The 144,179-nt window shown below is 32.9% G+C and overlaps 1 protein-coding gene across 1 annotated transcript; it reads right to left on the bottom strand.

The window, feature by feature from the left end:
• Positions 1–721: 721 nt before the first annotated feature.
• LOC149540980 (uncharacterized) lies at positions 722–1,087 on the bottom strand. Its single transcript, XM_089802764.1, has one exon. It carries the CDS (start codon positions 1,085–1,087, stop codon positions 722–724), a length of 366 nt encoding a protein of 121 aa, XP_089658890.1.
• Positions 1,088–144,179: the final 143,092 nt, after the last annotated feature.

Raw genomic sequence — 144,179 nt, 5'->3', positions numbered from 1 at the left:
GAGAGTGGTAAGGATTAATTTATTGCACAAGATGATTGCATGAGAAGAAAACTTTTAAAACATTGCTATCGACAGTTTTGCAGTTATTCTTAGTGATAGGGATGATTGCAGATAGCGAGACAACTGTAGAAAGTGATGGTTGTAAACTGAGACAGAGACATATGCAAGTTCTCTCCTTCTTTGTGGCCTCTTTCCTCGTGGGCCTCTTTTTCTTGCCTCATTCTTTTATCAAAATATAGAAAAGATTGAGGTTGAATAGTTTCCTGTGAAGAGCTATTTCTATGTTCAATGCAAATTGTCTTTGTTCTTATACATCACGATACCTGTGATAAAAATTACCCACTATCTCTATGATAGACGTTAGCCATTTTACCTATGATAGTCATTACCCATTATTCGTATGATAGGCGTTAGAGGAATTAGAGGAAAATTTCAAAGAGAAAATGGTGGAACTCAATTTAATGAAAACTGGTTTTAAGATTGTTATTTAGGGCTTCTTTACTTGTTCATGATTGCTTGTATTGTAGTCAAAGAAATACTCATTTATTCAATTCGTTATAGTGCCCATGAATAGTACATTTCCCTTGCAAAATTTCTGTCTTATGTTCTTGTGTTATGATTTTGTTATTGATGAAAGAAAACCCTCCTATTTAAAAATCGTGGACATACAACTCATTTCCCCACAGGTGCTTCTCGAACCTTTGGAGCTCTCAACTTGAACTTAGCCAAAGCATTGTTCCCTAGGTATAGTACTAGGAATAAATCCATAGTCCAAATACTGTAGCCCCAAAAAAACCACAATGCCCAAAAAGATAACACAAGAAAGCCCTTCAACTGCAGCCAACAATCCAAATGGTCCACTGGGTAGTCCTGACCCTATTTTCACTTTAGTATAAACGAACCATCCTATCAACCCAAATACAACCAAGAAACTTATGCCCTCGAGAGCATCGAGGGAGCTACTTGGACCAACGGGAAGCCCACACCCAGTTGTTTCCAAGGTGTAGAGAGACCATCCCACCACAAGATTTGCAACTAGACCTCCCACAATTTGCTTTTCCAATGAGTCATAGGGTTTCTGCTTCATCCTTCACCTGCACTTTGGCTACGACAACTAAATTTTGCACAAGGTTCCAGTCCACCTTTGCGCTCAACCACTTCTTGCCTTAGGAGCTAGTTCAACTCTTCAAAACTCTCTCCAGATTCTTCGTAGATATGCCATCCATGCCTCCTGTAGATTTCATCACTTTACCAAATTTAGCTCCCCTCCCCTTTTCAAAGCTTTGGTGAGTACAGAGAAATCCTATTGAGATGGACCGCATTGATCAAAATGAGAGATGGTAAAAAAGCCCCGCCAATTTAATTAGTGATTTTATTATTTGGTCAATTTGATCTAAACAACTCATATATTCTTTCTCCACTATCAAAGATTGAACATTTGTTAATTTCAGAGCATTTATGGATCCCTTGTTTAGTACAAGATTCAGCCATACCAATGTTGAATAGATTGCCTCATAGGTATTACATTTCATTTCAAACCCTCTTCTAAATCTTCTAAATTTCCATATGCATGCCACAGAATTCGAGTTCTGAAGATTGCCAAAGTAGCCTTGAATTTGAGGCTAATTTGGAGATGTTGATTAGCTTTAGTGGGGAATAGATTTTTGTACTGAGAGTAGTGTACAGAACAATTTCTGAACAGAATACATTTGACTTGTATTGTTTCAAATTTCTAATTTCTGAACAGTCTACATTTGACTTGTATTGTTTCAATTTTCTAATTTCTATTTCATTTATTCTTCTACATTCAAGTTTTTGTACTTCAATTTTCTAATTTGCTTTCTCAATCCCAATATATGGTTGCTAGATCAGGATGACAAAGCATGAAGCTCAAACCAATGCCTCTGATAGACATTGCACATAGTTGTAATTTGTTTGTTTAAATGCCTAACATTGGTTAGAAAGCGGTATTTTCATAAACCATTATGTGAGAGTCAATTGCATACATTTGAATAAAATAATGATATGAATTAAGTAAATGTAATGTTAGTACTCCTAATACCTATATCAATCTACTAATCAGTTGAGTAGTCATATACTTTACACATGGAAAGAACTCATTTGGTGTCTATGAGTCGTCTCTAGTTGTACTTCCGATCATTTACCTCTAGTTAGCTATCATTTTTCTTGGCTTTGTAAAACTTTATTTTCCCACAAACCAACTTTGTTTCATACACAATATCCTCTTTACCCCATTTTTTCTGATTTGATGATGATTAATCTCTTAATAATGTTACAAATTCATATGAACATAAATTTACAGTATCAAATCATAAGAATATAAATTTATACAATCAACTTATACATAAAAAAATATGACAAGCGATATACTTTTGTATACAATTTTACTAAAGAGGAACTATTTATATATAATCTTACCAAAGAAGAAGGAGAATGCTTATTAAATGCAACTATGTTGGTGACATGGTGTTGTTCTTTGCTTGCAATCTAATGTCTAATTTTCTTGATGTCCTTCTTAACTTCTTGTAATTCACAAAAGAATTTCTCCATTATGCAACAAGTTGGGCTTCTACCCACTTCTAAAACTTCACCATCCTCTCAATTTTGAAACTTCCTGCAATACAGATCAGTCATATTTGAAACTCAATTAGAAGGATCTATGTTGTCTCCTTTTTTTTTTGTATTACTCCACCATATATAAGGTTAAAGCACAATAATGTGCATGTGCTAATACTTGAACTCATATCTAATACACAAGGTAACCTATACATTTTGAAAATGCCTTTTCTTCAAACTTCTTGTAAAAGAAAAGAGATACCCAAAATAATATTTATTACTTTTTATGCTATAGATACTATTACGTTCTTAGAGTAGTTAAAAGAAAATTTGAGTTTTCAAGAACAAAAAAAGATTATGAAGTTTCAGTACACTGGTTGTAAGAGTTGAGAAAGTGATTTGCATGAGATACACAATTGAGTTTGAAGAGATTTTATCTAACTTTAACAAAATGGTATATTTTGAGAGTAAATAAATTTATTTTCCTTCAAAGATTGCAACACATTTGGAACACAAATTGGCACTAATGTAATGCAAAGAGAAGTGGAAGAAGTAAACCAAATGTTGATTTTCTCTGTGAGCTAATAGCTATATATAGCATTTAATGGAGTGTCATCTTTCCTATGCAGCTCTAGCAATGTTACATCCACATTGCTTGGATATACATTGGTTGTAGAGAATGGAGAAATCAGTCAATTTGGTTCCACAAAATGAGCCAGAGGTGAAGCACACATGTAAGAAAGATTAATTTTCAAGCTCTAGCGAGTTATCACATTGAGAAGATCTTCTCCAAGTTATTTTGTGTTAGGAAAGAAACTCTGTGGTAGGGCATAATGATTCCTACCACTTTTTCTAGTAGCACACACCTTTTTTAGTATCCAAGACCAAAAGAATTATTGCCAGAAATGATGTCAAGTTCATGGAGGACAAGGAATTTAGAAGGTCCATATATTTTCCAATAGATGAGCAGATTGAGCAACCAACAAAAGCTTCAAGGCTTAGTCAAGGGTAGCAAAGATCAAGTATAGTTACTAGTACAAGTGTAGGTTCAAGTGGTGAAGATTCAAAAAATGTGAAGCAATTGGTGCAACAAGAAATACATCAAGAAGACATGTAGAGGTTGACATTTTATCCTCTACAGTTGGTAGTAAGAATTGTAAGGTTCAAGATACAAAAAGGGATACTCAGGAGTTTGTGGGAGCTCCTAGGAAGAGTACTAGACAACAGAGCCAAAAAACCAAGTTCAATGACTATGTGGCATTAGTGAGTCATTTGGTAGATAGTGAGCCTTCCAACTATCAGGAGGTTGCAGAACATCAAGTATGGAAAGATTCTATGGTTGAGGAATATTCCTCAATAATGCATAATGATGTGTGGGAGGTAGTTCCTAGACCAACAGATAGGGTAGTAGTTGGATCACATTGGAACTATATGATAAAGCACAGTGCAGATGGTAGTATCGTGAAATACAAGGCAAAGTTCATGGCAAAGGGGTTCTCTTAGAAGGAGGGAATAAACTATGAGGAGATATTTTCTTTAGTTGTTAGGTATACTTCTATATGAACTATAATCTCATTTTCTATATATATAGACGGGATGGAAAATCCATCAAATAGATGTCAAGACAACATTCTTTAATGGTGAGTTGAAGAAGGAGGTATAAATAGAGTAACTAGAAGGCTTTGTAGCACACAACAAGGAGACCCACATGTTCAAATTGAAAAGAGCCTTGTACGAATTCAAGCAAACTCCCAAAGTGTGGTATGAGCACATTGATACATATTTGCAAGAAATGGACTTTATGAAGACTGAAGTGGATGCTAATCTCTACTACTTGGTGGTTGGGGGTGAGGTTCTCATTCTTGTTCTTTATGTGCACAACTTATTTCTTATAGGTTCACTAGGACTCATAGAGGATTGTAAGAGGGATCTTGCAAAAGAGTCTGAGATGAAGGATTTGGGACTTATGCACTACTTTCTAGACACAGAGTTATGTTAGATAGATGAAGTGATTTTCCTTGGTCAAGGGAAATATAGTAGTGAAACCTTGAAGAGATTCAAGATGGAGGATTGAAAAGCCATGTCTACACCCATGATCACGAATTGGACGAAGATAGATACATCCAAGGAAAAGGATGTAGATCCGACCTTATATAGACAGTTTATTGGTTCACATATGTATTTGGTCAAGACCAGGCTAGATATAGAATTTGCAGTAAACTCTCTTAGTCAGTTCATGGTTTAACCAAAGAGAATGCATTGGACAAAAACTAAGCATGTGTTGTGTTACTTATGTGGTACAATTGAGTATGAGATCATATATGTTCGAGGTGAAAGTATCAAATTGATAGCCTATACTGTTGCAGATTAGGTAGGTATTACAATAGACAAAAGGAGCACTTCAGGGTGTTGTTTCAATTTGGGATCCAAAATTGTATCTTGGTTCAGCAAGAAGCAAAAGCCTATGACTATGAGTTCAGTAGAAGCAAAATACATAGTAGCTAGTAAGGCAACATGTGAAGCTATATGGCTTTGAAACTTGTTAGTGGTCTTATTTCTAGTTAGAAGGTTGATACTACTGTGATACATTATGACAATCAAAGTTCCATCAAGTTGTTTGAGAATCCAACATTTCATGATAGGTTTAAACATATAGACATCATATATCACTTCATCAAAGATTGTGTAAAATGGGGGGTTGTTCAGCTACTATACATACCTACAGAGGAGCATGTTGCAAACATTCTGACTAAGGTATTGGAGAAGTTTAAACTCATCTTCTTCAGAGATAAGTTGGGTGTTATGTAGAACAACTTCCTTGCTAAGAGGGAGTGTTAGTTTGTTAACTTTGGACAATTGTTTGTCCACATGCTCTTATTTAGTAAATAATAGTTGTCCTAACTAATTAGTTAGAGTAGAATAATTGACTCATTTTAGAAGTAACTAGAAACCAACTTGGTTAGGGTTGTTAAGTTATTTTTAATATCGATCGTTGATTGAGAAACAATCTTGACTGTTGGTTTTCCAATAGGAGTAGTATAGTAGAGCGTAATGTGGACATTTAGTGAACAAGTTGTAGAAACATTTACAATGTTAGGAAATCATTATTCTTCATGACATCACATGCCATCTCACCCTACTTAAAATTTGAATATATATAATCATAAATTAAAAATATAAGGGTAACATAAAAGTGTAAAAGTGTCATATTACTAATTCACAACGGGAGCTATCCTCTCACAAAAATGTATAGTTGACCAATTTTCAAAAGATCGAAAACATCATGGATTTTTTGAAAATTTTCAGCATTTGGTCTTCATGATCTGCATAGTTTATAGTCGAAAACAACCGAAAAATTGAAAATAATCACTATTTTTTTTATGAATCTGAAAAAAAAAAAAGTATGACTTTATTTTTTCTTTAGTTTTTTTTTTTGGTGAGAGATTAATTCACAAGATGCTATTATCTGCTTCCCTTGCTTTCTTATTGGTGTCTCTAAAATTTCGTGGTAACTTCAAACCATCAAAATTAAGTTACATACGTAGGTTGCAAGGCCCACATTTACCCATCGTTGTAGCTTCTTATACATGTGAAGATCAGGTGGAGTTTTACAACTCATGAAGATAGAAAGTGCGTGTGAAGGGCCATCATCCATCATATATAGCTCCCGAAAGGGCTAGGGCTTAATACCAAATAACCTTCACAGATCACACGATACGTTACATCTTGCTTTCAGATAAACATCTTTTGAAAGTCTACGTTACATTACTTGATCTGAATTTTTCCTGTTACGCTGTTTGAATTATCAACTCTATCTTGGTCATGTGCAATGGGTATTTCAAAGAATTAGGGAAGGTTAAAATTGTATAATAAAATAGATTGATTATATTTTTTAAATTTTCATATAAGTGAATACTTCAAGCAACTAATCTTGACATATTACTAATATTTATTTTATTATTTTTTGCTATAACCTATCATTCATATTGTAGTTATTTTTGTCACTACACTTAGAGTCCTTGCCTTTTCAAGAAGGCATGGATTGTAGCTCTGCAGAGCTCTTGTTTACAGGTAGAAATCTTATATATTAATTTTTTTGTAATTAAGTTTTTAAAGTATGTTATGCTAATATACGATATGCTAGGGTAGATTTTAGATTTTCTACTAGTACCATTTCCCATATTAAATAATTTTAAGAATAGTGACCTTGTAGAAGATTTAAAAAGAGAAACCGTAAACTATTTCTCTTCATTCTTCCGATCTAGGCCAATTCAAGATTTTTGAATATTGTTAAAGATTTTCCATAGATAAAATTTTGAAATAATTATTGGTGGTTGTTACAAACAAAGAAGCGGGGCACATTCCAGTGGCATACATAGTAAGGAAACTAAACAGTAAACTAGACAACAGATTATCCGAAGCCATTGTTATTTTTTTATTTTTTTTGACTAAAAGAGGGTTTAAAATTTTTATTGAATATCAAAGAGAGCTGAACAACACAAGAAACAAAGAGAACTACATAGCTTAATCCTGGTCCAAAAGTTGATCTAGCATCTGACATAAATCAAGGGGAAGCACCCTACGATCAAGAATGTTCCAAGCCAGCCCTTGCTCAGAGGCCCATTTAGCCAGACAATTAGCCACACCGTTCCACTCATGAGGGATATGCATAAAGGACATAGAATCTAGAGAATTGCACAACTGAATGATCTGCTGAATAACCAGAGCCAAATGTCAATCAACATGCACAAGGTTCCTATTATGCAATAAGTTCACAACCACCTGCAAGTCAGTCTCACAGATGAGTATTTTCCAGCCACATAGACAATATTGTTCCACTGCAACCAAGATAGCTAGGGCTTCCATGAGGTTATCAGTATGGTAACCCTTGTATGTAGAAGCCATTGTTATTGAATTTGTAGCTAATTTTGAATTAATTATTTATGAGCATGGGATTGAGCATGGAAACATTTGGAGTTTCTGTTCAAATATATAATATTTTCTCTATTGTTGGACATTTTTTTTAGGGGTTTGTGTTTGTTGGTGGCACCATATGAGAAGGTTAGTTGTGTGGCTTTTGTGAAAGAGATTCCAAAAAATTGTAACAGGAAACTTGCTGAGAAAGGACTTGAAATAAATTAGCTACTTCCAAGCTTTGATGTTTTCGTAGTCTCAAGCGAGTGTTAAAAAACTGTTGCTTCAGTTAATTGTTAAGAGCTACTATTTGTGACAATTTAATACAGAAATCCATATTTATTTCTAGTTTTAAACAAATTATTTTCTTAATTATTTCAACTTCCCAATTAGTCAAATAACAAACCCTTGGATTGTGTAGAAAATTGCCCATATTTGTAGCTAGGAAGCCCAGCCTGAGATTTAATTATCTCATCTAAAAATAATTGCTTCCCAATCTTCGAGCCGTCTTGGCCTAGAACAAATTTCTACCTGTATATTAGCCTCCACTGAAAGGCCACCTTCCATAGACCATTTGTTTTTTTGCAAATTACATGTTAAGGAAAGCTTTTTAAATCTCCTCAAATCTTGAAATGATATCTGAGGCAGAGAGTTTTGATACAAATCTTGACCCTTGATGTTTCAATTGTTTTCCTTAAGGAAAGCCCACATATAGTTGCTCGCATTAACATTAACCAATCAAATCAAAGAATTTAAAAGATTATATGAAATTTTAAATGTTTATATCTTTTTCTAATTTTTCATTGTTTGATAAATCACATTTTTTATTCATTCTATTGGTCCATACTATTTTTGGTGGCGGAGAAAATTATTTTTCTTGAACAAAAATACAAATATTTTCTAAAAACTTCATCTTGCATTAATGAATGCATTAATTACAACTTTAAATAAATAACTGAATGCATTTATTTTTTTTGAACCATTCCTAGCTTTCCTACCTCCCACAAAATTTTTTATAAAAAAAATTGACCAAAAACCATTTAACAATAGAAACACCAATAAATAAATGCGAAGTGGACAAATTTTCATAGTAATCTTGTTTTACTTGATCTCAAGTGCAAACAATTGGTGGAAACCTTCCAAGTGTTTGGCACAGCAATGAAATAAAAGGATAATGTTTCATTGAACATGACTATCAATGTCTAGAAGAGATAAAAAAATTTCTTGAAAGCAATCACATTGACACAAAGAACAATGATTACTAGATGCACTTTATATACATAACTTCAACTGCCTTGCATCGTTATAAATATTTATTAACCAAGATAGATCCCAAGTCTACATTAGATTTAAAGTCTAAGAGTTCATTGCTAATTATTCTTTAATAAAGTTAGTATTTTGTTGTTTCTTTTGATTGTTTTCTATAATTGTAAAGGAGTAATAACTACAATGATTATTGACCTATAATTGTTAAAGGACAAATTTGAATTAATTATTTATTCATGTTAAATATTTCTTGTTTGTTTTGATCCATTTTTGTTGTTGTGAAGGAATCAAGGATAATAGTAATATTGATCATCAATTTAATATAAAGTCGATAACCAAAAATTTAACATTTTAATAATAGCTTTAACCCAAAACAATTAATCCATATTGAGTTAAAGTATCACAATAAGACTAGGGTGTCATTATCAAAGTACATCAATATGTCTGTAACAAAATGTAGCAGTACTAACATATAGGTATCTATCACATCCATCTTATCCCATCTAAAGGAGCTTTCTCCATATTAGGACTCCAACCCATTTCAACATCAAAACCAAAAAGTATATAAAAGATAAACAACCACCAAATAGTAGATTAATTAATTCACTCATAAATCCCATGTTGAAACCAAAGAAAAAAGAACAAAACAATAGATGTGCTCTTCATATTTATTAGTATGGACAATTTGATATCATAAGACTAGAACAAAGGTATCATTATTGAAGTATATCAATATCACAATAAAACTAAACTAAGCTATCATTACTAAGGTAAATCAATAACTAAGAGTAAAGAGTATTACAATATATAGCGTTCCATCTCATTCACCCTGTCCCATCTAAAACAGCATTCAATCTCTGAGAAGCAAACTGGCAAGTCCTCCTCGTGCTGCCTCTGTATCGCTCAGGGAATTTGTCCGCACATTTTCTTCTCCTCTCCCAAGAGCATGATTATGATCAGTGGGCCATGTCAACTTTGGTAAAGAACTCCCACACACATCTTTTCGAGCCTTGCAAATGCTGCTGCAAATCCTCATGCTGCTGCATGAATCCTCCTGATAAATGCTATGGCTCCCACAGACCTCGCATACTCTCGGCACAACCTAATTTTTCCGCGTCTTTTCATTTTCATAGTATTATTCTATCTTTAAAAAATAAAATTGTAGAATACATTATTTTATTAATAAACTAATTTAAAACAACTAGTGTACATGTTTACTTCACTACAAGTAAATTAGACTTGAAGAAAAGAATTTCACATAGGAATAAAGCTATTTTGATGCTTTTCACAAATATTTTTCAATATATATATGAAAAGTATTTAAATTCAAGATATTCTTTTTTATTATGTTATTAATTAAGCCGATACGTTTATTGTGGGAGTTTTGTTCCCCAAAATTGTTTTTTAACGAAAAATTTGTAAGATTTGTTGATTTTTAATTTTCTAATCTGGTCAACCGACTTTTAGAAATTTCTAAAAGGTATTTAGTTTCACAGGCAAGTTTCTAATATGTGTTAATAGTCTTGCATATCCACTGCAAAAGCTGCAGTGACCCCTTTATAATCTTTAAAAAAAATTAATTTAATGTAGATCATTTGAAACTTTTTTGGAACGCTTTCCATAGAAAATTCTTCCAAACTTATAATTTGAGTTTTTAATTTATGCACAATGGAGAAATGCAATGCGTATAGCCTTGGAGTGTTGGTGTTGAAAGCAATAAGCATGAAACATCCAATCAGAGAAGGGCTCAAGGAGGCTTGGTTTAATGCAAATCAAAGTAATAATAGAGTTGAGCTTCGGTAAAGGATATTTTGGATGAAAGTCTTGAAGATCCACAAAAAACTTTGGTGGAAAATATTGTGTGGCTGTTAAAATTTATGGGGCCACACAAGACACGACTTACAAAACCATTAACCATTCTCAACTATTTGCAGGCTACATAAATGGTAGAATGTATGTTTTTTTTTCCTAGAATTTTCCAGACCATAGTTACAAGTATGAATGCATTATAAATTGGTAGAACACATGCTTTAAATTATGTTCCCTAAGTTGCCCTTTTTTTTTCTTCCCCTACATGTTGGGATCTAATCTCATTAGTGTTAATAGAATTTACATACCTAAGTGATGAAGTGATTGTGGGGCCTTAAAGACCCAAGGAAATGCGAAAAAGAGGAGATTTTACCACTTTTACAAGAGATTTTGGAGTTTGATTATTTGTTTTGTACATTTTTTTTTTAGGAAAGTTGTGATAATTTTAGCCATGCTAATTTTTTGTTTTCCCTTGATATATTTTTATATCTATGTGAAAAAGATTTGAAGGAAAAGCCAGAGGCATGGGTATTATTTTTTCTTATGGTTTTTTGGAAATCACAATTCCTCTTTAGAGTGCCCAATTCGTCTCTCTATCTATCGAGCTCTCCAAATATAGAGGAAAAAGAAATTGGTTTCTGATTTATATTTTATTTTTAGAGCTAAGATTAGATTTGAAGTAGTGGAGCAATGATTTTGGGGTAAATTTATTTGGCCCTCTCATTTGATAATATTTTAAGAGAGGGAGAGCAATTAAGAAATGAAGAAAAAAATGAGAAATTGTAAATATTTTATCTCAGTAGATATTCAATTTTTGTTTGAAACATTAGATATATATATATATACATATATATGTATATATCTACATATATATATACATATATATGTATATATATATATACATATATATGTATATATATATGTAGATATATACATATATACATATATATATGTATATATATACATATATATGTATATACATATATATATAGACATATATATATATATATATATATATATATATATATATATATATATATATATATATATATATAATAAACTTACACAATACAAATATATATAATAAACTTACATACGCTTCGTATATGTATGGGATTGCTGTAAGCTACCTTTAATATGATATTTACTAAATACATATTTAGAATGACCAAAATTTAATGCCTCATCTCAACAACAAAAGGTTCCTCATTTTGGCTACTAAACATAAAAAAATGTCACCATTATGCACTAGACTTCAAAATTAGAATATTACTAGCTTGTGGCGTGGAATTGAGGTAATGTGTGGAATTTAAATTAAAAAATCAAAATCCTTAAAAAATCTTTAAACTAAACATTGTTCTTTAATTTTCAGTGTTTATAATATATTTTAATAAACATATGGTTCTTTTATATGATAGATTGTTAAAAATATTTGTTTCATTCAATTTTAAAATTTGTGTATGATTAATTTTTTTTAATAAAATTATTTTGACGATAAACCATTAATTTAATAACTTGTGTCAATAAAAAATATTAAAATCAAATTTTCCTATAAAATTATTTATAGATCATTGTTAAGAAATTTTTAGATCTTCACAAGTCTTCAATTGAAAATGATACTATTTATAAATTTGTTTATATGTTTAAAATCTCACAATTAAATCTAAGTATAACTTACAATTCATTTATAAATACACAAGATTAAATAGGTCCAAGAACTTAGATGTTTAGAGAAGAAATAGTTTGTTACTATTTATATCATTTATTTAAACAAGTCCAATGTTTCAATCCTTATCATCTTAATAATAGTAATATTTTAATAGTAAGGAAATTATAAATGATGCAGTATAAGGGACTTCGAAGAAATCTGAATGTTGTAGAGTATGATAGATGCATCACATTTTTCATCTACAGTTGGAATGGACATGATCCATGCAGTCAATCTTTTATTTCTTAATTTATTTTGAAGACATTTGTCCATAACATGAGAAGAATATTAACATGAACAATTCTAAATGAATCTTTTGAAAAGTCTAGATTCCTTAGTCAATATTTATAAAAGCTAATAATAGTTAAAACTTTAAAGTATCTTTTTTTCCTAAATTTTTAAGCAGTAAGACCTCTCCATTTTACAATTTCTAGATGAACAAAAAAAGACCTTTTATTTTTTAATGATGTAAAAAATAATTAACAATTAGAAAGTTGTTATATTTCCTTTCCCAAATTTGGAACATTCTAGTTATTTAAGACCTCTCCATTTTACAATTTTCGTAGGAGCAAAACAAAACTTTTATTTTTTAATGATGTAAAAAATAATGAACAATTAGAAAGTAATGAAATTTCCTTTCCCAAATTTGGAACAATTATATGTTAATTCCAGATTAGCAACAATGGTTTTTTTCCCATTACTTATGGATAAATTTATGTTAAATGTGAACTATTAATTGTTTTCTCCACCTCTTCAAAAATTACATGCAATTTTTTTCTTCTTCCTTTATTTATTCATTGCAATTCACACATACTGTAATTATGGTTGATAAAAAAAATTATTTTCAATGACTTTATTATGTTTTGTCTATATTTTTCTATAAGTTTTGTTTCTCCAGCAAGATTTAGAATTGGACAAACAAGTTATTTGTGGGTACCAATGATAGAATATATATTTTTATTTTATTGATGTTTCTTATTTTTGTTCTATTTTGGACAATATTGAGAGAAAACCATGTATAAGAGTCAAAGATGTAGATATTTTGGGAGTAGTCAACATGACCATATTTATTTGGAACATGAATAACAATTGCTATATTGATTATTTTAGTTCCCATACATTAACTAGAATTTAGTTAGTGATATAATTTTTAAATTACAAGAATGTAACAAATTTTGCGAATATACATTTTTATTAAATTTTTAAAAAAATTACTACATTTTATAGTTAGGAAGAATAATTTGATTTTCAAATTAGATAAAATATATATTTCTTAAATATTTAACACCTATTAATAAAAATAAAATGAAATCATTGGTGCTTTTCTCATCAAAATTTTGTTATTAATGTGTCATATAACTTTTATAGATATAAATAAAATCTCTATCTTAGGCAAGAGCCTACAACACAATGGTAACTTGTGAACCTCTCATGTGGGAGGTCTTAGGTTTGAATTCTCTTAACACATAAAAATAATTAATTACAAAAAATAACAATAATTAATCTAGGCTTCGACCAATTACCTATAAAAAAAATAATCTCTATCAACTTTTTGTTGCATGTACAAAACATGCAATATTAATCTAGGCTTCGGCTAATTACCGATAAAAAAAAATCTCTATCAACCTTTTGTTGCATGTCCAAAACATGCAACTCCTAGTTTTATTAGTTCCTTTATAGCAAACATTTGTTGTTAGTTGCAATTATTTCTAAAATTTAGACCAATTAACTTTAAATAATGTTTGAATTAATTAAATTATTATAAAGTTTGATAAATTTCATGTATTTACAAATCTCAAAAAATGATAATTATCAATGTTTCAATTGGTTGCGAGTCATAAATGTAAGGAGAAAAAAGAATTACTAAAACTTAAAATTCAATGGGCCTTCTTGTCTGTTGCACTCTACTTTCCTCGCAGCATCCAGGAAACGGAGAGGATTAATTCCTCCAATTTCTCTAGCCTTCCATGTCCACTTCATTCGCTTTTCATAGCAATATCCAGGAAATGTAGTTCCATTTTCCTTTCTCCTTCCTCACACTGGCTAGGAAATTGGGAAGCTGCCGCTGTAGCTCTTCATGGCATCCTCTTTTATCCAACTTTTTTTCAGATCCCTTTGTCTTCCCCTTCCTTTTCCTCTCCCTCGCCTCCTCCATTTCTCTTCAATATCCCCCATTTCCTTCTTTGTTATTCCTCTATTTTTCCATGTCTTTTCATTTTCATAGTATTATTCTATCTTTAAAAATTAAAACTGTAGAATACATTATTTTATTAATAAAGTAATTTAAAACAACTAGTGTACATGTTTACTTCACTACAAGTAAATTAGACTTGAAGAAAAGAATTTCACATAGGAATAAAGCTATTTTGATGCTTTTCACAAATATTTTTCAATATATATATGAAAAGTATTTAAATTCAAGATATTCTTTTTTATTATGTTATTAATTAAGCCGATACGTTTATTGTGGGAGTTTTGTTCCCCAAAATTGTTTTTTAACGAAAAATTTGTAAGATTTGTTGATTTTTAATTTTCTAATCTGGTCAACCGACTTTTAGAAATTTCTAAAAGGTATTTAGTTTCACAGGCAAGTTTCTAATATGTGTTAATAGTCTTGCATATCCACTGCAAAAGCTGCAGTGACCCCTTTATAATCTTTAAAAAAAATTAATTTAATGTAGATCATTTGAAACTTTTTTGGAACGCTTTCCATAGAAAATTCTTCCAAACTTATAATTTGAGTTTTTAATTTATGCACAATGGAGAAATGCAATGCGTATAGCCTTGGAGTGTTGGTGTTGAAAGCAATAAGCATGAAACATCCAATCAGAGAAGGGCTCAAGGAGGCTTGGTTTAACGCAAATCAAAGTAATAATAGAGTTGAGCTTCGGTAAAGGATATTTTGGATGAAAGTCTTGAAGATCCACAAAAAACTTTGGTGGAAAATATTGTGTGGCTGTTAAAATTTATGGGGCCACACAAGACACGACTTACAAAACCATTAACCATTCTCAACTATTTGCAGGCTACATAAATGGTAGAATGTATGTTTTTTTTTCCTAGAATTTTCCAGACCATAGTTACAAGTATGAATGCATTATAAATTGGTAGAACACATGCTTTAAATTATGTTCCCTAAGTTGCCCTTTTTTTTTCTTCCCCTACATGTTGGGATCTAATCTCATTAGTGTTAATAGAATTTACATACCTAAGTGATGAAGTGATTGTGGGGCCTTAAAGACCCAAGGAAATGCGAAAAAGAGGAGATTTTACCACTTTTACAAGAGATTTTGGAGTTTGATTATTTGTTTTGTACATTTTTTTTTAGGAAAGTTGTGATAATTTTAGCCATGCTAATTTTTTGTTTTCCCTTGATATATTTTTATATCTATGTGAAAAAGATTTGAAGGAAAAGCCAGAGGCATGGGTATTATTTTTTCTTATGGTTTTTTGGAAATCACAATTCCTCTTTAGAGTGCCCAATTCATCTCTCTATCTATCGAGCTCTCCAAATATAGAGGAAAAAGAAATTGGTTTCTGATTTATATTTTATTTTTAGAGCTAAGATTAGATTTGAAGTAGTGGAGCAATGATTTTGGGGTAAATTTATTTGGCCCTCTCATTTGATAATATTTTAAGAGAGGGAGAGCAATTAAGAAATGAAGAAAAAAATGAGAAATTGTAAATATTTTATCTCAGTAGATATTCAATTTTTGTTTGAAACATTAGATATATATATATACATATATATGTATATATATACATATATATGTAATATACATATATATGTACATATATATGTATATATATATATATGTATATATATGTATATATATGTGTATATATATATGTCTATATATATATATGTATATATATACATATATATGTATATACATATATATATATAGACATATATATATATATATATATATATATATATATATATATATATATATATATATATATATATAATAAACTTACACAATACAAATATATATAATAAACTTACATACGCTTCGTATATGTATGGGATTGCTGTAAGCTACCTTTAATATGATATTTACTAAATACATATTTAGAATGACCAAAATTTAATGCCTCATCTCAACAACAAAAGGTTCCTCATTTTGGCTACTAAACATAAAAAAATGTCACCATTATGCACTAGACTTCAAAATTAGAATATTACTAGCTTGTGGCGTGGAATTGAGGTAATGTGTGGAATTTAAATTAAAAAATCAAAATCCTTAAAAAATCTTTAAACTAAACATTGTTCTTTAATTTTCAGTGTTTATAATATATTTTAATAAACATATAGTTCTTTTATATGATAGATTGTTAAAAATATTTGTTTCATTCAATTTTAAAATTTGTGTATGATTAATTTTTTTTAATAAAATTATTTTGACGATAAACCATTAATTTAATAACTTGTGTCAATAAAAAATATTAAAATCAAATTTTCCTATAAAATTATTTATAGATCATTGTTAAGAAATTTTTAGATCTTCACAAGTCTTCAATTGAAAATGATACTATTTATAAATTTGTTTATATGTTTAAAATCTCACAATTAAATCTAAGTATAACTTACAATTCATTTATAAATACACAAGATTAAATAGGTCCAAGAACTTAGATGTTTAGAGAAGAAATAGTTTGTTACTATTTATATCATTTATTTAAACAAGTCCAATGTTTCAATCCTTATCATCTTAATAATAGTAATATTTTAATAGTAAGGAAATTATAAATGATGCAGTATAAGGGACTTCGAAGAAATTTGAATGTTGTAGAGTATGATAGATGCATCACATTTTTCATCTACAGTTGGAATGGACATGATCCATGCAGTCAATCTTTTATTTCTTAATTTATTTTGAAGACATTTGTCCATAACATGAGAAGAATATTAACATGAACAATTCTAAATGAATCTTTTGAAAAGTCTAGATTCCTTAGTCAATATTTATAAAAGCTAATAATAGTTAAAACTTTAAAGTATCTTTTTTTCCTAAATTTTTAAGCAGTAAGACCTCTCCATTTTACAATTTCTAGATGAACAAAAAAAGACCTTTTATTTTTTAATGATGTAAAAAATAATTAACAATTAGAAAGTTGTTATATTTCCTTTCCCAAATTTGGAACATTCTAGTTATTTAAGACCTCTCCATTTTACAATTTTCATAGGAGCAAAACAAAACTTTTATTTTTTAATGATGTAAAAAATAATGAACAATTAGAAAGTAATGAAATTTCCTTTCCCAAATTTGGAACAATTATATGTTAATTCCAGATTAGCAACAATGGTTTTTTTCCCATTACTTATGGATAAATTTATGTTAAATGTGAACTATTAATTGTTTTCTCCACCTCTTCAAAAATTACATGCAATTTTTTTCTTCTTCCTTTATTTATTCATTGCAATTCACACATACTGTAATTATGGTTGATAAAAAAAATTATTTTCAATGACTTTATTATGTTTTGTCTATATTTTTCTATAAGTTTTGTTTCTCCAGCAAGATCTAGAATTGGACAAACAAGTTATTTGTGGGTACCAATGATAGAATATATATTTTTATTTTATTGATGATTCTTGTTTTTGTTCTATTTTGGACAATATTGAGAGCAAACCATGTATAAGAGTCAAAGATGTAGATATTTTGGGAGCAGTCAACATAACCATATTTATTTGGAACATGAATAAAAATTGCTATATTGATTATTTTAGTTTCCATACATTAAGTAGAATTTAGTTGGTGATATAATTTTTAAATAACAAGAATGTAACAAATTTTGCGAATATACATTTTTATTAAATTAAAAAAAAAATTACTACATTTTATAGTTAGGAAGAATAATTTGATTTTCAAATTAGATAAAATATATATTTCTTAAATATTTAACACCTATTAATAAAAATAAAATGAAATCATTGGTGCTTTTCTCATCAAAATTTTGTTATTAATGTGTCATATAACTTTTATAGATATAAATAAAATCTCTATCTTAGGCAAGAGCCTACAACACAATGGTAACTTGTGAACCTCTCATGTGGGAGGTCTTAGGTTTGAATTCTCTTAACACATAAAAATAATTAATTACAAAAAATAACAATAATTAATCTAGGCTTCGACCAATTACCTATAAAAAAAATAATCTCTATCAACTTTTTGTTGCATGTACAAAACATGCAACATTAATCTAGGCTTCGTCTAATTACCGATAAAAAAAACTCTCTATCAACCTTTTGTTGCATGTCCAAAACATGCAACTCCTAGTTTTATTAGTTCCTTTATAGCAAACATTTGTTGTTAGTTGCAATTATTTCTAAAATTTAGACCAATTAACTTTAAATAATGTTTGAATTAATTAAATTATTATAAAGTTTGATAAATTTCATGTATTTACAAATCTCAAAAAATGATAATTATCAATGTTTCAATTGGTTGCGAGTCATAAATGTAAGGAGAAAAAAGAATTACTAAAACTTAAAATTCAATGGGCCTTCTTGTCTGTTGCACTCTACTTTCCTCGCAGCATCCAGGAAACGGAGAGGATTAATTCCTCCAATTTCTCTAGCCTTCCATGTCCACTTCATTCGCTTTTCATAGCAATATCCAGGAAATGTAGTTCCATTTTCCTTTCTCCTTCCTCACACTGGCTAGGAAATTGGGAAGCTGCCGCTGTAGCTCTTCATGGCATCCTCTTTTATCCAACTTTTTTTCAGATCCCTTTGTCTTCCCCTTCCTTTTCCTCTCCCTCGCCTCCTCCATTTCTCTTCAATATCCCCCATTTCCTTCTTTGTTATTCCTCTATTTTTCCATGTCTTTTCATTTTCATAGTATTATTCTATCTTTAAAAATTAAAACTATAGAATACATTATTTTATTAATAAAGTAATTTAAAACAACTAGTGTACATGTTTACTTCACTACAAGTAAATTAGACTTGAAGAAAAGAATTTCACATAGGAATAAAGCTATTTTGATGCTTTTCACAAATATTTTTCAATATATATATGAAAAGTATTTAAATTCAAGATATTCTTTTTTATTATGTTATTAATTAAGCCGATACGTTTATTGTGGGAGTTTTGTTCCCCAAAATTGTTTTTTAACGAAAAATTTGTAAGATTTGTTGATTTTTAATTTTCTAATCTGGTCAACCGACTTTTAGAAATTTCTAAAAGGTATTTAGTTTCACAGGCAAGTTTCTAATATGTGTTAATAGTCTTGCATATCCACTGCAAAAGCTGCAGTGACCCCTTTATAATCTTTAAAAAAAATTAATTTAATGTAGATCATTTGAAACTTTTTTGGAACGCTTTCCATAGAAAATTCTTCCAAACTTATAATTTGAGTTTTTAATTTATGCACAATGGAGAAATGCAATGCGTATAGCCTTGGAGTGTTGGTGTTGAAAGCAATAAGCATGAAACATCCAATCAGAGAAGGGCTCAAGGAGGCTTGGTTTAACGCAAATCAAAGTAATAATAGAGTTGAGCTTCGGTAAAGGATATTTTGGATGAAAGTCTTGAAGATCCACAAAAAACTTTGGTGGAAAATATTGTGTGGCTGTTAAAATTTATGGGGCCACACAAGACACGACTTACAAAACCATTAACCATTCTCAACTATTTGCAGGCTACATAAATGGTAGAATGTATGTTTTTTTTTCCTAGAATTTTCCAGACCATAGTTACAAGTATGAATGCATTATAAATTGGTAGAACACATGCTTTAAATTATGTTCCCTAAGTTGCCCTTTTTTTTTCTTCCCCTACATGTTGGGATCTAATCTCATTAGTGTTAATAGAATTTACATACCTAAGTGATGAAGTGATTGTGGGGCCTTAAAGACCCAAGGAAATGCGAAAAAGAGGAGATTTTACCACTTTTACAAGAGATTTTGGAGTTTGATTATTTGTTTTGTACATTTTTTTTTAGGAAAGTTGTGATAATTTTAGCCATGCTAATTTTTTGTTTTCCCTTGATATATTTTTATATCTATGTGAAAAAGATTTGAAGGAAAAGCCAGAGGCATGGGTATTATTTTTTCTTATGGTTTTTTGGAAATCACAATTCCTCTTTAGAGTGCCCAATTCATCTCTCTATCTATCGAGCTCTCCAAATATAAAGGAAAAAGAAATTGGTTTCTGATTTATATTTTATTTTTAGAGCTAAGATTAGATTTGAAGTAGTGGAGCAATGATTTTGGGGTAAATTTATTTGGCCCTCTCATTTGATAATATTTTAAGAGAGGGAGAGCAATTAAGAAATGAAGAAAAAAATGACAAATTGTAAATATTTTATCTCAGTAGATATTCAATTTTTGTTTGAAACATTAGATATATATATATATACATATATATGTATATATATACATATATATGTACATATATATGTATATATATATATATATGTATATATATGTATATATATGTATATATATATATATGTCTATATATATATGTATATATATACATATATATGTATATACATATATATATATAGACATATATATATATATATATATATATATATAAAATAAACTTACACAATACAAATATATATAATAAACTTACATACGCTTCGTATATGTATGGGATTGCTGTAAGCTACCTTTAATATGATATTTACTAAATACATATTTAGAATGACCAAAATTTAATGCCTCATCTCAACAACAAAAGGTTCCTCATTTTGGCTACTAAACATAAAAAAATGTCACCATTATGCACTAGACTTCAAAATTAGAATATTACTAGCTTGTGGCGTGGAATTGAGGTAATGTGTGGAATTTAAATTAAAAAATCAAAATCCTTAAAAAATCTTTAAACTAAACATTGTTCTTTAATTTTCAGTGTTTATAATATATTTTAATAAACATATAGTTCTTTTATATGATAGATTGTTAAAAATATTTGTTTCATTCAATTTTAAAATTTGTGTATGATTAATTTTTTTTAATAAAATTATTTTGACGATAAACCATTAATTTAATAACTTGTGTCAATAAAAAATATTAAAATCAAATTTTCCTATAAAATTATTTATAGATCATTGTTAAGAAATTTTTAGATCTTCACAAGTCTTCAATTGAAAATGATACTATTTATAAATTTGTTTATATGTTTAAAATCTCACAATTAAATCTAAGTATAACTTACAATTCATTTATAAATACACAAGATTAAATAGGTCCAAGAACTTAGATGTTTAGAGAAGAAATAGTTTGTTACTATTTATATCATTTATTTAAACAAGTCCAATGTTTCAATCCTTATCATCTTAATAATAGTAATATTTTAATAGTAAGGAAATTATAAATGATGCAGTATAAGGGACTTCGAAGAAATCTGAATGTTGTAGAGTATGATAGATGCATCACATTTTTCATCTACAGTTGGAATGGACATGATCCATGCAGTCAATCTTTTATTTCTTAATTTATTTTGAAGACATTTGTCCATAACAGGAGAAGAATATTAACATGAACAATTCTAAATGAATCTTTTGAAAAGTCTAGATTCCTTAGTCAATATTTATAAAAGCTAATAATAGTTAAAACTTTAAAGTATCTTTTTTTCCTAAATTTTTAAGCAGTAAGACCTCTCCATTTTACAATTTCTAGATGAACAAAAAAAGACCTTTTATTTTTTAATGATGTAAAAAATAATTAACAATTAGAAAGTTGTTATATTTCCTTTCCCAAATTTGGAACATTCTAGTTATTTAAGACCTCTCCATTTTACAATTTTCATAGGAGCAAAACAAAACTTTTATTTTTTAATGATGTAAAAAATAATGAACAATTAGAAAGTAATGAAATTTCCTTTCCCAAATTTGGAACAATTATATGTTAATTCCAGATTAGCAACAATGGTTTTTTTCCCATTACTTATGGATAAATTTATGTTAAATGTGAACTATTAATTGTTTTCTCCACCTCTTCAAAAATTACATGCAATTTTTTTCTTCTTCCTTTATTTATTCATTGCAATTCACACATACTGTAATTATGGTTGATAAAAAAAATTATTTTCAATGACTTTATTATGTTTTGTCTATATTTTTCTATAAGTTTTGTTTCTCCAGCAAGATCTAGAATTGGACAAACAAGTTATTTGTGGGTACCAATGATAGAATATATATTTTTATTTTATTGATGATTCTTGTTTTTGTTCTATTTTGGACAATATTGAGAGCAAACCATGTATAAGAGTCAAAGATGTAGATATTTTGGGAGCAGTCAACATGACCATATTTATTTGGAACATGAATAAAAATTGCTATATTGATTATTTTAGTTTCCATACATTAAGTAGAATTTAGTTGGTGATATAATTTTTAAATAACAAGAATGTAACAAATTTTGCGAATATACATTTTTATTAAATTAAAAAAAAAATTACTACATTTTATAGTTAGGAAGAATAATTTGATTTTCAAATTAGATAAAATATATATTTCTTAAATATTTAACACCTATTAATAAAAATAAAATGAAATCATTGGTGCTTTTCTCATCAAAATTTTGTTATTAATGTGTCATATAACTTTTATAGATATAAATAAAATCTCTATCTTAGGCAAGAGCCTACAACACAATGGTAACTTGTGAACCTCTCATGTGGGAGGTCTTAGGTTTGAATTCTCTTAACACATAAAAATAATTAATTACAAAAAATAACAATAATTAATCTAGGCTTCGACCAATTACCTATAAAAAAAATAATCTCTATCAACTTTTTGTTGCATGTACAAAACATGCAACATTAATCTAGGCTTCGGCTAATTACCGATAAAAAAAACTCTCTATCAACCTTTTGTTGCATGTCCAAAACATGCAACTCCTAGTTTTATTAGTTCCTTTATAGCAAACATTTGTTGTTAGTTGCAATTATTTCTCAAATTTAGACCAATTAACTTTAAATAATGTTTGAATTAATTAAATTATTATAAAGTTTGATAAATTTCATGTATTTACAAATCTCAAAAAATGATAATTATCAATGTTTCAATTGGTTGCGAGTCATAAATGTAAGGAGAAAAAAGAATTACTAAAACTTAAAATTCAATGGGCCTTCTTGTCTGTTGCACTCTACTTTCCTCGCAGCATCTAGGAAACAGAGAGGATTAATTCCTCCAATTTCTCTAGCCTTCCATGTCCACTTCATTCGCTTTTCATAGCAATATCCAGGAAATGTAGTTCCATTTTCCTTTCTCCTTCCTCACACTGGCTAGGAAATTGGGAAGCTGCCGCTGTAGCTCTTCATGGCATCCTCTTTTATCCAACTTTTTTTCAGATCCCTTTGTCTTCCCCTTCCTTTTCCTCTCCCTCGCCTCCTCCATTTCTCTTCAATATCCCCCATTTCCTTCTTTGTTATTCCTCTATTTTTCCATGTCTTTTCATTTTCATAGTATTATTCTATCTTTAAAAATTAAAACTGTAGAATACATTATTTTATTAATAAAGTAATTTAAAACAACTAGTGTACATGTTTACTTCACTACAAGTAAATTAGACTTGAAGAAAAGTATTTCACATAGGAATAAAGCTATTTTGATGCTTTTCACAAATATTTTTCAATATATATATGAAAAGTATTTAAATTCAAGATATTCCTTTTTATTATGTTATTAATTAAGCCGATACGTTTATTGTGGGAGTTTTGTTCCCCAAAATTGTTTTTTAACGAAAAATTTGTAAGATTTGTTGATTTTTAATTTTCTAATCTGGTCAACCGACTTTTAGAAATTTCTAAAAGGTATTTAGTTTCACAGGCAAGTTTCTAATATGTGTTAATAGTCTTGCATATCCACTGCAAAAGCTGCAGTGACCCCTTTATAATCTTTAAAAAAAATTAATTTAATGTAGATCATTTGAAACTTTTTTGGAACGCTTTCCATAGAAAATTCTTCCAAACTTATAATTTGAGTTTTTAATTTATGCACAATGGAGAAATGCAATGCGTATAGCCTTGGAGTGTTGGTGTTGAAAGCAATAAGCATGAAACATCCAATCAGAGAAGGGCTCAAGGAGGCTTGGTTTAATGCAAATCAAAGTAATAATAGAGTTGAGCTTCGGTAAAGGATATTTTGGATGAAAGTCTTGAAGATCCACAAAAAACTTTGGTGGAAAATATTGTGTGGCTGTTAAAATTTATGGGGCCACACAAGACACGACTTACAAAACCATTAACCATTCTCAACTATTTGCAGGCTACATAAATGGTAGAATGTATGTTTTTTTTTCCTAGAATTTTCCAGACCATAGTTACAAGTATGAATGCATTATAAATTGGTAGAACACATGCTTTAAATTATGTTCCCTAAGTGCCCCTTTTTTTTTCTTCCCCTACATGTTGGGATCTAATCTCATTAGTGTTAATAGAATTTACATACCTAAGTGATGAAGTGATTGTGGGGCCTTAAAGACCCAAGGAAATGCGAAAAAGAGGAGATTTTAGCACTTTTACAAGAGATTTTGGAGTTTGATTATTTGTTTTGTACATTTTTTTTTAGGAAAGTTGTGATAATTTTAGCCATGCTAATTTTTTGTTTTCCCTTGATATATTTTTATATCTATGTGAAAAAGATTTGAAGGAAAAGCCAGAGGCATGGGTATTATTTTTTCTTATGGTTTTTTGGAAATCACAATTCCTCTTTAGAGTGCCCAATTCATCTCTCTATCTATCGAGCTCTCCAAATATAGAGGAAAAAGAAATTGGTTTCTGATTTATATTTTATTTTTAGAGCTAAGATTAGATTTGAAGTAGTGGAGCAATGATTTTGGGGTAAATTTATTTGGCCCTCTCATTTGATAATATTTTAAGAGAGGGAGAGCAATTAAGAAATGAAGAAAAAAATGAGAAATTGTAAATATTTTATCTCAGTAGATATTCAATTTTTGTTTGAAACATTAGATATATATATATATACATATATATGTATATATATACATATATATGTATATATATACATATATATGTACATATATATGTATATATATATATATTTATATATATGTATATATATGTATATATATATATGTCTATATATATATATGTATATATATACATATATATGTATATACATATATATATATAGACATATATATATATATATATATATATATATATATATATATATATATATATATATATATATATATATATATATATATATATATATATATATATATATATATATATATATATATATATATAATAAACTTACACAATACAAATATATATAATAAACTTACATACGCTTCGTATATGTATGGGATTGCTGTAAGCTACCTTTAATATGATATTTACTAAATACATATTTAGAATGACCAAAATTTAATGCCTCATCTCAACAACAAAAGGTTCCTCATTTTGGCTACTAAACATAAAAAAATGTCACCATTATGCACTAGACTTCAAAATTAGAATATTACTAGCTTGTGGCGTGGAATTGAGGTAATGTGTGGAATTTAAATTAAAAAATCAAAATCCTTAAAAAATCTTTAAACTAAACATTGTTCTTTAATTTTCAGTGTTTATAATATATTTTAATAAACATATAGTTCTTTTATATGATAGATTGTTAAAAATATTTGTTTCATTCAATTTTAAAATTTGTGTATGATTAATTTTTTTTAATAAAATTATTTTGACGATAAACCATTAATTTAATAACTTGTGTCAATAAAAAATATTAAAATCAAATTTTCCTATAAAATTATTTATAGATCATTGTTAAGAAATTTTTAGATCTTCACAAGTCTTCAATTGAAAATGATACTATTTATAAATATGTTTATATGTTTAAAATCTCACAATTAAATCTAAGTATAACTTACAATTCATTTATAAATACACAAGATTAAATAGGTCCAAGAACTTAGATGTTTAGAGAAGAAATAGTTTGTTACTATTTATATCATTTATTTAAACAAGTCCAATGTTTCAATCCTTATCATCTTAATAATAGTAATATTTTAATAGTAAGGAAATTATAAATGATGCAGTATAAGGGACTTCGAAGAAATCTGAATGTTGTAGAGTATGATAGATGCATCACATTTTTCATCTACAGTTGGAATGGACATGATCCATGCAGTCAATCTTTTATTTCTTAATTTATTTTGAAGACATTTGTCCATAACATGAGAAGAATATTAACATGAACAATTCTAAATGAATCTTTTGAAAAGTCTAGATTCCTTAGTCAATATTTATAAAAGCTAATAATAGTTAAAACTTTAAAGTATCTTTTTTTCCTAAATTTTTAAGCAGTAAGACCTCTCCATTTTACAATTTCTAGATGAACAAAAAAAGACCTTTTATTTTTTAATGATGTAAAAAATAATTAACAATTAGAAAGTTGTTATATTTCCTTTCCCAAATTTGGAACATTCTAGTTATTTAAGACCTCTCCATTTTACAATTTTCATAGGAGCAAAACAAAACTTTTATTTTTTAATGATGTTAAAAATAATGAACAATTAGAAAGTAATGAAATTTCCTTTCCCAAATTTGGAACAATTATATGTTAATTCCAGATTAGCAACAATGGTTTTTTTCCCATTACTTATGGATAAATTTATGTTAAATGTGAACTATTAATTGTTTTCTCCACCTCTTCAAAAATTACATGCAATTTTTTTCTTCTTCCTTTATTTATTCATTGCAATTCACACATACTGTAATTATGGTTGATAAAAAAAATTATTTTCAATGACTTTATTATGTTTTGTCTATATTTTTCTATAAGTTTTGTTTCTCCAGCAAGATCTAGAATTGGACAAACAAGTTATTTGTGGGTACCAATGATAGAATATATATTTTTATTTTATTGATGATTCTTGTTTTTGTTCTATTTTGGACAATATTGAGAGCAAACCATGTATAAGAGTCAAAGATGTAGATATTTTGGGAGCAGTCAACATGACCATATTTATTTGGAATATGAATAAAAATTGCTATATTGATTATTTTAGTTTCCATACATTAAGTAGAATTTAGTTGGTGATATAATTTTTAAATAACAAGAATGTAACAAATTTTGCGAATATACATTTTTATTAAATTAAAAAAAAAATTACTACATTTTATAGGTAGGAAGAATAATTTGATTTTCAAATTAGATAAAATATATATTTCTTAAATATTTAACACCTATTAATAAAAACAAAATGAAATCATTGGTACTTTTCTCATCAAAATTTTGTTATTAATGTGTCATATAAGTTTTATAGATATAAATAAAATCTCTATCTTAGGCAATAGCCTACAACACAATGGTAACTTGTGAGCCTCTCATGTGGGAGGTCTTAGGTTTGAATTCTCTTAACACATAAAAATAATTAATTACAAAAAATAACAATAATTAATCTAGGCTTTCACCAATTACCTATTAAAAAAAAATCTCTATCAACTTTTTGTTGCATGTACAAAACATGCAACATTAATCTAGGCTTCGGCTAATTACCGATAAAAAAAAATCTCTATCAACCTTTTGTTGCATGTCCAAAACATGCAACTCCTAGTTTTATTAGTTCCTTTATAGCAAACATTTGTTGTTAGTTGCAATTATTTCTAAAATTTAGACCAATTAACTTTAAATAATGTTTGAATTAATTAAATTATTATAAAGTTTGATAAATTTCATGTATTTACAAATCTCAAAAAATGATAATTATCAATGTTTCAATTGGTTGCGAGTCATAAATGTAAGGAGAAAAAAGAATTACTAAAACTTAAAATTCAATGGGCCTTCTTGTCTGTTGCACTCTACTTTCCTCGCAGCATCCAGGAAACGGAGAGGATTAATTCCTCCAATTTCTCTAGCCTTCCATGTCCACTTCATTCGCTTTTCATAGCAATATCCAGGAAATGTAGTTCCATTTTCCTTTCTCCTTCCTCACATTGGCTAGGAAATTGGGAAGCTGCCGCTGTAGCTCTTCATGGCATCCTCTTTTATCCAACTTTTTTTCAGATCCCTTTGTCTTCCCCTTCCTTTTCCTCTCCCTCGCCTCCTCCATTTCTCTTCAATATCCCCCATTTCCTTCCTTGTTATTCCTCTATTTTTCCATGTCTTTTCATTTTCATAGTATTATTCTATCTTTAAAAATTAAAACTATAGAATACATTATTTTATTAATAAAGTAATTTAAAACAACTAGTGTACATGTTTACTTCACTACAAGTAAATTAGACTTGAAGAAAAGAATTTCACATAGGAATAAAGCTATTTTGATGCTTTTCACAAATATTTTTCAATATATATATGAAAAGTATTTAAATTCAAGATATTCTTTTTTATTATGTTATTAATTAAGCCAATACGTTTATTGTGGGAGTTTTGTTCCCCAAAATTGTTTTTTAACGAAAAATTTGTAAGATTTGTTGATTTTTAATTTTCTAATCTGGTCAACCGACTTTTAGAAATTTCTAAAAGGTATTTAGTTTCACAGGCAAGTTTCTAATATGTGTTAATAGTCTTGCATATCCACTGCAAAAGCTGCAGTGACCCCTTTATAATCTTTAAAAAAAATTAATTTAATGTAGATCATTTGAAACTTTTTTGGAACGCTTTCCATAGAAAATTCTTCCAAACTTATAATTTGAGTTTTTAATTTATGCACAATGGAGAAATGCAATGCGTATAGCCTTGGAGTGTTGGTGTTGAAAGCAATAAGCATGAAACATCCAATCAGAGAAGGGCTCAAGGAGGCTTGGTTTAACGCAAATCAAAGTAATAATAGAGTTGAGCTTTGGTAAAGGATATTTTGGATGAAAGTCTTGAAGATCCACAAAAAACTTTGGTGGAAAATATTGTGTGGCTGTTAAAATTTATGGGGCCACACAAGACACGACTTACAAAACCATTAACCATTCTCAACTATTTGCAGGCTACATAAATGGTAGAATGTATGTTTTTTTTTCCTAGAATTTTCCAGACCATAGTTACAAGTATGAATGCATTATAAATTGGTGGAACACATGCTTTAAATTATGTTCCCTAAGTTGCCCTTTTTTTTTCTTCCCCTACATGTTGGGATCTAATCTCATTAGTGTTAATAGAATTTACATACCTAAGTGATGAAGTGATTGTGGGGCCTTAAAGACCCAAGGAAATGCGAAAAAGAGGAGATTTTAGCACTTTTACAAGAGATTTTGGAGTTTGATTATTTGTTTTGTACATTTTTTTTTAGGAAAGTTGTGATAATTTTAGCCATGCTAATTTTTTGTTTTCCCTTGATATATTTTTATATCTATGTGAAAAAGATTTGAAGGAAAAGCCAGAGGCATGGGTATTATTTTTTCTTATGGTTTTTTGGAAATCACAATTCCTCTTTAGAGTGCCCAATTCATCTCTCTATCTATCGAGCTCTCCAAATATAGAGGAAAAAGAAATTGGTTTCTGATTTATATTTTATGTTTAGAGCTAAGATTAGATTTGAAGTAGTGGAGCAATGATTTTGGGGTAAATTTATTTGGCCCTCTCATTTGATAATATTTTAAGAGAGGGAGAGCAATTAAGAAATGAAGAAAAAAATGAGAAATTGTAAATATTTTATCTCAGTAGATATTCAATTTTTGTTTGAAACATTAGATATATATATATATACATATATATGTATATATATACATATATATGTAGATATATATATATATACATATATATGTATATATATACATATATATGTATATATATACATATATATGTACATATATATGTATATATATATATATATATATATATATGTATATATATGTATATATATGTATATATATATATATATGTCTATATATATATATGTATATATATACATATAAATGTATATACATATATATATATAGACATATATATATATATATATATGTATATATATATATATATATATATATATATATATATATATATATATATATATATATATATATATATATATATATATATATATATATATATATATAACTTACACAATACAAATATATATAATAAACTTACATACGCTTCGTATATGTATGGGATTGCTGTAAGCTACCTTTAATATGATATTTACTAAATACATATTTAGAATGACCAAAATTTAATGCCTCATCTCAACAACAAAAGGTTCCTCATTTTGGCTACTAAACATAAAAAAATGTCACCATTATGCACTAGACTTCAAAATTAGAATATTACTAGCTTGTGGCGTGGAATTGAGGTAATGTGTGGAATTTAAATTAAAAAATCAAAATCCTTAAAAAATCTTTAAACTAAACATTGTTCTTTAATTTTCAGTGTTTATAATATATTTTAATAAACATATAGTTCTTTTATATGATAGATTGTTAAAAATATTTGTTTCATTCAATTTTAAAATTTGTGTATGATTAATTTTTTTTAATAAAATTATTTTGACGATAAACCATTAATTTAATAACTTGTGTCAATAAAAAATATTAAAATCAAATTTTCCTATAAAATTATTTATAGATCATTGTTAAGAAATTTTTAGATCTTCACAAGTCTTCAATTGAAAATGATACTATTTATGAATTTGTTTATATGTTTAAAATCTCACAATTAAATCTAAGTATAACTTACAATTCATTTATAAATACACAAGATTAAATAGGTCCAAGAACTTAGATGTTTAGAGAAGAAATAGTTTGTTACTATTTATATCATTTATTTAAACAAGTCCAATGTTTCAATCCTTATCATCTTAATAATAGTAATATTTTAATAGTAAGGAAATTATAAATGATGCAGTATAAGGGACTTCGAAGAAATCTGAATGTTGTAGAGTATGATAGATGCATCACATTTTTCATCTACAGTTGGAATGGACATGATCCATGCAGTCAATCTTTTATTTCTTAATTTATTTTGAAGACATTTGTCCATAACATGAGAAGAATATTAACATGAACAATTCTAAATGAATCTTTTGAAAAGTCTAGATTCCTTAGTCAATATTTATAAAAGCTAATAATAGTTAAAACTTTAAAGTATCTTTTTTTCCTAAATTTTTAAGCAGTAAGACCTCTCCATTTTACAATTTCTAGATGAACAAAAAAAGACCTTTTATTTTTTAATGATGTAAAAAATAATTAACAATTAGAAAGTTGTTATATTTCCTTTCCCAAATTTAGAACATTCTAGTTATTTAAGACCTCTCCATTTTACAATTTTCACAGGAGCAAAACAAAACTTTTATTTTTTAATGATGTAAAAAATAATGAACAATTAGAAAGTAATGAAATTTCCTTTCCCAAATTTGGAACAATTATATGTTAATTCCAGATTAGAAACAATGGTTTTTTTCCCATTACTTATGGATAAATTTATGTTAAATGTGAACTATTAATTGTTTTCTCCACCTCTTCAAAAATTACATGCAATTTTTTTCTTCTTTCTTTATTTATTCATTGCAATTCACACATACTGTAATTATGGTTGATAAAAAAAATTATTTTCAATGACTTTATTATGTTTTGTCTATATTTTTCTATAACTTTTGTTTCTCCAGCAAGATCTAGAATTGGACAAACAAGTTATTTGTGGGTACCAATGATAGAATATATATTTTTATTTTATTGATGATTCTTATTTTTGTTCTATTTTGGACAATATTGAGAGAAAACCATGTATAAGAGTCAAAGATGTAGATATTTTGGGAGTAGTCAACATGACCATATTTATTTGGAACATGAATAACAATTGCTATATTGATTATTTTAGTTCCCATACATTAACTAGAATTTAGTTAGTGATATAATTTTTAAATTACAAGAATGTAACAAATTTTGTGAATATACATTTTTATTAAATTTTAAAAAAAATTACTACATTTTATAGTTAGGAAGAATAATTTGATTTTCAAATTAGATAAAATATATATTTCTTAAATATTTAACACCTATTAATAAAAATAAAATGAAATCATTGGTGCTTTTCTCATCAAAATTTTGTTATTAATGTGTCATATAACTTTTATAGATATAAATAAAATCTCTATCTTAGGCAAGAGCCTACAACACAATGGTAACTTGTGAACCTCTCATGTGGGAGGTCGTAGGTTTGAATTCTCTTAACACATAAAAATAATTAATTACAAAAAATAACAATAATTAATCTAGGCTTCGACCAATTACCTATAAAAAAAATAATCTCTATCAACTTTTTGTTGCATGTACAAAACATGCAACATTAATCTAGGCTTCGGCTAATTACCGATAAAAAAAAATCTCTATCAACCTTTTGTTGCATGTCCAAAACATGCAACTCCTAGTTTTATTAGTTCCTTTATAGCAAACATTTGTTGTTAGTTGCAATTATTTCTAAAATTTAGACCAATTAACTTTAAATAATGTTTGAATTAATTAAATTATTATAAAGTTTGATAAATTTCATGTATTTACAAATCTCAAAAAATGATAATTATCAATGTTTCAATTGGTTGCGAGTCATAAATGTAAGGAGAAAAAAGAATTACTAAAACTTAAAATTCAATGGGCCTTCTTGTCTGTTGCACTCTACTTTCCTCGCAGCATCCAGGAAACGGAGAGGATTAATTCCTCCAATTTCTCTAGCCTTCCATGTCCACTTCATTCGCTTTTCATAGCAATATCCAGGAAATGTAGTTCCATTTTCCTTTCTCCTTCCTCACACTGGCTAGGAAATTGGGAAGCTGCCGCTGTAGCTCTTCATGGCATCCTCTTTTATCCAACTTTTTTTCAGATCCCTTTGTCTTCCCCTTCCTTTTCCTCTCCCTCGCCTCCTCCATTTCTCTTCAATATCCCCCATTTCCTTCTTTGTTATTCCTCTATTTTTCCATGTCTTTTCATTTTCATAGTATTATTCTATCTTTAAAAATTAAAACTGTAGAATACATTATTTTATTAATAAAGTAATTTAAAACAACTAGTGTACATGTTTACTTCACTACAAGTAAATTAGACTTGAAGAAAAGAATTTCACATAGGAATAAAGCTATTTTGATGCTTTTCACAAATATTTTTCAATATATATATGAAAAGTATTTAAATTCAAGATATTCTTTTTTATTATGTTATTAATTAAGCCGATACGTTTATTGTGGGAGTTTTGTTCCCCAAAATTGTTTTTTAACGAAAAATTTGTAAGATTTGTTGATTTTTAATTTTCTAATCTGGTCAACCGACTTTTAGAAATTTCTAAAAGGTATTTAGTTTCACAGGCAAGTTTCTAATATGTGTTAATAGTCTTGCATATCCACTGCAAAAGCTGCAGCGACCCCTTTCTAATCTATAAAAAAAATTAATTTAATGTAGATCATTTGAAACTTTTTTGGAATGCTTTCCATAGAAAATTCTTCCTAACTTATAATTTGAGTTTTTAATTTATGCATAACGGAGAAATGCAATGCATATAGCCTTGGAGTGTTGGTGTTGAAAGCAATAAGCATGAAACATCCAATCAGAGAAGGGCTCAAGGAGGCTTGGTTTAATGCAAATCAGAGTAATAATAGAGTTGAGCTTTGGTAAAGGATATTTTGGATTAAAGTCTTGAAGATCCACAAAAAACTATGGTGGAAAATATTGTGTGGCTGTTAAAATTTATGGGGCCACACAAGGCACGACTTACAAAACCATTAACCATTCTCAACTATTTGCAGGCTACATAAATGGTAGAACGTATGTTTTTTTTCCCTAGAATTTTCCAGACCATAGTTACAAGTATGAATGCATTATAAATTGGTAGAATGCATGCTTTAAATTATATTCCCTAAGTTGCCCTTTTTTTTCTTCCCCTACATGTTGGGATCTAATCTCATTAGTGTTCTCTTTAATGTTGAAATTACATAACAAATTTGTAGAATGTTGTTAATAGAATTTACATAGCTAAGTGATGAAGGGATTGTGGGGCCTTAAAGACCCAAGGAAACGCGAAAAAGAGGAGATTTTACCACTTTTACAGGAGATTTTGGAGTTCGATTATTTGTTTTGTACATTTATTTTTTCAGGAAAGTTGTGATAATTTTAGCCATGCTAATTTGTTGTTTTCCCTTGGCATATTTTGATATCTATGTGAAAAATATTTGAAGGAAAAGCCAGAGGCATGGGTATTATTTTTTCTTATGTTTTTTTGGAAATCACAGTTCCTTTTTAGAGTGCCCAATTCATCTCTCTATTTATCGAGCTCTCCAAATATAGAGGAAAAAGAAATTGGTTTTTGATTTATATTTTATTTTTAAAGCTAAGATTAGATTTGAAGTAGTGGAGCAATTATTTTGGGGTAAATTTATTTGGCCCTCTCATTTGATAATATTTTAAGAGAGGGAGAGAAATTAAGAAATGAAGAAAAAAATGAGAAATTGTAAATATTTTATCTCAGTAGATATTCAATTTTTGTTTGAAACATTAGATATATATATATATATATATGTGTGTGTGTGTGTGTGTGTGTGTGTGTGTGTGTGTCTATATATATATATATATATATATATATATGTATATATATATAATAAACTTACACAATCCAAATATATATAATAAACTTACATACGCTTCGTATATGTATGGGATTACTGTAAGCTACCTTTAATATGATATTTACTAAATACATATTTTGAATGACCAAAATTTAATGCCTCATCTCAAAAACAAAAGGTTCCTCATTTTGGCTATTGAACATAAAAAAAATGTCACCATTATGCACTAGACTTCAAAATTAGAATATTACTAGCTTGTGGCGTGGCATTGAGGTAATGTGTGGAATTTAAATTAAGAAATCAAAATCCTGAAAAAGTCTTTAAACTAAACATTGTTCTTTAATTTTCAGTGTTTATAATATATTTTAATAAACATATAGTTCTTTTATACGATAGATTGTTAAAAATATTTGTTTGATTCAATTTTAAAATTTGTGTATGATTAATTTTTTTTTAATAAAATTATTTTGATGATAAATCATTAATTTAATAACTTGTGTCAATTAAAAATAGTTTAATCAAATTTTCCTATAAATTTATTTATAGATCATTGTTAAGAAATTTTTAGATCTTCACAAGTCTTCAATTGAAAATGATACTATTTATAAATTTGTTTATATGTTTAAAATCTCACAATTAAATCTAAGTATAACTTACAATTCATTTATAAATACACAAGATTAAATAGGTCCAAGAACTTAGATGTTTAGAGAAGAAATAGTTTGTTACTATTTATATCATTTATTTAAACAAGTCCAATGTTTCAATCCTAATCATCTTAATAATAGTAATATTTTAATAGTAAGCAAATTATAAATGATGCAGTATAGGGGACTTCGAAGAAATCTAAATGTTGTAGAGTATGATAGACGCATCACTTTCTTCATCTACAGTTGGAATGGACATGATCCATGCAGTCAATCCTTTATTTCTTAATTTATTTTGAAGACATTTGTCCATAATATGAAAAGAATTTTAAGATGAACAATTCCAAATGGATCTTTTGAAAAGTCTAGATACCTTAGTCAATATTTATAAAAGCTAATAATAGTTAAAACTTTAAAGTATCTTTTTTTCCTAAATTCTTAAGCAGTAAGACCTCTCCATTTTACAATTTCTAGATGAACAAAAAAAGACCTTTTAGTTTTTAATGATGTAAAAAATAATTAACAATTAGAAAGTTGTGAAATTTCCTTTCCCAAATTTGGAACATTCTAGTTATTTAAGACCTCTCCATTTTACAATTTTCAGAGGAGCAAAACAAAACTTTTATTTTTTAATGATGTAAAAAATAATGAACAATTAGAAAGTAATGAAACTTCCTTTCCCAAATTTGGAACAATTATATGTTAATTCCAGATTAGCAACAATGGTTTTTTCCCATTACTTATGGATAAATTTATGTTAAACGTGAACTATTAATTGTTTTCTCCACCTCTTCAAAAATTACATGCAATTTTTTTCTTCTTCCTTTATTTATTCATTGCAATTCACACATATTGTAATTATGGTTGATAAAAAAATTAATTTTCAATGACTTTATTATGTTTTGTCTATATTTTTCTATAAGTTTTGTTTCTCCAGCAAGATCTAGAATTGGACAAACAAGTTATATGGTTGATAAAAAAAATTATTTTCAATGACTTTATTATGTTTTGTCTATATTTTTCTATAAGTTTTGTTTCTCCAGCAAGATCTAGAATTGGACAAACAAGTTATTTGTGGGTACCAATGATAGAATATATATTTTTATTTTATTGATGATTCTTGTTTTTGTTCTATTTTGGACAATATTGAGAGCAAACCATGTATAAGAGTCAAAGATGTAGATATTTTGGGAGTAGTCAACATGACCATATTTATTTGGAATATGAATAAAAATTGCTATATTGATTATTTTAGTTTCCATACATTAAGTAGAATTTAGTTGGTGATATAATTTTTAAATAACAAGAATGTAACAAATTTTGCGAATATACATTTTTATTAAATTAAAAAAAAAATTACTACATTTTATAGTTAGGAAGAATAATTTGATTTTCAAATTAGATAAAATATATATTTCTTAAATATTTAACACCTATTAATAAAAACAAAATGAAATCATTGGTACTTTTCTCATCAAAATTTTGTTATTAATGTGTCATATAAGTTTTATAGATATAAATAAAATCTCTATCTTAGGCAATAGCCTACAACACAATGGTAACTTGTGAGCCTCTCATGTGGGAGGTCTTAGGTTTGAATTCTCTTAACACATAAAAATAATTAATTACAAAAAATAACAATAATTAATCTAGGCTTTCACCAATTACCTATTAAAAAAAAATCTCTATCAACTTTTTGTTGCATGTACAAAACATGCAACATTAATCTAGGCTTCAGCTAATTACTGATAAAAAAAAATCTCTATCAACCTTTTGTTGCATGTCCAAAACATGCAACTGCTAGTTTTATTAGTTCCTTTATAGCAAACATTTGTTGTTAGCTGCAATTATTTCTAAAATTTAGACCAATTAACTTTAAATAATTTTTGAATTCATTAAATTATTATAAAGTTTGATAAATTTCATGCATTTACAAATCTCAAAAAATGATAATTATCAATGTTTCAATTGGTTGCGAGTCATAAATGTAAGGAGAAAAAAGAATTACTAAAACTTAAAATTCAATAAATTTCTAGCTATCTTCAATGCAATTAAATACTCGAAATCCATAAGGTAAATTCTAGAATGTAGTTTATTTATCACCTATAAAATCATGTGCTTGTTTGGGGAAGCATTTTTTGTCAATTACAACTAAAATTCGAAGGCTCATTCATTGTTCCAGATTGAAGCATAAGAAAGATGGAAATAAATTAAAATAAAATAAATAAATAATATATGTATGTGTGTGTGTGTAGGGCAAAACATTATATTTATATTAATACTAAATGGTTCAAAATAGCTCCCAGAGAAAAGAACCAGAAAAGAACAACTTTGGTCATTGCCTGATACAAAAAAGATAGAGAAGAAGAAATACTACATCAAGAGAGAGTATCTATCAACACTAATAAATCTTGTCCTAGAGATTCCCAAATCAAGAATATAGTGATTACAAAGAGTCCAAAACTCATATGAATACAATTCATTGTTTGGTGCCAGAGACAAAACCAAGAGCCCAGCCAAAAACTATCATAAAGATTATCATCACTGATCTACATCCAAAACTCCAATTGAGACCATGATATTAGAAAGCCATTTGATGCAAGTGCAATCCAAGACCCTGACCTGCATACAATATCTCAAAAGAACAAGTGAGATCTATAAAAGAAAAAACATGCAAAATCATAGAGAAGTCATGATTTACTATTAAATAAAATATGAGAATGACTCAACCTTATTCTAAACATATTCTTTTGTCAAAATATTAACCAAATTGGGGAGATTAAGGAAGTAAAGTAGGGAAAGTAAAGAGTTAATATAAACCCCGTCAGTACCCAAATTAGCTAGACAATCAACTAAAAGATTGCCTTCTCTATAGGCATGGATGATGCAATGTCCCTTTACTGATTTTATATGATATTTCAAGCCTCAAATCAGATCTTCAAAATCAAACAACCAATATTTCAAAGATCCACCAATTTCTCAATAAACCCCAAATCGGGTATGTCAGAAATAGTGCCAAAAGCTTCAAAGCTTCACCTATTATTAATAAATATGAAAGTGGAAATTTTTACAGAAATTTGAGCAGAATAACAGCCTATAAAATGACATTTCTAGATCTATATAACATGCACACAATAGCTCCCTAATGGAGGACAAAAACAATGCTCATCCGGCTCCCGAAAATAGCACAAAATAGACTGGAATCACCACAAAAACTTAATAATATATCACAGAAGTATAATGACATCCAAATACATATTTTCAGCTCTATTTTAACATTTAAAAGCCTAATATACACCAGCAACCCAAACTGATATGAAATACTCAACTGGAAACACCAAACTCTTACAAAAAATACACCCGAAAACCCACAAATCTGCACTGTTTAGCACAAAGGAAAACTCTGCATGAGCATGCACATGGAATGGCTTCAAACTCCCATCCTTAGCCTTCCTCAAAATCTGCAAACTCCCGTTCTTGGGTCTCCTTCTTCACAGGTTTGGCAGCCTCTGAAGAACAATAAAGCAATGCGCAAAAATCATGTTCTGGAATGAGTCCAAAAATGCCTCCAAACCCCTTAAAATAGGGCATAACACTAACTCACATCCAAGAGGGGTTAATAAAACATATTTTAATAATAATTTCATTTATTAGCCCATTAGCTTCCAAAGTTTATCCCCTTTTTCCGAAACTTCACCTTTTTGGGCTTGCCTGTCTTAGCAAAGATTATTATTTTTAATTCTTTGAAAAGGGGACATGACAAGTCCTCCCTTTCCAAATATTGCTTGTCCTCAAGAAATGGCTAAAAAATAGACCAATCAATCCACCAGGATCCCAAATGTAGTCTTGAACTATACTATTGTCAATTAACACAGGCTCCTGCAATATCCTCTGCAATATAACCAAGAGGAATCCATAATCAAACTGACAATTACTGCTTAACCAAACTCCAAAGTCACAACTTCCACAGTCAAAAGCCCATGAGACACAAACTCTTAGAACATCAAAACTCAAGTAAAGTAGACAAATCAAATTGCCAATATAGTAAATACCATCAATGCATCCCACTGGCCTATACGGAATGTACAATCCAACTCTGCAACAACGGTGAATGCTCTCGAATGAAACTATACCAAGAATGGAGAATCCACACACTGTATAACTTCTGCAGTCAACACAACTCTGTTGTTCACCGGCCACTGTCTCATAACCATAACTCCCATACACCACTGATGGTGAAAAGCCATCACAAGATAAACAACAAGAAATGGAACCCAAACCAAGTTTGTGTGCCATCAACTCCTCAGCACAAGGATCAAATGGTAACTAATGTACATACCCTACAATATAATGTTGATAAAAAAAAACCAACCTCAGTCAACAACTCACCATGAACAAGTGATACAACCCACTGTGACTGATCACCAGCTAAGTCAGAAGATGTCATAGCCAAAGGAGTAGAATCAATAACAACACCCACTGAAGCATCACTCCAAAACTCCTGCTCTAAGTCATGTATTATCAAGCTGTCAACTGCAGGACCTATCACCATGTCATGCCCATCATAACTCTCATCTCGAGGCATCAAACTATCCCATAATTGATGATAAGCACTAGGAACCAAAGTACATCTATGTATCATCATCTCATCAACATGGTCATCAAAGTTGAATTGATGAGCATACCTCACAATGTAATGTCGATAGAATGCGCCAATCTCAGTCAGTGGCTCAGACTGCAATCTAGATGTAACTAACTACAATTGATCACTAACCAAGTTGGAACTGACTACTACCTCTGAAGACATCACCAAGGGAGTAGTATTACTAGTAAGAACCATGCCAACTATCGGCTCACCAACATCACACATGGTCTTTGATACATCATCTCTAGTCTTCGTGCCATTAGTACTAGAGGTCACCACCATGTCAGGCATACCACAACAATCTATTGCAGCACCCAACTCAACTGAACTCGACTCTAGTGGGGACAAACCCAATATGCCAATGTTAGTATCAAGGATGGATGCATCCCCATCTCCACTGTCTTTGACAATCTCGACCATGGACATCCTTAGATCACTAGACACCATAGCTTCTGACTATATAAAATCTGGTAAAGACTGTAGTTGCTCTAACTCCATGGTCACCTTAGCCAAATGAAATTGTGACTCCTTGAAATCCAACTGTGTACTCTCAAGAATCTTAGAAGTCACCTCAAGCTGTTGAGTAAGCTCACTCACCTCATCTTCCTTGGCCAACAATGCATCGTATGTTGTACTACCGCACTCCATAAGATAATCTCTATTGGCTACCAATTGCATATAATACTATCTCAGAATTTGGATAGCCTCCCTTAAAGATTGGAACTCTGTCAAGGAAACATAACTGCCTCCCTGCTCATCACTAGTAGGAGAACCCCATCCATAAACTACTAACAACTGATGAGCAACATCAAAATGCTGGCAAGCGATAGCAATATCTCGCTCACTAACTCTCAACTGATTAGACACATGATGGCATTGGCTAGACTGTATCCTACAAACCTCCTTTGATGCACTATCTAAAGGCGTATCCTCAAAGTTACTAGTCTCTAGAGTATTACCATCCATATCCTGTGAATCAACTCCAAAGCTCATATCAACATATGGAGTATCAAAAACTGTAGCACTGATGTCTAACTCCACTGTACCAAAAGAAACTTCCAAGGAAACTAAGTCTTCAAAACTACCCACCGCATCCTCCTGGATGTCATCGATGCCAATATGATCTTGGGACTCATCTGTATACACTGCCAAATATGAAAGATCATCAATACATTCTAGCAAGTATGGTCGACTGGATATATGAACAAAGCCCAACACCGGTGTATAAAAACTAATACCATCATCGGACAAGCTGCTGACACAAGAAAAGAAAACACTATGCAATCTGCTAATAAAATACATGATAGCACCCAAACAAAAACGGCTACCAAAAAGTCTTAAAGATCTCCAATCAATTGAATCCCAAACGCCAATATAACAATCTCGAGTCCATAACTCAAGAAAAGTCTGCACCTGAGTAATATGACCAATACGAACTAACTCCACATACATGTCATGATGAGATAATGAAGTCACAGTACTATCTTTGTTCACTTTCAGCCGGCTGGACAAATCATGTGAAGTACTACCAACCTCAACCTCATGTGTCGAAGCATCTAACTGTGCGTGGTACTCTTTCTTAGCAAAGTCATGAATGCTCAATGTCTGCTCATCTCTACCAGGTATCTCACCATCATGCACAACAACATCCTCATAATCATCATCTGAACCCACTACGTTGTAGTCACTACCTATTGTAACTATACCATCCTGAATACTCGTGACATCACCCTTTCACGACCTGTATACAATTGTCTCAATTTGGGTATCAAGTTGACCATTACTACCAATCTGTGCAATATCCTTTCTCACTACCTCTTGTGGTGGAGTAGAATTTGAGACCTTAGCTTGGCTATAAGCTACTTTCTCAAACTCCTCATGCAAGTTCTTGGTAATTGTGTCATTTGCCCTGTGAAAAAATCTGCCAAATAGAAATCCAATCAACTTATCTACCTTAGCTGGGTCGGACAACATGTCATTCATTATACGGTGGTGCTCAACCAACTGTTCAGACATGTCATGGCTTATTTTCCTAAGTTTATCTTGAATGTCTAAATAAGCATCCTTTCTACTGTTCTAACTCTGGATATCAATTGTCCAAGATCGTGTCCTTTGAGACTCTGTACTATACCTGTCCATTCTAGATAAAGTAGAGTGTAACCCCAATAGGTTATAACTTCTTCAAACACCAAGAACTAACATGCAATTGATTAGAAGTAGCATGCAACCATAGATTTTTACATGCAGCTGATTAGAAGCAACATGCAACCACCAAATTCACCAAGAACTAACATGCAAATGATTAGAAGTAGCATGCAACCATAGATTTTGACATGCAACTGATTAGAAGCAACATGCAACCACCAAATTCACCAAGAACTAACATGCAAATGATTAGAAGTAGCATGCAACCATAAATTCCGACATGCAAGATTTGGGTAGCATGCAACATAAATTTTGACATGCAACCATAATTTTTTAAGTGCTGAAAATTAGGGGTCTAGTTTCCACCACAAAACTGTATGAAAACAAACTTATTTCCCTTTTATCTCAAACTATTTTATAGATAACATATATATCTATAACAATAAAAAATAAAAATCGGCTTTAGAACTATATTTTCTCTTTTATAAGGATTGAAATTTCAACTCACCTGAAATTGATTGTTTTCATCTCCCACCATATTTTTCAAAACAAATCTATTCTAACCAAGAGAAAGAATATACATTCTAGAAAAGGAATCTCTCCTCTAGAATGTCATATGATTTTTAGATTTTTTTGATATGATTAATATTTTTTCTTTCTCAAAATCGACATCTTTTCGAGTGTTAAAATATGTGGTTATGGAATTTTTAAATTTCAATATACTATATCTGAGTAAAACACTATAAACTCCACATGAGAATATTCTTGACTCTGAGCTTTATAAAATGGTGTTTATATGTTATTAAAAAAAGTATTGTAAAAAATAGTAAGAGTTATTGAAACACCACTTTTCTAAACTAATTTTATTTCTTCAGTAATTGGATACAAACTAGTATAAAACATACATTGAATAAACATTTCCAATTGGAAAAGTGTGAGACCATGTATAACTTATCTAGAATGAATTTATCTAGATCATATATTTTTTAAAAATTGAATTTTAGATAAAATACTCAAATTCAATCATTCTGATAAGTCAGCATGAAAGGTGACATAGCTTTGTAATTTTATCTAGAAGTTCAAGGAAATATAAAGGATAGCACAAGCTATGTAACAAAACTAATAGATTATCAAAGTTATTTTGGAAGCTTTTACAATGTTAGGTTTATAATTTGAGGGATGATCAATTGCAACCCATGTCAAAATTGTATATTTACAATAGCGATGTAAAGAAATTATTTTTGTGGCCCAAATTGATGATAATCTAGTGACACTCTTTGATATTATGTACTTTGATCTAGATTTTTTATTTCCATTGCTTCTCACTCTCACTAAAGGGATAGAAATCTCCCTTGGGGTTTGTTGAATCTTGGTTGTGTGAAGTGGTATCAAGTTGTTAGTTACGAATTGTGCCATCACTTAGAATCTTGTGTCTTGACTTGCATGTCTTGTTATTGTGGAGTGATAAAAGTAAAGATTATAATCTGCATCAATTGAAGACTAGTATAAGTCAGAAATAAAATAAGAGAACACATGTTAGATTAATATGAGGGTGTATGCCCTTATAGTTAATCTAAGGGCATTGTGTGATGGTATTTTTGTATGGTCATAAAAGTTCCTTTCATTGTTCATTCTAGAGTCTACATCATACATCATTTTGTAGACTTGTTACCATTCAATCATGGCTATTTGCATTATGTTATATACACAATTTAATGAAATGTTCATTCTTCATAATCTTTATCTTTTCATCCCCCTTTTCATTAGCTAGATGATGAAATAAACTATCCCAAATTTGGATTGTGTTCTCTACGCGTAGAATCTTTCTCTTGGAGATAAATTGCATAATAACTAAATTGACAAGCTATTGTTGGGTCTCTTTTTCTTACTGATATCATACCAAATCTTCTCTAATATTTTCTTGTATTAGTTTTCTAATGGCTAATGGTTGAGGAAATTTTGTCTCCTTATTTATCCATTCTTTAGAGCATATTGTCTACTCATTGTACCAACTCTTCTCTTAGTTTTAGTTATGTCTTGATAAATTGCATTGTCATTATATTGACACCAAAAAATGTTATGATACCTCTGGATTATTGGACAAGCCCTTGTTTCTTCTAATTTTATAGAGGAAGGGATTAAAACTTCCACTTTTTGTTATTATGATAAATTCATATTTCAAATCTCTCAAATTCTCTCTAAGATTATCCTCAAACATCCATACCCCAAAACATGACAACTTGCAAAGCCCCTATCCAAGAAATGCAATATGCCCTTGTAAGAGAACAATAAGTTACAAATATGTTTGAAGGTTTATGTTATAATTTCTACTATCGGCCAAGAAATTTATAATTTGATTTGTAAAACTCTTCTCTATTAACATTTATTGCTTTGATTGTATAATGGAATTAGTTTTTTTCTATAATAGTTGTGGGAAAATTTGCATCAATCTGTTTAATCATTATTCTACTTTGATCCACTATGGATGCTAAATATTTTAGCTTCAGACTTTTATGTTCTCTTCTAAATAAAAAAGAAATATTTTTGGTTTTTTTTTTGTTACTTATTAAGACAAATTATTATAGTTGAGGGGAGCCATTGAAATGGCTGAATCTTATGTGTTTTTGGACAAGGCTTGGTATATCAAGACTTTTTTCCTTTTTCACTTCAAATTAGGTTTAAAATTATTTCAAAAATTAAAAAATAGCATACATCTATTTGGAGGGAAAAACTAATAATATTCACTACTTGTTGTATAATACATAGATGTTTTCCACAAGTTTCTAAACAATTATGTATAAATAGTTGTGAAAAGCTTAATGTTATTTACAACATTTACCAAATTAAGATAAATTGTTTAAAATTTTATTGTTATAAATATGTTCATTGTGAAGAAGTTTTAATATTTCTTGATATTCCTCTTTTCCTTTCAATCCTCTCCTTTATCCTTGTCAAATGTTTTTATTTCCATGATTGAAAGAAAATAGCCTATTCAATTGATAAGCCTCTTAGTTCCACATGAAATTTCTAACCATAATAAAAAATTAATCTTTCTATGCATGTATGTGTGCACCTCTCATTGTTGGGTTCCTTTCAATACTTCTTACTTCAAAGTTAAACTCTGATTGATTTTTTAAGGAATTATTTTGATAGTAATAAATGATTCTAGGGTGTGGCTTTATACTTTGTTGTCTTCTTCACAATTATAAAGAAAAAATGTTAATTTTAATTTAATAAGTGTTGTCTTTGTATGTGATATGAATTATTAGTCCTTGCCTTAAGCTAGTGAACTAATGTTTTTAGTTGTGGTTCATAATTATGTTCATAGAATAGAAGTTTCAAAAAGAACGATGCGAAGCTTCTCCACAACCGCCTGAGACGTTTAGAAGAGATAACAAAAGTGTATTTTATTTTTAAAAAATTTTCTTTTCAAACAATGATAATGATTTTAAACATTAGTTGTAGGTTGTATCTTGAATTTTTGACTATCTCATTTTCATCTAGATAAAATAGAATACTACTGTGCTTACTTAAGACTAATTAAGTTGAACCACAAACTATAAGTACTATTATGTATGCCCAAATTTATAAAATTAATAAAATTTAAATTTATTTGAAATTATATAAATTCTACAATCATAGAATGTTAATTAACATATAGATGCATTTTGCCATAAAATATTAATTTATCTTTTATAGGAATTAATTCTTTCATTTTGAAATATACATGTTAGATATATAATATAATCTAAATATCATATAGATTACAATATCATTACCATAGTTATTTATGAAAATATATGTTATGATATTGAATTTATATCTACATGACCATGTACACTATGGCTAGATAATGGAGAATGATTAAATTGATAAATTCTACTTGTATCTCATGTAAAATTTTTAATTTTAATACTATAATTATGTTTATAGATTTTTACATTTTTCTTAATGGCATTCTTATATCAATATAAATTGACATTGAAAATACATCCAAAATCTTGATCTGTTACATCTAAAAAAATATTTCAAATCTATATGTCACCCATTTAACAAAGATTCAAAAACTTAATGACAGACGTTAAATAAAGATCTAAAACTTTGATGTCACTAATTTTACCTCAATGAATAGAAGGTTTGAGTAAAAATCTATGCAACTAAGACATAAAAATTTCAAGAAAAAATAAAATTAATTAAAATATTTCAAACAAAAAAATATAGGTCAAATGTTAAAACTTTGAAAGAAATAACATTCACTACACTTTTACTATTAGACAAATTTGTCCTCCTTTTTACACAAAAGGTAGGGACTCCAGCTCCACTAGAACTCTTGTTAGATCCATTGAATGGCAAGAAGCATGCTAAATTACTTTCTATGTGTTAGGGTTGTAAGGAGTTTTAATTTTCTTTCTCTTCTTATTATTTATAGTCAGTGTACATATATTTAATTAAATATACTAGTAATGTTTATTATGTATACTCAATATACATAATCTTTAATTAAATATACTAGTAACATTAACGTATAAAAGTGTGATGTTGCATCCTCCTTCCAATTACCTACCTCTGCTCTCTTGTTGGCGTCTATGAAATTTCATGGTAATTATTTGAAACTGTCAAAATTAAGCTACTTATGTAAGTGGCAAGGTCCATGACGTTCACCCATCATTATAGCTTCGTGGCTGACTCCCCAAGCTTGTTCGACAATAAAGGTCAAAAGGATTCATGTGTACTTAGCGAATGACGTCCATCAATGCTGCATTTTCCATGTCAAGGCAAACAAAGTGTACATTTTTCTTTTGCGGGATTTTTATTAGGAAAGTTGTCAAAAGATTCAATTGGGTTCTTACATGTTGAAGGTGTCTTGATGATCGAAAGAAGACTCCGTTGATCACTTTCACTATTTTTGCCACTGCTTTTAGCTTCAATTTTTTTTTCTGAGGTTAGAATACTCCAACCCAATATAAATTTGATACAACTCATTTCAAAATGGGACAGGCTAATCTCCAGAAAAAATATACTAAAGACAAAATAAAGTTTTCATTTTTTTCTTCAGATTCACAAAAATATAGTGATTTTTTTTCCAATTTTTTGTTGTTTTTTACTACAAACTATGTAGATTATGAAGATCAGATGCTGAAATTTTTGAAAAAGTCTATGATGTTTTCTATTTTTTTAAAATTGGACATTTGTACAGTTTGTAGAGAGAATAGCCTCATCCATAGTGTTAGATTTGAATATGGCACCATTCCAAACTTTCTTTAACTCCCACTAAAAGATATTTTTAAAATTTGACCCATCATCATTGAACAATACAAACACCAATACATAAATGTTTTTACTTGCAACTCAAGCACAAAGAATAGGTGGAAACCTTCAAACTTTTGAACACCATGAAATAATAAGATAATGTTTCATGGAACATGACTATCAATGTTTAGAAGAATAGTGTTTTTCCTAAGGCAATTACATTGTCACCTAGAACAATGATGACTAGATGGACTTTATAGACATAAATGATTAAGATAGTTCCAATATAATTATTCTCTAATAAAGTTTCTGTTTTCTTATTTCTTTTGATTATTGTTTAGCATTGTGAAAGGGTAATAGTTACATTGATTACCTATATGTTAGCTGTTTCTTTTGATTGATTTATACTACTGTAAATGAATACTAAATCAGAATCATAATGATTACCAATTTATTATAGAATTCATAAACATAAAATTTAATAACTCTAATTTTAATATATATTAAATATAAACAACAATCATTAAAAAATTTAAAAGTCACTCACAAATTCTATGTTGAAACCAAATAGAAACAACACAACAAGAGATGTGCTCTTCATGATTATTAGTATGGACAATTTGATATCATAAGACTAGAACAAAGGTATGGACCAATATTATTAGTATGGACACTAGGAGACGTGCATGCAAAAATATGTAGAAAATCACACAAACTTTTTGACAGATTGTCATTATCATAGGTTATGTAAAAATGTTGAAGCATAGTGTTTGACAAAATACCTCAAACAAATATCTTTTCAATACCCTAAGTGCAGTACTTTAACAATCGAGAAATGCTATCAATGTTGTTGTTGCAACTGCCTTGGAAGATGTGTGTGCAAAAATGTATAAACGTAGAGAAGAGCAAAAAGAGAAAGCTGGCTGGAAAATTTATCCAGATTCTCAAGGCTTGTGGAGCTAAGCTCATGAAAGAAATGTCATGCCAGAATACAAACATCAAGAACATCAATAATGTGAATAAGTAGTTGAAATATATGTGTCTCATTATTGGATCATTAATATTGAAATAAACCATCATGTGATTTTGAAAGATGTTGGATCTAAACATAATATGGTATTTAGTCAAACATTTTATCAAATTTTTTAAATTATTATCCTTTTGTGACTGAATATTAAGTATCTTCTATTTGTATGTCAAAATGTGTTGCTAGTTTAGAATATGGTGTTAAAAAATATTATTAAAATATCAATATAAGAAATTATTATTCTTAGTTTTTATCAATAAATATATCTAATGTAGGTGTAATGGTGTCATTCTATCATTTGTATGAATTATTATGTCATGAGTTTCAAAGATCTATAGAGATTTTGAGTGTGATATACATTCAAGCAATTTTTAAATTTTCATTAATTATTTTTTAGTCTCTTCTTTCTTTTTATGTAGGTGTTTTGTTGTCATTTTGTCATTTGTATGAATTATTATGTCACGAGTTTCAAAGATCTGATAGAGCTTATGAACACGATATATATTCAAGTCATCTTAAAATTTTCATTAATTACTTTTTTGGTCTCTTCTCTCTCTTTTTTTTAAGGTTGACATTGTGATATAGTAGATAAGTAGTATGGACACTAGAACAAAGGTATCATTATTCAAATATATCAATATCTGAATAAAACTAAGGTATCATCACTAAGGTACATCAATGTTCATAACTAAATGTAAGAATATTAACAAATAGCTTTCCATCACATTCACCCTGTCCCATCTAAAACAGCTTTCACCTTATCACGAATCGAAACCCACTTCAAAATCAATCTCTGAGAACCAAACTGGGAAGTCCTCCTCGTGTCGCCTCTGAATTGCTCAGGGAATTTGTCCTCACATTTTCTTCTCCTCTCCCAAGACCATGATTATGATCAGTGGGCCATGTCAACTTTGGTAAAGAACCCCCGCACACATTTTTGCGAGCCTCGCAAATGTTGCTGCAAGTCCCGCTCGACGAATCCTCCGAAAAAATGCGATGGCTCCCACAAACGTCGCACACTCTTGGCCAGATAACCCACCGCACACTCTTTGCTCTCAGCAGCAATCCTGATGTAATTTGTAATGAGCTGCGGCAACAGCGAACACAACCCCACAGACGTCTCGGGTTCGACTCCCTCCTGTGTGCAAACCACGCTTACCTTCTCTCCCAAACGCACATTCACCTTAAGCGCGGAGCTATTCACAAGCCCAATTCTGGAAATCACATCATTCCCCTGCAACAAGTCTTCTACTGCAACTTCGAGCTCGAAGCTAGGAAACGTGCTCTTCGTCTCCAAGACCCGAACTTTACACCACTGAAGCACGTTTCCGCCATTAATGGCCGCCTGTGCGATGCCAATATTCCAGGCCTCCTCTGTACCAGAAAAAATGGTGGCCCAGCAGACCTCTTTAATAATATTTCTCGCCCGAGGTAAAAACGGCGGCGGCTGCATGAGCTGAACAAGAATAGCCGCCGCCGCTTTCGCAGCCTCTTGAGTCGCCTTTCTGGCTGTTTCGCATGCCACAGCCATGATCTCGGCATCTACAAGAACCAACCACCGCTTCTTATTTTCTGCCCGGGACAAGAAGCAGGAACATGCATACAATTTATCCAGCAATTCTTCTACCCTGACCATAGACCTGATGTACCTCTGGAGCGCTACAAGCAGAAGATCCAATTTGGCTTTGAAATGAAGAAGGGATCTGGGTGGATTGACATCGACGATATTGAAAGTGTAATCTTTGCAATTGGGGATGCGCCGGGCTTCGACTAACCACGCCAGCCCCTTCATCTGGATGATCTCAATACGCCCACATCCGAAATCAAATTAATGGAGTCATCTGAGGCCCTCGAGCTCTGCCATATGGCGATTTCAGTTTCCAAATCCAATATGTACACGAGTAGATTATAATTGTCCTCCGCCTCAGAAATTTGCTAGACCCCAGTCTGTGTGATTGGTTTTAAACAGTTGGGTAATTATAAGTAGCAGATTTCATGGGCCTTCTTGTCTGTTGCACTCTACTTTCCTCCCAGCATCCAGGAAACGGAGAGGATTAATTCGTCCAATTTCTCTAGCCTTCCTTGTCCACTTCATTCGGTTTTCATAGCAATATCCAGGAAATGTAGTTCCATTTTCTTTTCCCCTTCCTTAGAGTTCCATTTTCTTTTCCCCTTCCTCAGACTGGCTAGGAAATTGGGAAGCTGCCCCACCAGCTCTTCATGGCATCCTCTTTTATCCAAATTTTTTCAGATCCCTTTGTCTTCCTCTTCTCCTCTTTCCTCTCCCTCGCCTCCTCCTCCTTACCTTTTGACATTTCTTTCCGTGTCTGGTCATTTTCATAGTATTTTCCTATCTTCTTTTATTGTAGAATATATATATATAGCAATTTCACATAGCAATAAAGCTATTTTTATACTTTTCTCTTACACAAATATATATATATATATATAAAGTTGTCCAATTCAAGACATTTTTTTGTATTATGTCATTTTATTAGTCCCTACCTTGTATGGATAGTAATGCTTTAGTGCAAATAAAATCAAAACTAATAACCTAATGTTTGGATGTGGAAATATTTAATAATTATTTTATGTTTGCAAAATTCTAATTTCCTATTGGTGGAGCTATTCGAGAGTGGTAAGGATTAATTTATTGCACAAGATGATTGCATGAGAAGAAAACTTTTAAAACATTGCAATCGACAGTTTTGCATTTATTCTTAGTGATAGGGATGATTGCAGATAGCGAGACAACTGTAGAAAGCGATGGCTGTAAACTGAGACAGAGACATATGTAAGTTCTCTCCTTCTTTGTGGCCTCTTTCCTCGTGGGCCTCTTTTTCTTGCCTCATTCTTTTATCAAAACATAGAAAAGATTGAGGTTGAATAGTTTCCTGTGAAGAGCTATTTCTATGTTCAATGCAAATTTTCTTTGTTCTTATACATCACGATAGCTCTGATAGGCATTACCCACTATCTCTATGATAGACGTTGGCCATTTTCCCTATGATAGTCATTACCCATTATTCGTATGATAGGCGTTAGAGGAATTAGGGGAAAATTTCAAAGAGAAAATGGTGGAACTCAATTTAATCAAAACTGGTTTTAAGATTGTTATTTAGGGCTTCTTTACTTGTTCATTATTGCTTGTATTGTAGTCAAAGAAATACTCATTTATTCAATTCGTTATAGTGCCCATGAATAGGACATTTCCCTTGTAAAATTTCTGTCTTATGTTCTTCTGTTATGATTTTGTTATTCATGAAAGAAAACCCTCCTATTTAAAAATCGTGGACATACAAATCATTTCCCCACAGGTGCTTCTCGAACCTTTGGAGCTCTCAACTTGAACTTAGCCAAAGCATTGTTCCCTAGGTATAGTACCAGGAATAAATCCATAGTCCAAATACTGCAACCCCAAAAAAACCGCAATGCCCACAAAGTTAATACAAGAAAGCCCTTCAACTGCAGCCAACAATCCAAATGGTCCAGTGGGTAGTCCTGACCCTATTTTCACTTTAGTATAAACGAACCATCCTATCAACACAAATACAACCAAGAAACTTATGCCCTCGAGCGCATCGAGGGAACTACTTGGACCAGCTGGAAGCCCACACCCAGTTGTTTTCAAGGTGTAGAGAGACCATCCCACCACAAGATTTGCAATTAGACCTCCCACAATCGTTGCTTTTCCAATGAGTCATAGGGTTTCTGCTTCATCCTTTACTTGCACTTTGGCTACCACAACTAAATTCTCCACACGGTTCCAGTCCACCTTTGCGCTCAACCACTTCTTGCCTTAGGAGCTAGTTCAACTCTTCAAAACTCTCTCCAGATTCTTCGTAGATATGCCATCCATGCCTCCTGTAGATTTCATCACTTTACCAAATTTAGCTCCCCTCCCCTTTTTAGAGCTTTGGTGAGTACAGAGAAATCCTATTGAGATGGACCGCGTTGCTCAAAATGAGAGATGGTAAAAAAGCCCTGCCAATTTAATTAGTGATTTTATTATTTGGTCAATTTGATCTAAACAACTCATATATTCTTTCTCAACTATCAAAGAGTGAACATTTGTTAATTTCAGAGCATTTATGGATCCCTTGTTTAGTACAAGATTCAACCATACCAATGTTGAATAGATTGCCTCATAGGTATCCCATTTCATTGCAAACCCTCTTCTAAATCTTCTAAATTTCCATATGCATGCCACAGAATTTGAGTTCTAAAGATTGCCAAAGTAGCCTTGAATTTGAAGCTAATTTGGAGATGTTGATTAACTTTAGTGGGGAATAGATTTTTGTACTGAGAGTAGTGTACAGAACAATTTCTGAACAGAATACATTTGACTTGTATTGTTTCAAATTTCTAATTTCTGAACAGTCTACATTTGACTTGTATTGTTTCAATTTTCTGATTTATATTTCATTTATTCTTCTACATTCAATTTTTTGTACTTCAATTTTTTAATTTGTTTTCTGAATCCCAATATATGGTTGCTAGATCAGGATGAAAAAGCATGAAGCTGAAACAAATGCCTCTGATAGACATTGCACATAGTTGTAATTTGTTTGTTTAAATGCCTAACATTGGTTAGAAAGTGGTATCTTCATAAACCATTGTGTGAGAGTCAATTGCATACATTTGAATAAAATAATGATATGAATTAAGTAAATGGAATGATAGTAGTCTTAATACCTATATCAATCTACTAATCACTTGAGTAGTCATATACTTTACACATGGAAAGAGCTCATTTGGTGTCTATGACTCGTCTCTAGTTGTACTTGTGATCATTTACCTCTAGTTACCTATCCTTTTTCTTGGCTTTGTAAAACTTTGTTTTCCCACGAACTAACTTTGTTTCATACACAATATCCTGTTTACCCCATTTTTTCTGATTTGATGATGATTAATCTCTTAATAATGTTACAAATTCATATGAATATAAATTTACAGTATCAAATCATAAGAATATAAATTTATACAATCAACTTATACATAAAAAAATATGACAAGAGATATACTTTTGTATACAATTTTACTAAAGAGGAACTATTTATATATAATCTTACCAAAGAAGAAGGAGAATGCTTATTAAATGCAACTATGTTGGTGACATGGTGTTGTTCTTTGCTTGCAATCTGATGTCTAATTTGCTTGATGTCCTTCTTAACTTCTTGTAATTCACATAAGAATTTCTCCATTATGCAACAAGTTGGGCTTCTACCCACTTCTAAAACATCACCATCCTCTCAATTCTGAAACTTCATGCAATATAGATCAGTCATATTTGAAACTCAATTAGAAGGATCTATGTTGTCTCCCTTTTTTTTCATATTACTCCACCATATATAAGGTTAAAGCACAATAATGTGCATGTGCTAATACTTGAACTCATATCTAATACACAAGGTAACCTATACATTTTGAAAATGCCTTTTCTTCCAACTTCTTGTAAAAGAAAAGAGATACCCAAAATAATATTTATTACTTTTTATGCTATAAATGCTATTACGTTCTTAGAGCAGTTAAAAGAAAATCTGAGTTTTCAAGAACAAACAAAGATTATGAAGTTTCAGTACACTGGTTGTAAGAGTTGAGAGTGATTTGCATGAGATACACAATTGAGTTTGAAGAGATATTATCTAACTTTAACAAAATGGTATATTTTGAGAGTAAATAAATTTATTTTCCTTCAAAGATTGCAACACATTTGGAACACAAATTGGCACTGATGTAATGCAAAGAGAAGTGGAAGAAGTAAACCAAATGTTGATTTTCTCTGTGAGCTAATAGCTATATATAGCATTTAATGGAGTGTCATCTTTCCTATGCAGCTCTAGCAATGTTACATCCACATTGCTTGGATATACATTGGTTGTAGAGAATGGAGAAATCAGTCAATTTGGTTCCACGAAATGAGCCAGAGGTGAAGCACACATGTAAGAAAGATTAATTTTCAAGCTCTAGCGAGTTATCAGATTGAGAAGATCTTCTCCAAGTTATTTTGTGTTAGGAAAGAAACTTTGTGGCAGGGCATAATGATTCTTACCACTTTTTCTAGTAGCACACACCTTTTTCAGTATCCAACTAGTTTGTTTCTAATATAAGAAATTTTTTTGAGTGCACAACAAATCAAAGTTAAAACTCAGTAATTGCGAAAAGGAATTTTAGTTGACATAATTAGCAAATGATGGACAAATGAGTATACCAGTCATTTCCCCGCGACAAAGCAAAAAGAATGAGCTTTTGGCACAATTTTTACTTTTTACATATTAAGCAGGGATCTAAACTATGTTGCTCAAATTGTGTTGTCGTCTTCGAATATTAGAAATTTGATTCATAGATGGATTTCCTTTTTTAAAGTGGATTATGCAATTGTAGAACCACCATTAAAATAGCTTGTCTTAGCTTTTGTCATGTTGTTCTTATTTTATGTCTCCATTTTAATTGTGTTCTTGTTTTGAAATATACAATGTACTTTATAGAAATGTAAAAGCCTTTCACCTCTTCTTTAAGGAAACTTGAAAGGTCAAAGATGACAAATCCAACATATTAGCTAGAATGCATTCATGAGAACTGGCCCAACTTCCTCTGTCACCGTATGCTCTTGCAATGTTTCAAAAGAAAAAAAATTTATTTCTTTCCATTGAAAAAGACAATGCTAATGTTAAAGGGATGGGCTAATCTCTAGACAAAATGCACTAAAGCCAAAACTAAAGTCAATTTTTTTTTCTAGATTAACAAAAAACATAGTGACTTTCTTCCAATTTTTTTGTTATTTTTTACTACAAACTATGCAGATCATGAAGATCAAATGCAAAAACTCTAGAAAAATTTGTGATGTTTTTGATTTTTTGAAAATTGGTCAATTTTACAGTTTGTAGGGAGGATAGCCAAGTCCAATGTTAAATAAGGCCTATGGCAGTCTATTATAGGTATGTCTCTAGACATGGTCTCTACCAATTGTACTATCTGACACACGTAAATTCTATTTTTTTTGATTAAAAATTCTTATTAGACTCAAATTTCCTTTCCTTCTGACTTGAAGAAAGTTAGTGTATGTCCAATTAAATTGTTTAAAATCTTAAATCAAAAGCCAAAATCATGACTAATTAAGAAAAAATAGTGGTCATAGGTGAATATACCCAACTAAATTTTTTTGACTCATATTTATATGATTTTGATCATGGGAGAAGCTAAAATTATAATTAGATCCTAACACAATGCAAAACATTTTAAATGAAACCTACTTTTAAAATACCCCAGAAATTTTTGTTGGATATCATTTATCTTTTTGGGGGATTTGATGATGTGTAGCTTGTATAATGTGGTCATCCTTTAATGACATTCAATTTTGGCATCTTATCTTCTATAATATGGGCCATTGTTGGGAGGAAGAAACAAGCTTAAAGTAATTGCAAAAAATTGATAGTGTATTAATTGTGATAATATAGACTATAGTTGATCTTCTCACAAAATATATTAGTCCTTATCATTTCAAAAAATATATTAGTTCATATCATTTCATTTTATGCAATTAGAAGTTCAATATAAGTTATTAATAAATTATAATTACTAATATTTAAATTAATATAAAATTATTGCATACTAAATTCCATTTATAGCATGAAAACTTCAAAAACTTATCTTCCTTATCCACTTTAAGATTAAATCTCAAAAATATTTCCAAATGTACATGAATTTATCTTCCTTAATACATTGTTTCAAAGTACTTTAAATCTTAATTTTATATTTGAGGATTTGGCATATTGTAATGTCCCAAATGATACGTGTACAAAGTTAGATTAGACTATAGATAGATGGTACCTTGTTGGGTGCAATGAAATGTCAAAGGCATATATGCTTTTTATCTCTGAGACCAAAAGAATTATTGCCAGAAATGAAGTCAAGTTCATGGAGGACAAGGAATTTAGAAGGTCCATATATTTGCCAATAGATGAGCAGATTGAGCAACCAACAAAAGCTTCAAGGCTTAGTCAAGGGTAGCAAAGATCAAGTATAGTTACTAGTACAAGTGTAGGTTCAAGTGGTGAAGATTCAAAAAATGTGAAGCAATTGGTGCAATAGGAAATACATCAAGAAGACATGTAGAGGTTGACATTTCATCCTCTACAGTTGGTATTAAGAATTGTGAGGTTCAAGATACACAAAGGGATACTCAGGAGTTTGTGGGAGCTCCTAGGAAGAGTACTAGACAACAAAGCCAAGAAACCATGTTCAATGACTATGTGGCATTAGTGAGTCATTTGGTAGATAGTGAGCCTTCCAACTATCAGGAGGTTGCAGAACATCAAGTATGGCGAGATTCTATGGTTGAGGAATATTCCTCAATAATGCATAATGATGTGTGGGAGGTAGTTCCTAGACCAACAGATAGGGTAGTAGTTGGATCACATTGGAACTATAAGATAAAGCACAGTGCAGATGGTAGTATCGTGAAATACAAGGCAAAGTTCATGGCAAAGGGGTTCTCTTAGAAGGAGGGAATAAACTATGAGGAGATATTTTCTTTAGTGGTTAGGTATACTTCTATATGAGCTATAATCTCATTTGCTATATATATAGACGGGATGGAAAATCCATCAAAGAGATGTCAAGACAACATTCTTTAATGGTGAGTTGAAGAAGGAGGTATAAATAGAGTAACTAGAAGGCTTTTTAGCACACAACAAGGAGACCCACATGTTCATATTGAAAAGAGCCTTGTACGAATTCAAGCAAACTCCCAAAGTGTGTTATGAGCACATTGATACATATTTGCAAGAAATGGGCTTTATGAAGATTGAAGTGGATGCCAATTCTCTTCATTCTTCCGATCTAGGCCAATTCAAGAATTTTGAATATTGTTAAAGATTTTCCACAGATAAAATTTTGAAATAATTATTGGTGGCTGCTACAAACAAAGAAGCGGGGCACATTCCAATGGCATACATAGTAAGGAAACTAAACACTAAACTAGACAACAGATTATCTGAAGCCATTATTTTATTTTTTGTGACTAAAAGAGGGGTAAAATTTTTATTGAATATCAAAGAGAGCTGAACAACACAAGAAAAAAAGAGAACTACATAGCTTTATCCTGGTCCAAAATTTGATCTAGCATCTGACATAAATCAAGGGGAAGCATCCTAGGATCAAGAATGTTCCAAGCTGGCCCCTTCTCAGAGGCCCATTTAGCCAGACAATTACCCACACCGTTCCACTCACGAGGGATATGCATAAAGGACACAGAATCTAGAGAATTGCATAACTGAATGATCTACTGAATAACCAGAGTCAAATGTCAATCCACATGCACAAGGTTCCTATTATGCAATAAGTTCACAACCACCTGCGAGTCAGTCTCACAGATGAGTATTTTCCAGCCACATAGACAATATTGTTCCACTGCAACCAAGATAGTCAGGGCTTCCATGAGGTTATCAGTATGGTAACCCTTGTATGTAGAAGCCATTTTATTGAATTTGTAGCTAATTTTGAATTAATTATTTATGAGCATGGGATTGAGCATGGAAACATTTGGAGTTTCTGTTCAAATATATAATATTTTCTCTATTGTTAGACATTTTTTTTTAGGGGTTTGTGTTTGTCGGTGGCACCATATGAGAAGGTTAGTTGTGTGGCTTTTGTGAAAGAGATTCCAAAAAATTGTAACAGGAAACTTGCTGAGAAAGGACTTGAAATAAATTAGCTACTTCCAAGCTTTGATGTTTTCGTAGTCTCAAGCGTGTGTTAAAAAACTATTGCTTCAGTTAATTGGTAAGAGCTACTATTTGTGACAATTTAATACAGAAATCCATATTTATTTCTAGTTTTAAACAAATTATTTTCTTAATTATTTCAACTTCCCAATTAGTCAAATAACAAACTCTTGGATTGTGTAGAAAATTGCTCATATTTGTAGCGAGGAAGCCTAGCCTGAGATTTAATTATCTCATCTAAAAATAATTGCTTCCCAATCTTCGAGCCCTCTTGGCCTAGAACAAATTTTTGCCAGTATATTAGCCTCCACTGAAAGGCCACCTTCCATAGACCATTTGTTTTTTTGCAAATTATGTGTTAAGGAAAGCTTTTTAAATCTCCTCAAATCTTGAAATGATATCTGAGGCAGAGAGTTTCGATACAAATCTTGACCCTTGATGTTTCAATTGTTTTTCTTAAGGAAAGCCCACATATAGTTGCTCGCATTAACATTAACCAATCAAATCAAAGAATTTAAAAGATTATATGAAATTTTAAATGTTTATATCTTTTTCTAATTTTTCATTGTTTGATAAGTCACATTTTTTATTCATTCTATTGGTCCATACTATTTTTGGTGGCGGAGAAAATTATTTTTCTTGAACAAAAATACAAATATTTTCTAACAACTTCATCTTGCATTAATGAATGCATTAATTACAACTTTAAATAAATAACTGAATGCATTTATTTTTTTTGAACCATTCCTAGCTTTCCTAACTCCCAACAAAATATTTTTTAAAAAATTTGACCAAAAACCATTTAACAATAGAAACACCAATAAATAAATGTGAAGTGGACAAATTTTCATAGTAATCTTGTTTTACTTGATCTCAAGTGCAAACAATTGGTGGAAACCTTCCAAGTGTTTGGCACACCAATGAAATAAAAGGATAATGTTTCATTGAACATGACTATCAATGTGTAGAAAACATAAATTTTTTTCTTGAAAGCAATCACATTGACACAAAGAACAATGATTACTAGATGCACTTTATATACATAACTTCAACTACCTTGCATTGTTATAAATATTTATTAACCAAGATAGATCCCAAGTCTACCTTAGATGTAAAGTCTAAGAGTTCATTGCTAATTATTCTTTAATAAAGTTAGTATTTTGTTGTTTCTTTTGATTGTTTTCTATAATTGTAAAGGAGTAATAACTACAATGATTATTGACCTATAATTTTTAAAGGACAAATTTTAATTATTTATTTATTGATGTTAAATATTTCTTGTTTGTTTTGATCCATTTTTGTTGTTGTGAAGGAATCAAAGATAATAGTAATATTGATCATCAATTTAATATAAAGTCGATAAACAAAAATTTAACATTTTAATAATAGCTTTAACCCAAAACAATTAATCCATATTGAGTTAAAGTATCACAATAAGACTAGGGTGTCATTATCAAGGTACATCAATATGTCTGTAATAAAATGTAGCAGTACTAACATATAGGTATCTATCACATCCATCTTATCCCATCTAAAGGAGCTTTCTCCATATTAGGACTCCAACCCATTTCAACATCAAAACCAAAAAGTATATAAAAGATAAACAACCACCAAATAGAAGATTAATTAATTCACTCACAAATCCCATGTTGAAACCAAAGAAAAAAGAACAAAACAATAGATGTGCTCTTCATATTTATTAGTATGGACAATTTGATATCATAAGACTAGGACAAAGGTATTATTATTGAAGTATATCAATATCACAATAAAACTAAACTAAGCTATCATTACTAAGGAACATCAATAACTAAGAGTAAAGAGTATTAACATATATAGCGTTCCGTCTCATTCACCCTGTCCCATCTAAAACAACATTCAATCTCTGAGAAGCAAACTGGCAAGTCCTCCTCATGCCGCCTCTGTATTGCTCAGGGAATTTGTCCGCACATTTTCTTCTCCTTTATGATCAGTGGGCCATGTCAACTTTGGTAAAGAACTCCCGCACAAATTTATCTTCCCCAACCAAACGGGGCCTCAGGGAATTTGTCCGCACATTTTCTTCTCCTCTCCGAAGAGCATGATTATGATCAGTGGGCCATGTCAACTTTGGTAAAGAACCCCCGCACACATCTTTTCGAGCCTTGCAAATGCTGCTGCAAATCCTCATGCTGCTCCATGAATCCTCCTGATAAATACGATGGCTCCCACAGACCTCGCATACTCTCGGCACAAACGCCAGATAACCCACCACACGCTCTATAACACCTTCCACGACATTCTCAGCACCATCTTCGCCCTCAGGAGCGGTCTCGATGTAGTTTCTGATCATGTGCGGCAAAAGCGAACGCAACCCCACAGACGTCTCGGGTTCGACTCCCTCCTGTGAGCAAACCACGCTTATCTTCTCTCCCAAACGCACGCTCACCTTCAGCACGGACCTATTTACAAGCCCAATTTTATAGATCACATCATTCCCCTACAACAAGTCTTCTACTGCAACTTCGAATTCAAAGCTGGAAAACATGCTCTCCGTCTCCAAGACCCGAACTTTACACCACTGAAGCACGTTTCTGCCATTAACGGCCGCCTGTGCGACGCCAATATTCCAGGCCTCCTCTGTACCAGAAAAACTGGTGGCCCAGCAGACCTTCTCCTTAATAATATTTTGTGCCCGAGGTAAGAAAGGCAGCGGCTGCATGAGCTCAACAAGAATAGCCGCCGCCGCTTTTGCAGCCTCTTGAGTCGCCTCTCTAGCTGTTTCACATGCCACAGCCATGATCTCGGCATCCACAAGAATCCACCACCGCTTCTCATTTTCTGCTCGGGACAACAAGCAGGAAAATGCATACAATTTATCTAGCAATTCCTCCACCCTGAACATAGACCTGACGTACCTCTGGAGCGCTGCAAGCAGAAGATCCAATTTGCCTTGCAAATGAAGAAGGGATTCGGGTGGATTAACATCAATGATATTGAAAGTGTAATCTTCGCAATTGGGCATGCGCCGGGCTTCAACTGACCACGCCAGCCCCTTCATCTGGATGATCTCAATACACCCACATCTGACATCAAATTTAATGGAGTCATCGGAGGCCCATAGACTCTGCCATATGGCGATTTTAGTTTCCAAATCCAATATGTACTCATTGCTGCCCATGTTGAAAACTCGAGTAGATTATAATTGTTCTCCACCTCAAAAATTTGCTAGACCCCAGTCTGTGTGATTGGTTTTAAGCAGTTGGGTAGTTATAAGTAGCAGATTTCATGGGCCTTCTTGTCTGTTGCACTCTACTTTCCTCGCAGCATCTAGGAAACGGAGAGGATTAATTCCTCCAATTTCTCTAGCCTTCCATGTCCACTTCATTCGCTTTTCATAGCAATATCCAGGAAATGTAGTTCCATTTTCTTTTCTCCTTCCTCACACTCGCTAGGAAATTGGGAAGTTGCCCCTGCAGCTCTTCATGGCATCCTCGTTTATCCAACTTTTTTCAGATCCCTTCGTCTTCCCCTTCTTTTTCCTCTCCCTCGCCTCCTCCATTTCTCTTCAATATCCCCCATTTCCTTCTTTGTTATTCCTCTATTTTTTCGCGTCTTTTCATTTTCATAGTACTAGCTATATATACCTCTATATATATTACGCCGAGAGTAATCGTTCTCGAGGCGCCTATTTTTATTTAATCCTAACGTTATTTTAATCGAAGTTGGGATTAATGAAAATAAAAATAGGCGCCTCGAGAACGATTACTCTCGGCGTAATATATATAGAGGTATATATAGCTAGTGGCAGTCGCGGCGCAACCAAAAAAGTAATTTTAACTTTTTCTATTATTTATAAGGTTAGTAGTGATTTTTTTATTTCTTTTTAAATATAGTTGTATAAACTTACTATAAAATAGTAGTAGTATAAAATTATTGAACATTTTTTTAAAAATCCTTATTAGTTTAATCGAGTTTAATTTTAAGGATATTGTTAGGTAAATTGTTATATTGAAGAGTAGAGTTAGGGTTAGGGTTAGGGTTAGATATAGGGTTAGGGTTAGGGTTATCGTTAGGGTTAGGGTTAGGATTTTAAATAGAGTTAGGGTTAGGGTAAGGGTTAGGATTTTAAATAGAGTTAGGGTTAGGGTTAGGGTTATAATTAGAGGTAGAGTTAGATTAGGATTAGAGTTACAATTAGAGTTACGGTTAGGGTTAGGGCTAGGGCAAGGGCTATTTTAGGATTACAACTATTCTTAGGGTTAGAGTTAGGGTTAGGTTTAGAATTAGAGTGTGTTAGTGTTAGGGTTAGGGAAAGGACAATGGTAAGAATTAGGGTTTAGGTTAGTATTATTGTTAGGTTTAGGGTTAGAATTAGAGTTAGGGTTAAGGTAGAGTTAGAATTAGAGTTAAAATAAGGGTTAGGTTTTTAGTGAAGATTTAAGTAAGGGTTAAGGTTTGGGTTAGAGTTTTGAATCAGGGTTGAGGTTAGAGTTAGGGTTAGGATTTTAGTGAAGATTAAAGTAAGGGTTAAGGTTAGGGTTAGAGTTTTGAGTTGGTGTTAAGGATAGAGTTAGGGTTAGGGTTTTAGTCAAGAGTAAACTAAGGGATACAGTTAGGATTGGAGTCTAATTATGGTAAAGTTAGATTTATAGTTAGAGTTAGAGTTAGGGTTAGAGTTATGGGTATGGTTGGGGTAAGGTTTAGGGTTAGTGTTAGGGTTAGAATTAGAGTTAGGGTCAGGGTTAGAGATAGGTGTATAGAAAGGTTTAGAGTTAGGGTTAGGATTTTAGTGAAGATTAAAGTAAGGGTTAAGGTTAGGGTTAGAGTTTTGAGTTGGGGTTAAGGATAGAGTTATTGTTAGGGTTTTAGTGAAGATTAAAGTAAGGGATACAGTTAGGATTAGGGTCTAATTATGGTAGAGTTAGATTTATAGTTAGAGTTAGAGTTTGGGTTAGAGTTATGGGTATGGTTGGGGTAAGGTTTAGGGTTAGTGTTAGGGTTAGAATTAGAGTTAGGGTCAGGGTTAGAGATAGGTGTATAGAAAGGGTTAGAGTTAGGGTTAGCTTTAGGGTTAAAATAATTGTTAGGGTTAGAGTTAAAGTCCATTTATGGTAGAGTTAGATTTAGACCTACAATTAGAGGTAGGGGTAGGGTTATAGTCATGGTTAGGGTTAGGGTTGGAGTTAAAATAATTGTTAGGGTTAAAGTCCAATTATGGTAGAGTTAGATTCAAGGCTACAATTAGAGGTAGGGGTAAGGTTACAATCAGGGTTAGGGTTAGGGTTAGAGATAGAGAAAGGGTTAGGCATAAGGTTGTTGTTAGGGTTATGTTTATATAGAGATAGTGTTATATATAGAGGTAGCATTAGGGTCAAAGTTAGCGTAAGGGTTTGAGTTAGGGTCAAGGTCAGAGTTAGGGTTAGGATTAGGGTTAAAGTGTAGATATGGTAGAGCTACATTTACAGTTAGAGGTAGGGGTAGGAGTAAGGTTAAGGTTAGTGATAGGCTTAGAGTTACGGTTAAGGTTAGGATTAGAGTTAGGGTTAGGGTTAGGGTAATAGATAGGGGTAGAGAAAGGGTTAGTATTAGGGTTAGGGTTATGGTTGAGGATAGGGTCACGTTACGGGTTAGAGCATGAGTTTGACTTAGGGTTAGAGTTAGGGTTATAGTTTGAGTTAGGGTTATAGTTAGAGATAGAGTTACAGTTAGAGTTTGGGTTAGAATTACAATTAGGGTTAGGGTTAGAGTTAGAAATAGATTTAATATTACAATTAGGGTTTGAATTAGTCTTAATGTTAGAGTTAGGGTTAAGGTTAGAGTTTTAAGTCAAGTTTAAGGATAGATTTAGGGTTAGAGGTAGGGTTAATATTAAAGTAAAATTATGGTAGAGTTAGATTCATAGTTAGAGTTACGGGTGCAATAGGGTTACGATTATGATTATGGGTGGAGTTAGACAAAGGGGTAGAGAAAGGGTTAGATTATGGGTTATGGTTAGGGCTAGGTTTATATATTGAGTTAGCGATATATATATAGTTACATGAGGGTTAAGGTTAAGGTATGGGTTTGAGTTAGGGTTATAATTTCAGTCAGCATAAAGTTAGGGTTAGGGTTAGGGCTATATTATAATTATGATAGAGTTATATTTAGAGTTAGAGTTAGGGGTAGGGGTAGGGTTAGGGTTAGTTCTAGTATTAGAGTTAGGGTTAGGGTTAGGGTTAGGGTTAGGGTTATAGATAAGGTTAAGGTTAAGGTTAGGTTTCAGTTGATGGTTAGAGTATGAGTTAGCGTTAGAGTCAAAATTAGAGTTAGGATTAGGTTAGGCAAAAAGTAGGACAATGGTTAATGGTACAATTAATATTAGTGTTAGAGGTAGGGGTAGGGTTAGGGTTAGAATTAAACATATGGGTAGAGAAAGGGTTAGGGTCAGGGTAAGGGTTAGGGTTAGGGTTAAAATATGAGTTAGGGTTAAATGCTAAGTTGAAATTAGGCTTATAGTTTGAGTTAGGGGTAGAAAAAGAATTAGAATTAGGGTTAGGGGAAAAGTAGGACGACGGTTAGAATTACGATTGGTGTTATGTTTAAAGTTACATTTAGGAGGGTAGCCTGTTCTCCTTACACATGCCTCTTACCATAATAGAGCAATATAAGGATTACAATGTTCCTTATGTAGTTTTATAACTTTAATAGTTGCATTTATAAATAGACAATTTATTAATGTTAATTATGTTTAGCATGAATAGTGTACAATGAAGGACTACTAAATGTTATTGAGGTAATGATTGCACTTAAAATGAGTATAAAATGAATATTCTACTTTAGAGTGGATTAATAGTTAGATATAAAACATCAATTTTATACATAATTTGTTATGTTTAGCATGAATAGTGTACAATGAAGGACTACTAAATGTTATTGAGGTAATGATTGCACTTAAAATGAGTATAAAATGAATATTCTACTTTAGAGTGGATTAATAGTTAGATATAAAACATCAATTTTATACATAATTTGTTATGTTTAGCATGAATAGTGTACAATGAAGGACTACTAAATGTTATTGAGGTAATGATTGCACTTAAAATGGGTATAAAATGAATATTCTACTTTAGAGTGGATTAATAGTTAGATATAAAACATCAATTTTATACATAATTTAATGATCAACATATAAATGATATATCTCATGTTAAAGCTTTAATAATACAAACACAAAGATCAAGGAAAAAGATTTGAAATATTTGCAAGTATAGTTGAGAAGAATTTGAGCTAAGAAGTTAAATTGTTTATTTATTTTTTCGATACATAGATGAAAGCAGAACAACATCTCCTAGTACAATTCTCTAGATAAAGTAATAAGTGAAATACTAAAAATTGTGAAATCATCATATGGACCATGTATATAGTTCTCCATAATGATGTAAGTACATCACATAATGTTCAGAGATTAAAATTGTATTACGACCTTTGTTCGTAATATGATCATCATAGACCTCTTTCATCATGGATGGAAATGCATCTACTTTTGTAGATGTGTTGCGTACATATTTTGCAACATCTTCCATCTCCATTATCTCTATCTCTTGTACATGATCAATAGATAAAGCTGCATTATCAAGAGCTTTTACCATAGTTGTACAACACTGTTTAATTATTCGTGCACACTTCTGAAACTCTGTCTCATAAAAATGATTTGAGTCCACTGAAGAAGTTGGTCTCATGTCAACAATGCTTGACTGTCTATCAGAGGCTTCCATGCCTAAAAAAAAACATGGAAAACAATTTAGAAAGCATTATCACCAATTTAAAAAAATAGAACAAATGTATACTTAATGAGAGGGATAAATATTTTATATCAATAATGGTCTTTAAAAAAATAGAACATGTCACTTAGTACAATCAATTGTGGAGAAAATGAATACAAAACCAAATTGTATTAAAATTTGTAATGAAAGTTTGGGTATTGAAACATGGTAATATTATGACCATTCATGGATAGTGAAGAATAGACAAACATAGATTTCAAATATTGAGTAGCAATGTATTGGTTGAAAGTAATGAAGCACAAACATTATGATTTATTTGAATTGAAGAATGCCTTTATAATTTGAAATAATATTATAAACTTAATTTGTGGACCCAATTGATGATCATATTTAAATTTACAAATTAGAGAATTAGTATAATAAAATTTTAGCGTAATGGTACTTGCAAGCATTAAAATGTGCAAATAAAAAGGTTATCATGTGACATTGAGCATATCAAATTATACTTTTCATTAACTGTGGAATATGAACTATCAATGTGCATAATAAGAATAACAACATAATAGTTGATGATGATGATCACATAATGTAGTAGAACAAATAAATCTTTATTATTAAATAATATGTTTCAAAAAATCAATGATTTTCAAGACTTCTCAGTCTACATTCTTCTACTTTTCTCTTTGAAAGTTGTTTCCCACTTTTCATTTTCTCATAACGGTCGTATGTAAAGGGTGGCATTATCCTCAAACCTTCCAGTGACTTAACACGAGATATCCCCACAAATGTCAATCCTGGTCTTTCTCTTGGACCTATGTCAATTGTAGCTTTTGAAAGAGTTAGCCCTTGAGATTTGTGAATAGTCAATGCCCATGCCAACCTTAATGGTAGTTGGAAGGTCCTACCCCTTTGCAATGGTGCTATTGGTATTACGTTTGGATGGTGATCATCAAATGGTACTCCAGAGTAATTGTCAAATTCAACTGTAACATATGATGGTGGCTCAGGTGGAGCAGTTCCTAGTTTGTAAACAATATTTCTGATATATCCCAATGATCCATTGACAAGACCAGCTTCTATCCATAGATTTGTAGTCAACATTACTCTTGCATTGTTACTAATCAATAACTCTGTATCAAGTTCATCGCTTGATAAATCTTCATTTCCATTACCATTCCTTGACTTGGTTGCAAGGCTACGTGCGACTGGATGTCTTAAAGAATACAACATCCTCATGTTATGGTTACGAACATTGTCATTTGTAGAGAATAAATGCACTGCCCTATCAAACTCATCATTGCTTGCAACATCTAATCTTATAGGTGTTCGTGTCATAAGCAAGTTCCAGTCATCTATTTGTGGATTCGCATCTCTCACATTTGTGAGAAGTTGACAAAATCTTTGTTGTTGGCTATTTTCTCCATCTTGCCTAAATACTCTATCTAGTGTAACCACTGTCTTGAATTCCTGCCATAATAACTTTGCCCGCCTATTGCTATCATATGCTAGTCTATCATTAATAGGAGGTAATTGCCCCAAATCACCAACTAAAATAATAGATACACCTGAAAGATAGTTGCAAAATTTTTAGTTACATATATAAAGTAAAATCAAAAGATATGCATTGTATATGACCAATCTTAATAAGAATTAGAAGACATTAATAACAGCATGTGATGTACGGAAAGGGATACCTCCAAAGCTTATGTCTGCTTTATGTGGGAAGGCTTGTCGAAGTCGACTATCTATATTTTCCAGCATGTTTTGGCCAATGAAGCTCATTTCATCAATCAAAATATATTTGATATTTTCCATCTCTTGTTGAAAGCTTGTAAGTCTTATCGCTTGTAGTTCAGCAAAATCTGCAATTGGAATTCACAACTTTGAATGAATGGTAGATGCTCCTATATTGAAAGCTGCAACTCCAGTTGGTGCAAGCAATAGAAGAGGAGAAGGATTTTTCATGGATGCCATTTGAAAAGATTGATTGATGGCACCAATTAGATAAGACTTTCCCATTCCTGCTGTTCCTTGAATTATCATAAACAAAGGATTTCACACTTGATTGCAATGGTAGTGTGTCAGAATAATGTTGACTGCCTTTTGTTGCTTGTGACTAAGAGTTGTAAAGTTGATACACTGTGGAATGTCATCATACATAAGAAATCCATGCTTTTTCATTTCAGGTATGAAATTTATTGCTCGGATTGTCTCCTCTTCACTTTGATATCCACTACACCAATTTGTATTTTTATCAATATCTCTTCTCCCCAACATGTCAATTTCCGAAACTAGCATATGTTGACCACGATGTAACCTAGATATTATTTCCCACTTATGTTCTGTAGTATTTTCCTGGATGGCTCCATTATCTTCTGTCTCTGAATTAAATGAATATATGGTTACTCTAATTTTCAAATAACAAAATTGAAAGTATAAATTTATTTTTTCTTATTTACAAACAAATAAATTGATATTTTAATGAAAATATATGGCGACATTATCATCCACTTTTGAAACATTACATATGAGTATTAGATATATGTAACATTATAATAGATTGCTTAGTATTATAATATTTGAAGAATGGCGGCATTGCCTTCCACTTTTCAAAGATTGATGGGTAAAACTTACTATTTATTCTTTTAAAATTGCATATAAAAAATGAGCATAGCTTAAAATAAATATATAGCTACTGTAATTTTCAATCAGCTAAATTAAAAGTGTAAATTTGATTTTTTAAGTTAAAAATGAATAAATTGGCACTTTAATAAAATATTTGGAAAATGGCGGCATTGCCATCCAGTTTTCAAATATTAATATACAAAGATTAAATTTAATCTAAATGTAAATTACAAAACTATTATAATTGAAATAGTAATCTAATTCAAGTACTCTAAATCAATATACTAATCTTAATGAAAACATTACAAATATTTTTTCAAATATAATTAATATTATAATAAATTGCTTAGTATTATAATATTTTAAAAAATGGCGGCATTGCCTTCCACTTTTAAAAGATTGATGCTTAAAAGTTAATAATTATTATTTTAAAATTGCATATAAAAATAATCATTAATTAAAATAAACATATGGTTACTCTAATTTTCAAATAACAAAATTAAAAGTCTAAATTTGATTTTTCATATTTAAAATTAAATAAATGGGTACTTTTATTAAATATTGGAAATATGGCGGCATTGCCATCCATTTTTCAAATATTAATATGTAACAGTTAATTTTAATCAACAATGTAAATATATTAATTATAATATGTAACAATTAACACAATCTACCCAAAAAACACAGCTAAGAATTAATTATAATCTAAATGTTGATTACAAAATTATTTTGATCGAAATAGTAATCTAACTCAGAATATTAATATAAATCAATATATTAATCTTAATTAAAAAAATATTATAAATCGAACTACTTTTGTAAATGAAAATAGTAATCATTAAATTTATAAATCACTATTTTTAAAAAATATTGATATGGCGGCATTGCCATCCATATGAAATATTATAGAAAACAAAATACAACGTTAATCTATAAAAAACATTGAAAAGTATGAAAAAACAATAATCTACACAAATCATATCTAAATATATAACATGCAACTATATATAAATTATGCATGAAACATGCAAATGTAAATTTGAATACAACGATGTAAAAGCTAAGAAATCTAATTTTAAAAATAACTTACAACTAAATGTAAATAGTGTAACTACAATTCTTAATGCGGATAATAATCAAAATGCAAAATAAAACTTAATATAAACAAAAAATAAATAAATAAACTTACTTAGCTTTTTGATTTACTTGGTGATCTTCAAATGTAGAATGCTTTTCCAAATGATTTATCTCCCTCTTTTCTTCTCTCAACAAAAACAATGAAGCTTTACTGAAAACTTGTCTTCTGCAAATGTATTCTTTTCCAAATGAAGAAAAAAATGAGAGAAGATGAGTGTTTTATAATGAGACAGAGAACTCTTCATCTCCCACAGAAAAAACTCTTCATCTCCCATTAAGAAACTCTTCAATTTCCACTAAAAAAACCTTTCAATTTCCACTACTCCACTCAAATTCGAAATTCAAATTAACATTAAAAAATTAAATTTTTTAAAAATACACATATCAAATGTGTACACGTCGCTACACATCATCGTTGATAATAATTTTTTAAAAAATGTTTTACGCGATGCATTTCGCATGCATTTCATTTCAAAAAAAAATTTAAAAAATTTTAAATGAGGTGACGGGCCACCACCCCCGCCACCCCATTCTTACACAACCTGCGGCAGTAACAGCCGCTGCTGTCAGCGGCAGTTACTGTCGGCACTGACATGTGTGTCAGTGTCGACAGTAACTGCCGCTGACAGCAGCGGCTGTTACTGCCGCATGCTGCGACCATCGTTTACATAATGTTTTGTTTTTTTTGTTTTTTCGTTTTTTAAAATTTCTTTTTTAATTTTTTTAAAAAAAATTTTTAATTTTAAAAAAAAAAAATTTTTAATTTTTTTTAATTTTTTTTTTAATTTTTAATTTTAAAAAAAAAAAATCTCACTTTAAAAAAAATTAATTTCGTATTTTTATTTCATATTTTAAAAAAGAATATATGTAATTTATTAAAATTTATAGGAGCCTATTTTTTCGGACCCTATTATTTCGATTTTCATTTGGCATCTTCTTTGCCAGCTATTATTTCGGAAATATTTTTTATTGTCTTTTATGTTGGCCATCTATTATTTCGGCCTCCATTTGGCTCCCTATTATTTCGGCCAGCTATTATTTTGAGAATTCTTTTTTAATATTTAATTTGAAAGTTTGTAACTGCTCCCAATTCTTTTTTATTGACAGGAATCTTGGCATATTCCCGTGCTGGGCATTTGTGTTGCCATTGTATAGAACGCCTCTCGGCGTAATTAATTTTGAATTTCAATTTACATCTACATCTAAATCTAAATGAAAATGTAAATAAAAAATAGAAATCTCACCTACAAAAATGTTACTCCAAAACTTCAATTTACTCCTATTCGAAAACTCCAATCTAATCCTCTAATAACCTCCACCTCTTCCTTCCTGCATAAACATAAAATGAAAATAAAATGAGGAGCCTTGGTTTTATAACTTCTGAGAGGCTCCTCATATCCCCCAACAGACGTCTCTTCACATTCCACGAATTTGTTTCAAATTCCCCCACTCCCCACAAAAAATAAGCATGAATGTGCATGCAAAATTATATTTAACAAAAAAAAAATCATATTGAAATTATTTCGCCCCTATTTTTTCGGGCCCTATTTTTTCGGGCCCTACTTTTTCGGGCCTATTATTTCAGCCTCCATTTGGCTTCCTATTATTTCGGCCAGCTATTATTTCGGGAATTCTTTTTTAATATTTAATTTGGAACTTTGTAACTGCTCCCAAATCTTTTTTATTGACAATGAATCTTGGCATATTCTCGTGCTGCCATTGTATAGAACGCCTCTCGGCGTAATTAACAAATAGCTTTCCATCACATTCACCCTGTCCCGTCTCAAACAACTTTCACCTTATCACGAATCGAAACCCACTTCAACATCAATCTCTGAGAACCAAACTGGCAAGTCCTACTCGTGTCGCCTCTGAATTGCTCAGGGAATTTGTCCTCACATTTTCTTCTCCTCTCCCAAGACCATGATTATGATCAGTGGGCCATGTCAACTTTGGTAAAGAACCCCCGCACACATTTTTCCGAGCCTCGCAAATGTTGCTGCAAGTCCCGCTCGACGAATCCTCCGAAAAAATGTGATGGCTCCCACAAACGTCGCACACTCTCGGCAGAAATGCCAGATAACCCACCACATGCTCTAAAATTCCTTCCACAACATTCTCAACACCGTCTTTGCTCTCAGCAGCAGTCGTGATATAATTTGTCATGAGCTGCGGCAATAGCGAACACAACCCCACAGACGTCTCGGGTTCGACTCCCTCCTGTGTGCAAACCACGCTTACCTTCTCTCCCAAACGCACATTCACCTTAAGCGCGGAGCTATTCACAAGCCCAATTCTGGAAATCACATCATATCCTTGCAACAAGTCTTCTACTGCAACTTCGAGCTCGAAGCTGGGAAACGTGCTCTCCGTCTCCAAGACCCAAACTTTACACCCCTGAAGCACGTTTCTGCCATTAATGGCCGCCTGTGCGACGCCAATATTCTAGGCCTCCTCTGTGCAAGAAAAAATGGTGGCCCAGCAGATCTCTTTAATAATATTTCTCGCCCGAGGTAAAAACGGCAGCGGCTGCATGAGCTCAACAAGAATAGCCGCCGCCGCTTTCGCAGCCTCTTCAGTCGCCTTTCTGGCTGTTTCGCATGCCACAGCCATGATCTCGGCATCTACAAGAATCCACCACCGCTTCTTATTTTCTGCCCGGGACAAGAAGCAGGAACATGCATACAATTTATCCAGCAATTCTTCTACCCTGACCATAGACCTGATGTACCTCTGGAGCGCTACAAGCAGAAGATCCAATTTGGCTTTGAAATGAAGAAGGGATCTAGGTGGATTGACATCAACGATATTGAAAGTGTAATCTTTGCAATTGGGCATGCGTCGGGCTTCGACTAACCACACCAGCCCCTTCATCTGGATGATCTCAATATGCCCACATCCGAAATCAAATCTAATGGAGTCATCTGAGGCCCTGGAGCTCTGCCATATGGCGATTTCAATTTCCAAATCCAATATGTACTCATTGCTACCCATGTCGAAAACTCGAGTAGATTATAATTTTCCTCCGCCTCAAAAATTTGCTAGACCCCAGTCTGTGTGATTGGTTTTAAACAGTTGGGTAATTATAAGTAGCAGATTTCATGGGCCTTCTTGTCTGTTGCACTCTACTTTCCTCGCAGCATCCAGGAAACGGAGAGGATTAATTTGTCCAATTTCTCTAGCCTTCCTTGTCCACTTCATTCGGTTTTCATAGCAATATCCAGAAAATGTAGTTCCATTTTCTTTTCCCCTTCCTTAGACTGGCTAGGAAATTGGGAAGCTGCCCCACCAGCTCTTCATGGCATCCTCTTTTATCCAACTTTTTTCAGATCCCTTTGTCTTCCTCTTCTCCTCTTTCCTCTTCCTCGCCTCCTCCTCCTTACCTTTTGACATTTCTTTCCGTGTCTGGTCATTTTCATAGTATTTTCCTATCTTCTTTTATTGTAGAATATATATATATATATATATATATATATATATATATATATATATATATATATATATATATATATATATATATATAGCAATTTCACATAGCAATAAAGCTATTTTTATACTTTTCTCTTACACAAATATATATACATATATATATATATATATATATATATATAAAGTTGTTCAATTCAAGACATTTTTTTGTATTATGTCATTTTATTAGTCCCTACCTTGTATGGATAGTAATGCTTTAGTGCAAATAAAATCAAAACTAATAACCTAATGTTTGGATGTGGAAATATTTAATACTTATTTTATGTTTGCAAAATTCTAATTTTCTATTGGTTGCATCAATTTTTGGAAAGGGTAATATTCGAAAAAAATCTGGAAAAATGCATACGAAATTGAAGAGGCGACAAGTATTGATTTAATAGCATTTATTATTATGTGGTGGAGCTATTAGAGAGCGGTAAGGATTAATTTATTGTACAAGATGATTGCATGAGAAGAAAACTTTTAAAACATTGCTATCGACAGTTTTGCAGTTATTCTTAGTGATAGGGATGATTGCAGATAGCGAGACAACTGTAGAAAGTGATGGTTGTAAACTGAGACAGAGACATATGTAAGTTCTCTCCTTCTTTGTGGCCTCTTTCCTTGTGGGCCTCTTTTTCTTGCCTCATTCTTTTATCAAAACATAGAAAATATTGAGATTAAATAGTTTCCTGTGAAGAGCTATTTCTATGTTCAATGCAAATTGTCTTTGTTCTTATACATCACGATACCTCTGATAGGCATTACCCACTATCTCTATGATAGACGTTAGCCATTTTCCCTATGATAGTCATTACCCATTATTCGTATGATAGGCGTTAGAGGAATTAGGGGAAAATTTCAAAGATAAAATAGTGGAACTCAATTTAATCAAAACTAGTTTTAAGATTTTTTTTTAGGGCTTCTTTACTTGTTCATGATTGCTTGTATTGTATTCAAAGAAATACTCATTTATTCAATTCGTTACAGTGCCCATGAATAGGACATTTCCCTTGCAAAATTTTTGTCTTATGTTCTTCTGTTATGATTTTGTTATTGATGAAAGAAAACCCTCCTATTTAAAAATCGTGGACATACAACTCATTTCCCTACAGGTGCTTCTCGAACCTTTGGAGCTCTCAACTTGAACTTAGCCAAAGCATTGTTCCCTAGGTATAGTACCAGGAATAAATCCATAGTCCAAATACTGCAACCCCAAGAAAACTGCAATGCCCACAAAGTTAACACAAGAAAGCCCTTCAACTGTAGCCAACAATCCAAATGGTCCACTGGGTAGTCCTGACCCTATTTTCACTTTAGTATAAACGAACCATCCTATCAACCCAAATACAACCAAGAAACTTATGCCCTCGAGAGAATTGAGGGAGCTACTTGGACTAGTGGGAAGCCCACACCCAGTTGTTTTCAAGGTGTAGAGAGACCATCCCATGACAAGATTTGCAATTAGACCTCCCACAATCATTGCTTTTCCATTGAGTCATAGGGTTTCTGCTTCATCCTTCACCTACACTTTGGATACCACAACTAAATTCTCCACAAGGTTCCAGTCCACCTTTGGGCTCAACCACTTCTTGCCTTAGGAGCTAGTTCAACTCTTCAAAACTCTCTCCAGATTCTTCGTAGATATGCCATCCATGCCTCCTGTAGATTTCATCACTTTACCAAATTTAGCTCCCCTCCCCTTTTCAGAGCTTTGGTGAGCACAGAGAAATCCTATTGAGATGGACCTCGTTGCTCAAAATGAGAGATGGTAAAAAAGCCCTGCCAATTTAATTAGTGATTTTATTATTTGGTCAAAATTGATCTAAACAACTCATATATTCTTTCTCCACTATCGAAGAGTGAACATTTGTTAATTTTAGAACATTTATGGATCCCTTGTTTAGTACAAGATTCAACCATACCAATGTTGAATAGATTGCCTCATAGGTATCCCATTTCATTACAAACCCTCTTCTAAATCTTCTAAATTTCCATATGCATGCCATAGAATTTGAGTTCTGAAGATTGCCAAAGTAGCCTTGAATTCGAGGCTAATTTGGAGATGTTGATTAGCTTTAGTGGGGAATAGAGTTTTGTACTGAGAGTAGTGTACAGAACAATTTTTGAACAGAATACATTTGACTTGTATTGTTTCAAATTTTTAATTTCGGAATAGTCTACATTTGACTTGTATTGTTTCAATTTTCTAATTTCTATTTCATTTATTCTTCTACATTCAAGTTTTTGTACTTCAAATTTCTAATTTGTTTTCTCAATCCCAATATATGGTTGCTAGATCAGGATGACAAAGCGTGAAGCTGGAACAAATGCCTCTGATAGACATTGCACATAGTTGTAATTTGTTTGATTAAATGCCTAACATTGGTTAGAAAGCGGTATCTTCATAAACCATTATGTGAGAGTCAATTGCATACATTTGAATAAAATAATGATATGAATTAAGTAAATGGAATGTTAGTAGTCCTAATACCTATATCAATCTACTAATCACTTGAGTAGTCATATACTTTACACATGGAAAGAGCTCATTTGGTGTCTATGACTCGTCTCTAGTTATACTTGCGATCATTTACCTCTAGTTAGCTATCCTTTTTCTTGGCTTTGTAAAACTTTGTTTTCCCACAAACAAACTTTGTTTCATACACAATATCCTGTTTACCCCATTTTTTCTTATTTGATGATGATTAATCTCTTAATAATGTTACAAATTCATATGAATATAAATTTACAGTATCAAATCATAAGAATATAAATTTATACAATCAACTTATACATAAAAAATATGACAAGAGATATACTTTTGTATACAATTTTACTAAAGAGGAACTATTTATATATAAACTTACCAAAGAAGAAGGAGAATGCTTATTAAATGCAACTATGTTGGTGACATGGTGTTGTTCTTTGCTTGCAATTTGATGTCTAATTTTCTTGATGTCCTTCTTAACTTCTTGTAATTCACATAATAATTTCTCCATTATGCAACAAGTTGGGCTTCTACCCACCTCTAAAACTTCACCATCCTCTCAATTCTGAAACTTCCTGCAATACAGATCAGTCATATTTGAAACTCAATTAGAAGGATCTATGTTGTCTCCCTTTTTTTTGTGTTACTCCAACCATATATAAGGTTAAAGCACAATAATGTGCATGTGCTAATACTTGAACTCATATCTAATACACAAGGTAACCTATACATTTTGAAAATGCCTTTTCTTCCAACTTCTTGTAAAAGAAAAGAGATACCCAAAATAATATTTATTACTTTTTATGCTATAAATACTACTACGTTCTTAGAGTAGTTAAAAGAAAATCTGAGTTTTCAAGAACAAACAAAGATTATGAAGTTTCAGTACACTAGTTGTAAGAGTTGAGAAAGTGATTTGCATGAGATACACAATTGAGTTTGAAGAGATATTATCTAACTTTAACAAAATGGTATATTTTGAGAGTAAATAACTTTATTTTCCTTCAAAGATTGCAACACATTTGGAACACAAATTGGCACTGATGTAATGCAAAGAGAAGTGGAAGAAGTAAACCAAATGTTGATTTTCTCTGTGAGCTAATAGCTATATATAGCATTTAATGGAGTGTCATCTTTCCTATGCAGCTCTAGCAATGTTACATCCACATTGCTTGGATATACATTGGTTGTAGAGAATGGAGAAATCAGTCAATTTGGTTCCACGAAATGAGCCGGAGGTGAAGCACACATGTAAGAAAGATTAATTTTCAAGCTGTAGAGAGATATCACATTGAGAAGATCTTCTCCAATTTATTTTGTGTTAGGAAAGAAACTCTGTGGCAGGGCATAATGATTCTTACCACTTTTTCTAGTAGCACACACCTTTTTCAGTATCCAACCAGTTTGTTTCTAATATAAGAAAATTTTTTGAGTGCACAACAAATCAAAGTTAAAACTCAGTAATTGTGAAAAGGAATTTCAGTTGACATAATTAGCAAATGATGGACAAATGAGTATACCAGTCATTTCCCCACGACAAAGCAAAAAGAAGGAGCTTTTGGCACAATTTTTACTTTTTACATATTAAACAGGGATCTAAACTATGTTGCTCAAATTGTGTTGTCGTCTTGGAATATTAGAAATTTGATTCATAGATGGATTTCCTTTTTTAAAGTGGATTAGGCAATTGTAGAACCACCATTAAAATAGCTTGTCTTAGCTTTTGTCATGTTGTTCTTATTTTATGTCTCCATTTTAATTGTGTTCTTGTTTTGAAATATACAATGTATTTTATAGAAATGTAAAAGCCTTTCACCTCTTCTTTAAGGAAACCTGAAAGGTCAAAGATGACAAATCTAACATATTAGCTAGAATGCATTCATGAGAACTGGCCCAACTTCCTCTGTCAACGTATGCTCTTGCAATGTTTCAAAAGAAAAAAATTTTATTTCTTTCCATTGAAAAAGACAATGCTAATGTTAAAGGGATGGGCTAATCTCTAGACAAAATGCACTAAAGCCAAAACTAAAGTCAATTTTTTTTTCTAGATTAACAAAAAACATAGTGACTTTCTTCCAAATTTTTTGTTATTTTTTACTACAAACTATGCAGATCATGAAGATCAAATGTAAAAACTCTAGAAAAATTCGTGATGTTTTTGATTTTTTGAAAAATGGTCAATTTTACAGTTTGTAGGGAGGATAGCCGTGTCCAATGTTAAATAAGGCCTATGGCAGTCTATTATAGGTATGTCGCTAGACATGGTCTCTACCAATTGTACTATCTGACACACGTCAATTCTATTTTGTTTGATTAAAAATTCTTATTAGACTCAAATTGCCTTTCCTTCTGACTCGAAGAAAGTTAATGTATGTCCAATTAAATTGTTTAAAATCTTAACTCAAAAGCAAAAATCATGACTAATTAAGAAAAAATAGTGGTCATAGGTGAATATACCCAACTAAATTTTTTTGACTGAAATTTATATGATTTTGATCATGGGAGAAGCTAAAATTATAATTAGATCCTAACACAATGCAAAACATTTTAAATGAAGCCTACTTTTAAAATACCCCAAAAATTTTTGTTGGATATCATTTATCTTTTTTTGGGATTTGATGATGTGTAACTTGTATAATGTGGTCATCCTTTAATGACATTCAATTTTGGCATCTTATCTTCTATAATATGGGCCATTGTTGGGAGGAAGAAACAAGCTTAAAGTAAATGCAAAAAATTGATTGTGTATTAATTGTGATAATATAGACTATAGTTGATCTTCTAACAAAATATATTAGTCCTTATCATTTCAAAAAATATATATTAGTTCATATCATTTAATTTTAAGTAATTAGAAGTTCAATATAAGTTATTAATAAATTATAATTACTAATATTTAAATTAATATAAAATTATTGCATACTAAATTCCATTTATAGCATGAAAACTTCAAAAACTTATCTTCCTTATCCACTTTAAGATTAAATCTCAAATATATTTCCAAATGTACACGAATTTATATTCCTTAATACATTGTTTCAAAGTACTTTAAATCTTAATTTTATATTTGAGGATTTGGCATATTGTAATATCCCAAATGATACGTGTACAAAGTTAGATTAGACTATAGCTAGATGGTACCTTGTTTTGTGCAATAAAATGTCAAAGGCATATATGATTTTTATCTCCGAGACCAAAAGAATAATTGCTAGAAATGTTGTCAAGTTCATGGAGGACAAGGAATTTAGAAGGTCCATATATTTTCCAATAGATGAGCAGATTGAGCAACCAACAGAAGCTTCAAGGCTTAGTCAAGGGTAGCGAAGATCAAGTATAGTTACTACTACAAGTGTAGGTTCAAGTGGTGAAGATTCAAAAATGTGAAGCAATTGGTGCAACAGGAAATACATCAAGAAGACATGTAGAGGTTGACATTTTATCCTCTACAGTTGGTAGTAAGAATTGTGAGGTTCAAGATACAAAAAGGGATACTCAGGAGTTTGTGGGAGCTCCTAGGAAGAGTACTAGACAACAGTGCCAAGAAACCAAGTTCAATGACTATGTGGCATTAGCCAGTCATTTGGTAGATAGTGAGCCTTCCAACTATCAGGAGGTTGCAGAACATCAAGTATGGCGAGATTCTATGGTTGAGGAATATTCCTCAATAATGCATAATGATGTGTGGGAGGTAGTTCCTAGACCAACAGATAGGGTAGTAGTTGGATCACATTGGAACTATAAGATAAAGCACAGTGCAGATGGTAGTATTGTGAAATACAAGGCAAAGTTCATGGCAAAGGGGTTCTCTTAGAAGGAGGGAATAAACTATGAGGAGATATTTTCTTTAGTTGTTAGGTATACTTCTATATGAGCTATAATCTCATTTGCTATATATATAGATGGGATGGAAAATCCATCAAATAGATGTCAAGACAACATTCTTTAATGGTGAGTTGAAGAAGGAGGTATAAATAGAGTAACTAGAAGGCTTTGTAGCACACAACAAGGAGACCCACATGTTCAGATTGAAAAGAGCCTTGTACGAATTCAAGCAAACTCCCAAAGTGTGGTATGAGCACATTGATACATATTTGCAAGAAATGGGCTTTATGAAGATTGAAGTGGATGCTAATCTCTACTACTTTGTGGTTGGGGGTGAGGTTCTCATTCTTGTTCTTTATGTGCACAACTTATTTTTATAGGTTCACTAGGACTCATAGAGGATTTTAAGAGGGATCTTGCAAAAGAGTCTGAGATGAAGGATTCCGGACTTATGCACTACTTTCTAGACATGGAGTTATGTTAGATAGATGAACAATGCATTGGACAACAACTAAGCATGTGTTGTGTTACTTATGTGGTACAGTTGAGTATGAGATCATATATGTTCGAGGTGAAAGTATCAAATTGATAGCCTATACTGATGCAGATTAGGCAGGTATTACAATAGACAAAAGGAGCACTTCAGGGTGTTGTTTCAGTTTGGGATCCAAAATTGTATCTTGGTTCAGCAAGAAGCAAAAGCCTATGACTATGAGTTCAGTAGAAGCAAAATACATAGTAGCTAGTAAGGCAACATGTGAAGCTATATGGCTTTGAAACTTGTTAGTGGTCTTATTTCTAGTTAGAAGGTTGATACTACTGTGATACATTATGACAATCAAAGTTCCATCAAGTTTTTTGAGAATCCAACATTTCATGATAGGTTTAAACATATAGACATCATATATCACTTCATCAAAGATTGTGTAAAATGGGGGGTTGTTCAGCTACTATACATACCTACAGAGGAGCACGTTGCAAACATTCTGACTAAGGCATTGGAGAAGTTTAAACTCATCTTCTTCAGAGATAAGTTGGGTGTTATGTAGAACAACTTCCTTGCTAAGAGGGAGTGTTAGTTTGTTAACTTTGGACAATTGTTTGTCCACATGCTCTTATTTAGTAAAATAATAGCTGTCCTAACTAATTAGTTAGAGTAGAATAATTGACTTGTTTTAGAAGTAACTAGAAACCAACTTGGTTAGGGTTGTTAAGTTATTTTTAATATCGATCGTTGATTGAGAAACAATCTTGACCGTTGGTTTTCCAATAGGAGTAGTATAGTAGAGGGTAATGTGGACATTTAGTGAACAAGTTGTAGAAACATTTACAATGTTAGCAAATCATTATTCTTCATGAGATCACATGCCATCTCAACCTACTTAAAATTTGAATATATATAATCATAAATTAAAAATATAAGGGTAACATAAAAGTGTAAAAGTGTCATATTACTAATTCACAACGGGAGGTATCCTCTCACAAAAATGTATAGTTGACCAATTTTCAAAAGATCGAAAACATCATGGATTTTTTTAAAATTTTCAGCATTTGATCTTCATGATCTACATAGTTTATAGTCGAAAACAACCAAAAAATTGAAAATAATCACTATTTTTTTATGAATTTGAAAAAAAATAAAGTATGACTTTATTTTTTCTTTAGTTTTTTTTTTGGTGAGAGATTAATTCACAAGATGCTATTATCTCCTTCCCTTGCTTTCTTATTGGTGTCTCTGAAATTTCGTGGTAACTTTAAACCATCAAAATTAAGTTACATACATAGGTTGCAAGGCCCACATTTACCCATCGTTGTAGCTTCTTATACATGTGAAGATCGGGTGGAGTTTTACAACTCATGAAGATAGAAAGTGCATGTGAAGGGCCATCATCCAACATATATAGCTCCCGAAAGGGCCAGGGCTTAATACCAAATATCCTTCACAGATCACGCGATACGTTACATCTTGCTTTCAGATAAACATCTTTTGAAAGTCTATGTTACATTACTTGATTTGAATTTTTCCTGTTACGCTGTTTGAATTATCAACTCTATCTTGGTCATGTGCAATGGGTATTTCGAATTATTAGGGAAGGTTAAAATTGTATAATAAAATAGATTGACTACATTTTTAAAATTTTCATATAAGTGAATACTTCAAGCAACTAATCTTGACATATTACAGACAATTATTTTATTATTTTTTGCTATAACCTATCATTCATATTGCAGTTATTTTTGTCACTACACTTAGAGTCCTTGCCTTTTCGACAAGGCATGGATTGTAGCTCTGCAGAGCTCTTGTTTACGGGTAGAAATCTTATATATTAATTTTTTTGTAATTAAGTTTTTTAAGTATGTTATGCTAATATACGAAATGCTAGGGTAGATTTTAGATTTTCTACTAGTACCATTTTCCATATTAAATAATTTTCAGAATAGTGACCTCGTAGAAGATTTAAAAAGAGAAACCGTAAACTATTTCTCTTCATTCTTCCGATCTAGGCCAATTCAAGAATTTTGAATATTGTTAAAGATTTTCCACAGATAAAATTTTGAAATAATTATTGGTGGCTGTTATAAACAAAGAAGCGGGGCACATTCCAATGGCATATATAGTAAGGAAACTAAACAGTAAACTAGACAGCAGATTATCTGAAGCCATTGTTATTTATTTTATTTTTTGTGACTAAAAGAGGGGTAAATTTTTTATTGAATATCAAAGAGAGCTGAACAACACAAGAAACAAAGAGAACTACATAGCTTTATCCTGGTCCAAAAGTTGATCTAGCATCTGACATAAATCAAGGGGAAGCATCCTAGGATCAAGAATGTTCCAAGCTAGCCCCTACTCAGAGGCCCATTTAGCCAGATAATTAGCCACACCATTCCACTCACGAGGGATATGCATAAAGGACACAAAATCCAGAGAATTGCATAACTGAATGATCTGCTGAATAACCAGAGTCAAATGTCAATCCACATGCACAAGGTTCCTATTATGCAATAAGTTCACAACCACCTACGAGTCAGTCTCACAGATGAGTATTTTCCAGCCACATAGACAATATTGTTCCACTGCAACCAAGATAGTCAGGGCTTCCATGAGGTTATCAGTATGGTAACCCTTGTATGTAGAAGCCATTGTTATTGAATTTGTAGCTAATTTTGAATTAATTATTTATGAGCATGGGATTGAGCATGGAAACATTTGGAGTTTCTGTTCAAATATATAATATTTTCTCTATTGTTAGACATTTTTTTTTAGGGGTTTGTGTTTGTCGGTGGCACCATATGAGAAGGTTAGTTGTGTGGCTTTTGTGAAAGAGATTCCAAAAAATTGTAACAGGAAACTTGCTGAGAAAGGACTTGAAATAAATTAGCTACTTCCAAGCTTTGATGTTTTCGTAGTCTCAAGCGTGTGTTAAAAAACTATTGCTTCAGTTAATTGTTAAGAGCTACTATTTGTGACAATTTAATACAGAAATCCATATTTATTTCTAGTTTTAAACAAATTATTTTCTTAATTATTTCAACTTCCCAATTAGTCAAATAACAAACTCTTGGATTGTGTAGAAAATTGCCCATATTTGTAGTGAGGAAGCCCAACCTGAGATTTAATTATCTCATCTAAAAATAATTGCTTCCCAATCTTCGAGCCCTCTTGGCCTAGAACAAATTTTTGCCAGTATATTAGCCTCCACTGAAAGGCCACCTTCCATAGACCATTTTTTTTTTTGCAAATTATGTGTTAAGGAAAGCTTTTTAAATCTCCTCAAATCTTGAAATGATATCTGAGGCAGAGAGTTTCGATACAAATCTTGACCCTTGATGTTTCAATTGTTTTTCTTAAGGAAAGCCCACATATAGTTGCTCGCATTAACATTAACCAATCAAATCAAAGAATTTAAAAGATTATATGAAATTTTAAATGTTTATATCTTTTTCTAATTTTTCATTGTTTGATAAATCACATTTTTTATTCATTCTATTGGTCCATACTATTTTTGGTGGCGGAGAAAATTATTTTTCTTGAACAAAAATACAAATATTTTCTAACAACTTCATCTTGCATTAATGAATGCATTAATTACAACTTTAAATAAATAACTGAATGCGTTTATTTTTTTTGAACCATTCCTAGCTTTCCTAACTCCCAACAAAATATTTTTAAAAAAATTTGACCAAAAACCATTTAACAATAGAAACACCAATAAATAAATGTGAAGTGGACAAATTTTCATAGTAATCTTGTTTTACTTGATCTCAAGTGCAAACAATTGGTGGAAACCTTCCAAGTGTTTGGCACACCAATGAAATAAAAGGATAATGTTTCATTGAACATGACTATCAATGTCTAGAAGACATAAATTTTTTTCTTGAAAGAAATCACATTGACACAAAGAACAATGATTACTAGATGCACTTTATATACATAACTTCAACTGCCTTGCATCGTTATAAATATTTATTAACCAAGATAGATCCCAAGTCTACCTTAGATGTAAAGTCTAAGAGTTCATTGCTAATTATTCTTTAATAAAGTTAGTATTTTGTTGTTTCTTTTGATTGTTTTCTATAATTGTAAAGGAGTAATAACTACAATGATTATTGACCTATAATTGTTAAAGGACAAATTTTAATTATTTATTTATTGATGTTAAATATTTCTTGTTTGTTTTGATCCATTTTTGTTGTTGTGAAGGAATCAAAGATAATAGTAATATTGATCATCAATTTAATATAAAGTCGATAAACAAAAATTTAACATTTTAATAATAGCTTTAACCCAAAACAATTAATCCATATTGAGTTAAAGTATCACAATAAGACTAGGGTGTCATTATCAAGGTACATCAATATGTCTGTAACAAAATGTAGCAGTACTAACATATAGGTATCTATCACATCCATCTTATCCCATCTAAAGGAGCTTTCTCCATATTAGGACTCCAACCCATTTCAACATCAAAACCAAAAAGTATATAAAAGATAAACAACCACCAAATAGAAGATTAATTAATTCACTCACAAATCCCATGTTGAAACCAAAGAAAAAAGAACAAAACAATAGATGTGCTCTTCATATTTATTAGTATGGACAATTTGATATCATAAGACTAGGACAAAGGTATCATTATTGAAGTATATCAATATCACAATAAAACTAAACTAAGCTATCATTACTAAGGAACATCAATAACTAAGAGTAAAGAGTATTAACATATATAGCGTTCCATCTCATTCACCCTGTCCCATCTAAAACAGCATTCAATCTCTGAGAAGCAAACTGGCAAGTCCTCCTCGTGCCGCCTCTGTATCGCTCAGGGAATTTGTCCGCACATTTTCTTCTCCTCTATGATCAGTGGGCCATGTCAACTTTGGTAAAGAACTCCCGCACAAATTTATCTTCCCCAACCAAACGGGGCCTCAGGGAATTTGTCCGCACATTTTCTTCTCCTCTCCCAAGAGCATGATTATGATCAGTGGGCCATGTCAACTTTGGTAAAGAACCCCCGCACACATCTTTTCGAGCCTTGCAAATGCTGCTGCAAATCCTCATGCTACTCCATGAATCCTCCTGATAAATGCGATGGCTCCCACAGACCTCGCATACTCTCGGCACAAACGCCAGATAACCCACCACACACTCTATAACACCTTCCACGACATTCTCAGCACCATCTTCGCCCTCAGGAGCGGTCTCGATGTAGTTTCTGATCATGTGCGGCAAAAGCGAACGCAACCCCACAGACGTCTCAGGTTCGACTCCCTCCTGTGAGCAAACCACGCTTATCTTCTCTCCCAAACGCACGTCACCTTCAGCGCAGACCTATTTACAAGCCCAATTTTACAGATCACATCATTCCCCTGCAACAAGTCTTCTACTGCAACTTCGAATTCGAAGCTGGAAAACGTGCTCTCCGTCTCCAAGACCCGAACTTTACACCACTGAAGCACGTTTCCGCCATTAACGGCCGCCTGTGCGACGCCAATATTCCAGGCCTCCTCTGTACCAAAAAAACTGGTGGCCCAGCAGACCTTCTCCTTAATAATATTTTGTGCCCGAGGCAAGAAAGGCAGCGGCTGCATGAGCTCAACAAGAATAGCCGCCGCCGCTTTCGCAGCCTCTTGAGTCGCCTCTCTGGCTGTTTCACATGCCACAGCCATGATCTCGGCATCCACAAGAATCCACCACCGCTTCTCATTTTCTGCCCGGGACAACAAGCAGGAACAGGCATACAATTTATCCAGCAATTCCTCCACCCTGAACATAGACCTGACGTACCTCTGGAGCGCTGCAAGCAGAAGATCCAATTTGCCTTGCAAATGAAGAAGGGATTCGGGTGGATTAACATCAATGATATTGAAAGTGTAATCTTCGCAATTGGGCATGCGCCGGGGTTCGACTGACCACGCCAGCCCCTTCATCTGGATGATCTCAATACGCCCACATCTGACATCAAATTTAATGGAGTCATCGGAGGCCCATAGACTCTGCCATATGGCGATTTTAGTTTCCAAATCCAATATGTACTCATTGCTGCCCATGTTGAAAACTCGAGTAGATTATAATTGTTCTCCGCCTCAGAAATTTGCTAGACCCCAGTCTGTGTGATTGGTTTTAAGCAGTTGGGTAGTTATAAGTAGCAGATTTCATGGGCCTTCTTGTCTATTGCACTCTACTTTCCTCGCAGCATCCAGGAAACGGAGAGGATTAATTCCTCCAATTTCTCTAGCCTTCCATGTCCACTTCATTCGCTTTTCATAGTAATATCCAGGAAATGTAGTTCCATTTTCTTTTCTCCTTCCTCACACTGGCTAGGAAATTGGGAAGCTACCCCTGCAGCTCTTCATGGCATCCTCGTTTATCCAACTTTTTTCAGATCCCTTCGTCTTCCCCTTCTTTTTCCTCTCCCTCGCCTCCTCCATTTCTCTTCAATATCCCCCATTTCCTTCTTTGTTATTCCTCTATTTTTCCGCGTCTTTTCATTTTCATAGTATTATTCTATCTTTAAAAAATAAAATTGTAGAATACATTATTTTATTAATAAACTAATTTAAAACAACTAGTGTACATGTTTACTTCACTACAAGTAAATTAGACTTGAAGAAAAGAATTTCACATAGGAATAAAGCTATTTTGATGCTTTTCACAAATATTTTTCAATATATATATATGAAAAGTATTTAAATTCAAGATATTCTTTTTTATTATGTTATTAATTAAGCCGAAAGGTTTATTGTGGGAGTTTTCTTCCCCAAAATTGTTTTTTAACGAAAAATTTGTAAGATTTGTTGATTTTTAATTTTCTAATCTGGTCAACCGACTTTTAGAAATTTCTAAAAGGTATTTAGTTTCACAGGAAAGTTTCTAATATGTGTTAATAGTCTTGCATATCCACTGCAGTGACCCCTTTCTAATCTTTAAAAAAAATTAATTTAATGTAGATCATTTGAAACTTTTTTGGAACGCTTTCCATAGAAAATTCTTCCAAACTTATAATTTGAGTTTTTAATTTATGCACAATGGAGAAATGCAATGCGTATAGCCTTGGAGTGTTGGTGTTGAAAGCAATAAGCATGAAACATCCAATCAGAGAAGGGCTCAAGGAGGCTTGGTTCAATGCAAATCAAAGTAATAATAGAGTTGAGCTTCGGTAAAGGATATTTTGGATGAAAGTCTTGAAGATCCACAAAAAACTATGGTGGAAAATATTGTGTGGCTGTTAAAATTTATGGGGCCACACAAGACACGACTTACAAAACCATTAACCATTCTCAATTATTTGCAGGCTGCATAAATGGTAGAACGTATGTTTTTTTTTCCTAGAATTTTTCAGACCATAGTTACAAGTATGAATGCATTATAAATTGGTAGAACACATGCTTTAAATTATATTCCCTAAGTTGCCCTTTTTTTTCTTCCCCTACATGTTGGGATCTAATCTCATTAGTGTGCTCTTTAATGTTGAAATTACATAACAAATTTGTAGAATGTTGTTAATAGAATTTACATACCTAAGTGATGAAGTGATTGTGGGGCCTTAAAGACCCAAGGAAATGCGAAAAAGAGGAGATTTTACCACTTTTACAAGAGATTTTTCAGTTCGATTATTTGTTTTGTACATTTTTTTTTCAGGAAAGTTGTGATAATTTTAGCCATGCTAATTTGTTGTTTTCCCTTGACATATTTTTATATCTATGTGAAAAAGATTTGAAGGAAAAGCCAGAGGCATGGGTATTATTTTTTCTTATGTTTTTTTGGAAATCACAGTTCCTTTTTAGAGTGCCCAATTCATCTCTCTATTTATCGAGCTCTCCAAATATAGAGGAAAAAGAAATTGGTTTCTGATTTATATTTTATTTTTAGAGCTAAGATTAGATTTGAAGTAGTGGAGCAATGATTTTGGGGTAAATTTATTTGGCCCTCTCATTTGATAATATTTTAAGAGAGGGAGAGCAATTAAGAAATGAAGAAAAAAATGAGAAATTGTAAATATTTTATCTCAGTAGATATTCAATTTTTGTTTGAAACATTAGATAAATATATATATATATAATAAACTTACACAATACAAATATATATAATAAACGTACATACGCTTGGTATATGTATGGGATTACTGTAAGCTACCTTTAATATGATATTTACTAAATACATATTTAGAATGACCAAAATTTAATGCCTCATCTCAACAACAAAAGGTTCCTCATTTTGGCTACTAAACATAAAAAAATGTCACCATTATGCACTAGACTTCAAAATTAGAATATTACTAGCTTGTGGCGTGGCATTGAGGTAATGTGTGGAATTTAAATTAAAAAATCAAAATCCTTAAAAAATCTTTAAACTAAACATTGTTCTTTAATTTTCAGTGTTTATAATATATTTTAATAAACATATAGTTCTTTTATATGATAGATTGTTAAAAATATTTGTTTCATTTAATTTTAAAATTTGTGTATGATTAATTTTTTTTTAATAAAATTATTTTGACGATAAACCATTAATTTAATAACTTGTGTCAATTAAAAATATTTTAATCGAATTTTCCTATAAAATTATTTATAGATCATTGTTAAGAAATTTTTAGATCTTCACAAGTCTTCAATTGAAAATGATACTATTTATAAATTTGTTTATATGTTTAAAATCTCACAATTAAATCTAAGTATAACTTACAATTCATTTATAAATACACAAGATTAAATAGGTCCAAGAACTTAGATGTTTAGAGAAGAAATAGTTTGTTACTATTTATATCATTTATTTAAACAAGTCCAATGTTTCAATCATTATCATCTTAATAATTGTAATTTTTTAATAGTAAGGAAATTATAAATGATGCAGTATAGGGGACTTCGAAGAAATCTGAATGTTGTAGAGTATGATAGACGCATCACATTTTTCATCTACAGTTGGAATGGACATGATCCATGCAGTGAATCTTTTATTTCTTAATTTATTTTGAAGACATTTGTCCATAATATGAGAAGAATTTTAACATGAACAATTCTAAATGAATCTTTTGAAAAGTCTAGATTCCTTAGTCAATATTTATAAAAGCTAATAATAGTTAAAACTTTAAAGTATCTTTTTTTCCTAAATTTTTAAGCAGTAAGACCTCTCCATTTTATAATTTCTAGATGAACAAAAAAAGACCTTTTATTTTTTAATGATGTAAAAAATAATTAACAATTAGAAAGTTGTTAAATTTCCTTTCCCAAATTTGGAACATTCTAGTTATTTAAGACCTCTCCATTTTACAATTTTCAGAGGAGCAAAACAAAACTTTTATTTTTTAATGATGTAAAAAATAATGAACAATTAGAAAGTAATGAAATTTCCTTTCCCAAATTTGAAACAATTATATGTTAATTCTAGATTAGCAACAATGGTTTTTCCCATTACTTATGGATAAATTTATGTTAAATGTGAACTATTAATTGTTTTCTCCACCTCTTCAAAAATTCCATGCAATTTTTTTCTTCTTCCTTTATTTATTCATTGCAATTCACACATATTATAATTATGGTTGATAAAAAAAATTATTTTCAATGACTTTGTTATGTTTTGTCTATATTTTTCTATAAGTTTTGTTTCTCCAGCAAGATCTAGAATTGGACAAACAAGTTATTTGTGGGTACCAATGATAGAATATATATATTTTTATTTTATTGATGATTCTTATTTTTGTTCTATTTTGGACAATATTGAGAGCAAACCATGTATAAGAGTCAAAGATATAGATATTTTGGGAGCAGTCAACATGACCATATTTATTTGGAACATGAATAACAATTGCTATATTGATTATTTTAGTTTCCATACATTAAGTAGAATTTAGTTAGTGATATAATTTTTAAATTACAAGAATGTAACAAATTTTGTGAATATACATTTTTATTAAATTAAAAAAAAAAATTACTACATTTTATAGTTAGGAAGAATAATTTGATTTTCAAATTAGATAAAATATATATTTCTTAAATATTTAACACCTATTAATAAAAACAAAATGAAATCATTGGTACTTTTCTCATCAAAATTTTGTTATTAATGTGTCATATAACTTTTATAGATCACCGTCGCCTGCTCACCATCGATCAAATTAGTAAATTAATCTGGAGAAAGGAGAGAACAACTGGGGTAGGGCTGTAGAACAAGAATCTTAGTGTGCCAAGAACATTAACATTAAAGCAAACATTCACAAACTAAAACTATATTCACATATGAGATTAGACAAAAGAAACAATTAAGGAATGCAAACCCAAAAAAAGGAAACAATCCATGCTTCCTTGATTTTGTAGATTTGTCCTTTGATGTGGATGTATGCTCAAATGCTCAAAGTTGCTTCAATGGTGGAGATGGATAATAGCAAATTGGTAGCTTTGTGAGCTCTCAATTTGGCATTATAAGGGTATGGGTATGGCTTTTGGCTCTCAAAAGGGCATGGTAACTTTAGCTCAAAGATTGTTGATGAAATGGCTTTGGATGGGATTCAATTTATAGGCTAAGGGCTTGAGGGATGGAGGACTTAGATGCAAGGATGGGTAGATGGTTAAGGAGGGCTAAGATGCACTCAAAGGGGAGCACATGGATTGTGCTTGTTTAGCACCAATGGGAAGGTGACACTTGTCACAAGGAGGATGAGTGTGAGAGGGTAGGGTAAAGGGTTGGTTAAGGGCATGATGATTGGGGTTGAGTATGTAAGAGAGGTGTAAGAGGAATAAGTGTGGAAGAGGGAAGAGTGTGGAAGATGGATGTAAGAGTCATGAGTGGGCTTGTAAGATTCTTTTATGGTTTTTAAGAGCACTCATGACTTGGTGGTTGGAATTTTTGAGGGGAGAATTGATTTAGATTAGGAAAGTCTTAAACTTGTTTAAGGAATTTGACAACATTAGGGGGTGGATTAGGCTTGGGTTTAGGATTAGATTAGGAATGTTAGAGATGTGCAAGTGGATGGCATTAATGAGGGTTGGTGAGTTAGTGGCTAAGCTTGGTTAGTATGGGTGGATGGGGTGGATTAGGCTAAATGGAGGATTAGAGATAGGTTAGGGGTTTTTGAATTTGAGGATTTGATTTATCAAATAGATTTATTTAATAAATGGGGATTTTTGGAATTAGATAGGAGAAAAGGATTTAATTGATAAATAATATATTATTTGATTTATCAATTAGGACTATAGATGATTAATTAAATTAATCAACTAGGGATGGCAAAGGATTAATTAAATAAGAATTTAATTAATGATGCCTTTAGAGATGGCTAAATTAGATTACCAAAGCAGTGTAATCAAATTTAGGTGTCTACATTTTGCCCCTCTTTGACATAGTGTTGAGACAACACTATTTCAAAGAAGTTCGAATGAAGATGACACGAAGAAGAGAAGGGGCTGAATTAGCTCAAACTCTCACTACGGGAGAATGATAAATGGAAATCAGAGGCACAATAGTAAAGCAAGCTTAAGACTTTCCAAGATTGGGGGGGGGGATGGAGGATCAGAGCACTATAAAAGGAATCCGTGGTAGGGAGATGGATGATAGAATGATAAAGCTGATGCAATAGGATTTCAAAGAGTCAGATTGGCGAAAGATGGGTTTCAGAGGTCCCTAGGACTAGGATTGTGGATCTCGAAAGATGAGGCTTGGTGGATTGATTTGATTGGTGGATCCCTAAGACTAGGATTGTGGATCCCTAAAGCTAAGCGTGAGGAGTGATTCAAAGAGATACTGATGCATAAGCTGGGGTAGGAGCGAGAGATGCAGGATATGGATTGGGGGAAATGGAGATGAAGGGAATCCATTGAAGCTTTTTGAGCAGGGGGATACTTCAAAGAGAAGTACCACCATGTAGTTGAGCACTAGATTTGCTATAGGACTGTTGGTTAATTGCCAAGGTTACCAAGAACATCAAGGCCTTTTCACCAATCATCCAGAGGACTGACGAACTGACTCGAAACAAATACACAAGGATTGCCCCAGTATCACCCATGAATCCCAGAGGAAGCAGCGTGGAAACGACACTAGGTAACCCACAAGCAGAAAAAGAAAACAAGCAAAAGACCTGATCAAGACCTTATGCTCTGATTGCCCCATTTGCAACATACCATGATATGGAAGATCATGGCAACCTTGAGGAGTGAACAAGGAGATTGCTTGGAAAAGATACTTCAAGACCCAAAAAGGAAGATTCCAAATCAAAAGAAAGTGAAAATCCAAAAGAGAACCATTTGTCAACGAGATGGGTAGGACGAGGTACTAACAGACCAAGATCAAACATGAGGAAAGCTATATCCTGCAAGGACCTATCGGAGAGCACCTAAGCTGATGGATTTGGATGAGTGATGCATCTGGCAAGCCGAACTAAGAAGGATAACACTTTGGTGATAAGAGATCTAGCTAAAGGATGTATTGGAATAGCTAACCAAGGTGTACGATGTGTGCAAGATGTTGACCAAGGATGAACTAACACGAAAGCCAGATAGATACAATGATACTAAGCTAAAGAGGATGTACAAGCTGATGGACCAAGATATGTTACAAATGTACAAGTTTGTTCATGTTTTGTTTTTTGTGAGATGGAAATGTTTGTGAAGGATGGGATGTCTATAATAGTTGATAGGTGGATAGGTAGATGGTTTGTGAAAAGCTTAAGGAAAATGGGATTCTGTGTTTGCATGTGATAGGATACAAGCTAGGATACATGATTATCTACAAGCTGGAGTATGGTACAAGCTTTGGACAAGATTTGGATATACAAGGTATGGTACAAGATTTAAAAGGTATAATACAAGCTTTGGTACAAGATTTACAAGCTGTATAGGAGGTATTTACAAGCTCAATTAGATTTTGGATATTTGATTGGAACACCAAGGGAACAAGCAAGTGTTTTATGGGATGGTGGGTGGATGGATGAGGGATAGGATAGTGATAGATAATGGATTAGTCTTTAGTACACAAGGCGCATGAATTACCAGGTTTTCACCAAGGTACCTGTCCAAGGCGCTTGAATTGCCAAGTTTTCACAGTTGGATGCTTATTTCTCTTTACTATTTTTTTTGTATTTTTCAAAAGCTGGGTATACCAAAGATCTTCAAGCATAGAACTTCTTGAGATGAATGATGTTAGTGGGATCATTCAAGAGTTCTCCTTCTGGTGTAGATAATTGATAGGCTTCGGAGCCAAAGGACGCAGTAACCACATAGGGACCAAGCCATGTAGGTTCAAACTTGCCTTTCTTTTCTCGATCTTCTTGGACTTTCATATTTTCTTTGAGGACCATGTCACCTGGCTGAAAGTGTCATGGGAGCACCTTCTTGTTGAAATTCCTTTTGAGACAATTTTGGTAGACTGTGAGATGGTCATAGGCTTGTTGTCTCTTCTTGTCTAAGAGATCTAGCTAGGTGAGCCGAGCTACTATATATTCTTCATCTGAGATTTTCCCTCACAAAGATATGTGTAGTGAGGGAAGTTTAACTTCTATAGGTAATACCGCTTCGGCACCATAGACTAGGGAGTATGGAGTTGTGCCTGTGGATGTACGGAAGGAAGTTTGATAGGCCCATAGAGCTAGATTTATTTGAAGGTGCCAATCACGGCCGGAATCATTGACAACTTTCTTTAGGATTTTGAGGAGGGTTTTGTTAGTTGCCTCTGCTTGGCCGTTACATTGTGGGAAATATGGGCTAGAAAAAGGGTGATGGATGCAGAGGGAAGTACATAATTCTTCCATGTTGAGATTTTCAAAGTTACCTCCGTGGTCAGTGAAGATGGTGGATGGGATGCCGAAGCGGCAAACAATGTGATACAAGATGAACTTGGAGACTTAAACTCCTGTAGCTAAGACTAGGGGGACTGCTTCCACCCACTTAGTGAAATAGTCTGTAGCTATTATTATCCATTTATGTCCATCAGATGAGAGAGGTGTGATAGTTCCAACTAGATCAAGGCCCCAACAAGCGAAAGGCCAAGGTGGTGCAATAGGCTGTAGATCCTGTGTTGGAGCGTGCACAAGATTTGCATGCTGCTGACATGGGAGACACTTTCTGACAAAGTCACAAGAGTCTTCTTCAATGGTAGGCCAATAGTAGCTTGCTCTAAGGATTTGTCATGCTAGGACAATACCACTCGTGTGGGCACCGCAAAGTCCAAAATGTACTTCTTTTAAAGCCATCGCGGCCTCATTTTCATCTAAACATCGAGAGAGAGTATCATGATAACCCCAACGATATAGGGTATTGGCTATGATAACATAGCGGGATGATTTTCGGATGAGGTTCTGGCGTTGGGTGCGTGTGAGGTGAGGGGATATGATACCATCGTTAAGGTAAGCGAGAATTTCATGATACCAAGGGGATTGGGGACCAACCAAGATCAAACACGGTTTGAATCCTCATTCGCATAGGCAGGTGTGAGGAGCTGCTCAACTAAAAACTCATACTGCGTAGCTTCTTGGGGAATTTCAAAGAGCGAGCCGATAGTGGCCATGGCATCTGCTGCCTTATTCTACATTCGAGGCACTTGTGTAAACTGAAGCTTTGTAAAATGCTGGGTCAGCTGATCAACTAGCTCTTTGTAGGGTAATATCTTTTCATCTTTGGTTTGATATTCATTTAAGACTTGTTTTATGATGATCTGGGAATCGCCAAAGATTTCTAACTCAATGATATTCCATTCTGCAGCTATCTTTAATCCTGCTAAAAGAGCTTCATATTCTGCAATATTGTTGGTGCTAGGGAATTGTAGCTTGAAGTCTTTTGGAACATAATCTCCCTAAGGTGTAACTAATATATTCCTGCCCCTGATCCATGAGATGTGTATGAGCCATCAAAATAAAGCTTCCATGGGGGTTGTTCTTCAATTAGGCAGATATGCTCGTCTGGGAATTCTGTGAGCAAAGGATATGCATCTACTAGATGTGCATCAGCTAGGTGATCTGCTATAGCTTGCCCTTTGATTGCCTTTCTGTCCAAATACTGGATGTCAAACTCACTTAGTATCATAACCCACTTTTCTAGCCGACCTATGAGTGCTATTCTAGAGAGCATATACTTGAGAGGATCAATCTTAGAGACTAGTTGGATGGTATGACTTAGCATGTAGTGGCAAAGCTTTTGAGTTGAGAAAACAACTGCCAAACAAGCTTTTTCCATAGGAGTGTAATTGAGTTCTTAACCAACTAGGGTTCTACTGATATAGTAGATGGCTCTCTCTCTACTATAATCATCATGTTGAGCTAGAAGTGCCCCTAGAGCAGTAGGTGTTTCTTATATATACAAGATCAAGGGATGACCAGGAACTGGTGGAACCAAGATAGGGGGATTGGTGAGATACTGCTTGAGCTGATCGGAGCTACGTTGACACAAAAGATCCCACTTGAAGTTCTCATTCTTCTTTAGCAAGTGTGAAAATAGTGTACACTTATCTGCAAGTTGGGAGATGAAGCGTCGGATAGATTGAAGTTTTCCCTGAAGAGAGCGAAGCTGTCGCAGTGTCTGGGGAGGAGGCATTTCTAAGATAGCCTTGACCTTTTTGGGGTCGATCTCTATACCTCGTTTAGAAACTATGAAGCCTAGAAGATTGCCAGATGTGACCCCAAAGACACACTTCTTGGGATTTAGCATGAGATGATATTGGGCCAACCTATCAAAGACTTTCTCTAGGTCAACAAGATGATCCATGAAGGTGTGAGATTTGACTAGGATATCGTCCACATAATCTTCCAAAATGTTATGGATAAGATCATGGAAAATGGTTGTCATAGCTCTTTGATAGGTAGCCCCAGCATTCTTTAGGCCAAAAGGCATCATGGTGTAGCAAAAGGTTCCCTAGGGGGTAGTGAATGCTGTCTTATGCTGATCCTCTTTTGCAATCTTGATCTAATTATACCCAGAAAATCCATCCATAAGGGATAGGATTTCATGTCCAGCTGTAAGATCTACAATCATATCTATGTTGGGAAAGGGAAAATCATCCTTTGGACAAGCTTTGTTTAGATCTCTAAAATCAGTGCAGATTCTGATGTCACCGGAAGGCTTAGTGACAGGGACCATGTTGGAGATCCACTCTGAGTAGTCGATAGGTCGGATAACCTTAGCAGCTAACATTCTTTCTAGTTCAGCTTTGACTAGTAATGCCACCTTGGGGTGCATTTTTCTAAGCTTTTGTCTGACGAGCTTGATCTTTGGATCGACTGCAAGATGATGAACTACAAGCTTTGGATTAAGTCCTGGCATGTCCTGATATGACCATGCAAATCGGCCAATGTTCTCTCGTAGAACCTCAAAGAGGAGGTCAGCTTGGTCTTGTGATAGGGATGCAGCAATGTGAACAATTATAGGGATCTCTGAAGAACCAATGTTGACTTCTCTAGTATCCTCTATTAGAATAGAAGACACCTCTGGTCGATTATCTTGAGGAGGCAATACTAAATCCTCATGTTCTGCTTGTGGCTCTGGATTTTCTTGCTGAGGGGTTCTCTTCGCTGCCTTAGCTAGTCCCAAATTTACCTTAGTTCTAGTTTTGGGTGTATTGAAACTAGGTTGGGGATTTTCTCCAAAATACCCCTTGGGATCTAGCTTGTAGATGTAGGCAAAATCTGGCTTTGTCTTCTTATGAGGAGTTTCGGCTCCCATGAATCTTAGAAGCACTTCCTTTGATGCGAACTCATCAATATGTATGTCACTTGGTTGGTCCCAATCTCTGAGTTGTGGATGAGCGAGTGGTAGGTCAATGAGATGGATGGATAGTTCTCGGAGAATAGAGTCTCCTAGGAAGATTTGGTCTGGGATATCATTGTAGGCTCTCTTTTCAACTTCCTCTGGAATGTCTTCGATTTCGACAAGGTCGCGGTGGATGTTTGAAAAAGCATGACCATTCTCGTTGGTGCCCCCAGTTGTGGGTATGCCAAAGCCAAGACCTGACTTCGTTTCCCAATTATGTGCTTCAATGGGACATTGCATGCCCCTTTCTTCTAGTCCTAGTCCACCTCCTTGATAGTTCTATTTTTAGTGATGAGCTTATGTTGTTGGGGATACTTCTGGCTGAAGTGATCAAGACGTGCTTGATTTCTTGGAGGTGCATCCTTATGTAACCAATTGTTGATATCTGGAGTGAGCTCCTCATGAAGAGGGTTTTTGAGGACACAAAGGTGGTTGGGCCAAACTATTTGTATCAAGGAGGTGGAATCTCCCTAGCTTTGTGATATGTCAGCCGTCCATGGGTATGTGGATCAAGTGGGATTGCTCTGACAGCAAATGCATCTGACAGACTATATTCTCCACAACCTTTGTTGTTGATCTTTACGGTAGATAGGGTGGAGGCGAGGATGGTTTCTACGTCATTACAAGTGTGGGATGAGCTAACGATGGCTGTGCCAATGTTTATTCCAGGGCAATGGTTTGTATATGAAGCTTCAACCTCATTGCAGTAAGAAAAGGGTTCTGGATCGGCATGGATGGAACCACCTCACTGCCCTGATGCAAAAATTTGATGCACTGATGGTAGGTGGATGGAATGGCCTTCATAGCATGAATCCATGGGCGACCGAGGAGGATGTTAAATGGTAGGTTTAGATCAACAACATGGCAAACTGTCTCTTGGATGATTGGCCCAACCTTGATTGGTAGCAAAATAGTCCCTTCTGTGGTTCTTTCCAAGTTGTCATAAGCTTTGATGGTGATAACTTCACCGATCATATCTGCCTCAGTATACCCATCTTGTTTTATGAATTTTAGGGTGCAAATGTTCAAGGCTGATCCATTATCTATCATTACTCTTTTCATGGCAAAATTGGATACCATGATGGCTATGCGAAGCGGAAGGGTGTGATCTAGCTCAACCACGAGTATGTCGGTGGGTTTGAAAGATAGGGCACATGAGGATGAAAGGTGTCCAACAAGATTACGAAAATCAGTAGTATTGATATCAGAAGGGACATAGGATTCTATGAGAGCATTGTCAAGGATGTCTTTGTACACAGGACTAGTGCGGAGAAGGTCTAAAATGGAGATTTGGGCTGGCATGTTCCCAAGGTGTTCCAAGATATTGTACCATCTTTTTGATGGAGCTGATGGTGCTGATGAAACTGGTGGGCCTGCGATGTTAAATCGTGCTCTTCGAGTGGTGACCGCACACTCATTGTCTAGTCCTCGGATATTGATAACATTGACAAAAGGCTCTTTCTCAGATATACAACCTATAAGGCTACCATAGTCTATATAGAATGAAGTGTGGTAATTGTTCTTCCCATGCTGTTGGTTTGGCTGGCGATTGTCGGTGTTGTTTTGGATAGGTGCTTTTCCAGGATTTTGGTTGTTGTGTGGAGGAAAAGCATTTTGATAAATCTGTAAGCCTGCATTGGGAGAGTTTTGGGCACCAACAGTGATTTCCTTCCGATCAATGAGGTCCTGCACATAGTCTTTCAGTTTCATGCATCTGAGGGTGGTGTGACCGTTTACCCTATGGAACTTGCAATACTCATTGTCCTTGTACCATGCAGCTTTGGATTGGCTTGGATCAATTTGTTGGGTAGGAGGAAATTTGATGAGGTTTTCCTTAGCCAATTTCTCAAAAATGACATCCAATGGCTCCCCAAGGGGTGTATAGTTTCTAGTTGCGGGTTGGAATCTGGGTTTTTGCCCTGCAGCTACATTGATGGCATTAGCTTGATTGTTAGACCCTTGAAAGTTGGGTCTTGTATTGTGGTTTTGATAGCTTTGGTTATTTCGTTGTTGGTAATTGATAGCTTGTTGGTTATTTGTTTGATATGGTGGGTTAGACTGATTTTGAGAAGGACCAACAATATTCACATGTTTGGTGTCAGTAACCCCATCTGTTGCAACATGCTTGTTTTTGTTCCAATACCTAGACCTGTCATTGGAATGTGATTGATTTTGGTTGGCCTCTTTATAAATCTTGACCACACCATCTTTGATAAGTCCTTGCTCAAGGATCATTCCTTTCTCTTTGATATCCTTATAGGTCTGCAAACAGTTCATGGTCATGTGGTGAGACAAGCTAGGATGTGCATTATCAATAAACATTTTCACCACATGGCGTTCTAGCAAGGTGCAGGATATGCGAGTGGTAAGGGTTTGCCATCTTTGCAGGTATTCGGCAAGGCTTTCTCCACCGTTTTGCTTGGTGTGGACAAGATCAACTATTGATAGCTCTGTTTCAACAAGATGGGCATATTGGGCTACAAATGCCTTAGATAATTCAGCAAAGTTTTTAATTGTGCCATAGGGGATTCTATAAAACCATTCAAGAGCTAGTCCAGCCAAGCTCTTGGGAAAAAGGCGCAAGAGGAAGACATCATTGTATGCCACGTCCTGGCAATGCATGTAAAATTCTTTGATATGTGTGACAGGGTTTCCTTTTCCTCTGAATTTGTCAAATTTGGGTACCTCAAAGTGTTTGGGAAATGGTGTCATGGTAATGGCTCTGTCAAATGGGTAAGGACACACATTCTCAAACTTGAATGTCTTTGGATCATTCCCTTCTTGGATGGCTTTCAGAGCTGTCTTCATTTGCTCCCATTCTGAATTGATAGGTGATGGCTGGGGTGCCCCCAATGTAGGAGTGCCTTAAGGTAGGTATGTGCTGGATGGGGCCACTGAATATGGATGGCTGTGAGGGATTTACTGATAGGGATTGTACATTGTTTGGGTAGCTGCATGGTGGATGACGGATTGTTGAGGGGGATGTGGCACATATTGCTGCATGTGCTGCAAGGCTTGCTGTTGATATAGGATTTGAGGTTGGGATTGAGGAACATAAGCTGGTTGTGGGATAAATGGATTGCTTTGTGCGGGTAAGGTATAAGATGGTTGTGAGGCTTGGGGAAAGGATCGGGGGGCTTGTGGGGTTTGACCAATATATGTGGGTTGTGCCCCCATTTGGGATGGTATCTGCAAATAATTGGTTGTTGGCTGGGGTGGTGGATTACCTCCTAGAAGTGGCATTGAAAAGTAGTTGGTAATTGAAGGTAATGGATTAGTTGATGGTGGAGGTGGTGGGAATTGAAAGCTTGGGAATAGAACTAATGGGGTTTGATAGCTTTGTGGCTGGATTTGGAAGCTTGGTAGAGTGGTGGCAGGGGCTGGGGTCACTTGGGAGCTTGGTAGAAGATTGGCAGTAGCTTGTGGATTTGTGGCTGATGGTATTGAGCTCCCAAGACCTAATGGAAATGATGGGATTGTGCTTTGGGTTGTGGTGAACAAGCTGGAGGTGATGAAAGGTTGATTACTTGGCCCCATAGGTGGCATCCATGTTGTATATTGCTGAGGTTGGCCAAAGATGCTAGCACTGATTTGGGAAATGGGTGGATTTGGAAGGTTGGGTTGGGGAGCAGCAGCAACAATAGTGAAGGGGGTGAATGGTGAGGTGTTTTGGGTAAAGGGGGTTTGGAGTGGAGAGGTATGAACCAAGGATGGAGTGGTGGTGGCTGGGTTGGCTTGCGGCATGGAGATTTCAACTTGGGTGGATGATGGCATGTTTGGGTCTGTTGGGTCATATGGATTGGCTGGAGGCTCTTCTTTTGGCATATATTGAGGATAATTTGGATCATAAGAGCCTATGGGTGGTGGCAGCTGTCCAAACAATGGGTGAGATGGATCTGATAATGGAGGGGGTCTTCCAAAGTTAAAGGTTCCTACATTTTCCTTCAAAAATTAGCCATGATTGTCTCTTTGTTCTTGTCTATAATGGCATTTACCAATACTGCATTCCCTGGTTGGTTCATGAAAGCTTCAATGTCAGTAGGTGATGGCATAGCTTTCTTTGGGCTGAAGGATTGGTGAGTGCTCAAGGGGAGTGAGGTTGTTCGATCCAAATGATAGGGCTCCATTGTTTCTTTCTTCTTGGCTAAGCGAGTGACGGGTGGCATGAAAAATGCTCCTAGGGATGAGATGCAATAATGCTGATGGATGCAAAAGGGGGAAGGCTTCTCTATGCAAATGATTTCCTAGGTTGAGGCAAAGCTATATGACAAAACCTAAGGAGGATTGGGTTGGGGATTCTAACTTCAAAGATATGTTGTCAAAGCACAAAAGGTCTGCTTTCCTATGTGCAAGCTTGGTGGTGATTGTGTCAACTTAAGGATAGACTGATGATCCTTTAGGAAGAACACGAGATTGACCACTTGCGGATCCCAACCTTTAGCTCAAGGTGATGAGGGATAACAAGTAACAAAGCTAGATTACCATAGACAAAACTCTGTCAAAGGGATAACCTTGGTGAGATTGGTGCATTTGGAAGATTTTAGGAATGGCAAACTGTTAGCAAGGTGACAACAATTTTGAAAGCTTAGATGTGCAGATTTTCGATTGCTGGCTAGATGGTTTGATTCTAAATGAGATGGATGAGCTAATAATGCTTAAGGGGATAACCTAAGATGGTTGGCTTTTCTACAAAGATGACTCTAAAGTGAAGCTTATCCAAGAAGATGTGGAGAAACAAGGGTGTCTAATCATAGAAATCATGCCTAGTTGGTAAGGCATAAGCAGTATTAACTCCTAGATGTTGCCTAAATTTGATGGTGCGTTCTAACCAGGCCTCTTGAAGTGCTTCGTCGGTAGCTTTGTCCTCTGCTTTTTGGAGTTTGGCAATTCGTGGGCTTGGTGTTATTTCTTTTCTCTTGGCTGAAAGTTCTTGGTATGCTAGAGATGGCTTGAGTTTGACTTTGTGAAACTTCTGTTTGGGTTTGGGTTGTTCTGACATAAATTCTTGAATTTTCTTGGCTTTGGGAGATTCTGGTTGTTTTGCTTCAACGTGTTCAACTTCTAAAATAGGCAGTGACTACACTAAGTGTTCCCTAAGCTAGGATTGACCAAGTTTGGCAAACATTCATTCAATAAATAAAAACAAGTAATAGATAGGAACACCCAGATAGAAGTTTGTGGTTCTCAGAATGTGATACCTACGCCGAGGAGTGTGTATGTTCTACAAATGTTTCGATCAGTCACTCCAAACACATTAACATCCTAGATGGTTTTCTGCAAGGCTGACAATTGGTTTAGCTAGGAAGACCTCGATATACGCAAGGTACATGAGGCCCAAATCTGTAGATGAGACGAAAAGGATGTCACATAGCCGAGAGGAGCGGTAACCCACTTCTCCTCTTTCACTTCTCAAGGGTATAAAGTTCCTTGAGGCTTAGCCCGAATGACAAAATCTTGATCCCAAGAGAGGTGTCTTTCCGTTCACCTCCCGATTCTTATACTCCACCGGAATACTGGAGTTGAGGTCGTCCAAGGGGTGATGAAATCCCCAAGCAGGCCTACTAAAAAGAAACAAGGTTTTGGATCCTAATCTTATGCACCCAATATGGCCTCGAAAGACGACAAGGGGAGAGAAGACTTGGATGACCTTGGGCTAGAAAAAACACGCTTGTTCTTTTACCAACTGACTCTTATGTGTGCTAATCTAGACTTTGCAAGCACTCATGTTTAAGAGACAATGTTCAATTCCAACTTGAAGTGCCAACAAAAGTAAATCGATCGAAGAATGAAAACAATAAGAAGAGTTAGGGTCAACAAAAGCAAACTTGCGCGCCTGGAGGCCCTCCACATCAAGTATCGATTAATTTTCTTTAAGGCATTCAAGATTGAGTGTGAGTTTGTTTTAAGCCCAAAACAAAAGTGTGTGAGATTCGATTTCAAGCGCGCACCCGGAGGCTCTCCACGTCAGTTGTTGCTCAATTTTAGTACCCAAACTTGAAGTGTGATCGATTTAATCTAGAGTTTTGGCCATTTAAGAATTTTGATAAAGTTAAAGCAAACGTTCAAAGACCAAGTGAGTGAGTTAGATTGTGGAATATTTAACACCTTTTTCAAGTAGACCCATCCCCATAAATGGCGTTGAGATTGCAACCAATGGTTAATATTTGATGGGTGATTAGAAAAGAGGTGAGTCCAAGGAATTACTCAAATTGATTTTTGTAAATTTGTATTTTAACTTACCAAAGTTTCTTAAATGTCCAAAAATCAAACTTTGTCTAAATTGCATGTGAAAAAGAGATTTGTTTTGTTCAATTTTAGAAGCTCCAAATGAACTGTTTGATATTGCAATGGTTAATTGATCCTTGGCATTCAAGATTGGATTTGTTGTTTTAAGCATGTGTTCTAAGGAAAGTTGATTTTAATCCATGGCATTCAAGAGTGTGTTTTGAGCAACATTCATTCAATGGAAAATGTGTTTAACCATTCAAGTTCATTTTTTAGCAACCTGCATTCAAAGACAAATGGTTAAACATTCAAGTTCATTTTTTTAGCAACATGAAAACCTGCAAGAAACATGGTTAGTGGTTCCATATGTGTTCCAACCTGCAATGAGACAAAAAAAAAAAAAGAAATTTAGTTAGTTAGCCAAAATCTTCAAAAATGAGAGCTTAACTATGAGAAATTTTTTTAAAACTTTTTTTGTTGTTTTTCCTATGCGTAAAAATGCTTAAAACAGAAATGCAACATAAGCAGGCAGAAACAACAGTCTATCAAGCGGAGACGCCAAAATACGTAGACACTGATTTTTGCAGATGACGATTTGGGTTGGCAGCGGCAGAGACGACAGAACAGGTTGCGGAGATGACAGTGTAGCTGGCGGAGACGCGGATCTGCGGAGATGACAGTTGAGGATGCGCAGACGACAGTCTAGTGGCACTACCGACAACAGAAAACCAGGCAGAGACGCCAAAATGCAGAGACGTCGATTTGGTTGTGCAGACGACAAAGTAGCCAGCGAGGACGACAGTTTGCAAGCGTAGACACCAAAATTGCAGAGACGACACTGTGCGAAAAAAGTTGAAAAACACAAATTTTTTTCAGAATTTTTTAAATTTTTTGCTATTTTTGGATTTTTAGATGGTATTTCTTCTTCCTAAGTGCGTTCTTTAACCTGCAAAAACAAGAAAAACACCCTACACCACACTCAAACAACAACAAACATTAGATGGTTAGAAAAAATGACATATAGATGAAAATTGATGATTAAATGACCCATAGTGGGGTCCCACCGGGCGTGCCAAAATGTAGAACAAGAATCTTAGTGTGCCAAGAACATTAACATTAAAGCAAACATTCACAAACTAAAATTATATTCACATATGAGATTAGACAAAAGAAACAATTAAGGAATGCAAACCCAAAAAAAGGAAACACTCCATGCTTCCTTGATTTTGTAGATGTGTCCTTTGATGTGGATGTATGCTCAAATGCTCAAAGTTGCTTCAATGGTGGAGATGCATAATAGCAAATTGGTAGCTTTGTGAGCTCTGAATTTGGCATTATAAGGGTATGGGTATGGCTTTTGGCTCTCAAAAGGGCATGGTAACTTTAGCTCAAAGATTGTTGATGAAATGGCTTGGGATGGGATTCAATTTATAGGCTAAGGGCTTGAGGGATGGAGGGCTAAGATGCAAGGATGGGGAGATGGTTAAGGAGGGCTAAGATGAACTCAAAGGGGAGCACATGGATTGTGCTTGTTTAGCAAAAATGGGAAGGTGACACTTGTCACAAGGAGGATGAGTGTGAGAGGGTAGGGTAAAGGGTTGGTTAAGGGCATGATGAGTGGGGTTGAGTATGTAAGAGAGGTGTAAGAGGAATGAGTGTGGAAGAGAGAAGAGTGTGGAAGATGGATGTAAGAGTCATGAGTGGGTTTGTAAGAGTCTTTTATGGTTTGTAAGAGCACTCATGACTTGGTGGTTAGAATTTTTGAGGGGAGAATTGATTTGGATTAGGAAAGTCTTAAACTTGTTTAAGGAATGTGACAACATTAGGGGGTGGATTAGGCTTGGGTTTAGGATTAGATTAGGAATGTTAGAGATGCGCAAGTGGATGGCATTAATGAGGGTGGGTGAGTTAGTGGCTAAGCTTGGTTAGTATGGGTGGATGGGGTGGATTAGGCTAAATGGAGGATTAGAGATAGGTTAGGGGTTTTTGAATTTGAGGATATCATTTATCAAATAGATTTATTTAATAAATGGGGATTTTTGGAATTAGATAGGAGAAAAGGATTTAATTGATAAATAATAGATTATTTGATTTATCAATTACGACTATAGATGATTAATTAAATTAATCAACTAGGGATGGCAAAGGATTAATTAAATAAGAATTTAATTAATGATGCCTTTAGAGATGGCTAAATTAGATTACCAAAGCAGTGTAATCAAATTTAGGTGTCTACAAGGGCAAGCATTTTAAGTAATGTTGGAAATTGAGGTAACATATTTAAAAGTAAATGAGATATGTAGAAATAGGTAAGTTGGGCTCTCTGTACTCTGGTTAACGACTCCCATACTAACATATCCTAGTAGGATTCCCTCTAATGGTTGAAGAATTCAAACAATACACATGTCACAATCAACTATTTAATTTGTACAAATATTATAATTATGTTCATAGAACAGAAGTTTCAAAAAGAACCATGCGAAGCTTCTCCACAACCACCTGAGACATTTAGAAGAGATAACAAAAGTGTATTTTATTTTTAAAATTTTTTTTTTTGAAAAAATGATAATGATTTTAAACATTAGTTGTAGTTTGTATCTTGAATTTTTGACTATCTCATTTTCATCCAAATAAAATGGAATACTACTGTGCTTACTTAAGACTAATTAAGTTGAACCACAAACTATAAGTACTATTATGTATGCCCAAATTTATAAAATTAATAAAATTTAAATTTATTTGAAATTATATAAATTCTACAATCATAGAATGTTAATTAACATATAGCTGCATTTTGCCATAAAATATTAACTTATCTTTTATTGGAATTAATTCTTTCATTTTGAAATATACATGTTAGATATATAATATAATCTAAATATCATATAGATTACAATATCTTTACCATAGTTATTTATGAAAATATATGTTATGATATTGAATTTATATCTACATGACCATGTACACTATGGCTAGATAATGGAGAATGATTAAATTGATAAATTCTACTTATATCTCATGTAAAATTTTTAATTTTAATACTATAATTATGTTTATAGATTTTTACATATTTCTTAATGGCATTCTTATATCAATATAAATTGACATTGAAAATAGATCCAAAATCTTGATCTCATACATCTAAAAAATATTTGAAATCTATATGTCACAAATTTAACAAAGATTCAAAAACTTAATGATAGACGTTAAATAAAGATCTAAAACTTTGATGTCACTAATTTTACCTCAATGAATAGAAGGTTTGAGTAAAAATCTATGCAACTAAGACATAAAAATTTCAAGACAAAAAAAATATTAATTAAAATATTTCAAACAAAAAAATATAGTTCAAATGTTAGAACTTTGAAAGAAATAACATTCACTACACTTTTACTATTAGACAAATTTGTCCTCCTTTCTACACAAAAGGTAGGGACTCCAGCTCCACTAGAACTCTTGTTAGATCCATTGAATGGCATGAAGCATGCTAAATTACTTTCTATGTGTTAGGGTTGTAAGGAGTTTTAATTTTCTTTCTCTTCTTATTATGTATAGTCAGTGTACATATATTTAATTAAATATACTAGTAATGTTTATTATGTATACTCAATATACATAATCTTTAATTAAATATACTAGTAACATTAACGTATAAAAGTGTGATGTTGCATCCTCCTTCCAATTACCTACCTCTGCTCTCTTGTTGGCGTCTATGAAATTTCATGGTAATTATTTGAAACTGTCAAAATTAAGCTACTTATGTAAGTGGCAAGGTCCAAGACGTTCACCCATCATTGTAGCTTCGTGGCTGACTCCCCAAGCTTGTTCAACAATAAAGGTCAAAAGGATTCATGTGTACTTAGCGAATGACGTCCATCAATGCTGCATTTTCCATGTCAAGGCAAACAAAGTGTACATTTTTCTTTTGTGGGATTTTTATTAGGAAAGTTGTCGAAAGATTCAATTGGGTTCTTACATGTTGAAGGTGTCTTGATGATCGAAAGAAGTCTCCGTTTATCACTTTCACTATTTTTGCCACCACTTTTAGCTTCAATTTTTTTTTTCTAAGGTTAGAATAGTCCAACCCAATACAAATTTGATACAACTCATTTCAAAATGGGACAGGCTAATCTCCAGACAAAATGTACTAAAGACAAAATAAAGTCTTCATTTTTTTTCTTCAGATTCACGAAAATATAGTGATTTTTTTCCAATTTTTTGTTGTTTTCGACTACAAACTATGCAGATCATGAAGATCAGATGTTGAAATTTTTGAAAAAATCTATGATGTTTTCTATTTTTTGAAAAGTGGTCATTTGTACAGTTTGTAGAGAGGATAGCCTCATCCATAGTGTTAGATTTGAATATGGCACCATTCCAAACTTTCTTTAACTCCCACTAAAAGATATTTTTAAAATTTGACCCATCATCATTGAACAATATAAACACAATTACATAAATGTTTTTACTTGCAACTCAAGCACAAAGAATTGGTGGAAACCTTCAAACTTTTGAACACCATGAAGTAATAAGATAATGTTTCATGGAACATGACTATAAATGTTTAGAAGAATAGTGTTTTTCCTAAGGCAATTACATTGTCACCTAGAACAATGATGACTAGATGGACTTTATAGACATAAATGATTAAGATAGTTCCAATATAATTATTCTCCAATAAAGTTTGTGTTTTCTTATTTCTTTCGATTATTGTCTAGCATTGTGAAAGGGTAATAGTTACATTGATTACCTATATGTTAGCTGTTTCTTTTGATTGATTTATACTACTGTAAAAGAATACTAAATCAGAATCATAATGATTACCAATTTATTATAGAATTCATAAACATAAAATTTAATAACTCTAATTTTAGTATATATTAAATATAAACAACAATCATTAAAAAATTTAAAAGTCACTCACAAATTCTATGTTGAAACCAAATAGAAACAACACAACAAGAGATGTGCTCTTCATGATTATTAGTATGGACAATTTGATATCATAAGACTAGAACGAAGGTATCGACCAATATCATTAGTATGGACACTAGGAGACGTGCATGCAAAAATATGTAGAAAATCACACAAACTTTTTGACAGATTGTCATTATCATAGGTTATGTAAAAATGTTGAAGCATAGTGTTTGACAAAATACCTCAAACAAATATCTTTTCAATACCCTAAGTGCAGTACTTTAACAATAGAGAAATGCTATCAATGTTGTTGCTGCAACTGCCTTGGAAGATGTGTGCGCAAAAATGTATAAGCGTAGAGAAGAGAAAAAAGAGAAAGTTGGCTGGAAAATTTATCCAGATTCTCAAGGCTTGTGGATCTAAGCTCATGAAAGAAATGTCATGCCGGAATACAAATAGCAAGAACATCAATAATGTGAATAAGTAGTTGAAATATATGTGTCTCGTTATTGGATCATTAATATTGAAAGAAAACATCATGTGATTTTGAAAGATGTTGGATCTAAACATAATATGGTATTTAGTCAAACATTTTATCAAATTTTTTAAATTATTATTCTTTTGGGACTGAATATTAAGTATGTCAAAATGTGTTGCTAGTTTAGAATATGGTGTTAAAAAATATTATTAAAATATCAATATAAGAAATTATTATTCTTAGTTTTTATCAATAAATATATCTAATGTAGGTGTAATGTTGTCATTCTATCATTTGTATGAATTATTATGTCATGAGTTTCAAAGATCTATAGAGCTTTTGAATGTGATATACATTCAAGCGATCTTTAAATTTTCATTAATTATTTTTTAGCCTCTTCTTTCTTTTTATGTAGGTGTTTTGTTGTCATTTTGTCATTTGTATGAATTATTATGTCACGAGTTTCAAAGATCTGATAGATCTTATGAACACGATATATATTCAAGTCATCTTAAAATTTTCATTAATTACTTTTTTGGTCTCTTCTATCTCTTTTTTTTAAGGTTGACATTGTGATATAGTAGATAAGTAGTATGGACACTAGAACAAAGGTATCATTATTAAAATATATCAATATCTGAATAAAACTAAGGTATCATCACTAAGGTTCGACTCCCTCCTGTGTGCAAACCACGCTTACCTTCTCTCCCAAACGCACATTCACCTTCAGTGCGGAGCTATTCACAACCCCAATTTTGGAAATCACATCATTCCCCTACAATAAGTCTTCTACTGCAACTTCGAGCTCGAAGTTGGGAAACGTGCTCTCCATCTCCAAGACCCGAACTTTACACCACTGAAGCACATTTCTGCCATTAATGGCCGCCTGTGCGACGCTAATATTCCAGGCCTCCTCTATACCAAAAAAATTGGTGGCCCAGCAGACCTCCTTAATAATATTTCTCGCCCGAGGTAAAAATGGCAGCGGCTGCATGAGCTCAACAAGAATAGCCGCCGCCGCTTTCGCACCATCTTGAGTCGCCTTTTTGGTTGTTTCGCATGCCACAGCCATGATCTCGGCATCTACAAGAATCCACCACCGCTTCTTATTTTTTGCCCAGGACAAGAAGCAGGAACATGCATACAATTTATCTAGCAATTCTTCTACCCTGACCATAGACCTGATGTACCTCTGGAGCGCTACAAGTAGAAGATCCAATTTGGCTTTGAAATGAGGAAGGGATCTGGGTGGATTGACATCAACGATATTGAAAGTGTAATCTTTGCAATTGGGCATGCACCGGGCTTCGACTGACCACGCCAGCCCCTTCATCTGGATGATCTGAGGCCCTGGAGCTCTGCCATATGGCGATTTCAGTTTCCAAATCCAATATGTACTCATTGCTGCCCATGTCGAAAACTCGAGTAGATTATAATTGTCCTCTACCTCAGAAATTTGCTAGACCCCAGTCTGTGTGATTTCATGGGCCTTCTTGTTTGTTGCACTCTACTTTCCTTGCATCATCCAAGAAACGGAGAGGATTAATTCGTCCAATTTCTCTAGCCTTCCTTGTCCACTTCATTCGGTTTTCATAGCAATATCCAGGAAATGTAGTTCCATTTTCTTTTCCCCTTCCTCACACTGGCTAGGAAATTGGGAAGCTGCCCCACCCGCTCTTCATGGCATCCTCTTTTATCCAACTTTTTTCAGATCCCTTCGTGTTCCTCTTCTCCTTTTTCCTCTCCCTCGCCTCCTCCTCCTTACCTTTTGACATTTCTTTCCGTGTCTGGTCATTTTCATACTATTTTCCTATCTTCTTTTATTGTAGAATATATATATATATATATATATAGCAATTTCACATAGCAATAAAGCTATTTTTATACTTTTCTCTTACACAAATATATATATATATATATATATATATATATATAGATAAAGTTGTCCAATTCAAGACATTTTTTTGTATTATGTCATTTTATTAGTCCCTATCTTGTATGGATAGTAATGCTTTAGTGCAAATAAAATCAAAACTAATAACCTAATGTTTGGATGTGGAAATATTTAATAATTATTTTATGTTTGCAAAATTCTAATTTCGTATTGGTTGCATCAATTTTTGGTAGGGGTAATATTTGACAAAAATCTAGAAAAATGCATACGAAATTGAAGAGGCAATAAGTATTGATTTAATAGCATTTATTATTATTTGGTGGAGCTATTAGAGAGCGGTAAGGATTAATTTATTGCACAAGATGATTGCATGAGAAGAAAACTTTTAAAACATTGCTATCGACAGTTTTGCAGTTATTCTTAGTGATAGTGATGAAGGAGCATCCAGAGGTATAAGGGCAATCCTGTGTCACCCAAAAAATGTAATTAGACTTAGTTTTTGTTTCATGTCTTTACATTTTTGGATATCCATTTGGCTCAAATAAAGATTCCAACTCTAATAGTTCAACTATCAATGCGTTTGGAAACCCCAAAAAAATAGGAGCATGTATTTGGGCCATCATTTCGGTAAACTAGAAGGTGTGAATTGGCTAGATGAATGTAATCATGAGTTAGAGCATTCAAGAAAAAGAATTAGGTCAATAGGCTGCACGGTTTGAAAGTTATTGCAGTTTTTCAAGTTTTGGAGACCTCCTAAGAATGCTTCAAATTCAGGTTTGGGGCATTAAATGACCTCAAAAAGTGTCAAAAAATGGGGGACGAGCAAAGCTGGCCAATAGGGCTACAGAGCGCTTCGAGAGCTTTTCAAAAATGTAAACAGTTCGTCAATTGGAGCTATGGTTCAAAAGTTATGCCTCCCGGAAGTTCGGTTACCGTTTCTAGATTCTTCTAGACTTGCATCGACTTCTAACATGGCTTCTGAAACCTTCTATTTTGTCGGTGGATACCTACTAGCACTTTCTAGAATGTACTCCTAGTCCTTAACCCTTGAGGGTCTATTTAAGGAGATTTCTGGCATTGTAAAAGGCAGTTCGGAGTGGAGTTTGAGAGGAGGTGCTAAAAGGAGAAATATTCTCCAGATTTATGCTATTGTAAGCCCTTAGGGCATGTTCTAAAGTTTATTTTCTGTGTACTATTTGTACTAGCTTATTTTCTCAATTAATATAATTTCCCTTTTCTGTTGTGTCCATTCTGTTCTTGGGTTGTGTCCCCATCAAGTGGTATCAGAGCAGGTTTTCCTAAGTGTGTAGACAGAGTGCTGACTGTGAGGCAGTTTGCACCAGGACTGTGTGGTTGTGGGTTCAAGTTAGAAGATGCCTCCATGAAGAGAGCATGGCAGAAGGGCCAGAGCTATTGATCTTGAGGAGGTTGCAGGTACAAGCATTGCAAGAGGAGCTTCGTAGAGGAGCAAATGTTGCCGCAGGTGACAATACTGAGGATGACAATGAAGAGGAAGTAATGGGACCAGAAGAGGAAGTTGACGGAGAAGTTCTGAATCCTGTAGAGGAAAGGCTTTTTAGGGCCATTACTAAGTTTGGGAAAAGACCTACAATTGAAGTGGGTATATTTTTAGGAAATCTGAAACCAGATGAGTTGATCGATTGGATCAATGAACTGGAAGAATACTTTGAGTATGAGGATATAAGGGACCCAGATAGGGTTAAGTTTTCAAAGGCCAAACTGAAAGGCCATGCCAAAATCTGGTGGCAAGAGGTTCAACTAGAAAGACTTAGAAGAGGAAAGGAGAAGATCACAAGATGGGATCGCATGGTGGACAAATTGAAGAAGGAGTTCATTCCTGTGGACTACGAGCTTGATCTGTTTAAGAAGATGCATGGGTTAAAGCAAGCAGGAATATCAGTCGAAGAATATACAGAGGAGTTTTACCGACTCTTGATTAGACCGTGGCATGTAGAAGAAAATAAGGAGAAGGTTGCTCGTTATATCAGTGGGTTGCGACCTAGCATCCAGGAGGAATTAAGTCTGGTAAGAATGACCAGCGTTGAAGAGGCATACTAGTTTGCCCTACAAGTTGAAGAGAAGCTGAATAAAAGGTTTGAAGGAAGACAAAGAGGGCGCGGTCAAGGAGGAAGGGGAAGCGGTAGATCATCTGGAGGCCGCAATGAAACCTAAAAGAAAAATGAAGATGTGGGTACTAGCAGAAACCAAAGGAATGAGGGTTTCAACCGCTCCCATGATCAAGACTTTGGAAATCAAAGAGGAAGAGGTAGAGGACATTGACAAGGAAGAGTAGGCTTCCGTGGTACCTATTTCCATTGCAATGAAGAAGGTCATCGTGCCTTTGAATGCCCTCAACGACAAGGAAGGACAGATAGGAGAGCTGAGGGCCAAGCTAGGGTTGCTCATGTGGATGAGGATGCACAATCATCACATTCAGAGGATGCAGAAAGAGGAGAGACCTTGGTAAATGAAAGAGTCCTACTAAGTGGTGAGAATGAACCAGGACAACGAAGGAGTTTGTTTCATACCAGATTCAAGTGTGAGGGTAAATGTTGTGATGTGATCATTGATGGTGGTAGTACTGATAACCTGGTATCAGAAGAGATGGTCTCTAAGCTAAAGCTCAAGAGGGAGAAACATCCCCAACCCTATCGGATTTCTTGGGTAAAAGATGATCATAAGGTCCTGGTAAGTGAACAATGTTTAGTAAAATTCAAAATTGGGAGTTACCATGATGAAGTTCTCTGTGATGTTATTTCGATGGATGTTTTCCATCTATTGTTGGGTAGACCATGGCAGTTTGATAGACATGCAATACATGATGGACATGCAAACACATACTCTCTGACAAAGGATGGAGTTTGCCACAAATTGAAGCCCATGAAAAAGGAAGGTGAAAAGGTATGTAGCAGTGCTAGGATTTGTCTTGTTGATGGAAGGAAGTTTTTAGATGGCATGAAACATCAGCATATGTGCTATGCTTTGATTCCTAGGAAAGATAAAGAAGGTAGTAGTGAAATACCATTTGAAGTTTTAGATTTACTAGGGGAATTTGGAGATATTATCTCTGATAATGTTCCAGATGGATTGCCACCAGTAAGGCAAATAAGTCATCTGATAGATCTAATTCCAGGAGCTAGTTTGCCTAACAAGGCTGCTCACAGGACGACTCCTCCTGAAAAAGAGGAGCTAAATAGACAAGTTTAGGAGTTGTTGAGGAAGGGCTTGATTCAAGAGAGCCCGAGTCCATGTGCAGTACCTGCAGTACTTGCACCAAAGAAGGATGGAGAGTGGAGGATGTGTACAGATTCTCGAGCTATAAATAGGATAACCATCAAGTACCAGTTTCCTTTACCAAGATGGATGATCTTATGGACTGCTTGAGTGGAGCTCAGTACTTCACAAAGATAGATCTGAAGAGTGGCTATCATCAGATACGAATTCGAGAAGGAGATGAGTAGAAAATAGCCTTCAAGACCAAGGAGGGTCTTTATGAGTGGTTAGTCATGCCCTTTGGATTGACGAACGCCCCAAGCACCTTCATGAGGCTCATGAATGAGGTACTTAAAAAGTTCTTGGGAAAATTTGTTATTGTCTATTTGGATGATATTTTAATTTTCAGCAAGACTTTGGAAGAACATTTACTGCATATTCGTAGTGTCCTTGAAAGGCTAAGGGAAGAGAAACTGTTAATTAATCTAAAGAAGCGTGTCTTTGCAAAAAGGGAGTTAGTCTATTTGGGATTTGTTATATCACCTAAAGGTCTCAAAATGGATCAAGAGAAGGTAAAAGCCATCTTGGAATGGCCTACTCCAAGGTCTGCTACTGAGGTAAGATCATTTCATGGTCTGGTTAGTTTTTACAGGAAGTTTATTAAGAATTTTAGTGGCATATGTGCACCCCTAACTGATACAATAAGAGGGGATAGAAAAGAGTTCAAATGGACTGCAGCAGCTGCGAGAAGTTTTGAATTGCTGAAGAAGAAGGTGGCTAAATAGCCTGTGTTGGCACTTCCAGATTTTAGAAAAGTATTTCAGGTGGATTGTGATGCTAGTGGTAGCGCTATTGGGGCTCTATTAAGCCAAGAAGGTAAGCCTATTGCATATTTTAGTAAAAAAATTGAATGATGCAAAGAAGAAGTATTCTTTTTATGATCAAGAGTTCTATGCAATAGTTTAGGCTTTAAAGAAATGGAGGCATTATTTATTACCAAAGGAATTTGTTTTGTATACTGATCATCTGGCATTACAGTACCTAAATAGCCAAGGTAAATTGAATCAGAGGCATATGAAGTGGGTAGAATTCTTGCAGAATTATACATTTGTGTTGAAGCATAGAAGTGGAAAATCTAACAGGGTTGCAGATGCACTAAGTAGGAGACAGTTGTTGCTTACAACAATGCAGGTTGAAGTAGTTGGGTTTGATGAACTCAAGAATTTGTACCCCGAGGATCCTAATTTTGCTGAAGCATTGAAAGCTTGTAAAGAACCTATTGCTCTAGATAGAACCAAGTGGTTAGACTATTTGATTCAAGATGGCATGTTGTTCAAAGGTAGCCAATTGTGCATTCCAAGGAGTTCCACGAGGGAAAATCTGATTAAGGAGAAACACAGTGGAGGGATGGCAGGACATTTTGGTCGGGATAAGACCATTGCCATTCTTAGAGAACATTATTTTTGGCCTCAAATTACACAGGATGTGAAGAAGTTTGTACAAAGTTGCCAGGTTTGTCAAGTTGCCAAGGGGTTTAGTCAAAATACTGGCCTATATCAGCCATTGCCTATTCCATCAAGGCCATGGGAGGACATAAGTATGGATTTTGTTCTTGGATTGCCAAGGACACAAAGGGGTAATGACTCAGTATTCGTGGTGGTTGATAGGTTCTCCAAAATGGCACATTTCATTCCATGCCACAAAACTCATGATGCTGTCCATATTGCAGACTTGTTTTTCAAAGAGGTGGTAAGACTACATGGTCTTCCAAGGAGTATAGTTTCTGACAGAGATACTAAATTTGTGGGGTATTTCTGGAGTACATTGTGGAAGAAGTTGAGAAAAGACTTGAAATTCAGTTCCACGCATCACCCATAGACTGATGGCCAAACAGAAGTGGTAAATAGAACTCTAGGCAATTTGCTGAGATGTTTAGTTGGAGATAAGCCCAAGGGATGGGATTTGATTCTACCACAGGCAAATTTTGCTTATAATAACTCTGTAAATAGGAGTACTGGAAAATCACCATTTCAAATTGTATATGGGAATAGCCCAAGGACTGCACTAGAATTGAGGAAGATAGAACAAGGGGAGAGGACAAGTGTTGAAGCTGAGGAATTTGCTGAACACATCAAGCGTCTACATGAGGAGATTCAAGCACACATTATCAAGATGAATCAAGAGTATAAAGCTAAGGCTGATCAAAGGAGAAGACATAAGGAATTCCAAGTAGGGGATCTAGTCATGGTGCACTTACGAAAAGAAAGATTTCCAGTTGGTACTTACAACAAGCTGAAAATGAAGAAATTTGGCCCCTACAAAGTTTTGAAGAAACATGACTCAAGAAATGCATATGAGATGGAGCTGCCAGATGGTATTCACATTTCTCCCATTTTCAACATTGCAGATTTAACAGAGTATCATGATGATGGTGCAAATGAGGAGCTGATTTTAGAGCCATGTCCAATTCCTGCTTCAAAGAAGGAGGAGATAGAAGACATTCTAGATCATCGTGTGGGTAGGAGTACCAGAAATAGGCAGTATGAAGAGTATTTGGTCAAATGGAAAGGACGGCCGATCGAGGACTCAACTTGGATTTCAGCAACTGAGGTTTCCCATTTGGGATTTCCCTTGCAAAATTTCTATCTTATGTTCTTGTGTTATGATTTTGTTATTGATGAAAGAAAACCCTCCTATTTAAAAATCATGGACATACAACTCATTTCCCCACATGTGCTTCTCGAACCTTTGGAGCTCTCAACTTGAACTTAGCCAAAGCATTGTTCCCTAGGTATAGTACCAGGAATAAATCCATAGTCCAAATACTGCAGCCCCAAAAAAACTGCAATGCCCACAAAGTTAACACAAGAAAGCCCTTCAACTACAGCCAACAATCCAAATGGTCCACTGGGTAGTCCTGACCCTATTTTCACTTTAGTATAAACAAACCATCCTATCAACCCAAATACAACCAAGAAACTTATGCCCTCGAGAGCATCGAGGGAGCTACTCGGACCAGCGGGAAGCCCACACCCAATTTTTTTCAAGGTGTAGAGAGACCATCCCACCACAATATTTGCAATTAGACCTCCCACAATCGTTGCTTTTACAATGATTCATAGGGTTTCTACTTCATCCTTCACCTGCACTTTGGCTACCACAACTAAATTCTCCATAAGGTTCCAGTCCACCTTTGCGCTCAACCACTTCTTGCCTTAGGAGCTAGTTCAACTCTTCAAAACTCTCTCCAGATTCTTCGTAGATATGCCATCCATGCCTCCTGTAGATTTCATCACTTTACCAAATTTAGCTCCCCTCCCCTTTTCAGAGCTTTGGTGAGTACAGAGAAATCCTATTGAGATGGACCGCGTTGCTCAAAATGAGAGACGGTAAAAAAGCCCCACCAATTTAATTAGTGATTTTATTATTTGGTCAATTTGATATAAACAACTCATATATTCTTTCTCCACTATCAACGAGTGAACATTTGTTAATTTCAGAGCATTTATTGATCCCTTGTTTAGTACAAGATTCAACCATACCAATGTTGAATAGATTGCCTCATAGGTATTCCATTTCATTGCAAACCCTCTTCTAAATCTTTTAAATTTCCATATGCATGCCACAGAATTTGAGTTCTGAAGATTGCCAAAGTAGCCTTGAATTTGAGGCTAATTTGGAGATATTGATTAGCTTTAGTGGGGAATAGAGTTTTGTACTGAGAGTAGTGTACATAAAGATTTCTGAACAAAATACATTTGACTTGTATTGTTTCAAATTTCAAATTTCTGAACAGTCTACATTTGACTTGTATTGTTTCAATTTTCTAATTTCTATTTCATTTATTCTTCTACATTCAAGTTTTTGTACTTCAATTTTCTAATTTGTTTTCTCAATAACAATATATGGTTGCTAGATCAGGATGACAAAGCGTGAAGCTAAAACAAATGCCTCTGATAGACGTTGCACATAGTTGTAATTTGTTTGTTTAAATGCCTAACATTGGTTAGAAAGAGGTATCTTCATAAACCATTATGTGAGAGTCAATTGCATACATTTGAATAAAATAATGATATGAATTAAGTAAATGGAATGTTAGTAGTCCTAATACCTATATCAATCTACTAATCACTTGAGTAGTCATATACTTTACACATGGAAAGAGCTCATTTGGTGTCTATGACTCGTCTCTAGTTGTACTTGCGATCATTTACCTCTAGTTAGCTATCCTTTTTCTTGGTTTTTGTAAAACTTTGTTTTCCCACAAACCAACTTTGTTTCATACACAATATCCTCTTTACCCCATTTTTTCTGATTTGATGATGATTAATCTCTTAATAATGTTACAAACTCATATGAATATAAATTTACAATATCAAATCATAAGAATATAAATTTATACAATCAACTTATACATAAAAAAATATGACAAGAGATATACTTTTGTATACAATTTTACTAAAGAGGAACTATTTATATATAATCTTACCAAAGAAGAAGGAGAATTCTTATTAAATGCAACTATGTTGGTGACATGGTGTTGTTCTTTGCTTGCAATCTGATGTCTAATTTGCTTGATGTCCTTCTTAACTTCTTGTAATTTACATAAGAATTTCTCCATTATGCAACAAGTTGGGCTTCTACCCACTTCTAAAACTTCACCATCCTCTCAATTCTGAAACTTCCTGCAATACAGATCAGTCATATTTGAAACTCAATTAGAAGGATCTATGTTGTCTCCCTTTTTTTTTGTATTACTCCACCATATATAAGGTTAAAGCACAATAATATGCATGTGCTAATACTTGAACTCATATCTAATACACAAGGTAACCTATACATTTTGAAAATGCCTTTTCTTCCAACTTCTTGTAAAAGAAAAGAGATACCCAAAATAATATTTATTACTTTTTATGCTATAAATACTATTACGTTCTTAGAGTAGTTAAAAGAAAATCTGAGTTTTCAAGAACAAACAAAGATTATGAAGTTTCAGTACACTGGTTGTAAGAGTTGAGAAAGTGATCTGCATGAGATACACAATTGAGTTTGAAGAGATATTATCTAACTTTAACAAAATTGTATATTTTGAGAGTAAATAAATTTATTTTCCTTCAAAGATTGCAACACATTTGGAACACAAATTGGCACTGATGTAATCCAAAGAGAAGTGGAAGAAGTAAACCAAATGTTGATTTTCTCTGTGAGCTAATAGCTATATATAGCATTTAATGGAGTGTCATCTTTCCTATGCAACTCTAGCAATGTTACATCCACATTGCTTGGATATACATTGGTTGTAGAGAATGGAGAAATCAGTCAATTTGGTTCCACGAAATGAGCCAGAGGTGAAGCACACATGTAAGAAAGATTAATTTTCAAGCTCTAGCGAGTTATCACATTGAGAAGATCTTCTCCAAGTTATTTTGTGTTAGGAAAGAAACTCTGTGGCAGGGCATAATGATTCTTACCACTTTTTCTAGTAGCACACACCTTTTTCAGTATCCAACCAGTTTGTTTCTAATATAAGAAAAAAATTTGAGTGCACAACAAATCAAAGTTAAAACTCAGTAATTGTGAAAAGGAATTTTAGTTGACATAATTAGAAAATGATGGACAAATGAGTATACCAGTCATTTCCCCGCGACAAAGCAAAAAGAAGGAGCTTTTGGCACAATTTTTACTTTTTTACATATTAAGCAAGGATCTAAACTATGTTGCTCAAATTGTGTTGTTGTCTTGGAATATTAGAAATTTGATTCATAGATGGATTTCCTTTTTTAAAGTGGATCAGGCAATTGTAGAACCACCATTAAAATAGCTTGTCTTAGCTTTTGTCATGTTGTTCTTATTTTATCTCTCCATTTTAATTGTGTTCTTTTTTTGAAATATACAATGTATTTTATAGAAATGTAAAAGCCTTTCTCCTCTTCCTTAAGGAAACTTGAAAGGTCAAAGATGACAAATCTAACATATTAGCTAGAATGCATTCATGAGAACTGGCCCAACTTCCTCTGTCAACCTATGCTCTTGCAATGTTTCAAAAGAAAAAAAGTTTATTTCTTTCCATTGAAAAATACAATGCTAATGTTAAAGAGATGGGCTAATCTCTAGACAAAATGTACTAAAGCCAAAAATAAAGTCAATTTCTTTTTCTAGATTAACAAAAAACATAGTGACTTTCTTCCAATTTTTTTGTTATTTTTTACTACAATCTATGTAGATCATGAAGATCAAATGCAAAAACTCTAGAAAAACTTCGTGATGTTTTTTATTTTTGGAAAATTGGTCAATTTTACAGTTTGTAGGGAGGATAGCCGAGTCCAATGTTAAATAAGGCCTATGGCAGTCTATTATAGGTATGTCTCTAGACATGGTCTCTACCAATTGTACTATCTGACACACATCAATTCTATTTTGTTTGATTAAAAATTCTTATTAGACTCAAATTTCCTTTCCTTCTGACTTGAAGAAAGTTAGTGTATGTCCAATTAAATTGTTTAAAATCTTAACTCAAAAGCAAAAATCATGACTAATTAAGAAAAAATAGTGGTCATAGGTTAATATACCCAACTAAAATTTTTTGACTCAAATTTATATGATTTTGATCATGGGAGAAGCTAAAATTATAATTAGATCCTAACACAAAGAAAAACATTTTAAATGAAACCTACTTTTAAAATACCCCAGAAATTTTTATTCGATATCATTTATCTTTTTTTGGGATTTGATGATGTGTAACTTGTATAATGTGGTCATCCTTTAATGACATTCAATTTTGGCATCTTGTCTTCTATAATATGGGCCATTGTTGGGAGGAAGAAACAAGCTTAAAGTAAATGCAAAAATTTGATAGTGTATTAATTGTGATAATATAGACTATAGTTGATCTTCTCACAAAATATATTAGTCCTTATCATTTCAAAAAATATATTAGTTCATATCATTTCATTTTATGTAATTAGAAGTTCAATATAAGTTATTAATAAATTATAATTACTAATATTTAAATTAATATAAAATTATTGCATACTAAATTCCATTTATAGCATGAAAACTTCAAAAACTTATCTTCCTTATCCACTTTAAGATTAAATCTCAAAAATATTTCCAAATGTACACGAATTTATCTTCCTTAATACATTGTTTCAAAGTACTTTAAATCTTAATTTTATATTTGAGGATTTGGCATATTGTAATATCCCAAATGATACATGTACAAAGTTAGATTAGACTATAGATAGATGGTACCTTGTTGGGTGCAATGAAATGTCAAAGGCATATATAATTTTTATCTCTGAGACCAAAAGAATTATTACCAGAAATGATGTCAAGTTCATGGAGGACAAGGAATTTAGAAGGTCCATATATTTGCCAATAGATGAGCAGATTGAGCAACCAACAAAAGCTTCAAGGCTTAGTCAAGGGTAGCAAAGATCAAGTATAGTTACTAGTACAAGTGTAGGTTCAAGTGGTGAAGATTCAAAAAATGTGAAGCAATTGGTGCAACAGGAAATACATCAAGAAGACATGTAGAGGTTGACATTTCATCCTCTACAGTTGGTAGTAAGAATTGTGAGGTTCAAGATACACAAAGGGATACTCAGGAGTTTGTGGGAGCTCCTAGGAAGAGTACTAGACAACAGAGCCAAGAAACCAAGTTCAATGACTATGTGGCATTAGTCAATCATTTGGTAGATAGTGAGCCTTCCAACTATTAGGAGGTTGCAGAACATCAAGTATGGCGAGATTCTATGGTTGAGGAATATTCCTCAATAATATACATTAAAAATATATTTAAAAAAAAATACATTAACCCGCTACGTTATCTGTTTCATTGAAAAAATTAAATTTAAAAATAAAATAAAATGGGGTGACAGGCCATCACCCCCGCCACCCCATTGGCATTGTTTTATGTGGCAGCAAGACTGCCTGTCAGCGGCAGTTACTGCCACCTCTGACATGCATGTCAGGGGCGGCAATAACTATCGCTGACAGGCGGTCTTGCTGCCTTACTCCGCAGCCCACAGCTGGCATTTTCTTTTTTATTGACATTTTAACTGTCATGATGTGGCTGTATAGAACGCCTCTCGGCGTAACTAGCTTCTATATACCTATATATATATATATATATATATATATATATATATATATATATATATATATATATATATATATATATATATATATATATATATATATATATATATATATATATATTACGCCGAGAGTAATCGTTCTCAAGGCGCCTACTTTTATTTAATCCCAAGGTTATTTTATAATTGGGATTTATGAAAAAAAATAGGCGCCTCGAGACCGATTACTCTTGGCGTAATATATATATATAGGTATATATAAGCTAGTAGCAATCGCGGCGCAACAGATAAATTATTTTTTAATTTTTCTTTTTTTGATCTGGTTAGTATTGATTTATTTTTTTCTTTTTAAATTTAGTTGTATAAACTTACTATAAAATTGTAGTCATATAAACTTAGTATAAAATCATTCTTCAACATTTTTTTTTAAAATTCTATATATATTGTTTATTTGCATCACTTTGATTCAATCTTATTTTAAGGATATTATTAGGTAAATTGTTATATTTAAGAGTAGAGTTATGGTTATGGTTAGGGTTAGAAATAGGGTTAGGGTTAGCATTAAGATTTAAATTAGGGTTAGGTTTACAATTAGAGCTAGAGTTAGGGTCAGGATTAGAGTTACAATTAGAGTTAGAGTTATGGTTAGGGCTAGGGCAAGGGCTATTTTAGGATTATGACTATTTTTAGGGTTAGAGTTAGGGTTAGGTTTAGAATTAGAGTTTTGAATCAGGGTTAAGGTTAGAGTTAGGGTTAAGGTTTTAATGAACACTAAAGTAAAGGTTAGGGTTAGCATTAATATTTAAATTAGGGTTAGGGTTAGGATTTTAATTAGAATTAGGGTTAGGGTTACAATTAGAGCCAGAGTTAGGGTCAAGATTAGAGTTACAAATAGAGTTAGAGTTGTGGTTAGGGTTATTTTAGGATTATGACTATTGTTAGGGTTAGAGTTAGGGTTAGGTTTAGAATTAGAGTTTTGAATTAGGGTTAAGGTTAGAGTTAGGGTTAGGATTTTTGTCAAGATTAAAGTAAGCGTTAAGGTTAAAGTTAGAGTTTTGAGTTAGGGTTAAGGTTAGAGTTAGAGTTTTGAGTCAGGCTTAAGGTTAGAGTTAGGGTTTTAGTGAAGATTAAACAAAGGGATACGGTTAGGATTAGAGTCTAATTATGGTAGAGTTAGATTTATAGTTAGAATTAGAGTTAGGGGTAATATATCAAAAATTAGGTTAATCTAAACTTTTTGAGAGATTGTCATTATCATAGGTTATGTAAAAATGTTGAAGCATAGTGTTTGACAAAATACCTCAAACAAATATCTTTTCAATACCCTAAGTGCAGTACTTTAACAATAGAGAAATGCTATCAATGTTGTTGTTGCAACTGCCTTGGAAGATGTGTGTGCCAAAATGTATAAACCTAGAGAAGAGAAAAAAGAGAAAGCTGGCTGGAAAATTTATCCAGATTCTCAAGGCTTGTGGATCTAAGCTCATGAAAGAAATGTCATGCCGGAATACAAATAGCAAGAACATCAATAATGTGAATAAGTAGTTGAAATATATGTGTCTCGTTATTGGATCATTAATATTGAAAGAAAACATCATGTGACTTTGAAAGACGTTGGATCTAAATATAATATGGTATTTAGTCAAACATTTTATCAAATTTTTTAAATTATTATTCTTTTGTGACTGAATATTAAGTATCTTCTATTTGTATGTCAAAATGTGTTGCTAGTTTAGAATATGGTGTTAAAAAATATTATTAAAATATCAATATAAGAAATTGTTATTCTTAGTTTTTATCAATAAATATATCTAATGCAAGTGTAATGTTGTCATTCTATCATTTGTATGAATTATTATGTCATGAGTTTCAAAGATCTATAGAGCTTTTGAATGTGATATACATTCAAGCGATCTTTAAATTTTCATTAATTATTTTTAGTCTCTTCTTTCTTTTTATGTAGGTGTTTTGTTGTCATTTTGTCATTTGTATGAATTATTATGTCACGAGTTTCAAAGATCTAATAGAGCTTATGAACATGATATATATTCAAGTCATCTTAAAATTTTCATTAATTACTTTTTTGGTCTCTTCTCTCTCTTTTTTTTAAGGTTGACATTGTGATATAGTAGATAAGTAGTATGGACACTAGAACAAAAGTATCATTATTAAAATATATCAATATCTGAATAAAACTAAGGTATCATCACTAAGGTACATCAATGTTCATAACTAAATGTAAGACTATTAACAAATAGCTTTCCATCACATTCACCCTGTCCCGTCTAAAACATCTTTCACCTTATCACGAATTGAAACCCACTTCACATCAATCTCTGAGAACCAAACTGGCAGGTGCTCCTCGTGTCGCCTCTGAATTGCTCAGGGAATTTGTCCTCACATTTTCTTCTCCTCTCCCAAGACCATGATTATGATCAGTGGGCCATGTCAAATTTGGTAAAGAACCCCAACCCACCACACGCTCTAAAATTCCTTCAACAACATTCTCAACACCGTCTTTGTTCTCAGCAGCAGTCGTGATGTAATTTGTAATGAGTTACGGCAACAGCGAACACAACCCCACAGACGTCTCGGGTTCGACTCCCTCTTGTGTGCAAACCACGCTTACCTTCTCTCCCAAACGCACATTCACCTTCAGCGTGGAGCTATTCACAAGCCCAATTCTGGAAATCACATTATTCCCCTGCAACAAGTCTTCTACTACAACTTCAAGCTCGAAGCTGGAAAACGTGCTCTCCGTCTCAAAGACCCGAACTTTACACCACTGAAGCACGTTTCCGCACTTAATGGCCGCCTGTGCGACGCCAATATTCTAGGCCTCCTTTGTACCAAAAAAACTGGTGGCCCAGCAGACCTCTTTAATAATATTTCTTGCCCGAGGTAAAAATGGCAGCGGCTGCATGAGCTCAACAAGAATAGCTGCCACCGCTTTCGCAGCCTCTTGAGTCGCCTTTCTAGCTATTTCGCATGCCACAGCCATGATCTCGACATCTACAAGAATCCACCACCGCTTCTCATTTTCAGCCCAGGACAACAAGCAGGAACATGCATACAATTTATCCAGCAATTCTTCTACCCTGACCATAGACCTGATGTACCTCTTGAGCGCTACAAGCAGAAGATCCAATTTGGCTTTGAAATGAAGAAGGGATCTGGGTGGATTGACATCAACGATATTGAAAGTGTAATCTTTGCAATTGGGTATGCGCCGGGCTTCGACTAACCACGCCAGCCCCTTCATCTGGATGATCTCAATACGCCCACATCCGACATCAAATTTAATGGAGTCATCTGAGGCCCTGGAGCTCTGCCATATGGCGATTTTAGTTTCCAAATCCAATATGTACTCATTGCTGCCCATGTCGAAAACTCGAGTGGATTATAATTGTCCTCCGCCTTAGAAATTTGCTAGACCCCCGTCTGTGTCATTGGTTTTAAACAGTTGGGTAATTATAAGTACCAGATTTCATGGGCCTTCTTGTCTATTGCACTCTACTTTCCTCGCAGCATCCAGGAAACAGAGAGGATTAATTCGTCCAATTTCTCTATCCTTCCTTGTCCACTTCATTTGGTTTTCATAGCAATATCCAGGAAATGTAGTTCCATTTTCTTTTCTCCTTCCTCACACTAGCTAGGAAATTGGGAAGCTGCCCCACCAGCTCTTCATGGCATCCTCTTTTATCCAACTTTTTTCAGATCCCTTCGTCTTCCTCTTACCCTTTTTCCTCTCCCTTGCCTCCTCCTCCTTACCTTTTGACATTTCTTTCCGTGTCTGGTCATTTTCATAGTATTTTCCTATCTTCTTTTATTGTAGAATATATATATATATATATATATATATATATATATATATATATATATATATATATATATATATATATATATAGCAATTTCACATAGTAATAAAGCTATTTTTATACTTTTCTCTTACAAAAATATATATATATATATATATATATATAAAGTTGTCAAATTCAATACATTTTTTTGTATTATGTCATTTTATTAGTCCTTATCTTGTATGGATAGTAATGCTTTAGTGCAACTAAAATCAAAACTAATAACCTAATGTTTGGATGTGGAAATATTTAATAATTATTTTATGTTTGCAAAATTCTAATTTCCTATTGGTTGCATCAATTTTTGGTAGGGGTAATATTTGACAAAAATCTGGAAAAATGCATACGAAATTAAAGAGGCGATAAGTATTGATTTAATAGCATTTATTATTATGTGGTGGAGCTATTAGAGAGTGGTAAGGATTAATTTATTGCACAAGATGATTGCATGAGAAGAAAACTTTTAAAACATTGCTATCGACAGTTTTGCAGTTATTCTTAGTGATAGGGATGATTGCAGATAGCGAGACAACTGTAGAAAGTGATGGTTGTAAACTGAGACAGAGACATATGTAAGTTCTCTCCTTCTTTGTGGCCTCTTTCCTCGTGGGCCTCTTTTTCTTGCCTCATTCTTTTATCAAAACATAGAAAAGATTGAGGTTGAATAGTTTCCTGTGAAGAGCTATTTCTATGTTCAATGCAAATTGTCTTTGTTCTTATACATCACGATACCTGTGATAAAAATTACCCACTATCTCTATGATAGACGTTAGCCATTTTACCTATGATAGTCATTACCCATTATTCGTATGATAGGCGTTAGAGGAATTAGAGGAAAATTTCAAAGAGAAAATGGTGGAACTCAATTTAATGAAAACTGGTTTTAAGATTGTTATTTAGGGCTTCTTTACTTGTTCATGATTGCTTGTATTGTAGTCAAAGAAATACTCATTTATTCAATTCGTTATAGTGCCCATGAATAGTACATTTCCCTTGCAAAATTTCTGTCTTATGTTCTTGTGTTATGATTTTGTTATTGATGAAAGAAAACCCTCCTATTTAAAAATTGTGGACATACAACTCATTTCCCCACAGGTGCTTCTCGAACCTTTGGAGCTCTCAACTTGAACTTAGCCAAAGCATTGTTCCCTAGGTATAGTACTAGGAATAAATCCATAGTCCAAATACTGTAGCCCCAAAAAAACCACAATGCCCAAAAAGATAACACAAGAAAGCCCTTCAACTGCAGCCAACAATCAAAATGGTCCACTGGGTAGTCCTGACCCTATTTTCACTTTAGTATAAACGAACCATCCTATCAACCCAAATACAACCAAGAAACTTATTCCCTCGAGAGCATCGAGGGAGCTACTTGGACCAACGGGAAGCCCAGACCCAGTTGTTTCCAAGGTGTAGAGAGACCATCCCACCACAAGATTTGCAACTAGACCTCCCACAATTGTTGCTTTTCCAATGAGTCATAGGCTTTCTGCTTCATCCTTCACCTGCACTTTGGCTACGACAACTAAATTCTGCACAAGGTTCCAGTCCACCTTTGCGCTCAACCACTTCTTGCCTTAGGAGCTAGTTCAACTCTTCAAAACTCTCTCCAGATTCTTCGTAGATATGCCATCCATGCCTCCTGTAGATTTCATCACTTTACCAAATTTAGCTCCCCTCCCCTTTTCAGAGCTTTGGTGAGTACAGAGAAATCCTATTGAGATGGACCGCATTGATCAAAATGAAAGATGGTAAAAAAGCCCCGCCAATTTAATTAGTGATTTTATTATTTGGTCAATTTGATCTAAACAACTCATATATTCTTTCTCCACTATCAAAGATTGAACATTTGTTAATTTCAGAGCATTTATGGATCCCTTGTTTAGTACAAGATTCAGCCATACCAATGTTGAATAGATTGCCTCATAGGTATTACATTTCATTTCAAACCCTCTTCTAAATCTTCTAAATTTCCATATGCATGCCACAGAATTTGAGTTCTGAAGATTGCCAAAGTAGCCTTGAATTTGAGGCTAATTTGGAGATGTTGATTAGCTTTAGTGGGGAATAGATTTTTGTACTGAGAGTAGTGTATAGAACAATTTCTGAACAGAATACATTTGACTTGTATTGTTTCAAATTTCTAATTTTTGAACAGTCTACATTTGACTTGTATTGTTTCAATTTTCTAATTTCTATTTCATTTATTCTTCTACATTCAAGTTTTTGTACTTCAATTTTCTAATTTGTTTTCTCAATCCCAATATATGGTTGCTAGATCAGGATGACAAAGCATCAAGCTCAAACCAATGCCTCTGATAGACATTGCACATAGTTGTAATTTGTTTGTTTAAATGCCTAACATTGGTTAGAAAGCGGTATTTTCATAAACCATTATGTGAGAGTCAATTGCATACATTTGAATAAAATAATGATATGAATTAAGTAAATGTAATGTTAGTACTCCTAATACCTATATCAATCTACTAATCAGTTGAGTAGTCATATACTTTACACATGGAAAGAGCTCATTTGGTGTCTATGAGTCGTCTCTAGTTGTACTTCCGATCATTTACCTCTAGTTAGCTATCATTTTTCTTGGCTTTGTAAAACTTTATTTTCCCACAAACCAACTTTGTTTCATACACAATATCCTCTTTACCCCATTTTTTCTGATTTGATGATGATTAATCTCTTAATAATGTTACAAATTCATATGAACATAAATTTACAGTATCAAATCATAAGAATATAAATTTATACAATCAACTTATACATAAAAAAATATGACAAGCGATATACTTTTGTATATAATTTTACTAAAGAGGAACTATTTATATATAATCTTACCAAAGAAGAAGGAGAATGCTTATTAAATGCAACTATGTTGGTGACATGGTGTTGTTCTTTGCTTGCAATCTGATGTCTAATTTTCTTGATGTCCTTCTTAACTTCTTGTAATTCACAAAAGAATTTCTCCATTATGCAACAAGTTGGGCTTCTACCCACTTCTAAAACTTCACCATCCTCTCAATTTTGAAACTTCCTGCAATACAGATCAGTCATATTTGAAACTCAATTAGAAGGATCTATGTTGTCTCCCTTTTTTTTTGTATTACTCCACCATATATAAGGTTAAAGCACAATAATGTGCATGTGCTAATACTTGAACTCATATCTAATACACAAGGTAACCTATACATTTTGAAAATGCCTTTTCTTCAAACTTCTTGTAAAAGAAAAGAGATACCCAAAATAATATTTATTACTTTTTATGCTATAGATACTATTACGTTCTTAGAGTAGTTAAAAGAAAATTTGAGTTTTCAAGAACAAAAAAAGATTATGAAGTTTCAGTACACTGGTTGTAAGAGTTGAGAAAGTGATTTGCATGAGATACACAATTGAGTTTGAAGAGATTTTATCTAACTTTAACAAAATGGTATATTTTGAGAGTAAATAAATTTATTTTCCTTCAAAGATTGCAAAACATTTGGAACACAAATTGGCACTAATGTAATGCATAAAGAAGTGGAAGAAGTAAACCAAATGTTGATTTTCTCTGTGAGCTAATAGCTATATATAGCATTTAATGGAGTGTCATCTTTCCTATGCAGCTCTAGCAATGTTACATCCACATTGGTTGGATATACATTTGTTGTAGAGAATGGAGAAATCAGTCAATTTGGTTCCACAAAATGAGCCAGAGGTGAAGCACACATGTAAGAAAGATTAATTTTCAAGCTCTAGCGAGTTATCACATTGAGAAGATCTTCTCCAAGTTATTTTGTGTTAGGAAAGAAACTCTGTGGTAGGGCATAATGATTCCTACCACTTTTTCTAGTAGCACACACCTTTTTTAGTATCCGAGACCAAAAGAATTATTGCCAAAAATGATGTCAAGTTCATGGAGGACAAGGAATTTAGAAGGTCCATATATTTTCCAATAGATGAGCAGATTGAGCAACCAACAAAAGCTTCAAGGCTTAGTCAAGGGTAGCAAAGATCAAGTATAGTTACTAGTACAAGTGTAGGTTCAAGTGGTGAAGATTCAAAAAATGTGAAGCAATTGGTGCAACAAGAAATACATCAAGAAGACATGTAGAGGTTGACATTTGATCCTCTACAGTTGGTAGTAAGAATTGTAAGGTTCAAGATACAAAAAGGGATACTCAGGAGTTTGTGGGAGCTCCTAGGAAGAGTACTAGACAACAGAGCCAAGAAACCAAGTTCAATGACTATGTGGCATTAGTGAGTCATTTGGTAGATAGTGAGCCTTCCAACTATCAGGAGGTTGCAGAACATCAAGTATGGAAAGATTCTATGGTTGAGGAATATTCCTCAATAATGCATAATGATGTGTGGGAGGTAGTTCCTAGACCAACAGATAGGGTAGTAGTTGGATCACATTGGAACTGTAAGATAAAGCACAGTGTAGATGGTAGTATCATGAAATACAAGGCAAAGTTCATGGCAAAGGGGTTCTCTTAGAAGGAGGGAATAAACTATGAGGAGATATTTTCTTTAGTGGGTAGGTATACTTCTATATGAGCTATAATCTCATTTGCTATATATATAGACAGGATGGAAAATCCATCAAATAGATGTCAAGACAACATTCTTTAATGGTGAGTTGAAGAAGTAGGTATAAATAGAGTAAGTAGAAGGCTTTGTAGCACACAACAAGGAGACCCACATGTTCAGATTGAAAAGAGCCTTGTACGAATTCAAGCAAACTCCCAAAGTGTGGTATGAGCACATTGATACATATTTGCAGGAAATGGGCTTTATGAAGATTGAAGTGGATGCTAATCTCTACTACTTGGTGGTTGGGGGTGAGGTTCTCATTCTTGTTCTTTATGTGCACAACTTATTTCTTATAGGTTCACTAGGACTCATAGAGGATTGTAAGAGGGATCTTGCAAAAGAGTCTGAGATGAAGGATGTGGGACTTATGCACTACATTCTAGACATGGAGTTATGTTAGATAGATGAAGTGATTTTCCTTGGTCAAGGGAAATATTGTAGTGAAACCTTGAAGAGATTCATGATGGAGGATTGAAAAGCCATGTCTACACCCATGATCATGAATTGGACGAAGATAGATACATCCAAGGAAAAGGATGTAGATTCAACCTTATATAGACAGTTGATTGGTTCACATATGTATTTGGTCAAGACCAGGCTAGATATAGCATTTGCAGTAAACTCTCTTAGTCAGTTCATGGTTTAACCAAAGAGAATGCATTGGACAACAACTAAGCATGTGTTGTGTTACTTATGTGATACAATTGAGTATGAGATCATATATGTTTGAGGTGAAAGTATCAAATTGATAGCCTATACTGATGCAGATTAGGCAGGTATTACAATAGACAAAAGGAGCACTTCAGGGTGTTGTTTCAGTTTGGGATCCGAAGTTGTATCTTGGTTCAGCAAGAAGCAGAAGCCTATGACTATGAGTTTAGTAGAAGAAAAATACATAGTAGCTAGTATAGAAACATGTGAAGCTATATGGCTTTGAAACTTGTTAGTGGTCTTATTTCTAGTTAGAAGGTTGATACTACTGTGATACATTATGACAATCAAAGTTGCATCAAGTTGTTTGAGAATCCAATATTTCATGATAGGTTTAAACATATAGACATCATATATCACTTCATCAAAGATTGTGTAAAATGGGGGGTTGTTTAGCTACTATACATACCTACAGAGGAGCAGGTTGCAAACATTCTAACTAAGGCATTGGAGACGGTTAAACTCATCTTCTTTAGAGATAATTTGGGTGTTATGTAGAACAACTTCCCTGCTAAGAGGGAGTGTTAGTTTGTTAACTTTGGACAATTGTTTGTCCACATGCTCTTATTTAGTAAAATAATAGTTGTCCTAACTAATTAGTTAGAGTAGAATAATTGACTCATTTTAGAAGTAACTAGAAACCAACTTGGTTACGGTTGTTAAGTTATTTTTAATATCGATCGTTGATTGAGAAACAATCTTGACCATTGGTTTTCCAATAGGAGTAGTATAGTAGAGGGTAATGTGGACATTTAGTGAACAAGTTGTAGAAACATTTACAATGTTAGCAAATCATTATACTTCATGACATCACATGCCATCTCAACCTACTTAAAATTTGTATATATATAATCATAAATTTAAAATATAAGAGTAACATAAAAGTGTAAAAGTGTCATATTACTAATTCACAACGGGAGCTATCCTCTCACAAAAATGTATAGTTGACCAATTTTCAAAAGATCAAAAACATCATGGATTTTTTGAAAATTTTCGGCTATTGATCTTCATGATCTGCATAGTTTATTGTCGAAAATAACCGAAAAAATTAAAATAATCACTATTTTTTTATGAATCTGAAAAAAAATAAAGTATGACTTTATTTTTTCTTTAATTTTTTTTTGGTGAGAGATTAATTCACGAGATGCTATTATCTCCTTCCCTTGCTTTCTTATTGGTGTCTCTGAAATTTCGTGGTAACTTCAAACCATCAAAATTAAGTTGCATATATAGATTGCAAGGCCCACATTTACCCATTGTTGTAGCTTCTTATACACATGAAGATGGGGTGGAGTTTTACAACTCATGAAGATAGAAAGTGCGTGTGAAGGGCCATCATCCATCATATATAGCTCCTGAAAGGGCAAGGGCTTAATCCCAAATATCCTTCACAGATCATGCGATACGTTACATCTTGCTTTCAGATAAACATCTTTTGAAAGTCTACGTTAAATTACTTGATTTGAATTTTTCTTATTACGCTGTTTGAATTATCAACTCTATCTTGGTCATGTGCAATGGGTATTTCGAAGAATTAGGGAAGGTTAATATTGTATAATAAAATAGATTGACAACATTTTTTAAATTTTCATATAAGTGAATACTTCAAGCAACTAATCTTGACATATTACTGACATTTATTTTATTATTTTTTGCTATAACCTATCATTCATATTGCAGTTATTTTTGTCACTACACTTAGAGTCCTTGCCTTTTCGACAAGGCATGGATTGTAGCTCTGTAGAGCTCTTGTTTACAGGTAGAAATCGTATATATTAATTTTTTTGTAATTAAGTTTTTAAAGTATGTTATGCTAATATACGATATGCTACGGTAGATTTTAGATTTTCTACTAGTACCATTTCCCATATTAAATAATTTTCAGAATAGTGACCTCGTAGAAGATTTAAAAAGAGAAACTGTAAACTATTTCTCTTCATTCTTCCAATCTAGGCTAATTCAAGAATTTTGAATATTGTTAAAGATTTTCCACAGATAAAATTTTGAAATAATTATTGGTGGCTGTTACAAACAAAGAAGCGGGGAACATTCCGATGGCATACATAGTAAGGAAACTAAACAGTAAACTAGACAGCAGATTATCTGAAGCCATTGTTATTTATTTTATTTTTGGTGACTAAAAGAGGGGTAAAATTTTTATTTAATATCAAAGAGAGCTGAACAACACAAGAAACAAAGAGAACTACATAGCTTTATCTTGGTCCAAAAGTTGATCTAGCATCTGACATAAATCAAGAGGAAGCATCCTAGGATCAAGAATGTTCCAAGCCGGCCCCTGCTCAGAGGCCCATTTAGCCAGAACATTAGCCACACCGTTCCACTCACGAGGGATATGCACAGAGGACACAGAATCTAGAGAATTGCATAACTGAATGATCTGTTGAATAACCAGAGCCAAATGTCAATCCACATGCACAAGGTTCCTATTATGCAATAAGTTCACAACCACCTGCGAGTCAGTCTCACAGATGAGTATTTTCCAGCCACATAGACAATATTGTTCCACTGCAACCAAGATAGCCAGGGCTTCCATGAGGTTATCAATATGGTAACCCTTGTATGTAGAAGCCATTGTTATTGAATTTGTAGCTAATTTTGAATTAATTATTTATGAGCATGGGATTGAGCATGGAAACATTTGGAGTTTCTGTTCAAATATATAATATTTTCTCTATTGTTTGACATTTTTTTTTAGGGGTTTGTGTTTGTTGGTGGCACCATATGAGAAGGTTAGTTGTGTGGCTTTTGTGAAAGAGATTCCAAAAAATTGTAACAGGAAACTTGCTGAGAAAGGACTTGAAATAAATTAGCTACTTCCAAGCTTTGATGTTTTCGTAGTCTCAAGCGAGTGTTAAAAAATTGTTGCTTCAGTTAATTTTTAAGAGCTACTATTTGTGACAATTTAATACAAAAATCCATATTTATTTCTAGTTTTAAACAAATTGTTTTCTTAATTATTTCAACTTCCCAATTAGTCAAATAACAAACCCTTGGATTGTGTAGAAAATTTCCCATATTTGTAGCCAAGAAGCCCAACCTGAGATTTAATTATCTCATCTAAAAATAATTGCTTCCCAATCTTCGAGCCCTCTTGGCCTAGAACAAATTTCTGCCTATATATTAGCCTCCACTGAAAGGCCACCTTCCATAGACCATTTGTTTTTTTGCAAATTACGTGTTAAGGAAAGCTTTTTAAATCTCCTCAAATCTTGAAATGATATCTGAGGCAGAGATTTTTGATACAAATCTTGACCCTTGATGTTTCAATTGTTTTCCTTAAGGAAAGCCCACATATAGTTGCTCGCATTAACATTAACCAATCAAATCAAAGAATTTAAAAGATCATATGAAATTTTAAATGTTTATATCTTTTTCTAATTTTTCATTGTTTGATAAATCACATTTTTTATTCATTCTATTGGTCCATACTATTTTTGGTGGCGAAGAAAATTATTTTTCTTGAACAAAAATACAAATATTTTCTAACAACTTCATCTTGCATTAATTACAACTTTAAATAAATAACTGAATGCATTTTTTTTTTGAACCATTCCTAGCTTTCCTAACTCCCACAAAAATATTTTTAAAAAAATTTGACCAAAAACCATTTAACAATAGAAACTCCAATAAATAAATGTGAAGTGGACAAATGTTCATAGTAATCTTGTTTTACTTGATCTCAAGTGCAAACAATTGGTGGAAACCTTCCAAGTGTTTGGCACACCAATGAAATAAAAGGATAATGTTTCATTAAACATGACTATCAATGTCTAGAAGACATAAATTTTTTTCTTGAAAGCAATCACATTGACACAAAGAACAATAATTACTAGATGCACTTTATATACATAACTTCAACTGCCTTGCATCGTTATAAATATTTATTAACCAAGATAGATCCCAAGTCTACCTTAGATGTAAAGTCTAAGAGTTCATTGCTAATTATTCTTTAATAAGGTTAGTATTTTGTTGTTTCTTTTGATTGTTTTCTATAATTGTAAAGGAGTAATAACTACAATGATTATTGACCTATAATTGTTAAAGGACAAATTTTAATTATTTATTTATTGATGTTAAATATTTCTTGTTTGTTTTGATCCATTTTTGTTGTTGTGAAGGAATCAAAGATAATAGTAATATTGATCATCAATTTAATATAAAGTCGATAAACAAAAATTTAACATTTTAATAATAGCTTTAACCCAAAACAATTAATCCATATTGAGTTAAAGTATCACAATAAGACTAGGGTGTCATTATCAAGGTACATCAATATGTCTGTAACAAAATGTAGGAGTACTAACATATAGGTATCTATCACATCCATCTTATCCCATCTAAAGGAGCTTTCTCCATATTAGGACTCCAACCCATTTCAACATCAAAACCAAAAAGTATATAAAAGATAAACAACCACCAAATGGAAGATTAATTAATTCACTCACAAATCTCATGTTGAAACCAAAGAAAAAAGAACAAAACAATAGATGTGCTCTTCATATTTATTAGTATGGACAATTCGATATCATAAGACTAGGACAAAGGTATCATTATTGAAGTATATCAATATCACAATAAAACTAAACTAAGCTATGATTACTAAGGTACATCAATAACTAAGAGTAAAGAGTATTAACATATATAGCGTTCCATCTCATTCACCCTGTCCCATCTAAAACAGCATTCAATCTCTGAGAAGCAAACTGGCAAGTCCTCCTCGTGCCGCCTCTGTATCGCTCAGGGAATTTGTCCGCACATTTTCTCAGTGGGCCATGTCAACTTTGGTAAAGAACCCCCGCACACATCTTTTCGAGCCTTGCAAATGCTGCTGCAAATCCTCATGCTGCTCCATGAATCCTCCTGATAAATGCGATGGCTCCCACAGACCTCGCATACTCTCGGCACAAACGCCAGATAACCCACCACACGCTCTATAACACCTTCCACGACATTCTCAGCACCATCTTCGCCCTCAGGAGCGGTCTTGATGTAGTTTCTGATCATGTGCGGCAAAAGCGAACGCAACCCCACAGACGTCTCGGGTTCGACTCCCTCCTGTGAGCAAACCACGCTTATCTTCTCTCCCAAACGCACGCTCACCTTCAGCGCGGACCTATTTACAAGCCCAATTTTACAGATCACATCATTCCCTTGCAACAAGTCTTCTACTGCAACTTCGAATTCGAAGCTGGAAAATGTGCTCTCCCTCTCCAAGACCCGAACTTCGCACCACTGAAGCACGTTTCCGCCATTAATGGCCGCCTGTGCGATGCCAATATTCCAGGCCTCCTCTGTACCAGAAAAACTTGTGGCCCGAGGTAAGAAAGGCAGCGGCTGCATGAGCTCAACAAGAATAGTCGCCGCCGCTTTCGCAGCCTCTTGAGTCGCCTCTCTGGCTGTTTCACATGCCACAGCCATGATCTCGGCATCCACAAGAATCCACCACCGCTTCTCATTTTCTACCCGGGACAACAAGCAGGAACAGGCATACAATTTATCGAGCAATTCCTCCACCCTAAACATAGACCTGACGTACCTCTGGAGCGCTGCAAGCAGAAGATCCAATTTGCCTTACAAATGAAGAAGGGATTCGGGTGGATTAACATCAATGATATTGAAAGTGTAATCTTCGCAATTGGGCATGCGTTGGACTTCGACTGACCATGCCAGCCCCTTCATCTGGATGATCTCAATACGCCCACATCTGACATCAAATTTAATGGAGTCATCGGAGGCCCATGAGCTCTTCCATATGCCGATTTCAATTTCCAAATCCAATATGTGCTCATTGCTGCCCATGTTGAAAACTCGAGTAGATTATAATTGTTCTCCGCCTCAGAAATTTGCTAGACCCCAGTCTGTGTGATTGGTTTTAAACAGTTGGGTAGTTATAAGTAGCAGATTTCATGGGCCTTCTTGTCTGTTGCACTCTACTTTCCTCGCAGCATCCATTAAACGGAGAGGATTAATTCTTCCAATTTCTCTAGCCTTCCATGTCCACTTCATTCGCTTTTCATAGCAATATCCAGGAAATGTAGTTCCATTTTCTTTTCTCCTTCCTCACACTGGCTAGGAAATTGTGAAGCTGCCCCTGCAGCTCTTCATGGCATCGTCTTTTATCCAACTTTTTTCAGAGCCCTTCGTCTTCCCCTTCTTTTTCCTCTCCCTCGCCTCCTCCATTTCTCTTCAATATCCCCCATTTCCTTCTTTGTTATTCCTCTATTTTTCCGCGTCTTTTCATTTTCATAGTATTATTCTATCTTTAAAAAATAAAATTGTAGAATACATTATTTTATTAATAAACTAATTTAAAACAACTAGTGTACATGTTTACTTCACTACAAGTAAATTAGACTTGAAGAAAAGAATTTCACATAGGAATAAAGCTATTTTGATGCTTTTCACAAATATTTTTCAATATATATATATGAAAAGAATTTAAATTCAAGATATTCTTTTTTATTATGTTATTAATTAAGCCGATAGGTTTATTGTGGGAGTTTTGTTCCTCAAAATTGTTTTTTAACGAAAAATTTGTAAGATTTATTGATTTTTAATTTTCTAATCTGGTCAACCGACTTTTAGAAATTTCTAAAAGGTATTTAGTTTCATAGGCAAGTTTCTAATATGTGTTAATAGTCTTGCATATCCACTGCAAAAGCTACAGCGACCCCTTTCTAATCTTTAAAAAAAATTAATTTAATGTAGATCATTTGAAACTTTTTTGGAACGCTTTCCATAGAAAATTCTTCCAAACTTATAATTTGAGTTTTTAATTTATGCACAACGGAGAAATGCAATGCGTATAGCCTTGGAGTGTTGGTGTTGAAAGCAATAAGCATGAAACATCTAATCAGAGAAGGGCTCAAGGAGGCTTGGTTTAATGCAAATCAAAGTAATAATAGAGTTGAGCTTTGGTAAAGAATAAGTTGGATGAAAGTCTTGAAGATCCACAAAAAACTATGGTGGAAAATATTGTGTGGCTGTTAAAATTTATGGGGCCACACAAGACACGACTTACAAAACCATTAACCATTCTCAACTATTTGCAGGCTACATAAATGGTAGAACATATGTTTTTTTTTCCTAGAATTTTCCAGACCATACTTACAAGTATGAATGCATTATAAATTGGTAGAACGCATGCTTTAAATTATATTCCCTAAGTTGCCCTTTTTTTTCTTCCCCTACATGTTGGGATCTAATCTCATTAGTGTGCTCTTTAATGTTGAAATTACATAACAAATTTGTAGAATGTTGTTAATAGAATTTACATAACTAAGTGATGAAGTGATTGTGGGGCCTTAAAGACCCAAGGAAATGCGAAAAAGAGGAGATTTTACCACTTTTACAAGAGATTTTGGAGTTCAATTATTTGTTTTGTACATTTTTTTTTCAGGAAAGTTGTGATAATTTTAGCCATGCTAATTTGTTGTTTTCCCTTGACATATTTTGATATCTATGTGAAAAAGATTTGAAGGAAAAGCTAGAGGCATGGGTATTATTTTTTCTTATGTTTTTTTGGAAATCACAGTTCCTTTTTAGAGTGCCCAATTCATCTCTCTATTTATCGAGCTCTCCAAATATAGAGGAAAATGAAATTGGTTTCTGATTTATATTTTATTTTTAGAGCTAAGATTAGATTTGAAGTAGTGGAGCAATGATTTAGGGGTAAATTTATTTGGCCCTCTCATTTGATAATATTTTAAGAGAGGGAGAGCAATTAAGAAATGAAGAAAAAAATGAGAAATTGTAAATATTTTATCTTAGTAGATATTCAATTTTTGTTTGAAACATTAGATATATATATATATATATATATATATATATATATATATATATATATATATATATATATATATATATATATATATATATATATATATATATATATATATATATATATATATATATATATATATATATATATATATATATATATATATATATATATATATAAAATAAACTTACACAATACAAATATATATAATAAACTTACATACGCTTCGTATATGTATGGGATTACTGTAAGCTACCTTTAATATGATATTTACTAAATACATATTTAGAATGACCAAAATTTAATGCCTCATCTCAACAACAAAAGGTTCCTCATTTTGGCTACTGAACATAAAAAAATGTCACCATTATGCTCTAGACTTCAAAGTTAGAATATTACTAGCTTGTGGCGTGGCATGGAGGTAATGTGTGGAATTTAAATTAAAAAATCGAAATCCTTAAAAAATCTTTAAACTAAACATTGTTTTTTAATTTTCAGTGTTTATAATATATTTTAATAAACATATAGTTCTTTTATATGATATATTGTTAAAAATATTTGTTTCATTCAATTTTAAAATTTGTGTATGATTAATTTTTTTTAATAAAATTATTTTGACAATAAACCATTAATTTAATAACTTGTGTCAATTAAAAATATTTTAATCGAATTTTCCTATAAAATTATTTATAGATCATTGTTAAGAAATTTTTAGATCTTCACAAGTCTTCAATTGAAAATGATACTATTTATAAATTTGTTTATATGTTTAAAATCTCACAATTAAATCTAAGTATAACTTACAATTCATTTATAAATACACAAGATTAAATAGGTCCAAGAACTTAGATGTTTAGAGAAGAAATATCTTGTTACTATTTATATCATTTATTTAAACAAGTCCAATGTTTCAATCCTTATCATCTTAATAATAGTAATATTTTAAGAGTAAGGAAATTATAAATGATGCAGTATAGGGGACTTCGAAGAAATTTGAATGTTGTAGAGTATGATGGACGCATCACATTTTTCATCTACAGTTGGAATGGACATGATCCATGCAGGCAATCTTTTATTTCTTAATTTATTTTGAAGACGTTTGTCCATAATATGAGAAGAATTTTAACATGAACAATTCTAAATGAATCTTTTGAAAAGTCTAGATTCCTTAGTCAATATTTATAAAAGCTAATAATAGTTAAAACTTTAAAGTATCTTTTTTTCCTAAATTTTTAAGCAGTAAGACCTCTCCATTTTACAATTTCTAGATAAACAAAAAAAGACCTTTTATTTTTTAATGATGTAAAAAATAATTAACAATTAGAAAGTTGTTAAATTTCCTTTCCCAAATTTGGAACATTCTAGTTATTTAAGACCTCTCCATTTTACAATTTTCAGAGGAGCAAAACAAAACTTTTATTTTTGAATGATGTAAAAAATAATGAACAAGTAGAAAGTAATGAAATTTCCTTTCCCAAATTTGGAACAATTATATGTTAATTCCAGATTAGCAACAATGGTTTTTTCCCATTACTTATGGATAAATTTATGTTAAATGTGAACTATTAATTGTTTTCTCCACCTCTTCAAAAATTACATGCAATTTTTCTCTTCTTCCTTTATTTATTCATTGCAATTCACACATATTGTAATTATGGTTGATAAAAAAATTTATTTTCAATGACTTTATTATGTTTTCTCTATATTTTTCTATAAGTTTTGTTTCTCCAGCAATATCTAGAATTGGACAAACAAGTTATTTGTGGGTACCAATGATAGAATATATATTTTTATTTTATTGATGATTCTTATTTTTGTCCTATTTTGGACAATATTGAGAGCAAACCATGTATAAGAGTCAAAGATGTAGATATTTTGGGAGCAGTCAACATGACCATATTTATTTGCAACATGAATAACAATTGCTATATTGATTATTTTAGTTTCCATACATTAAGTAGAATTTAGTTAGTGATATAATTTTTAAATTACAAGAATGTAAGAAATTTTGCGAATATACATTTTTATTAAATTAAAAAAAAATTTACTACATTTTATAGTTAGGAAGAATAATTTGATTTTCAAATTAGATAAAATATATATTTCTTAAATATTTAACACCTATTAATAAAAATAAAATGAAATCATTGGTACTTTTCTCATCAAAATTTTGTGATTAATGTGTCATATAACTTTTATAGATATAAATAAAATCTATATCTTAGGCAAGAGCCTACAACACAATGGTAACTTGTGAGCCTCTCATGTGGGAGGTCTTAGTTTCGAATTCTCTTAACACATAAAGATAATTAATTACAAAAAATAACAATAATTAATTTAGGCTTCAACCAATTACCTATAAAAAAAAAAATTCTCTATCAACTTTTTGTTGCATGTACAAAACATGCAACATTAATCTAGGCTTCGGCTAATTACCGATAAAAAAAAATCTCTATCAACCTTTTGTTGCATGTCCAAAACATGCAACTGCTAGTTTTATTAGTTCCTTTATAGCAAACATTTGTTGTTAGCTGAAATTATTTCTAAAATTTAGACCAATTAACTTTCAATAATTTTTGAATTCATTAAATTATTATAAAATTTGATAAATTCCATGTATTTACAAATCTCAAAAAATGATAATTATCAATGTTTTAATTGGTTGCGAGTCATAAATGTAAGGAGAAAAAAGAATTACTAAAACTTAAAATTCAATAAATTTCTAGCTATCTTCAATGCAATTAAATACTCGAAATCCATAAGGTAAATTCTAGAATGTAGTTTATTTATCACCTATAAAATCATGTGCTTGTTTGGAGAAGCATTTTTTGTCAATTACAACTGAAATTTGAAGGCTCATTCATTGTTCCAGACTGAAGCATAAGGAAGATGAAAAAAAATTAAAATAAAATAAATAAATAATATATGTGTGTGTGTGTGTGTGTGTGTGTGTGTGTGTGTGTGTGTGTGTGTGTGCGTGTGTAGGGAAAAACAGTATATTTATATTAATACTAAATGGTTCAAAATAGCTCCCAGAGAAAAGAACCAGAAAAGAACAACTTTGGTCATTGCCTGATACAAAAAAGATAGAGAAGAAGAAATACTGCATCAAGAGAGAGTATCTATCAACACTAATTAATCTTTTCCTAGAGATTCCCAAATCAAGAATATAGTGATTACAAAGAGTCCAAAACTCATATGAATACAATTCATTGTTTGGTGCTAGAGACAAAACCAAGAGCCTAGCCAAAAACTATCATAAAGATTATCATCACTGATCTACATCCAAAACTCCAATTGAGACCATGATATTAGAAAGCCATTTGATGCAAGTGCAATCCAAGACCCTGACCTACATACAATATCTCAAAAAACAAGTGAGATCTATAAAAGAAAAAACATGCAAAATCTTAGAGAAGTCATGATTTACTATTAAATAAAATATGAGAATGACTCAACCTTATTCTAAACATATTCTTTTGTCACAATATTAACCAAGTTGGGGAGATTAAGGAAGTTAAGTAGGGAAAGTAAAGAGTTAATATAAACCCCGTTAGTACCCAAATTAGCTAGACAATCAACTAAAAGATTGCCTTCTCTATAGGCATGGATGATTCAATGTCCCTTTACTGATTTTATATGATATTTCAAGCCTCAAATCATATCTTCAAAATCAAACAACCAATATTTCAAAGATCCACCAATTTCTCAATAAACCCCAAATCGGGTATGTTAGAAATAGTGCCAAAAGCTTCACAGCTTCACCTATTATTAATAAATCTGAAGTGGAAATTTTTATAGAAATTTGAGAAGCATAACAGCCTATAAAATGACATTTCCAGATCTATATAACATGCACACAAGAGCTCTCAAATGGAGGACAAAAACAATGCTCATCCGACTCTCGAAAATAGCACAAAATAGCTTGGAATCACCACAAAAACTTAATAATCTATCACAAAAGTATAATAATATCCAAATACATATTTTTAGCTCTATTTTAACATTTAAAAGTCTGATATACAGCAGCAACCCAAACTGATATGAAATACTCAATTGGAAACACCAAACTCTTACAAAAAATACACCCGAAAACCCACAAATCTACACTATTTAGAACAAAGGAAAACTCTACATGAGCATGCACATGGAATGGATAGAAACTCCCACCCTTATCCTTCCTAAAAATTTGCAAACTCCCATTCTTGGGTCTCCTTCTTCACAGGTTTGGCAGCCTCTGAAGAACAACAAAGCAATGCGCAAAAATCAAGTTCTAGAATGAGTCCAAAAATGCCTCCAAACCCCTTAAAAGAGGGCATAACCCTAACTCACGTCCAAGAGGGGTTAATAAAACATATTTTAATAATAATTTTCATTTATTGGCACATTAGCTTCCAAAGTTTATCACCTTTTTCTGAAACTTCACCTTTTTGGGCCTGCCTGCCTTAGCAAAGATTATTATTTTTAATTATTTGAAAAGGGGACATGACAAGTCCTCCCCTTCCAAATATTGCTTGTCCTCAAGAAATGACTAAGAAATAGACAATCAATCCACCAGGATCCCAAATGTAGTCATGAACTATACTATTGTCAATTAACACAGGCTCCTGCAATATCCTCTGCAATATAACCAAGAGGAATCCATAATCAAACTGACAATTACTGCTCAACCAAACTCCAAGTCAAAACTTCTACAGTCAAAAACCCACGAGACGCAAACTCTTAGAACATCAAAACTCAAGTAAAGTGGACAAATCAAATTGCCAATATAGTAAATACCATCAATGCATGCCACTGGCCTATACGAAATGTACAATCCAACACTGCAACAATGGTGAGTGCTCCTGAATGAAACTTTACCAAGTATGGAGAATCCACACACTGTATAACTCCTGTAGTCAACACAACTCTGCAAATCACTGGCAACTATCTCATAAACATAACTCCCATGCACCCCTGATGGTGAAAAGCCATCACAAGATAAACAGCAAGAAATGAAACCCAAACCAAGTTTGTGTGCCATCAACTCGTCAGCACAAGGATCAAATGGTAACTGATGTACATACCCTAAAATATAATATTGATAAAAAAAAACAACCTCAGTCAACAACTCACCATGAACAAGTGATACAACCCACTATGACTGATCACCAGCTAAGTCAGAAGATGTCATAGCCAAAGGAGTAGAATCAATAACAACACCCGCTGAAGCATCACTCCAAAACTCCTGCTCTAAGTCATGTATTATCAAGTTGTCAACTACAAGACCTATCATCATGTCATGCCTATCATAACTCTCATCCCGAGGCATCAAACTATCCCATAATTGATGATAAGCACTAGGAACCAAAGTACATCTCTGTATCATCATCTCATCAACATGGTCATCAAAGGTGAATTGATGAGCATACCTCACAATGTAATGTCAATAGAATGCGCCAATCTTAGTCAGTGGTTCAGACTGCAATCTAGATGTAACTAACTACACTTGATCACTAACCAAGTTGGAACTGACTACTACATCTGAAGACATCATGAAGTGAGTAGTATTACTAGCAGGAACCATGCCAACTATCGGCTAACCAGCATCACACATGGTCTTTGATACATCATCTCTAGTCTTCATGCCATTAGTACTAGAGATCACCACCATGTCAGGCATACCACAACAAT

The sequence above is a fragment of the Cupressus sempervirens genome, chromosome 9 (genome assembly GCF_028749045.1).
Source record: "Cupressus sempervirens isolate cs-2001-9-10 chromosome 9, ASM2874904v1, whole genome shotgun sequence".
In the NCBI taxonomy this organism is placed as follows: domain Eukaryota; kingdom Viridiplantae; phylum Streptophyta; class Pinopsida; order Cupressales; family Cupressaceae; genus Cupressus; species Cupressus sempervirens.
Note: the sequence above shows the minus strand (reverse complement) of the source record. Positions and strands in the feature narration are given on the sequence as shown.

Coding starts and splice junctions, on each gene's coding strand:
- LOC149540980 (XM_089802764.1), bottom strand. CDS start 1,087: ATGAAGCAGAAACCCTATGACTCATTGGAAAAGCAAATTGTGGGAGGT.